The sequence below is a fragment of the Anabrus simplex genome, chromosome 4 (assembly GCF_040414725.1).
Source record: "Anabrus simplex isolate iqAnaSimp1 chromosome 4, ASM4041472v1, whole genome shotgun sequence".
In the NCBI taxonomy this organism is placed as follows: Eukaryota; Metazoa; Arthropoda; class Insecta; order Orthoptera; family Tettigoniidae; genus Anabrus; species Anabrus simplex.
The window spans coordinates 157,650,569-157,794,747 of NC_090268.1; the positions used below are offsets into that span (position 1 = coordinate 157,650,569).

The 144,179-nt window shown below is 41.6% G+C and overlaps 1 long non-coding RNA gene across 1 annotated transcript; it reads right to left on the reverse strand.

The window, feature by feature from the left end:
* Positions 1 to 38,650: 38,650 nt before the first annotated feature.
* Positions 38,651 to 114,278, reverse strand: LOC136872531 (uncharacterized). Its single transcript, XR_010859939.2, has 3 exons — positions 114,133 to 114,278; positions 93,519 to 93,648; positions 38,651 to 38,963 (listed from the first exon to the last, which is right to left on the reverse strand). It is a non-coding gene; the product is annotated as an uncharacterized lncRNA (long non-coding RNA).
* Between the last annotated feature and the right edge of the window lie 29,901 nt (positions 114,279 to 144,179).

The window sequence follows — 144,179 nt, forward strand, 5'->3', positions numbered from 1 at the left end:
CTCGAGCTTCAGGACTTACAGTAAACAGCTGCCAGCACATTGCCATTGAGAGCTTTGTTTTCTCATCAATATTTTATTTATTCACTGTTATATTCAATATTACCTTAATAAAAGCGGGCGAATGCTGCTGCAGGGTTGCAAATGGCCTGGGGGATGTTATCCATGTGCTCCTTTTTCATACAACAATGTAACAATCTCCCAGTCAAAATTGTTCCCGTTAATTCTAGTATTAATAAAAAGATGAAGAATTCCAGCATGCCAACTTATTACTTCACAGATGAAAATTAAAAATGGAATAAAGTTTTTGTTGATTCCTTTAGTTGTTTTCCTCTATCAAATATACTAATATAGCAAAATTCATAAGATACCATCCAATAATGTGTACAGCTCTCTGTAGCCCAGAAAAGTGCGACAGCTCGTCTAGGCATAAATCTCACTAGAGTAGGATTAGCAAATAAAAAGTCTGGAGCTGAATAGGAGAGATTGAGAACAGGACAGGAGTTTCAGAAAACTAGACAAAAAGCAGAACACTTTTCTTTGAATCAGTTTTCATGAAGGCAAATACAAAGAAAAAAAGGCAGATAATTTAATTCTTTAAAATTGAATCTTTCAGAAATGCACAACTTTTTATAATCGTTTTTTCGCTGGGGATTTATTTATGAGATCCTTTCATTTGCTTTATGCCAAGTTGTGGAGAATATACTTGGCTGAGATGTCTAAGCCCAGGCTGAAGATACGTGGTTTGGTACACTCACTATAACCTCTTAGCTATACTCTTCTGTGCCGTATATTAAAGAAACGTTATAATAATGTTATTTGCTTTACGTCCCACTAACTACTTTTACGGTTTTCGGAGACGCCGAGGTGCACGAATTTTCTCCCGCACGTGTTCTTTTACGTACCAGTAAATATACACACGAGGTTGACGTATTTGAGCACCGGAGTGAGCCAGGATCGAACCTGCCAAATTGGGGTCAGAAAGCCAGCGCCTCAACTGTCTGAGCCACTCAGTCCTGTGATTAAAGAAACAAGTGAGTAGTAAATACAACTACCGTTTCACCTGTAACCCACCACGTAGTGAAAAATTACCCCTCCCTCAATAAATGAATACTCCAGATGAGTTAAAAAGGTGGTATTGGTAAACAATGTATATTTTATTGAAAATTATTATTTGGAGTTTCCTCTTTAATCTGATGAATATTTCATTGATGTTGAATGACGATATGTATTATAAACTTTAAATGTATATGTTACTGCAAAAGCCATTTCTCCATATTTCGTGAACACTTGTTCAAATAAGACAAGATATTTTGGAAACTATTTGCTATAGAAGGCGGTAATTTAGTGTACACTCAACTCTCGATTAACCGGGATAATGTAGGGTTAAGGCTTCTCCGATAAGTAAAATCGCGGTTAACCCGCAAAAAGTTAAAAATAGAACAGGCGTACTGAAAGTACAGTTTGATAATAAATGATACTGCTCTATTGTTTTTAAAAAAACTTACCCAATAAGTTGCAGTAAAAATAGCACTTAACACAATTAATAAATGGAAAAATAAACAACATTTTTCGTTGAAACAAATACGGCAAAGAAAAGTGTACCGGGAGGTACACCTCTACGTCGCACATTTAAATCTTGCGCTTAAAAGAACTCCTCTACAGGAGAAACACTGAACTTGAAACTAGACCTATTTAAACCTTTATTCAGAAGATGTCACTACCGTAATTTTGTTATTGTGAAGTTTCCAGTACTGTGTGAATTTCAACTTGTTTTGTTTTCCGTTCATGCACCCTGGTGTGAAGTGAAAGAACTTTTTTGAAGAAGTTTTGTATTCATAAGTTTTTTTTTTACTAAATTACGTTCATTCATTTTTGGGTTGGCAATATTGATCTTTCTTTCCGCCAGTTTTGAATTTAGCCAATCACGAATTTCTGTAATTAATTTTCAGCCTATCAAAGGCTTCTTCTTCGATTTTGTGTATAACTTTTATATGCACCAATAAAACCCTGTGGGTGTGTCTTGATTATTCATGAAAGGTCTCAAACCTTCCCCGAGGGTTTATAAACTTCGGATTTTTACGTCTCTTGGCCATTTGATCAACATCTAACTAAGTGTGTGTGTGTGTGTGTGTGTGTGTGTGTGTGTGTGTGTGTCAAGCAGGAGGCGTGAGGCGCCTCTTTCATCAGGCAGCAGTTCTTCAGCAAGGTAATGGGCAGTTAATACCTTTATTTCTTGCTAGCTCTACAGTTTAACCTAAGCCCGCCTGGTGGCCATGATCGTTAAGGCGCTGAAGTCTAAAACGGTCTAACACCGAGGTTAGCCGGTTCGAGTCCCGTTGGTCGAAAAAATTTTCACCATCAGAATGTTGGCCGGCAGGGTAGGGGAGGTGGTGGTATACAATTTCTAATCACTAGATTGCGTGCCAAAAGCCTGGATTAAATTCCAAACCTCTCCGCAGTGCTCATATGGAGTGAGGGCATATGACGCTGTTGATGGTGATTCGTCCGTCGGATGGGGACGTTAAGCCTTGAGCAGACCCCTTGGTGCTATTCGACAGGAGTAGGCTATGTGCCGGCACCGGGTTTCACCCTCTCCCTACTATCATATATCACGTCATTCATTTCATCTCTCATTAACTCCTCTGATGAGGTTGACGTCAGGAAGGGCATCCGGTCATAAAAACCGCCACGACAAATTCATCTCACCTCATACCCGACCCCGTAAGGAAACGGGACAAGGGCTGGACAAACAAACAAACAAACAAACTCTACAGTTTAACCTGAGGGAAAGGTCAGAAACTTTAACCATGTAACCTACTTTTCTACAAATGTAATTTTCTACCAGCTTATGTAAAATCTTCATAAAATCTTTAACTGCTAATCGGGGATAGAGAGTGATGCACCCTCTCGAGCTCCCCTTCATTTTGGTTTGAAGTGACTACGTTTTGTAACTAGTTTTCTTCCTTTCCGTAATGTCTTAAATTTCTTTCTTATACGAGTCACCTCCATAGTTTGGGAATAGCCCCTGTTTCATCGGCCTAGTGCCTTTTAGGTTTTAAGAATGCATATTTAGGAGTGCAAGTTCTCGCCTCCGTTCAATGTGTGTTTTGGGCCATTTACTTAACCTCTTCCTCCCCGCTACGGCCCAATAGGTTGGGTACTAGATACCCCAGTTTCAATTTGGAAGTTGTGCTTTGATGGCAAATGATTGTAATTTTCTGATGTCGCCTTGAATAGGCTGGGAAAACGGAGAGCACGTTAGTACTGCTAAAGTGCCTCTAGAAGGCTTTATATCGTAAATTACGGAGTAAGTGCTCCAGGTAGTAGAGGATTTCTGCCCTTTTGTAAATTTATGCTCTTTGGTAAAGTTGGAGCTGGGAGCTCAGAAATTGTAAAACTAGGGACTTATAGCCCAAGTGTGTTAAAGTGTTGAAATCTTGAATTTTTTTCTAAGTCTTGTTTCTAAATTGCTATGTCATCGTTATCTCACTAAGTGAAAAGTTGTTAAAGTTTTGTTGTTGATTGTTGAAATTCAAAAAATATAACCTTTGTTAAAGTTTTAAATTAACTTTGATTTTGTAGTGAGACCCATTCACCCCGGCACCTTCTTTCACCTCTGCTGGTCCACGGGTAACCCTGTAACAAAAAGTATTCAGACTTTTTATGAAGATAATAAGTAATGGTTTACTGCTTTTGTACCAAGAAACACTTTTTCTTTATTTTGCTTCTCAAGTTTCTCAAAACAAGTTTTCGGTGACGAGAGCATCATCCTGGTAATATTACCCCGCCCATTTGTAATTCTATATTACTGTAACTCCTAACACTCGTACATTTTTAGTGTTTTTTATATCGCGGTTAAGCCGCAACGCGGTTGATCCGATTACGGTAAATCGAGAGTTGAGTGTATGTTGATTTATAGTAAACATCCTGCTGCATAAGTTGGCTACATTGGTTTCTATATATCACTTAATATTTGGTATTTGTGTTAAGAAGCATGGTAGCATTCGCGTCTTGTAAGTGGAATTATACTTCTAAGTGTGATTTCTCAGAAACTAATTAAGGTAGAGCTCAGAAATTTTTACCTGTCATTAAAATCAATATTGATTTTATATGGATCTATAATGGTTGAATTACCAGATATAGTTTGATCATAATTATAACTTACACATTACATCGTCCTGCGCCTAGAAAACCGCTATGTGATAATATTTCAGCTTAGAACTCTGACTAGAAAGGTTCTGTCATCTAAGATTCAGTATTGGAGAACTATATCAACGGATCTTCGTTGCCAAGTGATGCATTTGTTGCTGGTCAGTATTTCTTTCCTCAAAGTTGTCGCATTGGGAACCCTGTGTCCAAAAGTCAGCACGCTAACCATTTATCCGTGGAGTGGCTCACAACGACAGTGTCGAAACTTTAGATAACCTAAAATATGTTACAAAATCAGTGTCGTTCTAGTCCTCAAAGTATGTAGCGCGTACGTTTTATCCACCTAGGATGATTTATTGCATAATCTTCGTCATATTCCTCGTCACTCCTTCAGCTAAATATTCTAGTCGCATACGAGCTGCCATTTGGAAAGGCTGTTTTAGATTTGCTATTTTACCGCCCAACCTTTCACCGGTAAAATTTTAAAACGAGATATACCCATTATGCGGGATAATGTTCATGGTGAATGCAAATTTTAATGTTATCGTGGTTGTTTAGCTTTAAACCAAGATAAAATGTTTTACTCGCGGTAGTGAATACGGGCCATAGAAATTCAATTTTTCAAAATTCTTTCTTAACCGTTCCTTATGATTTAAAAAGGAACCTCTGTACCGAGTTTCATTCTCATCGGTTCAGTGATTCCTGACATATCATGAGTACATAGATGTAGAAACGTAATCACCATGCACACATCTGTTTCATATGGGTTTGGTATCTCTCGCACTGAATGTGGCTGTGATATAAGCCAGTGTACATGCTCTGATTATTGGCAAACATCCCTAGACATGCTCACGAATAATCCGTGGAAATCCCCTGTACGATAGATCGTAATGACTTCAGTAACGTAATATAATATATGCGCGACACTGTGTAACGAAGAATAATTAATATCTCGATAACTACAAGAATTGAAAGTACCGGTCATTTAGCACTAACATGGTTGAATTCGGAGAATTTCCGTTGCCTTTCTCTGCTGGGCAATTTTGGAGCATGCATAAGACGATCTCGTCCTTACAATTAAAACAGGTTTGGGCAATCGAAACCCTTACTAGGTTGCATACTTGACTTTTGGCATGCCAGTGTATAATTATACCCACCAGATATAGGGAAATAGTTGCATTCGTATCCTTAACAAGTTTCTACTACAGGTTATTAAAAGTGAAAAATATTTACGAAGCCCTTCTTCTTAAGTCACAAGACATCGGAAACAGTGGGCCGTAACATTCCATTTCAACAATCTCATTTGTATCGACAAAGATTCGAACCACAGCGACATTGATGAGAAAGTTGAGTTAAAGTCACTCCACGCACCGTTTACAAAACAAAAATATCAACACTAATGTTTCATATAGACCGTTTTGTCTTTCAGCATTCAGCTTGGAAGCTCCTATTTACTAAATAGCAGCTTCCATAATCCTTTATTTATTGCTAGATATGTGGTGTCGTTTCCCCTTTTTAATGTATAACTCCTGTACATTTACAAAACTATAGTTTCACACAGGTAACATCCTCAGACCTAAAATCAAATATTGTACTTTTTTGTAGTTAAAGAAGGCTAAAATAATATAAAACTGTATAACAGTATTTTGTTAAAATATCTATATAAATAAAATCGTAACGACCCTGTGTCTGTACATTGACTATTTTGGCAAAATTTCCGTACAGTTATCCGTTTCAGGTGTAATATTGACCATCTGCATAATTTTTAGCTTTGGTGTCTGTCTGTTTGTCGGTTTGTCTGTTTGTCTGTCCTTCTATAACTTGAAAACTACTGGATATATTTCCACCAAACTTCATATTTAGAATCCACCTGCCCTTGGGTAGGTTTCAGCGCAAATATTGTTTCTAAATCCCTGAACTGACTGGGTTTTTTATGAAACCAAAACTGTGATTTTGCACTCCTTCAGAATATACACAACCAAACTTAATGGAAATCTGCCTGCGTTAATGAAAATTAATTTCTAAACCTTTCTTTCTCATGTGCATCATTTTGATAACAGGATTAATAAGGGAGATAACGCAAGAGCGGGTGCGTGTAAAGTGTCAACTACTGAAGATATTTGAACCAAACTTTATATATAGCATCCACCTGTCCAAGGGTAGGTTTCTTTAGTGTCTGTTTGTCTGTCTGTTTGTTTGTTTGTTTGTTTGTTTGTTTGTGTGTCTGTTTGTCCGTCTTTCTATAACTTGAAAACTACTGGATATATTTCCACCAAACTTCATACTTAGAATCTTGCCGTTTTAACGAAAACTCCCCAAATCGATTTTTTTTGCTATTTGTTTTACGTCGCACCGACACAGATATGTCTTATGGCGACGATGGGATAGGCCTAGGAATGGGAAGGAAGCAGCCATGGCCTTAATTAAGGTACAGCCCCAGCATTTGCCTGGTGTGAAAATGGGAAACCACGGAAAACCATCTTCAGGGCTACCGACAGTGGGGTTCGAACCCACTATCTCCCGATTACTGGACACTGGCGCACTTAAGCGACTGCAGCTATCGAGCTCGGTCCCAAATCGATTGTGACCGCGCAGTAGGCAATGGGGCCTGCAATTATAATGTGAACTTCCCAACTCGATTGTGAATAACAGTAGGCAAGTGAGCCTGCCGTTATCATCACGACTCCGCAACGCACACTTTACATTGGAAACAACGTTTGGGGACCTCCCCATGCTATTTCTCGGATAACGCTAAGGGACATGCAATTTTAAAACAATCTTATCTACTGCACGCACAGTATTTACTTCGATATCCGTATAAAATGTAGAATACCGTAGCGAAGCACGGGTACCTTTGCTAGTTAGTTTATATCAATTCCATTACTGTATAACAAAATTAATATTTATACTAAATATGCTACAGGAAACAACAAGCATACTGAATTTGTTGTATAATTCATCATATTTGTTTTTTATCTTATATTTTTCATTGATCTTAAAAATTCTTGGTATTTTTTAACAAAACTGTTCTTTTTAATGTGCATTATGTTGTATAAGATCTACCTGTAAATGGAGGATGCCTCTGTTGGCGGTATGTTTTTAAATAAATAAATAAGCATTACTGCCAATTCGCCTCGTAGCATTTTTCATTTACTTCACGCATACTGAAAATCTGCTCTAGTCAATCCCTCTGTTGTGTGAAACCTCATTTCATTCAATATACTGTCGACCATTGTTCGCGTCCTGTTTTCAAAAATGTCTCTGACTACCTTATGTGGTATTCTGACGAGTTGTTGATAATTGTTGCAATGCTTTCTGTTCTCTAGCTTATAAACACGTGTAATTACTGCTTTCGCTCAGTCATAAAGTACGTGAGTTCAATGCTTGGCTGAGTAGCTTAGACGGTTGAGGCGCTGGTCTTATGACTCCAGCTTGGTACGTTTGAACCTGCTCAATCCGGTACGTCAGGCTCGTGTCGGTAGATTTACTGGCACATTAAAGAATTCCTGCGGGAATGAACTGCGACACCTCGGATCTATGACAACCCTCAAAGCAGTAAGTGGGATGTACAAACAATAACATCATTATCACCATCCCTCACCGTATTTTACAGTTTCATAGCAAATTTCATCTTTTCCAACTGGTTTGTAACACTACAATCTAATTTACCATCCTTCCACTTCCTCGCGTGTAATTTTATTGCCATTCTAGGCATATCAGAACTATATATTATTGTTATAATTATTATTATTATTATTGCCCAGCCCTTTTTGATGCAGAGGTAGCGTGCCTATCTCTTATTCCAAGGTCCTGGGCTCGTTTTCCGACCAGTTCAAGATTTTTATTGTGAACTGTGGAGTGATGATGATGATGATGATGATGATGATGATGATGTTTGTTGTTTAAAGAAGCCTAACAGCTAGGTCATCGGCCCCGAATGGTACGAGATGCAACGAAATGCAAATTTAAACTTCAAAATGTATCCACTGACTAGAATCTAAAACGAATGGTGATGAAAAAGTTATCGTGAAACAAAAACAATCAGTGGATCCAATTCACGATGCCTTAATTACTGGGATGATACGTATTATCTAAAAAGGTCTAAAATGCAGGTCACCGTCACCTCATAATGATACTAATCGCTGGTAATGCAGAACCATTACTTTTGCAAGTTGCTTTATGTCGCAGGGGCTGCCTAGCCGAGGCGGTAAAGGCGTGCTCGGTTCGCCCGGAAGGACGTGGATTCGAATCCCCGTCAGGAAGTCGTAAAATTTAAGACACGAGATTTCCACTTCCGGAGGTGCATATGGCCCTGAGGTTCACTCAGCCTACACCAAAAATGAGTACCAGGTTAATTCCTGGGGACAAAGGCGGCCGGGCGTAGCGCTAACCACTCTACCACATCACGTGCCGCGGTTAACAATGGTGGAAGCCTTCACCTTCCACTCCTCCAAGGGCCTTCATGGCCTGTACGGAGGTGACTTTGTCTTTGTCGTTATGTCGCACCGACACAGATAGGTCTTATGGTGATGATGGGGCAGGAAAGGGCGAGGAATGAGAAGGGAGCGGTCGTGGCCTTAATTATGGTACATCCTCAGCATTTGCCTGTTGTGAAAATGGGAAACCAAGGAAAACCATCTTCAGGGCAGCGGACAGTGGGTTTCGAGCCCACTATCTCTCGAATACTGGATACTGGCTGCACTTAAGCGACTGCAGCTATCGAGTTCGGGCTCAAGCTCTTAGTTACAGGAAGAAAACGCACAGTCAGAAGATGACGCTACTGACCTAGTATACACTGACTGACAGTGACAATGCAATACCAAGGAGGAGTGGTTCGAAAGGGATGAAAGTTGGGGAAAAAACAGAGACGGCACGGATGAATAATTGATGTTTATTTCAAACCGATATGCAGGTTACACAATGCGCACGGCATCGACTCAGTAGGATGTAGGACCACCGCGAGCGGCGATGCACGCAGAAACACGTCGAGGTACAGAGTCAATAAGAGTGCGGATGGTGTCCTGAGGGATGGTTCTCCATTCTCTGTCAACCATTTGCCACAGTTGGTCGTCCGTACGAGGCTGGGGCAGAGTTTGCAAACGGCGTCCAATGAGATCCCACACGTGTTCGATTGGTGAGAGATCCGGAGAGTACGCTGGCCACGGAAGCATCTGTACACCTCGTAGAGCCTGTTGGGAGATGCGAGCAGTGTGTGGGCGGGCATTATCCTGCTGAAACAGAGCATTGGGCAGCCCCTGAAGGTACGGGAGTGCCACCGGCCGCAGCACATGCTGCACGTAGCGGTGGGCATTTAACGTGCCTTGAATACGCACTAGAGGTGACGTGGAATCATACGCAATAGCGCCCCAAACCATGATGCCGCGTTGTCTAGCGGTAGGGCGCTCCACAGTTACTGCCGGATTTGACCTTTCTTCACGCCGACGCCACACTCGTCTGCGGTGACTATCACTGACAGAACAGAAGCGTGACTCATCGGAGAACACGACGTTCCTCCATTCCCTCATCCAAGTCGCTCTAGCCCGGCACCATGCCAGGCGTGCACGTCTATGCTGTGGAGTCAATGGTAGTCTTCTGAGCGGCGCCGCGGACGCCGGGAGTGCAGGCCTCCTTCAACCAATCGACGGGAAATTGTTCTGGTCGATATTGGAACAGCCAGGGTGTCTTGCACATGCTGAAGAATGGCGGTTGACGTGGCGTGCGGGGCTGCCACCGCTTGGCGGCGAATGCGCCGATCCTCGCGTGCTGACGTCACTCGGGCTGCGCCTGGACCCCTCGCACGTGCCACATGTCCCTGCGCCAACCATCTTCGCCACAGGCGCTGCACCGTGGACACATCCCTATGGGTATCGGCTGCAATTTGACGAAGCGACCAACCTGCCCTTCTCAGCCCGATCACCATACCCCTCGTAAAGTCGTCTGTCTGCTGGAAATGCCTCCGTTGACGGCGGCCTGGCATTCTTAGCTATACACGTGTCCTGTGGCACACGACAACACGTTCTACAATGACTGTCGGCTGAGAAATCACGGTACGAAGTGGGCCATTCGCCAACGCCGTGTCCCATTTATCGTTCGCTACGAGCGCAGCACAGCGGGGCATTTCACATCATGAGCATACCTCAGTGACGTCAGTCTACCCTGCAATTGGCATAAAGTTCTGACCACTCCTTCTTGGTGTTGCATTTGCTCTGTCAGTCAGTGTACATAGATGGCGAATACTTGCTACCATGGTTACAATGGTGTCCGGAATTTTATAACGCTAATTACAGACAAACCCCGAGCCCAAAATCATATCCGCGTTAAAAAGCACATACATTTCGTTCTTGATAGAAAAGTTTCATTCAGAAAAATCAACCACTAGCCAAGAGAGCTCATACGAAGAAAGGGAGGAGCTTGGCATTAGTAAACAGAATGGGAGAATCATCAGAAATGGTGTGGGCGCCACACCACATTCATATGGCTCTTGCAGTATAGGAATGAGCAGGAACAACGCTAGACGGACCAATAAATTCCTCTTCATTTGTATATCCGATTTCCTAAATGACATATTCATAGTTTCCTAAGTTTATTCTTCTTTAAGACGACGATCACTTGACTGTTTGTCCCCTTAAAGTAACCATCATCTACATTATCACCACTTTCTTCCTCATAAAACAGCGATGCTCCATGCACGGCTGAAGCGAGTCCATTTCTCACGATGTCTGGTCGAATCACACGCAAATGTTCGTTTCCCAAATAACAGATGCGCCGTGTTGAGCGTCGCCTCGCCTCGCCATTCGATTACTGATTTCCTGCCCGCGGAAGAGAAATCGCACGCGGTAAATGTGTTTCGTTGTGTAAATATGGTTACAGGTAGGGACATCCTCGCCAAGGCATTGCTGAGCTGACAAAATAAAGTACGAAGACCACGTGGTTAGGTATGAAAGAACATTCTTGAAGCAGGCAAACCCAATTACAAGTAGGCGCACAGAAATCAGTTTAGAAACACGTGTCTCGTTAGAAAGGAGGAAAGAATAAGACATCCTCAACATCACAGCATTGTAGATCATTCTTGAAAGTTGCATCTTCAAATTGTACTTTTAAGAAAGTAACATCATTTCATAAGATAGCAGAAGGAATTGCCTTAGCTGAAGATAATAATAATAATCTATGTAAATACAATTGTAACATCCGTGTGTCTGTATACTGAATATTTTAACTAAATTTTCGTACAATTAACCGTTTCAGGTCCTATACGGAGGGCTGCCCAAGTTAAGTTTGGACAGTTTTGACATAGTAGTTTTGTCCTAGGCGATCCCTTTTCTCCAGAACAGGTTGTGCTAGATGAGATAGCTACAGGCACGGACTATTGCCCTACATCTCAAATTGCACTGTAGAAGATTTCGACGGAGTACAGGAAGAGTAATATTGTCCCATACCTCCTTTCACACTTTCCAAAAACCTTCAATATAGGTGGGATGTCTAGAAGAAAGCGCTGTTTTCGGGAGACCAAAGGCACAGAAATCCACGGAAATGAAATGAAATGGCGTATGGCTTTTAGTGCCGGGAGTGTCCGAGGACAAGTTCGGCTCGCCAGATGCAGGTCTTTTGATTTGACTCCCGTAGGTGACCTGAGCTTCTTGATGAGGATGACATGATTATGAAGACGACACATACACCCAGCCCCGTGCCATCGAAATTAACCAATTAAGGTTAAAATTCCCGACCCTACCGAGAATCGAACCAGGGACCCCTGTGACCAAAGGCCAGCACGCCAATCATTTAGCCATGGAGCCGGACCGAGTCATCCGGAGATTTGACAGGAATGCCACTAAATTGTATGACACGTAATAGATGAGTGATCATCTGGCAATATGACTGGATGTTTATCCATGTGGATCCAGACATTTGAAGTTTCCTCACGGTACAAGCGAGGGATATCTTCGTCGAAATAGGGTTCAATGACATTATTCTGGAAGTAGGTAACATTGATCTTCACATTTTTCGGCACTCTAGGGTTTCTGAGGTTACCCCGGGCACAATATCTTGCCACTATCATGAACCGCCGTTTTCCTTGACGAAGTTTGAGTGCCCCTTTTCTCCTTTTGGGCGAAAGTAATTTTCTCATGGCCTGTTGGTGTCATCTAAATGAACCAAAGCTTCATCCAGGGTTACAACCGACTGCCATGCATCCCCTGCTAGCTAGTTTTCGTACAATTGTCTGGCATTAGTGAGCCGTTGTTTAACGTCCCTTGCTTTCAAAGTATGTCCACGTGCCTTATACCGCTTTTCGAAGCTCAGATCTTCTTAGATGTGCTTGTGTGGCTGGCAAAGTGTCTTCGAGTTGGTGTATTTTCCTTCAAGACTGCAGCTTTTACTTTCTTAATGATGTCCGTAGTCGTGAATGGTCGAACTCTCTTCAGCGGCAGTTAGTAGTATAATAAGCGGGTTCTGCGGCACCTCCGCCGCCGCACGCCTCCGCCCGCCTCCTCCTCCGCCGCCGCCTCCGCCTCCGCCGCCGCCGCCCGCGGGAAATTTGAATTTTGGCGGGAAATTTGAATTTGTAAACAAAGCCACGTGCTTTTTGACAGCTGTCATCGACAACAACGCATCGCTAACCTCACTGCTGCCATCTTGACGGGCCTAAACCTCACTAGTGCCAACTTAACCTAACTAGCGCGAGGTAAACAAAGCCACGTGTTTTTTGACAGCCACGTGCTTTTTGACAGACAACAACGCATCGCTAACCTCAGTACTGCCATCTTGACGGACCTAAACCTCAGTAGTGCCAACTTAACCTCACTAGCGCGAGGTAAACAAAGCCACGTGCTTTTTGACAGCCACGTGCTTTTTGACAGATTTGTAAACAAAGCCACGTGCTTTTGACAGACAACAACGCATCGCTAACCTCAGTACTGCCATCTTGACGGGCCTAAACCTCAGTAGTACCAACTTAACCTAACTAGCGCGAGATAAACAAAGCCACGTGTTTTTTGACAGCCACGTGCTTTTTTGACAGCTGTCATCCGCCATCTTTGAGCACTGTGCTGCCCTCTATATCGCAGTAGCTGCAAAATTCATCACCTGTCATCGGCAGTGCTGCCATCTTGACGGGTCTAAACCTTAGTGCTACCAACTTAACCTAACTAGCGCGAGGTAAACAAAGCCACGTGTTTTTTTGACAGCTGTCATCCACCATCTTTAATCTATAGAGCACAGTGCTACCCTCTTTGTGGTGGCGGATAATTTGAAAAATGCTTTTTTGACAGCAGCCATCTTGCATCGCAAACCTCAGTGCTGCCCTCTTTAGCTAGATACCTGTGGTGGCAGACAATTCCACGTGACAGCAGCCATCTTTAATCAAGAGAGCACCGTGCTGCCCTCTATGTGGTGGTGGTAAATTCCACGTGGTCTTGTTTGGAAACAAACTCACGTGCTTTTTTGACAGCCGTCATCCACCATCTTTAATCAACAGAGCACAGTGCTGCACTCTATGTGGTGGCGGCAATTTGAAAAAATCTATGTGCTCTTGTTGGGAAACAAAGCCACGTGCTTTTTTGACAGCTGTCATTCGCCATCTTTGAGCACTATGCTGCGGGCAATTTCGTCAGCTGTCATCCGCCATCTTTGAGAACAGTGCTGCACTCTATGTGGTGGCGGTAAATTCTATGCGCTTTACAAACCTATGCGCTTTTCTGACAGCTGTCATCCGCCATCTTTGAGAACAGTGCCGCCCTCTATGTGGTGACGGCAAATTCCACGTGCTCTACAAAGCCATGTGCAGCTGTCATCCGCCATCTTTAATCACCGTGCTGCCGGGTGACGGCAAATTCCACGTGCTCTTGTTTTTAGAAACAAAGCCATGTGCTTTTTTGACAGCTGTCATCCGCCATCTTGCATCACAAACCTCGGTGCTACACTCTATGTGGTGGCGGCAAATTCTACGTGCTCTTGTTTGGAAACAAAGCTTTTAATCCAGAGAGAACAGTGCTGCCCCGGTGGCGAGAACAGTGCTGCAATCTTTAGTTTGAAATGTGGTGACAGCAAATTCTACGTGCTCTTGTTTGGAAACAAAGCCATGTGCTTTTTTTGACAGCTGTCATCCGCCATCTTTAATCAACAGAGCACCATGCTGCTATCATGCGGGTAATTTCGTCATCTTTAATCCGCAGAACACCGTGCTGCCCTCTTTATGGCTACTACCTTAAGCACGTAGTAGCGGGCAATTTGAAAAGTTCTGTTAGCTATCATCCGCCATCTTTGAGCACCGTGCTACCCTCTTTAGCTAGATACCTTTGAAATGTGGTGGTGAAAAATTTTACGCGCTCTTGTTTGGAAACAAACTCACGTGCTTTTTTGACAGCCATCATCCGCCATCTTTAAGCAACAGAGTACAGTGCTGCCCTCTTTGTTGTGGCGGTAAATTCCACGTGCTCTTGTTTGGAAACAAAGCCATGTGCTTTTTTGACAGCTGTCATCCGCCATCTTTAATCACCGTGCTGCCCCGGTGACGGCAAATTCCACGTGCTCTTGTTTGGAAACAAAGCCATGTGCAGCTGTCATCCGCCATCTTTAATCACCGTGCTGCCCTCTATGTAGTGACGGCAAATTCCACGTGCTTTACAAACCCATGTGCTTTTCTGACAGCCGTCATCCGCCATCTTTAAGCTGTAAATCCCCGATTCTCGTGTTAGAAGTTGTAAAACAGATTCTTAATCCGAGTTGTCAGGAAGGGCAACCGGTCGAAAACAATAGTGTATGACGTGAGAGGCTAGATACTGATAGTTTTGCGTCAGGAAGGGTAACCCAACAAATTCATGCGATTTAAAAATCTTAGTCAGGAAGGGCATCCAGCCGTAAAACAATAGTTCGTGATTTAAAATCTAAGAAGTGCATCTAGCTGTAAATCCCCGATTCCCCGTGTTAGACGTTGTAAAACAGATTCTTAATCCGAGTTGTCAGGAAGGGCAACCGGTCGTAAAACTATGGTGTATGAGGTTAGATACTGCTAGTTTTGCATCAGGAAGGACAACTCAACACATTCATGTGATTTAAACACATTTTTATTCCCAAGAGAATCGAACCCGAGACTACCGGGTGAGAGGCATGCATACTGTAGGCTATAGATTTGTTCTACAGTCCTCGAAGTATCGGCACAGTCATTCTGAGCGAGTTGTGTGGAATGCGTGTGTTAGCTGAAATTGTACACGTATCTTCCGGCTCGACCTTGAACGAGGACACGGCATGCTTGTAACTCGCGAACGTCTTCTTAGCCGAGTAGCATGTAAGCTCTTAAAACACAGTACTAATTAAGGTTGTAAAATATTCTGAAATAGCCCTCCTCTGTAGTGCTGTAGTTAGTGTGATTAGCTGCTACCCTCGGAGGTCCGAGTTCGATTCCTGGCTCTGCCACGGAATGTGTAGCATTTAGCCTATGTAAGTTCCTAACGTAAAATATCATGATTGTACGGAGAGGTTAAAACACACACAGTGCCTACTCCTATCGAAAGAACCTGCACGGTACCGGCATGTAGGCTTCTCCTGGTGAAGGAGCTTGCACATAGTTTAACGCCTCCTATCAACAGCCCTTACTTAATGCTGGCTTTCTTGCACACCCCGCCTCACACCATAGTTTTACGACCGGTTGCCCTTCCTGACTAGGATTTTAAATCGCAGTATACGCGATAAATTTGTTGTAGCGGGTTTTATAACTAGATATCCCGGTACCGACACATAGCCTACTCCCGCTGAAGAAGCCTGCACAAGGCTTATTGCCTCCATCCGACAAATGAATCACCGTCAAGTCTTGTACTCAAAAACATTTTCGAAGGAGTCTGCACAAGGTTTAACGTCCCCATCAACAGCCCTTACTTATTGCTAGCTTTCTTGCACACCCGCCTCACACCATAGTTTTACGACCGGCTGCCCCTCCTGACTAGGATTTTAAATCGATATCCCGACATAGCCTACTCCTACCGAAGAAGCCAGCTTAACACCTCCATCCAACAAATGAATCACCCTCAGACACTCTTCAATCATTCTCGCTACTTCGGAAGATAGCGGGTTCGAACTGGAAGCCGTAAATGTTAGGTGAGGGACCTGCGCGATCGTCATAACATGATCTAGCTAGATGCCCTTCCCGACGGCATAAGTTACCAGGATTTGAATCGCGTACCCCGACTAGAAGAAGCCTGCACATAGCTTAACGCCTCCATCCGACGAATGAATCACCCTCAACATTCTTCAATCATTCTCGCTACTTCGGTAGATAGCGGGTTCGAACTAGAAGCCGTAAATGCTAGGCGAGGGGGGGCCCTGCGCGATCGTCATTACATGATCTAGCTTTAGCTCAATACCTACAGGTAAGGAATACCGCGTATGTACCCTCGAGAAGTCGAGGATCACACGCTAACTTTCCAAGGCTCGAACTCTTAAATTCTGACACCTCGGCATCAACAGGAGGTTCGAATACGTCAGCCTGCAGGTGGGAGCTCTTGTTGCATTCGTCCCGACTGTACCGCAGTTGTCAGCTCAGCGATTTTTTCACATCCGGTTGGTAACAAGCAGAATATTTAGCCGCTGCAGTCTGCGCGAAGTGCTCACAGTTCTCTGTATGCGTTTATTACGTACGTACACACATCTCCCGTCTGCAGTGAATATTATTCTTCAGCCTTTATCTTAAGGTAAGGTAGAACTGTTAGTTACTTTTTTTATTTGCAAAGCAACTTCTACGCTAGACATCTACATTCATATATGTTTGTTCTTTTTTAGGTACCGTTCGAAAGTACACAATTTTATTCATCCCAGTAACAGTCTGCAGCACGTGCATTTTTTTAAAAAGGTATGTTTTCGAACTTTGAGTTATAAAGATAACTAGGTTAGATGATGCACCCTACACTACATTCATATATGTTTCTTCTTTTTTTAGGTACGAGCAGAATATTATCATTCGAGTTTCAGGCTTGAACGCACGCATTTTATACATCCGAGTAACAGTTTGCAACGCGAAGATTTTAAGGTATGTCTGACCTCTATTCGTTGAAACTTGGTTTCTTCTAAAACATCGTAACTTTAGTCTATTGATAAATAGTTGTTCTCTTTAATCCTCACGCGGGGTGCGTACATAGCTATGTCTGCCCTCAACAGGCTGAAACTTGGTTTCTTCTAAAACATCATAACTTTAAGCAATTGATAAATAGTTGTTCTTGCATACTATAGACGTGGTATAATTTCAAACACGTACACATAGCTATGTCTGACCTCAACGGGTTGAAACTTGGTTTCTTCTAAAACATCATAACTTTAGTCTATTGATAAATAGTTGTTCTCTTTAATCCTCGCGCTATAGACGTGGTATAATTTCAAACACGTACACATAGCTATGTCTGACCTCAACGGGTTGATACTTGGTTTCTTCTAAAACATCATAACTTTAGTCTATTGATAAATAGTTGTTCTCTTTAATCCTCGTGCTATAGACGTGGTATAATTTCAAACACGCGCACACATAGCTATGTCTGCCCTCAACAGGCTGAAACTTGGTTTCTTCTAAAACATCGTAACTTTAGAGTATTGATAAATAGTTGTTCTCTTCAACCCGCATACTGTAGACGTGGTATAATTTCAAACACGCGCACATAGCTATGTCTGCCCTCAACAGGCTGAAAATTGGTTTCTTCTAAAACATTGTAACTTTAGTCTATTGATAAATAGTTGTTCTTGCATACTATAGACGAGGTATAGCTATGTCTGACCTCAACGGGTTGAAAGCTGGTTTCTTCTGAACATCGTAACTTTAGTCTATTGATAAATAGTTGTTCTCTTCAATCATCATGCTATAGACGTGGTATAATTTCAAACACGTACACATAGCTATGTCTGACCTCAACGGGTTGATACTTGGTTTCTTCTAAAACATCATAACTTTAGTCTATTGATAAATAGTTGTTCTCTTTAATCCTCGTGCTATAGACGTGGTATAATTTCAAACACGCGCACACATAGCTATGTCTGCCCTCAACAGGCTGAAACTTGGTTTCTTCTGTAACTTTAGAGTATTGATAAATAGTTGTTCTCTTTAATCCTCACGCTATAGACGTGGTATAATTTCAAACACGTGTACATAGCTATGTCTACCCTCAACGGGCTGAAACTTGGTTTCTTCCGAACATCGTAACTTTAGTCTATTGATAAATAGTTGTTCTTGCATACTATAGACGAGGTATAGCTATGTCTGCCCTCAACGGGCTGAAACTTGGTTTCTTCCGTAACTTTAGAGTATTGATAAATAGTTGTTCTCTTTAATCCTCACGCTATAGACGTGGTATAATTTCAAACACGCACACATAGCTATGTCTGACCTCAACGGGTTGAAACTTGGTTTCTTCCGAACATCGTAACTTTAGTCTATTGATAAATAGTTGTTCTCTTCAATCCTCATACTATAGACGTGGATTTTCTTTAATCTGCATGTCATAGAAGAGGATAATCTTATAATTTCAAACTCACAGCAATGTCTGACCTGTACAGATTCAAACTTGGTTTCTTCTGAACATCGTAAGTTTAGTCTATTGGTAAATAGTTATTCCCTTCAATCCTCATGCCATAGAAGAGGTTAATCTTATAATTTCAAACTTACAGCAATGTCTAACCTCTATAGGTTAGAACTTGGTTTCTTCCGAACACCGTAACTTTAGTCTATTGATAGAATAGTTATTTTCTTTAATCTGCATGCCATAGAAGGGGATAATCTTATAATTTCAAACTCACAGCAATGTCTGACCTGTACAGATTCAAACTTGGTTTCTTCTGAACATCGTAAGTTTAGTCTATTGGTAAATAGTTATTCTCTTCAATCCTCATGCCATAGAAGAGGTTAATCTTATAATTTCAAACTTACAGCAATGTCTAACCTCTATAGGTTAGAACTTGGTTTCTTCCGAACACCGTAACTTTAGTCTATTGATAGAATAGTTATTTTCTTTAATCTGCATGCCATAGAAGGGATAATCTTATAATTTCAAACTCACAGCAATGTCTAACCTGTACAGGTTCAAACTTGGTTTCTTCTGAACATCGTAACTTTAGTCTATTGGTAAATAGTTATTCTCTTCAATCCTCATGCCATAGAAGAGGTTAATCATATAATTTCAAACTTACAGCAATGTCTAACCTCTATAGGTTGGAACTTGGTTTCTTCCGAACACCGTAACTTTAGTCTATTGATAAATAGTTATTTTCTTTAATCTGCATGCCATAGAAGAGGATAATCTTATAATTTCAAACTCACAGCAATGTCTGACCTGTACAGGTTCAAACTTGGTTTCTTCTGAACATCGTAACTTTAGTCTATTGGTAAATAGTTATTCTCTTCAATCCTCATGCCATAGAAGAGGTTAATCTTATAATTTCAAACTTACAGCAATGTCTGACCTGTACAGGTTGAAACTTGGTTTCTTCCGAACATCGTAACTTTAGTCTATTGGTAAATAGTTATTCTCTTCAATCCTCATGCCATAGAAGAGGTTAATCTTATAATTTCAATCTTACAGCAATGTCTAATCTCTATAGGTTGAAACTTGGTTTCTCCTGAACGTCGTAACATTAGTCTAATGATAAATAGTTGTTCTCTTCAATCTTTCATGCTGTAGAAGAGGTTAATCTTATAGTTTCAAACTCACAGCAATGTCTAACCTGTACAGGTTCAAACTTGGTTTCTTCCGAACATAGCAACTTTAGTCTATTGATAAATAGTTGTTCTCTTTCAATCTTTCATGCTGTAGATGAGGTTAATCTTATAATTTCAAACTCACAGCAATGTCTGACCTGTACAGGTTCAAACTTGGTTTCTTCTGAACATCGTAACTTTAGTCTATTGGTAAATAGTTATTCTCTTCAATCCTCACGCCATAGAAGAGGTTAATCTTATAATTTCAAACTTACAGCAATGTCAAACCTCTATAGGTTGGAACTTGGTTTCTTCCGAACACCGTAACTTTAGTCTATTGATAAATAGTTATTTTCTTTAATCTGCATGCCATAGAAGAGGTTAATCTTATAATTTCAATCTTACAGCAATGTCTAATCTCTATAGGTTGAAACTTGGTTTCTCCTGAACGTCGTAACATTAGTCTAATGATAAATAGTTGTTCTCTTCAATCTTTCATGCTGTAGAAGAGGTTAATCTTATAGTTTCAAACTCACAGCAATGTCTAACCTGTACAGGTTCAAACTTGGTTTCTTCCGAACATAGCAACTTTAGTCTATTGATAAATAGTTGTTCTCTTTCAATCTTTCATGCTGTAGATGAGGTTAATCTTATAATTTCAAACTCACAGCAATGTCTGACCTGTACAGGTTCAAACTTGGTTTCTTCCGAACATAGCAACTTTAGTCTATAGATAAATAGTTATTCTCTTCAATCTTTCATATTGTAGAAGAGGTTAATCTTATAATTTCAAACTCACAGCCATGTCTGACCTCTATAGGTTGAAACTTGGTTTCTTCCGAACATAGCAACTTTAGTCTATAGATAAATAGTTATTCTCTTCAATCTTTCATGCTGTAGAAGAGGTTAATCTTATAATGTCAAACTCACAGCCATGTCTGACCTCTATAGGTTGAAACTTGCTTTCTTCCGAACATCGTAACTCTAGGCTAGCACACTTACCCTTTTATATCCTATTATTACTATGTGTGATGCAAGTGCTAACGCTACATTTATATATTTATTCTTTTTAGAAAAACCATGGAGAAGATTAACCAGCTAGGTCATATTTCAACTCCAACTACCAAGCCGTTAACAAGTCTACCGCTAAATGAGCAATTTAAAGTAATTTCACTACGAAGATTAAAAACGAAATTTAGAGAAAGGATTTTATGTGTCTGCGAAGACTTTCAAGTTTTTTTACCTAATAGATTTAGCGTGCTAACTGATTTAGAAATAGAAGAACTAAATCAACGTTCTATTTTCATTATATATCACGGCATAGAGAACAAATCTTGTGTTATTAGTTTTACTGATGCGTAAAAGCATGTACATACAAGAATTACATCGAGAAAGCAAAAGTATGCAAACATCACTACAAGTAAAATCATTCATGATAAAACTAGTACATACAAGATGTGAATAAATACAGTAGAATTGGCATATTCTTTTATTTTAGATTAGGTATTACCTTCTCCTCCTACTCCTTCCTCTCGAAGAAGAATAAGAGCAAGAAAGAAGATGTTGATTAAATTCGTAAGTATGTTATTGTCTAGCACAGTAAGTATGTTGAGAAGAGATTTTTTTCCTAAACTATGCTTGATTCTAGTCTTGTAATATAGTGTACTACAACATCGCACTATAGTATGTGTATATATGTTTTTTGAACAGTGGTATGTATTCAAGTCTAAACTTGCACACTCTCGCTTTGCGATGCATGTTCGATAAAGATGTACCTTGACAGAGTAAGTAAAGGTAAAGGAAGTTATACACATCAATTAATGTTCTGATCACATGTTAAGGTTAACGACATCGAGTGCAGTGTTCGATTCTGGTCTTGATCACTTATCTAGTGTTTTGAGCACATCAATTAATGTTCTGACTACATGTTAAGGTTAACAACATCGAGTGCAATGTTCGATTCTAGTCTTGCTATGTTTTAATCTCATTTCATATTCTAATCACATGTTGAAGTTAACAACATCGAGTGCAGTGTTTGATTCTAGTCTTGTTATGTTTTACAATCTTGTTTTTGCAATGCATGTTCGATAGAGGTGTACCTTGAAAGAGTAGGAAGAGTTCGATTCTAGTCCTGCTATGTTTGAACCTGATTTAATGTTCTAATTACATGTTGAAGTTAACATCAAGTGCAGTGTTCGATTCTAGTCTTGTTATGTTTTACAATCTTGCTTTTGCAATGCACGTTCGATAGAGATGTACCTTCACTGAGCAGGAAGAGCAGCTCAGTAAGTATGTTGAGAAGAGAATTTTTTGTTTTTCTAAACAGTGCTTGATTCTAGTCTCGCAATGCTGTGTTCTGCAACATCGAACACTAGCATGCAGTTCAAGTTGTAATAAGTTTTGAACAGTAGTATGTGTGTGTTCAAGTCTAAACATGTGTCACTGCGGGTATGCGAGCGGATAACAGCCGACGAAATTGCCCCGCATAGGGCAGCACGGTGCTCTGTTCATTAAAAGATGGCAGATGACAGCTAACGAAATTGTCTGCATGATAGCAGCATAGTGCTCTGTTGGTTAAAGATGGCAGATGACACCTGTCAAAAAGCACATGGCTTTGCTTCCAAACAAGAGCACGTGGAATTTACCGCCACAACAAAGAGGGCAGCACTGTACTCTGTTGCTTAAAGATGGCGGATGATGGCTGTCAAAAAAGCACGTGAGTTTGTTTCCAAACAAGAGCGCGTAAAATTTTTCACCACCACATTTCAAAGGTATCTAGCTAAAGAGGGTAGCACGGTGCTCAAAGATGGCGGATGATAGCTAACAGAACTTTTCAAATTGCCCGCTACTACGTGCTTAAGGTAGTAGCCATAAAGAGGGCAGCACGGTGTTCTGCGGATTAAAGATGACGAAATTACCCGCATGATAGCAGCATGGTGCTCTGTTGATTAAAGATGGCGGATGACAGCTGTCAAAAAAAGCACATGGCTTTGTTTCCAAACAAGAGCACGTAGAATTTGCTGTCACCACATTTCAAACTAAAGATTGCAGCACTGTTCTCGCTACCGGGGCAGCACTGTTCTCTCTGGATTAAAAGCTTTGTTTCCAAACAAGAGCACGTAGAATTTGCCGCCACCACATAGAGTGTAGCACCGAGGTTTGTGATGCAAGATGGCGGATGACAGCTGTCAAAAAAGCACATGGCTTTGTTTCTAAAAACAAGAGCACGTGGAATTTGCCGTCACCCGGCAGCACGGTGATTAAAGATGGCGGATGACAGCTGCACATGGCTTTGTAGAGCACGTGGAATTTGCCGTCACCACATAGAGGGCGGCACTGTTCTCAAAGATGGCGGATGACAGCTGTCAGAAAAGCGCATAGGTTTGTAAAGCGCATAGAATTTACCGCCACCACATAGAGTGCAGCACTGTTCTCAAAGATGGCGGATGACAGCTGACGAAATTGCCCGCAGCATAGTGCTCAAAGATGGCGAATGACAGCTGTCAAAAAAGCACGTGGCTTTGTTTCCCAACAAGAGCACATAGATTTTTTCAAATTGCCGCCACCACATAGAGTGCAGCACTGTGCTCTGTTGATTAAAGATGGTGGATGACGGCTGTCAAAAAAGCACGTGAGTTTGTTTCCAAACAAGACCACGTGGAATTTACCACCACCACATAGAGGGCAGCACGGTGCTCTCTTGATTAAAGATGGCTGCTGTCACGTGGAATTGTCTGCCACCACAGGTATCTAGCTAAAGAGGGCAGCACTGAGGTTTGCGATGCAAGATGGCTGCTGTCAAAAAAGCATTTTTCAAATTATCCGCCACCACAAAGAGGGTAGCACTGTGCTCTATAGATTAAAGATGGTGGATGACAGCTGTCAAAAAAACACGTGGCTTTGTTTACCTCGCGCTAGTTAGGTTAAGTTGGTAGCACTAAGGTTTAGACCCGTCAAGATGGCAGCACTGCCGATGACAGGTGATGAATTTTGCAGCTACTGCGATATAGAGGGCAGCACAGTGCTCAAAGATGGCGGATGACAGCTGTCAAAAAAGCACGTGGCTGTCAAAAAACACGTGGCTTTGTTTATCTCGCGCTAGTTAGGTTAAGTTGGTACTACTGAGGTTTAGGCCCGTCAAGATGGCAGTACTGAGGTTAGCGATGCGTTGTTGTCTGTCAAAAGCACGTGGCTTTGTTTACAAATCTGTCAAAAAGCACGTGGCTGTCAAAAAGCACGTGGCTTTGTTTACCTCGCGCTAGTGAGGTTAAGTTGGCACTACTGAGGTTTAGGTCCGTCAAGATGGCAGTACTGAGGTTAGCGATGCGTTGTTGTCTGTCAAAAAGCACGTGGCTGTCAAAAAACACGTGGCTTTGTTTACCTCGCGCTAGTTAGGTTAAGTTGGCACTAGTGAGGTTTAGGCCCGTCAAGATGGCAGCAGTGAGGTTAGCGATGCGTTATTGTCGATGACAGCTGTCAAAAAGCACGTGGCTTTGTTTACAAATTCAAATTTCCCGCCAAAATTCAAATTTCCCGCGGGCGGCGGCGGAGGCGGAGGCGGCGGCGGAGGAGGAGGCGGGCGGAGGCGTGCGGCGGCGGAGGTGCCGCAGAACCATCCAATTATACTACTGCAGTTTCTGACGGAAAACCATTCTGAGGTAATTTTATCGTTTTGAGAGCTTTCATTTTGCACTGTTGTACAATCCTCGATAGTGATAAATTAGCATCGAAAAGGCCAGCAAAGTAGCCTTGCCATAAGTCTGCAATTCGGCAGACAACGAAGCAACAATGGTATGATATGACTGTATGCGAACTTCTCTAAATCACACTGACCAGACAGAACAGAAAAAAACGACATGCAGCTGCTTCCAGGAGTGGCACATGCGCTCAAGGTCGCGTCCTGTATTAACTGGGCCAACCCTCCCTAATGACCATCTGCATATTTTTTTAGCTTCGGTGTCTGTCTGTCTGTCTATTTGACAGAGTTCTTATAACTAGAAGACTACTGGATATATTTCTACCAAACTTCATATTTAGAATCCATCTGTCTTTGGGTAGGTTTTAGGGGTTTATAGTAGGATCGAAGCAGTGATTTTACACTTCCACAAAATATTCATGACCAACATTAATGGAAATCTACCAGCCTTAATGGTAATTAATTTCTAAAACTTTTCCGCATGGGCACCTTTTCGATAGGAGGATTAGATTAATAAGCGAGATATAATTAATGGACTATTTTGTAGACTTAGTTCAAAAGCGGAAAACTACTGTAAATATTATAAACAAACTTCATATTTAGCATCCACCTGTCCAAAAGTAGGTTTTGAGGTCCATAGCATTTCTAATTCCTGGAGCTGATCAGGGGTTTTCATGAAACCGAAACAGTGATTTTATACTTCCACAAAATATACAAGGGTGAATCAAAACGTTAGTTTCACTTCCAAGTTATGTCCATTTATGAAACCACCTATACATAGGCAACACAACTATGACAACATACAATGTAAGTTCACTTTTTCACATAGTCCCCAAGAGACGGTAAACATTTCTCGGAGCGATGGACCAACCTTTCGATTCCGGATGCATATAAATCTCACCTACTCATCGTTTCGGAATCATCTTCTACCGAGATCGTATTTCAGCTTACCGAACTCACGATAATCGCATGGCGCTAACGATTCTGTATTCACAAGAAAAGTATTTTTAAAAATTTTGACTTAACCCTCTACTGCCCAAACTATTTTGTTGTGTTTTAAAAAAATTTCCCTGCCATATACTAAGTAAATATGTTGTAAACTGCACATAAATGCAGTTTTTATTGAATTTTCATTTTTGATTTTCAAAAACTAGGTTTGTGACTTTCAGGTCACACTGGGCAGTAATGTTCTGATATGTGAAAATTGACTAATTTATAAAATAACTGTCTCATAAAATATTCAAGATGCTTACCTTTGGTTTCTATAATTTTTATGCATATAATTTGTTAGTAATAACACAGAACATAATTGTAACACTAGCTATCCGCCATGTGCCTGGGAAATGCTCCCAACCATAAATTTGGCGCTTCCTGGTGGCTTATTCATATAACTATTAAACTATAAACAGTTGAAAATTACACAGCCATACTGTAACTTGAAAGTTACACTGGGAAGTAGTGGCTCAATTGCATTCTAATAGTAGAAAATGTGTACAGAATGATGTGTGACTTCAAAGTCACATTGGGCAGTAGAGGGTTAAAACAAAAAGCAACAGTACCCTGGAACGTTGACGTCAACAAAGGCCTCGAAGAAAGTGGCCTGCGACCAGATGGTATGCACAAAGGAGACCTTTCCAGAACGAGTATCGTGAATTTTGGGACTTTTAGGTATGAGAAATGGACTACTGGTGCAAAGTGGCTTGATGAGGGCCGTGCTCAACACAGTGAGCTAATGAACCCCACTGGATCAAACGAAAATTGAATAAACGCCAGAATTCCCAATGAAACTTACCTTGGTCGCTAGTTAGCGAATAATAAATAAATAAGATACATAAATAGTTAAATAAATAATTTCGTGTGGATATTACAAGGTCTGTCGTTGTAAGAAAATTGCATGGTAATGTTGAGTACGGGAGATGTTAAGGATAGAATTAACACCCACCTTCGATCCGAATGAATTGTGGATAAAATCCCATGAGTTGGCTAGGATTGAACCCTAAAACTCCGCAGTCCAAAGATCAAAACGCTGAATATCCAGCCACAGAGTCAAACAGCCGAAGATGATTTTATAGACAGATCTCAACACCTGTCACGTGTAGCTAGCGACTCATGCTTAAAATTGTATTTTCGAATCCAGCTAAACTGGTGCATGCTTGAAGACAGAAATTTCCATGTCGTTTTTGCTGATAAGATAAATGCTCACGACCAAGCGGGTGGCTGCGCGGTTTGAGTCACGGATCTGCCGGCTTGTATTTGGGAGATAGTGTGCTCGAGACCCGCGGTCGGCATCCCTGAAGATGTTTTTCCGTGGTTTCCCATTTTCACACCATTAAAATGCTGAGCTGTACCTAAATTAAGGTTTTTTTCTTTCCCACTCCTAAGCCTTTCCTAATCCATTGTTACTTTCGACCTATCTCTGCTCGAGTGACATAAAGCAACTTGAAAAAAAAGGAATTGCTCCTGATTATGCGTCAACTGTCGTGTCTATAATTTGCTTGACCAATTCTTCATGACACCATCCCGTAAGACGGTGGCATAGAGTAATTCTTGTCATGAACAACTAAATAATATACATTCGAAGGGTGAAACCATTTCCTTTGGAAGGATTTAAACCCTTCAACAACACTGTTGTTTATGTCCTCCTCCGTCTCTGCTTCTCAGCCTCAAATGCAAGAGTAGTCTTAAATCCTCTTGTCACCCCCTCCCTATTCTTCGATTATCTCGCCTTAAAACTGAAATTTTCTAGTGTATAATTGGAATTGGTTTGTTGTGTAGTCACAGGTTTAGATTATACATCCTTGTTTTCTTCTTAAAGGCCTCACACCTTATGAGCATGGGGTGGTGACCACAGCACAATCTGGCATTGTTTCAACGTTAATGTGCCAGGTTCCGCTCATTCATCCGCACTCCCCGATCATTCTTGATCAACCGGCGTTCTTCTCTAGCCCTGATGATACTAGTTTGCTAGAGCCTCGAAGTTTCATCATTTTCACAACTTTGGTGGACCTTCCCTTTATTTTGGGAATGGTGCTTATATTGTTGGCATTTTATTCTTCTTTATCTTCTTCTTTAGTTGTTTTTATTTGCTGTCAGCATGGAAATCTTTGTCATTCACGAATGTTTGAAACTATCCTGATCGATACTTTTCTCTTGGATTCTTAAGCTAGAAAATTTCTTCCTGGAGATTCATATTCCCATAGTGGTCGGTAATTCAGGTCGTTCCTGAGAAAGGTACTTTTTACATTTTTGATCAAAAATATTGTCATGAGGAAACCTTAATTTATTTCTTCCAATTAGGAACATTAAATAAATTTAGGTTGTTCATTCGTAAATGTACCAGTGTTTCACGCAGTGCGGCTTGGGCTGGTATTTGTTCCAAAGCTTTCATCCCGTACCTGGAAGGGGCACGGCGGGACACCTAGAGGGTTACGCCCTTTCTCTGGCCAGCAGATGTGTGCTGATTTACAGTGTAGTGAAGGACGAAAGATAAGGGATCGGCCGTGGCCTATAAATAGTTCCCTGCACGGATGCGAATATCCGCGAAGTTAGTGTCTTGGCGGATACAAACTGTACGGTAGTGCGGTTTATTTTGCTGACAATTTCTAAATACTGACGTTTATCGATTTTCATTCAGGTATACTCTTATTGTTGCTTATGGTTAGGCGACCCTTGACATTGGTATGAGAGAATGGTGATATACAGAGTGAAGCGAAATTCGCGCACTCGGGCGTCGCAGCGCGACTCCTCACATGCCAGCAATAAAAAAATGTCTATCACAAAAGATTGTTCTGCAAGTATATCCGGGACAAAAAGAACGTTGAAAAGTGGCAACCTGGCAACACTGTATCCACATGTAGGGTAACTACCTCTGTCAACACTTATAAACCGTGCTGTACGGTTGGTGCAGTGGGTAGAGTTTTGGGTTAGCGTGCAGGAGATCGAGGGTTCGATCCTGGGTTGAGGCGCGTTTATTATTTGCTAATTTCCATCGGACATTACATACTGTACTACAGTAAGACACCGTTTCTTAGGTCACATGTATCCTACATTTACAAAATTTAGTAACGCTGAACAAGTTGTAACGCATGTAGTAGATGAAGTGGTGCCAATAAATTCACGCTCACCACGTGGAAAGGGCGTCTTTCAAAGCTGACCTATGAAAACGAATGTTCGTCTATTTCTAGGATCGTAACACGTAAGTGCAAATGCTTTCTAGAGGACCCGCTGCATTCGCTGTTGACTATTAGAATGCCAGATACCATACCACCTGGACTACATTTACGAAATAAAAAACGTACGCCTCAACCCAGGATTGACCCCTCGACCTCCTGCATGCTAACCGAAAACTCTATCCAATGCACGAACTGTACAGCACGACTACTATGTGCTGACAGAGGTTGTTACCCTACATGTGGTTACGGTGTTGCCAGCTTGCCACTCTTTAACGACCTTTTCCTCCCGAATATACTCGCAGGACGAACTTTTGTGAGAGACATTTTTTTATTGCTGGCATTTGAGGAGTCGCGCTGCGACGCCCAAATGCGCGAATTTCGCTTCACCCTGTATAAAGATCCTTGAGTCCATTACTCCGTAAATCTGACCTAAACCTAACTGGCTACTGCCCGCATTTAGCAGAAGGAAGGAACAAAGGTCAATACGTCGGTAGTTGTCGCAAGAAAAAATCCCTAATTATCCTGTGACTGTAGGAGTTCTGGTGCCAGATATCAGGCCTATTGTATTATGTTAACAGATCTATCCGTTTCAATACATTGGGTGTAATATATTGTAGTTAAATATTTACAATATCCGCGGATAGCCATTTGCAGATGCGGATAACCACTCGTGGTTGCGTATGCGAATGAAGAAAGTGCGGATGCGGAGCGGATATGGACGCGGATATTATTTTGTATACCCGCACAGGGAAATAGAAAATCTACCGGTATTTACCTGGAAGTGAGAATGGAGAGCCACTGAAAAACATTATCAGGACAGCCGATCGTGGATTTATAACTCGCTTTACTGTCGGATGCAGAGTTGCATCATAGTGATCTGATCGACCTGACACTACTACAACAACTACTACCACTACTACTACTATCATCAATGGTTTGTGTTCCCTCAGGGTACAAATATACCCATGGTGTCCTCCGTCTCTCGTGAAAATAGATTCTTCAGGATCCCTTAAAACTCGAGTGCAGATTGGTCCGTAGTGAGTCTGGCAATGGTTCCAAGCTCCTCACTTTCTTATTACAAATCTAGAGCCCGGAAGTTTACGTAATAATAGGTTAGAATGTAAACTATGTGGTGGGGGGCCTAAGTCCGTTCGCACTGTAATCCATACAGCAGGAATATCCCAGCCTGGGGAGGCCATAACCCTCTCTACATCAGCGATAACACAGGTGTCCTTGCACTGGAATGACTAGGAGTTAGCCCGGCAACTTGCCCGTTCACTTTGTTAAGTGGCTATGCATACCTTCCAGGCGTTCTAAATGGGAGTACGAATGGACTTATGTCCCCATCAAACAATGTGGGTCGTAGAAAGAGTCGTCTAGCCCACACGTCCGTAATATAGCGAGGGTAACATAACTTCTAGGGGTTCCAATAGGATGGTCACCTAATGTTATACCGATCTCACAATGCCTAAACATCCGCCGGGCCCTCCTCGTATCTAGTATCCTTTGATAACTCTTGTTCTCTTACGAGCCTATCGGTATTAGGTTTGTGAGGCCCAGTGAATGTTGCATTTTCACGCACATCTTGGCCCTTCCCATTTCTTTTGCTGGTAGTTTCATGTTTCGAGGGTGCTGTGGGCTAATAACTCGCACACCTGAATTAAACTCATTACAGAAACCAGACGAAATTTATGCCGGCCGGATTTTATGAAGACGACTTTTGCAATGAAATACAGGACACGAATCGGATTCTGGAATGTGAAAACTATGTATGAAACTGGCGGACTGAGATAAGTAACGGCAGAAATGAAAAGAGAACCATAGACAAGGAGCTTGCTGGAGTTAAGAAGACATGGAGGGAGGTGAAAACATTGGCGGCAGATAGAACAAGCTGGAGAAATTTCGTGGAGGCCCTATGTTCCACCTGCAATTAAAAGAAGTAAGTCAAGAGAGTCAAGTTCATGTTTCGAATGATCGGAAATATTGTCATTCATTTTTTAATCATAATTAAGGGGAGTTATTTATGCTTACAGCAATAATCACGAAATCACCACCGTTGGTTTATGATGATTAGGTTCTGCTGAGTGATCATTATTGCTCTTCTTAAGTATTTGTTTTTTTTTTTACAATTGTAAGGTTCTTCAATCTTCCCGAACTAATTTTGAATAAATAAATTTTTAACTATCTGAAAAAGAAAATTAATTTAAAAAGTTGTTTCTTTTTCAGGTATAATTGCTACCATACATTTTTTCAGGTAGTTTATACATGTATTGAAAATTAGTTCCAGCAGACTGAAGAACATAACATTTAACTGAGTCGAAACCGAAAAGAAAGAAAAAACATAAAGAATAAACTTCTTACGGAAGTCTACCGTGTATAGAGTTAACCATTGTGCTCCACCAAGTGTCAAGTTTACGGTTAGTGGCAGCCTTCACCTTCCACTCCTCCCAGGGTCTTCTTGGCCCGTACGGAAATGATCTGATATTAAGGAAGACTATATAAGCCAAGTGATGAGTTTCCAAGAGTCTGTGTACTGTATTTACCACTATTAACTCACAGAAAGATGTGTCATCGTACTGACACTGCTTCGCTGTGATGATTTACTGATATTTACAGACAATATCACTCGTCTCCCTCAGTACTAGAACGCATAATATAATAGTCAGGTACATAATCAATCTTAAACTGTGATGAAGAGGTCTGTCAACACCATCGAGTGAAAATGAAGAATTCAACTATTTAAAAAAAACGAGAAAGAACTCCGTCTATCCAATGAGTATTGCAATGATTTATGAGGTACATCTTTTTCGCTGTCGAATATACATTGAAGTAGCTTGACTTGTAATTGTGTTTAGGTGTTGAGCCTAAAGTCCAGAGTTCAAACAAGACACTAACACATGGAGAGCAGAGGTGAGTGCAGTGTCATTAATCTTGGCGCTGGTCGTTCGTTGAGCGGAGGGCGGGCTGGCAGATTAACAGGCCCGTCAACACGCCGTGACTTCATTAGTGGGCTTCTGTTTGCTGCTGGTTCTTCCTCTATATAATATTCTACCCCGTGCTAAAAACGTGGGGAATGTGATGCAGTTTCAGATATCGTATCACACCGCAATAGGCAATCTCTTATGGGGAAGAATATACCGCAGATGAAACGCAAGAGTTGGAAAAGTACTTATATTCTTTACGTCTTTAGTTTGTTTGCTGTGTTCTGTACTGGTTGTGACCAATAAGGTAGGCCAAACTTTCAGGACACATCCCTCACACTTAGAAGAAGAAAACATGTTATATGGACTTGAGCGCGGAAACACTTTATTTCCGTACAGTAGCGGCGCTAAGAAGCTCACCCCCACCCTCCGCAATAATTGAAAATGGGCCCCTCGTTCCCTGATAAGAAAACTTACAACTTTATTTCGTAGTATAAGGTTGTATATCATTATAATGAACAGTAACGACGATAATAATAATAATAATAATAATAATAATAATAATAATAATAATAATAATAATAATAATAATAAGTTACAAAATTTAGTTCTCAAATCCGAAGGAATAAAATAATAATATAATTATATGGTACGAACACACACACAGACAAGAAATACATATTCCAATTATAGTAACCAAACCACGCTGACCGTTATAATGTTAATAAATTATCTCGTTCCTAAGACCAAATAATTTACTACTATTTACAACTCAACCGTCCATCGTAGGCCTACCGACACCGACTGCCGAGAGTTATAAACAGGCTCGAAACTTCAGTATTTAGAGTTTATATAAGGAGGATGTCTTTGTTGTCGCATATTCGCTGACTACTTGGTTCTCAGAACTGACTAATTGCTTCAAAAGCCTTGTTGATGGTTGTGAGTGGCAACAAGGGATGGTTATTATTGGAACAGGTTGGAAACCCATATTTTTTCAGAAATAACTACCGTTCTCCTATTGATGAAAGAAGCTCTGCACTACGATGGTCTAAGTTTGGAATAACTCTCTGTAATACAAATAATACAAATATGTTGTGTGCTGTAGCTTTATCACTATGTAAAACCACTCTTGCGTTGCCTATGCGTGGCGTCATTATGTGATAAACACCATAGGTCTGCATTACCTGTGCGACGTACAATACTTGTGAGTAATACCATAATGTGTGGAACACCATGAGTCTACGCTACTTTTGATTAGTACAGCAAAATGACAAATACCATGTTTCTACTTTACTAGCGATAAGTACCATTATGAGGGGCCGTTGACCTGGATTTTGGACCCCTTTAGACAACAAGCCTCCTCGATTCAGGATTGTACTTTAGAAGTGGTCCCTAGGTCAGTATGATAGTTTCTGGGTCGGATCCACTGATTGTTTTAAATTCATATCCAGCCATTCATACTTCATTGACATTTTTTTATTCTGGTCGGTGGATGATTTAGAACTTCGTACCATTAGGGTCCGACGACCTAGATGTTAGGCCCCTTTAAACAACAAGCATCATTATCAAAACCACCCGTCAACTACCGAATTAAGAAACAGTCAAGGGCTCCTCACAAGCCATGGACCCCCGTCCGCGGGGTCTGCGGGGCCCTTATCGCCGCCACTGCTTCCATACTAAAACTCATTTCCTACAATGCATAGTGTTTCATGGGGAACACACAGGAACGGAATGTACGAGCATTCCTCATGAAACTCTTTCTTACAGAACTTTTATTTTCATGTAGGTAAACATAATGTAAGGTAAACTACAAATTATTTCCTGTTTTTTTTTTAGAATTTTCTGTACATGGCACCGACACAAATAGGTCCTATGGAGACGATGGGATAGGAAAGGTCTAGGAGTGGGAAGGAAGCGGCCGTGGCCTTAATTAAGGTACAGCCCCAGCATTTCCCTGGTGTAAAAATGGGAAACCACGGAAAAACCATCTTTAGGGCTGCCGACAGTGGGATTCGAACCCACTGTCTCCCGGATGCAAGCTTACAGCCGTGCGCCTCTAACCGCACCGCCAACTCGCCCGGTATTCGCACGTTTATGGCGAATTTTAATCAAACCTTTCTTTCCCATGATTAAATTTGTTATACTATACAGCTGGCCACGATGTATTCACAACGACAGCTAACCTCCAATTAAGCAAGCGACTCAACCCAGCGCCATGTTATAACAGAGTATGCGTGTGACGTCACATATTTAGAACAAATTCTGCCTGCATTGAAGTGCTATTTCATGAAAACATTGTTTCAGATTCTCTTTTCTTCTTCTTCTTTTTCCTTTTTTCAAGAGGTAGCCACCTCTTTTATCTGTCAATTGAGACATTAAACATAATCGTAAGTCAAATACTCTAGGGCCGGGCTGAGTGGCTCAGACGGTTAAGGCACTGGCCTTCTGACCCCAACTTGGCAGGTTCGATCCTGGCTCAGTCCGGTGGTATTTCAAGGAGCTCAAATATGTCAGCCTCGTGTCGATAGATTTACTGGCACGTAAAAGAACTCCTGCGGGACTAAATTCCGGCACCTCGGCGTCTCCGAAAACCGTAAAAGAGTAGTTAGTGGGACGTAAAACAAATAACATTATTAAATACTCTTGGCGATATACGCGTTCTACCCAAACACTAAAAGCGTCTTAAAATTTTTCTTACCGGGCGAGTTGGCCATGCGGTTAGGGACGCGCAGCTGTGAGCTCGCATCCGGGAGATAGTGGGTTCGAATCCCACTGTCGGCAGCCCTGAAGATTATTTTCCATGGTTTCCCATTTTCACACCAGGCAAATGCTGGGGCTGTACCTTAATTAAGGCCACGGCCGCTTCCTTCCAACTCCTAAGCCTTTCCTCTCCCATTGTCGCTATAAACCTGTTTGTGTCGGTGTGACGTAAAGCAACTAGCAAAATTTTTCTTGCTATCTACTCGTTGTCGACGAACGTTAAAACTGTATGGGTTTACTTTTTAGGTCTATATAGAACATCAGGAGAAACAGAATTCTTAACTGGTCTTTTTTCACCCATGTCTAAGTTGCGTACAGATGGGTGATGAGGACCAGAATAATCTCTTCCCCCTACTGGTGACGCTGTCCTAGTTCATGCACATACATGGTCACGCATGATGCGTGTGCGTTACAAGTGCGGGAAGAGGACGTCACTGACGTCATCCAATTCTTCTAAATTAGCAAATGATCGTCTCAACAACGCTCCGTAATTACGGCCCTAATATCGTGATCATACCATAGTACATCCTGTACTTCACTGCACTCTGTCCACGTGGAGTAGAGGGGAGCTATGTGCCAACAGAGTTCTCTCCTGGACATCACCCATGTGTCTTCTCAGCATCTCTCAGGGTATATCCTCAACTTATGAAATTGAACATTAACATTCTTCCCGTTGAGTTATAGCCAGAATCATCTCTTTCAATTTCCTTATTTCGTCAAGATTCATACATTTATGATACTAAATAGCAGAGCGAATACCAACCCTCTGATATAGGAATAACGTGCATGTCGGCCTATACGTGACGACAAAGGCATGCTCGATTCAGCTGGAGGGATGTGGGGTCAATTCCCCGCCAGCAAGATGAAAAATTAAGAAACGAGAATTCCACTGCAGGAGAAGCACAAGTTTCTGAGGTTCACTCATCCTACCTTGTTCTTTTTTTTTTTCTGTTACTTGTTTAACGTCGTACTAACACATCGACCGTTTTCGACGACGGAAGGATGGGAGGGGTCAAGGATTGGGAAGGCAGCGTCTGTGGCTTTAAGTAAGGTACAGCCCCAACATTTGCCTGGTGCCAAAATGGGAAAACACGAAAAGCAATCTTCAGGGCTGCCGGCTGTGGTATTCCAACCCAATATTTTCGAATGTAAGATCACAGCTGCACGACTCAGCTTACAGCAAAAATGAGCATCATATTAATTCCTGGAGCCATAGAGGTAACCACGCTATCGCACTTTGTGTCAAGGTTACGGAATGTCGAAACCTCTTCCTTGCAATCCTCCAAGGGCCTTCATGACATGTACGGAGATGGCTTTCATTTGCTTGCTATGTAGGATCTCTGTCCCTTATCATGGGGCTCCGAGTTCGATTAACACTTCCTCCAAGGATCTTAATGTAGAACTGAGGGCAGCAGTAATGTTCGCTTAGCCTCTTGTGTTCAACTTCGGATCGGACTTCCATGACAGGCAGCGGATCCGGTCAAAGAACCAGTACGACTGAAAATGTCGCCCCATTGACGGCGAAACACCCCAGTGCATACACGCAATCAAAGCAAAAAGGAAAAAAGCCTGTATCAGTGTATATTTGCCCCAATATTACACGGAATTGGAAGCAATTTCAGAAATCTCACATTCATTGAACGAGATTCGAGCTGTGGCACCTTTCGTGAGAAGTCAGTACAATGCCACTCAGTGATGACTGATTGCTCATGGCCTCTGGAGAGCACGGGTGCAGGTCCACCTCGACGCCCATTGGCGTCCTGCGCGTCTGAATGTAGTATATTGATGATGATGATGATGATGATGAGCTAGGGGGAGGGTGAAACCCGTTGTCGGCACATAACCTAATCCTGTCCAATAACACCAAGCGATCTGCTCAAGGCTTAACGTTTCCATCTGACGGACGAATCACCATCAACAGTGCCATATGCCTTCATTCTATATGAATACTGCGGAGAGGTTTGCAACTGAATTCAAGCTTTTGTCGCACAAACAACATTCTGATGGAGAACATTGTCTATACCAACGGAACTCGAATCGGCTAACCATGGTAACAAACCATATAGATCTGACGCCATAACGGCCATGGCCACTAGGCGAGCTGTGCCACTCGGTTGAAGTGCTCCACTGTACACAGGCACGATGGGCAGCAGTCGTCTTGGTACGCGCTGAATGAACCATAGGGTTTCGTATTTACAGGATAAGTAACCTTGTAATAATTGCTGTTATTGTGGTCACAGCGACATGACGGCCGTTCTTACTCCAACCACATAAATGTGACTTAACTTCAATAAAAACCCACTTGCACTGGCCGGGATTCGAACGGCGGCTTACTTGGGGAAAAATCAGCGATGATGTCACAAAGTTTTCAAGCTATTACTCGAACTTCTTTTAGTATTATTTATTTACCATAATCCTCTCAACAGAAGTATGTAAGTTTTAGAGAAAATAGGACCGAGCTAGATAGCTGCAGTCGCTTAAGTGCGGCCAGTATCCAGTATTCGGGAGATAGTAGGTTCGAACCCCAATGTCGGCAGCCCTGAAAATGGTTTTTCGTAGTTTCCCATTTACACACCAGGCAAATGCTGGGGCTGTACCTTAATTAAGGCCACGGCCGCTTCCCTGTCCCATCGTCGCCATAAGACCTATCTGTGTCGGTGCAACGTAAAGCAACTAGCAAAAAAAAAAAAAAAAAAAAGAGATAAAATAGGCTAGCTCCATGTATAAAGGGCGATCGTATCATTTTTCATACAATTTTAAAGACATATTTCTTGTTGCGTTATACTTCGATTTAGCGGAACACATCTTAGTAAAAATGTAATAATACCGGGTAGACATGCCAGAAGTTAATGTATTCTTGTAATAGGGAATCTTAGAATAGCACAATAATGATTATACAAAAACCAAAACAAACCTCATGATGCTACAGCCTTGATGAGGCTTGGTCTACCAAGCGACATCTGCTCATTCCGAAGGCCTGCAGACTACGAGTGACACGCGATCAGCGGTATGAATCCTTTCGGCCGATATTCTTGACTTTCTAGACGAGGGCTGCCATCTCTCCGTCAGATAGCTTTCCAAATGTTCTCATTCAGGCTGAGTGGATCTCTAAGCAGCCCTCAGAACCAGCAAAAGAAACACGACTTGTCTGCGAATTAACTCGGGGCCTTCCAGTATGAGACAGACCGTGGGACCGAGTAAGTGACAATTGCCTCTTATTTATTGGGAAATCGATAACGGTATGAAAAACTGCAGCTTGAAAGACAGAAATAAGAAAGGAATATGGTTTGCAGATATCGGAGTAGAAGAATAGAATAGATCAGAACAGAATACTCCCACCCCTTACTTCCGGATCACTTGAAACTGGGGAGAGAGCATTTTTTTTTATTTTACTTTTTTTTGCAATTAATTTGTTTCATACAAGCATTACTTCTTACAACTATTTATCTGTTACTACATTAAACAGTATATGTAAACCCAATAGTAATTACATAGACGGCGCCGCGATGTAGGGGTAGCGTGCCTGCCTATTACCCGGAGGCCCCGGTTTCGATTCCCATCCTGGTCAGGGATTAATACCTGAATCTGAGTGCTGGTTCGTGATCCACTCAGCCTAGGTAATTACAATTGAGGAGCTATCTGACAGTGAGATAGCTGCCCCGGTCTAGAAAGCTTAGAATAACGGCTAGAGCAATCGTCTTACCGACCACATGCCACCTCATAATCTTCAGGACTTCGGGCTGAGCAGCAGTCGCTTGGTAGGCCATGGCCTCTTGCTCCATTGGGTCTGATTTTGGATTTTAAGTAATTATATCCATTCTACAAGTTATCACCCATCCCGACATTTTCTTCCTTCTTGTCCCACATGTAACACAGTGTTACATGTTTTAGGACAAACATGTATCTTACCCTTCATTATTTTCATTAGTACTTGTTTTATTCTTTCTTATTTCCTTCTGTCACATACTTTTAAGATAACATTTGTTGCTCTTCTTCCCGGAGTATCCATTCTAAATTTTATAATTTAACAGTTCTATAGATTTCTTTATCTATTTCTATTTTTTGTATATTCCCCGTCCAGATATTTTACGTTGATTGCATCCGTCTTCGTACAAACTTTCAAGAGATTATTTTTTCATAAAAAACGGTTTGTCGTTTTTCTTTTCCTTATATAACCCTATTAGTCACCATATCATATCTCTTAATTATTAGTATTATTATTGGAAGCCTTTCTTTCTTTTCTTTCTTTCTTTATTGACATTTTTTAAATAATTTCACAGAATTCCGATATTGTACTTTTAGTCTTATATTCCGCCATACTCATCTACTTCACAATATCTCTCGCTCCAATTGTTACTTCCTTGCACAATTTCTTATCTTTGATCTGAATCTCTTTATTCAAATATCCTCCTATCCCTATTTTGCCAAGCATAGATATCGGAGTATCACGTGGTCATTGTGATGATATCCCTATCCGCACTGCTTGGCTTTCACGACTGGATCCACTGCTTCCAACTGGCTAGTTGGTCTCACGAGGAGGCGAGCACCGTCTTAGCTCCCAGTCGAAAGTCCTTGGATGAGCTGGAAATCGAAACCAGGACCTTTGGGAAAGAGACATATACATATATAATAAATTTAATTCATTTATCCAGAACTACAGGACCATATTTACGACTCTTATAGCTTAGTGGACTGTTCGCTGCTGGAAATAAAATTAATTTGTATGTGTTATTACAACATAACTTATTGTACACACCTCCCACAAAACAAGAAAACGTCAATGCATGGTTCAAACATGGAGGATTTGTGTCGCAACGAGTCAAAATTATTTAAAATAAAATTAATTTGATTTAAAATATCTAAATCCACCATAGTATGAAATAACATATTCACACAACAGCCACTAAAGTGATAAGTTTACGTTACTCGTTTTTCAATTCCGTAAACATCTCACTCGTAACGTAGAATATCACTTTAGTAGCTGTTGTGTAAATAACTATTCTTCGTATGATTTTTTTCCCTTCCACAGATCGACATCAATAACGCAAATGACATTCCGAAATTTAGCTCGACACAAAATTCATTCATCAAACGTGAAACCAGAAATCCGCATTCTAGATATACACTGGGGATTCAGCTTCAGATATGTTTAGTAAAATTCTTATTATAGACAACATTTGTAACATGCGTAATTTTTTATATATACAGCGTATTATGAATATACTATACAATACAACGGAGGGTTAATGGAGTAAACACAACATCACACAGTATTTTACGTTAATTCTTACATTGTGAATTTGTCGCTTATACATGTCGAATTCGAGGATCACTAAATCACAGGACAGTTTGGCCTCCGAGCTTACTACACCTTTGTTCCTTCCATTTGTAGAGCTTATGGAGGGCAATGGGTACGTAACACATCACATTACTCTGGGAGGATTAATTTTAACAAGGTAAGAAAGTTCCGAGTGGTAGAGTTCTGGCCTTCTGAACTCATGTTGGCGAGTTCGATCACGGCTCACTCTGGTGGTACAGTATTTCAAGAATTCTTGCGGGAAAAACTTCCAGCACCTCGGAGCCTTCGAAAACCTAAAATTCCAGACGAACGAAAGTGAACTATTTAACAAATAATTAGAATAAATCTTGTGATAATAAAAGCGCATTAATATAAAACAAAGCAAATACATACAGTATGCATTCAAAACCTATATACAGAACAAACAAAGTATTTAAAAACTCGTATATTTTCTCTGTTACACGGGAAAACATAAAATCACGGATATGTTTTTCGTGCTTAGAAGACGTTCCCTCTTAGTAGTCTCTTCCGACATGCACGGGGCACTGATAATGCATCCTTTAACTCCACCCACGGGGAAAATAAAGCATACCGATAAATTGAAAGAAAAATTAGTATGTCCGCAAAATAATGATAAAACTCATGAATTGTGAGAAAATGAAAGATCTTCTAGACCTCTTAAATATCATAGTAGGCTTACTCTAAAGTATCTACTAACCAAACATGTGGAGTCAGGGTAGTGTGCCTCTATCTTATTCCGAGGCCCTGGGTTCGTTCCCTGGCCAGTTAAAGGATTTTAATTCTGGACTGAGGAGTTTTTTTGTTTTTGTTTCTGCAATTGGCTATACAGGCTTTACATTGCTCCGACACATATAGGTCTTATGGCGACGATGGGGCAGGAAGGGCAGAACAATGATAAGGAAGTGGCCGTGGCCTTAATTAAGGTGTGAAAATGGGAAAGCACGAAAAACCATCTTTAGGGCTGCCGACAGTGGGGTTCGAATCCACTATCTCCCGGATGCAAGCTTAGAGCTGCGCACCCCTAACCGCACGGACAACTCGCCCGGTGACTGAGGACAAGAACGACCTTAACTTATACGAGATTTTCTTAAGCTGTTAGTTACAGGAAGAAAGCACACAGTGGGAATATATCGCTACTGTACTGGTATACATACAGTAGACGATCACTGGTTGCCATGGCTACAAAGCTACAAAAGAAAATAGATGACGCTAATTCCAGAGAGTCCTCGAGCCGAGGAACATATCGATGTCAGTACTTTCAGTACGGAAGTATACTGCTCTATTTTGCATTTAAACTCTTTGGGTCGCAGTCTATAAATATATCGGCTTAGAATAATAGAGTTAGGTAAATTTATTATTGAACACAACTGATAGTTGAACAAAGAGGCTATAAAGATGTTTGAGTGCACTTTGTGATAAAACAAGTGTGATAATACGAAAATGGCAATATTGTGAAGGCAGTCAACTGTAGATTGGTTGAAGTTTCTGATTTTCTTATAGCTGATTGATCATTGGATCCATGAGTTAAATATTCATTGAGATTCTTGACTAGTTAATACTCACAGGTTTATTTACAGTTTACCAGTAAAAGAGAGCAAATTTATGCTATAGGGATAAGTTTAATCGACAATTTTCCGGCCATCCTGATGGGATAGTAATTTTGGCCGTTTAGACTGTGTCGTCCCAACTTTCCTATACATATGATAACCCTTACCAAGGGGAAAAATAATTTGAAAAACGAATTAGTAGTTTTAGAACATGCTTGACTTCAGCTGTCTGTGAAGACAACTGGCGCCATTTGCAGCCGTCATTACCGAGGTACATTCCAGAACGCGCGGTTCCTCTACCCGAAATATTGTGACAACGCACTTCTTTTATTTGCACGCTCGTACACAATTCGCGAACTCGACATGGCTCTTTTTATTCCCTTTGTCTCACTGAAGGCCAGGTTACCATTAAAGAAACGCTAACTGAGTGCGTGTTCTGCGCTGGAGTAGAAGAATGCCTTCCAAACATTTCACTCATGTTATCCTAACCCATCGCATCTGCCTCTGCCATTCATTAGGGATCACTGGACGAAGAAGTTAATTGTGATTGATTTATTTATGGCCAACGTCGATTCGCCAAAACACGTTTTATCTAATAAAGGGAACGTCTGTTTGAAGAAACAGAACCTCTTTCTACCCGTTCTCATGCCATAGGGGTAAGCAATTGGCTACCAGAATACAGTAGTTATGTGTGTTTTAAGTGTTGACTACTTGTCTGGGGGCGAGAGGCCAGTTCGTAGCGACTAGCACAACAATGTGTCATCTATTAAATGAGACACACGGTGTCCAATTATTATCTCCCTCGTCCGCCTCCGTAGCGTAACAGTTAGTGTTATTAGCTGCCGTCCTTGGGGGCCCGGGTTCGATTCCCGGTACTGCCAGAAACTGAAGAATGGCAGGAGGGCTGGTAAGTGATTGAAATGGTACATGCAGCTCACCTCCCGAAAAGAGCTGCACCACCTCGGTACGAGGACAATGAGATTGCTTATTTTATCTCCCTGAAGTCGAAACGTTAGGGAATTACTTGGAGCAGCAATGCACAATGATGGCGAAAATAGTTCGTCTTTGTGAAATGGTGTCCAGGTCAGCTTGTAAGGTACAAAAAAGGCATAATTATGAAACATTGGTCCAGATAAAAACTGGTGTACAAAGGAAAATTGGCACTAGCCGGGAATTTGCCACATGACGCGACCTTTAGCTGAAAGAAAGTTAAATAAATGAATGCAGCGCAGTGTGAACAGTAAAGAACGGCGAAATTTTCAGAACGCTTTCCTCACACGTAGAAGGAGAAAGTATGTTGTATGGACTTGGGTCCGGAAACGCCATATTTCCATGTTCGAACTCTATATAGTACTGAACCCTTGTACCATCAAAGGTCATGGGTTCAGTACACTGCTAGGAACAGAACGTACCAGCATAACAGATGAAACTCTTCGTTGCACGACATGTTCAAAATGCCCTTCGTTTGCATCAACCCGCTGTCGGATTGAGTCTCGGACGCGCTCATGTGTCTCTGAAGTATTGCGTGTATATGAATCTATGCCATTCTAGATGCTCTAACAAACTCATTACATAATTTGAAAAATAAAAGGCGTCATGCGGCGAAGATAGGACTTGTACCGGCTGCCGATGCCTCCGCTCTCCTCTGAAGCTATGACTGATGACTGACAGATGAAATGAAATGAAATTATATTGGAGAGTGTTGCTGGAGTGAAAGATGATAGGGAAAACGGGAATACCCGGAGAAAATCCTGTCCCGCCTCCGCTTAGACCACCACATATTTCACATGGAGTAGCCGGGATTTGAACCACGGAACCCAGCGATGAGAGGCCAGTTCGCAGCCACCTGAGCCATGGAGGCAATAATAATAATAATAATAATAATAATAATAATAATAATAATAATAATAATAATAATAATAATAATAATAATAATAATAATAATAATAATAATAATAATAATAATAATAATAATACAGCATATTTCTTTTTTTGTCGCTTGCTCCGTTGATTGCATTTTCAACATGAAATGTTGTTCAGTCCCCAATAACTCCATTAAGTAACTGCCATAGCAATCATTCTTTCAACTATTGGTCGAGTGATGTGGCAAATCCCCGGCTAGTACCAATTTTCCTTTGTACACCAGTTTTTATTTGGACTAATGTTTCATATGCCTTTTATTTTGTTATCTTTTTATCTCTTGAGAGTAGATATTTGCAACGAAAATTTGAGCTCTTACAAACTTCTCCTTTGTTTTAGTTTTTGTTAGGCCTACATACTGTTCTGCAATAGTTCTTTGTTTAACATTCCCTAGGTTGTTATAGTGACACCAGAATGTCGGAATTCTGTCCCAAAGAGTTCCTTTCTTTCTATGTGTCGAAAACCAATGCCAACATCCTCAATATTTTCAGCGAGCTCGGTTGAGACTGAACTTTTGATCTAGGCAACAGAAGGAAAACGACAAACTGACTGGGCCAATGAAGTCATTATTCCAATTTTATTATTCTTATTCTTATTCTTATTCTTATTCTTATTCTTATTCTTATTCTTATTCTTATTCTTATTCTTATTCTTCTTCTTCTTCTTCTTCTTCTTCTTCTTCTTCTTCTTCTTCTTCTTCTTCTTCTTCTTCTTCTTCTTATTATTATTATTATTATTATTATTATTATTATTATTATTTCCTCCGTGGCTCAGGTGGCTGCACACCGGCCTCTCATCGCTGGGTTCCGTGCTTCAAATCCTGGCTACACCATGAAATTTGTGTTGGTCTAAGCAGAGGTGGGACAGGATTTTTCCTATCATCTTTCACTCCAGCAACACTCTCCAATATAATTTCATTTCATTTTATCTGTCAGTCATCAATCAAAGCCCCAGAGAAGAGCGAGAGGCATCGGCAGCCGGCACAATTCCTATCCTCGCCGCATGATGGGGGTTTCATTCAATGCCATTTCTGAACCGGTCAAATGACTGGAAACGTGCCGTGGATTTTCATTATTATGTTAATAACTAGCTGATGTACCCGTGCTTCGCTAAGGAATTCTACATTGTATACAGAATTGTAGGTTAGGTAGAGTACACGTTGTGGGCAAAACTGAATTGTATAGCTCTTAACGTTACCCGGGAAACACGACGGAGAAATTACCAAACGTCTTTTCTCATATGAAGACTGCGTTAGGGAAATTTCATTGTAATGGTAGTCCCGCTTGCCTACCATCAGTCAGAATCAGGTTGGGGAATTGCATTATAATGGCAGACACTCACTCTTCACCTACCTTTTTACATCCTCAGAAAGACTGTGTTAGTGGTTTTCCCAACTGAAATGAACATTAGGTCCAATGACGTCAGTAGGAATGGAAATGATTTCGCTTTAAATACTCGATTAAATGAAAAACCACACATTATCTCACTTTTAATGAACAGTACTACGCTGCCGATCTAACAGTGCAAAGTTCCAGAGCTGGAATGACCAGGCCGCAGACAGCCTTTTTCAGAGTGTGGTGGGGGTCGAATAGTGGAGACCCCCAGGGCAAAAACTATACCCTTGTACTAATCTATTTCCTAGGAGAATCCGATGAGTAAAAAATCTCAATTCACTACACTGGCGGCAGTAATCCCATCTATCGGAGCTGAGCGGCAGCAGAAGAGACAAAGACCATCACCACAAAAATGGTCAATGTAATGTTATTGTTGACTAATGTTATGCGCTTTCAATATTGTAGGCCTTCATATTCAGTTTTCTTCCGACTCTGAAATACCACTCTTATCATAGTCGGTACGGTAAAATTGAATAAAACATAAATGGTCGGAAATTGTATTCTCTATGACTTTTGTTATGTACAGTAGTATTTTTCGATAGGACCAATAACATAGGTCTTTAAAAATTACATTTTAGGCGCCTTCCCCTAAACTACAACTTCATACAGGTAGAATAAAATTGTTTATATCTTAGAATGTAGTTTCTTATTCCCCGACTCTGCAGTATATACCGACTTTCATTAAATTCTGTTAACCCATTTTCTCGTGGTTCGGCGTTGATATAGACTTGGCAAAAAAAATTACAAATTCATGAATATCTGTGTTACAGTATCAAAGCCGGTACGGTAACAGTGTATGGCATAAATGATCGGAAATTTAATTCTATATAACTTTAGTTACGTAGTATTTATCGATAGGACCACTAATAATATAAATATTCGAGAATTCATTTTTAGGCCCTCCCCTAAACTACCATTTCACTCATCGTGAGTAAAATGATTTATAGCCTAGATTGTAGTGGATCATCCCCCGACTTCACATACCGATTTTCACTAAATTCTCTTCAGCCGTTTTCTCGTGATGCGTGTACAGACAGACAGACAGACAGACAGACAGACAGACAGACAGACAGACAGACAGACAGACAGACAGACAGACAGACAGACAGACAGACAGACAGACAGACAGACAGACAGACAGACAGACAGACAGACAGACAGACAGACAGACAGACAGACAGAAATTACGGAAAAGTAAAAAGTGCATTTCCTTGTTACTATAGACATGACCGATACAGAAATACCATTCTTTTTAAATTCTGAGTAATGTACTGACAAAACTCTTATTTTATATATTATATAGTGAACCCTTTAGGTCCATATTGAGGGATACCTACCTTCCTTACCTATCAGCAAAGTTCATGAGATCTGTCTCTTGGGTCGTATCGGGTTCTTCGTCACTTGCTGAGGTAAAGGTAGGGTTCAGTAATTCTAATCTATCTACTGGAATGAAAGGTCTGTTTAAAAGATTCCTATTTATTCAGGAAAATTCTGAAGCATTTTGATATGTCAACGGTATCATAGAAGTCAATTGTGTCCACTGGACACCACAATCATTTTACATAAACGTCAGAACACTGGTGTGAGACTTTAACGTAACTGCCTGACGGGCATTCATACTAGAAACCATTGTCTCAATTATTAATCATTTAAGAAAGGAAAGTCTGGAAATCCTTAAATTCGGCTTCCATGTGAGACCACATGTACCATCATAGTGATTCGTTATGGTCCAGCCCTCGTAACACGAACTCTGGGCTCTGGGTATAATTAAGGCAGTCCAATTGGTGTGTGCCACACAGTGGTTCTACGGCATGGACCCTTAATTGAATCGATGTGACCTGCGTCTATGTCATGGACCGACATCTAATCTTCTAAGTTACTTTAAAGTCATTGTGGATGATGACCGCAAGGAAATGATGCTACAATGGCATATGGCCCTAATCTAAGTCACTGAGGTTGATGACCCCCTGACCATCCAAGTTTCTAGGCTGAAGGCTAAACACAATTAAGTTACATCGGTTGATGACCAAAGTTCCACTTTACTATCCCCAGCACATTCACTGCTCAATCAATCAAAGTTCAATAATTACAACAATAGCAATGCTCACAAACTTTGTGGCAGTAAAATCCATTTCCTTCGGATATGTCCCTTTAATCGTTACTTTATATTTAAATATTCCCCCAGAAAAACAAACTAAAATTTCCAGAATGCATCTCCAAGCTATTCGCTTGATTAAAGTTATTTCAAATGCGGTTTCACTGAATTTAATAATTAAATAAATTTAAATGATTTAACGAAATGTTAAAGAACAGTAAATTTTATCTCCGCGGACTCTGGTTTCTTCACAAATTCCTACGCAGCTGTGATGTGAATTCAATCTAGTGATGTTTATCTGGCTGGAAAAGAATTGTTACATAATTCATGTCCAGTTATATATAATGTCTCGTGATCTCACACTTTAAAATCTAATCTAGTCCTAACCGTTATTAACACTTGGATATCCTAATAATCTACGTACAAACCAAACAACTCGCCATATAATTACGATGTCATATCTCGTCGTTACCATTTATGAATTTTGCACACCCCTCACAGACAAACCGATCATCACAACCATCGCTCTATATTTTGGACAACCCTGAATTTGGTTACTCTGTTCCTTATACTCAAAGTTCGTGATTTCAAATGTTCATTACGTACCCAATTACAGTATTTCACAATACTCAGATCATTACCGGCTATGAATTTCAACTAAATCCAGCATTTTAACGTTTTCCCTGGCCGAGAAATACAATCTCAATTCCACGCGTGTCCCGTTATATCCCCGCTGTTTCCCCCTATCAGCTGAGGCCTCTCACCCCCAAGTTCGCTTGGCAGTTACATGAAACACCTGGTTTATTCACAGTTGACTGGCTTCTCAAAATGCTCTCTTTAAACTCTGCCGACAAAATTAAACAAATACGATATTCGAACCAACAAAATGCACAGATTAAGCTTCAAGATGCCCACACTAATTATACGCGTCGCCAATTAATACCGCTATGGATTTCTATGAATTTCTTTCCATTCCCAACATTATAAATATTCCTCGGGCTATCATGTCCCGGCTTCAATGACAGGACTCTAACCTGATTCGCACATCTCATCTCAACTCATATAAAACACTCCTCGGGCTTCCATGTCCCGGCTTCAATGACAGGTCCAACCTGCTTCACAAATCTCATATCAACAAAACTAACCTCTGTTTCCCAGCTCCACAATTATCATCGACAAAGAACTGGAATAAAATCCTCACTAGAAATCTCGACGTCTAATATCGCACAATGCATTAATCATGAATAACTTCGCATAAATGATATCGTATTTAATAACTTGACTTTTACGAGAAATGACTGAAACATTCTACTAGATCTTTTTATTGTCAGTCAGACACAGTTTAAAATGAGCCTAGAAAAACGTTTCTCTCCGTGACCAAATTCATCACCCTAGGTTCTCACCCGACAGCGCGCTTCCACTCGATTGAAAATGAGTAACCATGGATTATTATTATTAACGTCAAATTGCAGACAGGAAAAATTTGCTTCGAATGAACATCTTAATTTGACATCACAAAATATAGGCAGTACACTCACACGGATGACGATCTACATTGGACGTGATATCACTTCGAAACCCTATTCAATAACTGTTACAACATTATACGGCACTCGCAAGACTTCAAAAATTTATCCAAGTGGGAAATAAAACAACTGACTCTTTTAGTCGTACTCTCACATTTACAAACTTAGTAGGGGTGACCACTGCGTTGTATATCCCCATTCAAATACACTTTTAGAGATCATGAGACAAGATATAAGAGGTAGTAAGATGGGAAGTCACCTACCTCATGTAGTCACTCCAGTGTTCGTCATAGGGCTCACCTGCGACCCTGGCATTTTATTTAGCCATTTTTACATTCATGGCTTTACAAACCATTATGTTTCTTCAGGTTTCCTGGAATAAAGCATAAAAAAAATACCCTTCACTTGTTTGCTGAGTGCACACGATGGATTATAATTATTTCCGCACACGAATTACTTAATCACATTAGAATTTATTCAGTACTTTGACCGTCCTATCTGGTACAATTATTTCACTCGAGAAAACTCGTGGAGACAAGACCTAGCCACACTGGCTGAAATCTGCAGTTGAACTCAGTCTACTTTCGTTGTTTGATTTCGCAGAGCAGCTCAACAATTTTCCGTCCGCTTTGTATCACAAATGCCGGAGAAGGAGACTTCGTCATGGCGTCCCTTCATATTTATAGCAGTTACCCCCTCTCTTCGGATATCTCCCTTTGCTGCCAAGAAAATTTCTATAAATTTTCTGACTTACCTAAACTGTAATTTCAAGAGTTTTGAAAGTGACTACATGCGTGCTACATTTCTGGCGGTAGTGTTCATGGACATTTAAAATTTTTACGGGTTCGATTTGTGAGATGATTGACCTCCTTTGATAGGCACTATATTTTTTTGACTTGGCTTGGGTCTCGCCATGTACACGCGCTTTGAAATAGTTCACAAAAATGACTTGAGATTCTTCCGCCGTTGACACGTGTGGCTGACGTCACGTACCCCAGAGCGTGGGACCGAAGGTAATCACCCCCTCGTTACGTGTCAAATCCATGATATCAGGAATCCAACTTTTAGTTTAATTGTTAATTTATACATAATGTTCTTAGGGCACAAAGGTCATGGGTTCAATAGATTATACCTAATTTTCCTTGAACGCCTTTATGATGACGCCTATGCTTTCTATAGCAACTGATACATGAACTGCTGGGGATTGAAACAAATTTAGTGTTAAGAATGCAAACAAGCAACAAAGAAAAAACAAACAATATTGGGCCTATTTATTATTCGAATCTTTAACTGAATGGTCAGCGCAGTGACCTCCGGCTCAAAGGATGCCGGATAATTTACCCGTATCTGATTAATTCCCTTCGTTTGAGCACTCCATGTTTTGTGTTCGCCTTAATAGTCGCCATTTCATATACGCACAGCTCACCACACTACGAACCGCCACAGAAACACCCAATAGTGCGTGCACCTCTCTACATAGGATTGGGGTCAGAAAGGGCATCCGGCCATAAAAGTGATCCAGATCTATATGTAGCACCGAGCACGTATAATTGCGAAAATCATGTACTCATAATAATAATAATAATAATAATAATAATAATAATAATAATAATAATAATAATAATAATAATAATAATATATTTAGTTAGTATTGATGTTATCCTTTCATTTTCTGTGAATTACCAGTCTTAGTTAAGTAAAACGCCGGTGTTAGATGGCTGTGAAAGTTCTTCCTACTCTGGCATCTTCATTTGAGCATGACGGGCTGAGTGGCTCAGACGGTTAAGGCGCTGGCCTTCTGACCCCAACTTGGCAGGTTCGATCCTGGCTCAGTCCGGTGGTATTTGAAGGTGCTCAAATACGACAGCCTCGTGTCGGTAGATTTACTGGCACGTAAAAAGAACTCCTGCGGGACTAAATTCCGGCACCTCGGCGTCTCCGAAAACCGTAAAAGAGTAGTTAGTGGGACGTAAAGCAAATAACATTATTATTATTATCATTTGAACATTGTTCATCGGTGGAAAGTTTGGACTTCTAGCTTGTTATGATTCACACCCATGTTTCTCCACTACCTAACCGGAAACAGATTGAGATTCAGATTGATATCCACAGAAATGATAAATGATGAGAAATAATTATTTTGATGTCATTCATTTCTCTGGTCTACCTTTGTTGAAGAAGGGAGAGTAGATTTGGAGACACGTGGTTGTGAAGTGTGTTGAACTCGTCCCTACTAGCTTACTTGTGGGACTTTTCTTAAGGTCAGCAACTATTTCTGATTCCAATACCGAAATACGATTTATAGGAATACAAGGAACATACATACCAAAAACAGACATTCGGAAATCGTGTTCTCGGTCTTTTTATCTTATATGTTTGTGTTTTATCTTGCTTTTCTTTTCTTTTATTCTCAAGTTAAATCCTGCTCTCTCCCCGAGTGAGGACAACAATGCTAATACCTGCCGATAGCATATTCGCCCGCGTGGAGGTGATCGTTATTTTATTCAAGGCCGGAGAGAGAGAGAGAGAGAGAGAGAGAGAGAGGTTACCAGTTCGTACCGAGAACCGGCCTGGACAGCTATAGTGCGTATAGCGTGCGTAGGGTACAGCCAGAGCCAGCAACCTGCTTTCTCTAGCTTCATAACTCGCCCAACTCTTCATAATCAGAGCCACCGGATTCTTAGAAGTAGACATCGAATTTTAAATATTTATAATAGTAAAATTCTGACTAAACTATGCTGTGGATACTCTCATATAGCCACGCAAAGCAGAAAATCTTTGTTAAGTCCCTCCTTAATTCAGTAGATCAGAGGGGTTCTAAATTTTAGCTCTCCTATCGAAAGTGACATCTACAGAGTCTGGAGTAAGTTAGTTTACCGAAAACTTGAAGTGCTTTGTTTCCACTCGGCATAGCTTACATTTTATGATAACCGCTCGAAATGACTACGTACCGTTGAGTTGTATATGGTATACACGGTGTTTAAAAAAATACACTGCAATATTGCAGGCTTGGATTTCCCATGTGTAGGGGAGACAAGAAGCTTATATAAAAATGGGCCCAGAAATTCGTAATTTCTGAGACATCAGATCCTCAAGGATGGAAAACTGGAATGCGTTATGTTAGAACTTAAGTCGAACAAGTGGTCGCTCGGTCTGAGTCACGCAGCTATTAGCTTGCATTCAGTAGATAATGGGTTCGAATCCTACAGTCAGCAAACCTGAATACGGTTTTCCGTGGTTACTCATTTTCATACCAATAAATGCCGGAACTGGTCGCTTCCTTTCCACTCCAATCTCTTTCCTATCCCCTCGTCGCCATAAGACCTATCTGTGTCGGTGCGATTGTGAAGCAGATTGTAAATAAAAATGGTAGAACTCAGTTCGAATTTCCTGTAAGGATGCACTCTGTTGGCTTCCTTGCGAGAAGTGTTCAAAATGCGCACCCAGTGTCCGCTCGTCGTCTCATTGCGTTACGAACATCTCCACACCTACACCAGCGACTTTAAGTACCCTGACACAAAGAAGACGGACAGGTTTAGGTGAGGTGAACGTGAAGGCCAAGCAATAAGTCAACTTCTCGATCCGGATAATGTGCATTAGATGTAAACTAACTGATAAAATGTCATAGAACAGCGGAGCACTGATACGCAGGTGTGTTGTCTGCGCACCACTCGCCCCCTGTGCCAGCGGCAGTTGTATAGGAGACCTTGTGAACAGTGGCTGTGCATGGAACGTCGTCGTGAGCTGACACGGTTCGAACGCGGTATAGTGGGCGGTGCCCGACGGATGGGAAGTGCGATTTCTAAAGTGATGCGAGAATTCGGCTTCGCACGATCAACCGTGTCCAGGGTGTATCGTGAATGGTTGAATGCGGGTGTCACCCTCCACAACAGACGAACGACCGGCCGTCCAGCCACCCTCGATGACCGTGACCGGCGACATCTGAGACTGATTATAAATAGTGACAGACGGGCAACCGTGCAACAAATCGCGGCTCGGTTCAAAACAGGTCGTGCTAGACACGTCTCCCAGTGGACAATCCGTAGGAACATGGGTTATATGGAGTATGGGAGCCGGCGCCGCACACGGGTGCCACTGTTAACCCAACGTCATCGGGCACAACGACGCGCATTTGTCGCCAGTCACCAGGGATGCACACTGGAACAATGGCGTAACGCGATATGGTCGGACGAATCACGATTTCAACTGCACCATGCCGACGGGAGGCACCGTGTATGGCGCAGACCACATGAAGCGATGGATCCCGCCTGCCTCGAAGGTGTGGTCCAGGGCGCTGGTGTCTCTGTTATGGTCTGAGGTGCATTTTCCTGGTATGGAATGGGCCCCATAATTGTTCTGGAAGAGAATTTGAATGGTACGCGGTATGTTGAGCTGCTCGGAGACCATCTCCACCCACTTTTGGCCTTCCAGCGCCCAGACGGTTCTGCGGTGTTTCAAGATGATAACACGCCGCTACATCGCTCCCACATTGCCCGGGAATGGTTCCAGGAACATGCAGCGGAGGTCCAACGACTTCCAATTGCCACCCAGGAGCCCTGATATGAATCCTATCGAGCATATCTGGGATGTCCTGGAACGCAGACTCCGTGCCATGGATCCTGCACCCACGAACAGACCAGCATTGGCGGCCGCTCTGCGAACGATTTGATGTCAGCTGCGTCCAGAGGACTACCAGGTACTTGTCAACTCACTTTCACGGCGTCTCACTGCAGTTCGCAAGGCCAGACGAGGCCCCACACGCTATTATGTGACTATCCCATGACATTTGCTAAGTCAGTGTAGATAGGTGCATTGTCTTGCTACAGGAGGAGGTATCCTGAGGGATGCTGGAGACGAACAAATGGGTGGACGTGATCAGTGAGAAGGTCCCCGTAACATTCGCCGGTGAGGGACGTTGACAGATATATCAGGAGTGCCATTTCACTCCACGTGAACAGTTCTCATACGACACGACCGGTTGAGCTGTAACCTATTGGCAAGAGGGATCCATTGTCTCATGTACTGGGAGACGCTTTCGCTCCCTGCCATCGTCGTGTAGAGCGCGATAGCATAAAACCTTAGTTGCGCACTACATGAGTTTTGTTTGCGGACGAATCCATGTGCTGCAGGGTGAGCGAGATGGGAGGAACTTTCACTTCGCTAGTTGCTACGAAAGTGTCCACATCGGCTCCTGCTAACTGAATGCACTTGTCCGCGCTATAATTTTTGCTGTCATCATGCCAACTGGCGACAACGCTTCATTTCGCTCCTATTAGCAGAGCAACAGTTACCCACCCCCACTACCTTCCTACCCCTTCAAGTTTGTGGCTTCGTACAAGTTCGTGCTATCAGATATTAATCGCATTCTACTAAGTGGTACCGATTCATCCGACCAGGTGACCTTTTTCTGTACTTCGAATGTTCTAAGGTGATGTTCCTTTGCATACGTCAGTCAGTGATTGTGCCTTCAGATGTGCGTTGAGCATACAGTAAGTACCCGTGCGGAATGGTGATTCCTGTACTTTATTGTGTGGAGATTTCCGGATGAAACGATTTGATACACCTCCTTGTTGTCCCACACAGAACTCGATAGTGATAGTGATCTGCTGAACTCTAGAACCACCTATCACCTCTCATCATCTGAACGGTTACCTTCGTCTTCAATGCGTTTTATTTCCCACCCAGTGGCGGTAGTGATGGTGGTAAAGGTGGTATTTCACGAATCAACGTTCTCATGGAACGCTATTGACACGGTGGACGGTGGGCAGCCTGATGCCTGCAAGACTTCGAAGATTTTATGGCCCATACGTTTGGCAATCATTATCTGCCCGCAATCAAATGACGTGTGTCGCCCGTCCTGAGGTCCGGACGTCCCAGCCACGTGCTTCACCGTGCTTTAAGTTGAACAGACACAGGTAGTTCTTATGGCGACAATGGGACAGGAAAGAGCTAGGAGTGGGAAGGAAGCGGTCGTAGTCTTAAATTAAGGTACAGCCCCAGCATTTGCCTGAAGAGTGAGGTTCGAAGTACCTAAAATTCACTTGCTCACCCGTGTAAATGGCATCAAATTAAATTACATACCCGCGGTGGATGACGCCATAAGATTATTATTATTATTATTATTATTATTATTATTATTATTATTATTATTATTGTACCGGGCGGTACAACTCCACGCCGCTAATTTAAAATGTGCGCCAGTTGAAACTCCTCTGCTGGAGGAAGTCTGAACTTTATTGACGGTATTAATTTTCAAGTTTCTCAGAAGATGTCACTACGTGGAAAGTTTGGAGTTTTTGAACTGTGCCACTTTTGATGTATTTTTGTTTTACCGGAAGTAAGAAGTGTGAACTTTCTCTTCTAGAGGACACTACTGAAAAACCACAATGGTGCACCCTAGTGCGATGTGAAAGAACTGTTTTTTGGAGAAATTTTTATTTCAAAAGTTTGTTTCTTGTTAAATTTCTTTCTGTTATTGTTTAAGTTGGCTGTATACCCCTCTCTTTCCCCTTGTTTTGTATTTAGCCAATCCCGAATTTCTTTAATTAATTTCTGACCAATCTGATGTATCTTCCCCCAACTTGAATATGCTGCTTATCCCGAACCAATAAAGTGATTGTGGGCGGATGTTTTCTTCCCTGAAACGCCTCGAACTTTCCGCGAGAGTATATAAACTGCTGATTTTTGGGTCTCGGTGCCACTTCTGTTCCATTTTTCAGTGTGTAAAGTACATAGCAGGGGGTGAGAAGCGCCTCTTTCTTCGGCAGCGGTCAACAACAAGGTAATGGCCGATTAATAACTTCTTTCTTTGCTAGCTCAGCAGTTTAACTCTCGGGGCGGGTCCGAAGTTTTTCCATAATGTAACCTTCCTTAAAATGTAAAGACCCTTGGTATCTATTCTATCTTTAAACTGCATTTCGGGATAGAGAGTGCTTAACCCTCTCGAGCTCCCACTCATATTGCTTTGAGGTGAACTTATTTCTCACAACCGATTCTTCCTTAATGTAATGTAAATTGTTCTTTTCTAAAGTCACCTCTGTAGTATGGGATTAGCCCTTGCATCAGTGGCCTAGAGCCAAATTAGGTTTTAAAACAAATACATTAGGAGTGCAGATCGCCTCCTCTCAAATTGTTATTTTAGAGGTCATGTAATTACACATTTTCATTTAATAGACCTCAGTAGGTTGGGTATGTTACCCCTGTGTCTATGTCCTGAGAGGACAACTTGAAGGTGGAGTTTGGTGTGGCCTTTGAGAGGCTTAAAGTTTGAGAGCGTGTGGCTCTTTCTTGAAAATTAAGTGTTGTATGCCTCGAGGAGGCTTTTCTGTGTAATTTGGAGCAAGTGCTCTTGAACATGAATGGGGTTTTCTGCCCCTCTGGTAAAACTTATTTTGGAGTAAAGTTGGGCTAATTGCCCTAGAAGTGTGAATTCGGGGCTCGAAGCCCAAATACTGTAAATACTGTAATTGCACCTTTTGTTGCCTTGCTACTCTGTACCTGCCTTACTTGTTATTTCTTAATTTTGAAAAAAAATATAACCTTGTTAAATTTTACATTAACTTTGATTCCGTAGTCTGAGACCCGTTCAAGCCCGCACCTTCTTTCACCTCTAACTACCGCAAAACACGGTAACAATTATTATTATTATTATTATTATTATTATTATTATTATTATTATTATTATTATTATTATTATTATTATTATTATTATAATTATTATTGTTACCGTATTTTTGTGGTAGGTAGAGGTGAAAGAAGGTGCGGGTGTGAACGGGTCTCAAACTACGAAATTAAAATTAATGTAAAATTTAACAAGGTTATATTTTCTTTCCAAAATTCAGAAATAACACGAATGGCAGGTACAGAGTAGCAAGGCAACAAAAGTACAATTACAGTACTTACAGGATTTGGGCTTCGAGCCCCGAACTCACAATTCTTGGGCAACTAGCCCAACTTTACCCCAAAACAAGATTTAACAGAGGGGCAGAAAACCCCATTCATGCCCAGGAGCACTTGCTCTAAATTACACAGAAAAGCCTCCTCGAGGCATACAACACTCAATTTTCGAGAAAGAGCCACTCGCTCTCAACTTTAAGCCTATCAAAGGCCGCACCAAACTCCACCTTCAAGTTGTCCTCTAAGGACATAGACACAGGGGTAAAATACCCAACCTACTGAGGCCTATTAAGTGAGAAAAAGGTTAAGTACATGACCTCTAAAATAACAATTTGAGAGGAGGCGATCTGCACTCCTAATACATTTTGTTTAAAACCTAATCTGGCTCTAGGCCGCTAATGCAAGGGCTAATCCCATACTACAGAGGTGACTTTAGAAAAGAACAATTTACATTACATTAAGGAAGAATCGGTTGTGAGAAATAAGTTCACCTCAAAACAATATGAGTGGGAGCTCGAGAGGGTTAAGCACTCTCTATCCCAAATATGTAGCTTAAAAGATAGAATAAATACAAGGTGTCTTTACATTTTAGGGAAAGTTACATGGTGGAAACGCTTCGGACCCGCCCCGAGAGTTAAACTGCTGAGCTAGCAAGAAAAGAAGTTATTAAATGGCCATTACCTGGTTGTTGAACTGCTGCCCGAAGAAAGAGGCGCTTCCCGCCCCCTGCTATGTACTTTACACACTGAAAGATGGTACTGAAGTGGCACCGAGACCCGAAAATCAGCAGTTTATATACTCTCGCGGAAAGTTCGAGGCGTTTTTGAAATGAGCACACCCTCCCACAAGGATTTTATTGGTTCACCAAGAAAACCCCTACACAATACGAAGAAGAAACATATTATTGGTGGAAAATTAATTCGAGAAATTCAGGATTGGCTAAATTCAAAACAAGGGGAAAGAAAGGGGTATACAGCCAACTTAAACAATAACAGAAAGAAATTTAACAAGAAACAAACTTTTGAAATAAAAATTTCTCCAAAAACAGTTCTTTCACTTCGCACTAGGGTGCACCATTGTAGTTTTTCAGTAGTGTCCTCTAGAAGAGAAAGTTCCCACTTCTTACTACAGGTAAAACAAAAATACATCAAAAATGACCCCGTTCAAAAACTCCAAAATTTCCAAGTAGAGACATCTTCTGAGAAACTTGAAAATTAATACCGTAGATAAAGTTCAGACTTCCTCCAGCAGAGGAGTTTCAATTGGCGCAAATTTTAAATAAGCGGCGTGGAGGTGTACCACCCGGTACAGACCTCCCCCCCCCCCCAAACGTTCCTCCAAGGGGGTAACACAGAAGAACATAAACTTTTGTTTGAAAACCAGGTCCAAGTTATGATGTTGATATGGAGATTGATTGCAGAAGCATTTATCAAAATTCTTGAAATTTGATTTGATCCAGTTTCAAAAATTCTCGTAGTAACTGCTGACGTAATGTCTTTATGTTTGTAGAAGTTATATTCAGAAGGAAATCTTTAGTTTTTAAAGTTGAGGAAAAATTTTTCTAAGTCCACCAGGTATTGCAGTAAATCCAAGAAAAGGTAGTAATGTTGAACTGGAAGGTCCATATAGCTGATTAAATATTTTCAAGGTTGATTAAGTTGGATGGCCAGAGCGGCCGCTGCGGCTTGTGTCCAGAGGAGGCCGCTCGGACCCCTCAAGTACCCTGAGATACCGCTCGCCCGCACTATGAGAGGAGTAGTGGTGTTGAAGCACGCCGCGCCCGCGGCGAACATATACAGGCTGCGGGCCAGTTACAGGTTGTGCGCCGCACATCAGCCTTGGCCGGGAGGAGGACTCCGGCTCGCCGTACACAGGTTGGCCTCACTGGGGAAGGGCGGGCCCGTACCCTGCCTCAGGAGCGGTACGGCGCCGTGTTGCTGCGGGGGCACTGAAACATTAAAGCTCGACGGCAGAATTTTTGTTGGACCAGAATGATAATAGGGTACATTCATTGTGGTGAGGTTGAGGGGCCAGCGGCGTGGAGAAATTCATTTCAAGTACAAGCCACTGGGTGTAGTGGAGCAGGAGACGGGAGCGTGGTAATGGCCGTAGCAACGACAGGATGGCAGTTTAACGGTTCGGGGCAGGTTTTACAAAAATGCTTACATATAAAACAAAATATTATAGAAGGGGCAGAATGCCTTAAAAGTGAAAACTCAAAAAAAAATATAACCTTCATATTCCTTTCAAGATTATATGAGGCAAGTTAGCACCGAAATTATACAGGTTTCACCTGCGACAGGTGAACCCTAAATATCCTCTCGGTGGCTGGATTGCTTAATAACAACGTAACCGGCGTAAGGAAATCGAGGATGACACACGGCCCATGAAATCTGGGGGCAAGCTTGCCCGCGGGAACAAAATTCTTGACCATCACCTGGTCGCCTACCTTCAAATTTGTGGGTCTCCGTCCACGATCATATCTTTCCCTAACCTTTTCATGAGACACTTTAAGATTGGCTTTAGCCTTCTTCCAAAGATCTTTAATATTGTCCGGGTCTATTGTCTCGGGTAGAATGTCACTCAGAGACCAGAGGTTAGAGAGCGGCGTGTTGGGAACAAACTTGAACATCAAAGACGCTGGAGTAAATTTATGTGATTCATGAACCGCCGAATTCAAAGCAAAAGCTAACCAATGCAGGGACGTGTCCCATCTAGAATGATCTTCATGATGACAGGCAATAAGCGCGGACCTGAGATTACGATTAACCCGTTCAGCCAGAGATGGTTGAGGGTAATAAGCAGAAGTTGTCACATGAGATATGGACAGGTCAAAGCAGAATTTACGAAATAAATTAGATGTGAAAGCCTTAGCATTATCAGATACAATATATTGACACGGACCAAAAGAAGCAAAGATAGAATTTAGACAAGTAATGGTGGATTGAGCGGTAGCCAGCTTAGTCGGAAATAACCAGGAAAATCTTGTAAAACCATCTACGCATACAAAGATGAACTTGTTGGCATTTCCCTTCGACTGAGGGAAGGGTCCTACATAATCAATATAAAAGCGTTTCATGGGGCGCGACGCTTGATGAGAAGACAAAAGGCCTATCTTGGTGGACATGGTTGGTTTACTAAGCAAACAGGATTTACAAGCCTTTACTAGTTCACGGATTTCACCGTCCATACCCTTCCAGATGAACATTTCACGAATCTTCTCACGAGTTTTAAAGATGCCTAGATGCCCTCCTAATGGGGTCTCATGATAATACTTGAAGATCATAGGTACAAGAACAGCTGGAACGACAACTTTCATCATCTTATCATGCCTCGATGGGCAACATAAAACTCCATTCCTCAAAACATAAGGGACGACATGTTCTCCAGAAGAAAGGGTTTCCATTATCGGAGCCAGCGTCGGATCTTCACGTTGGTATTTCTCGATATCCCTCAAGAGCATGGGAGCATCTGTTAAGATGGCATTAACATCAGATAGCATGGACTCGGGAGGAGATGAACTATCGACCGGTTCATAGGTCTCAACGTCGTTGGAAAACATACGGCTGAGTCCATCAGCGACAATATTTTCGGTACCTCTGATATGCCTGACATCGAATTGGAAGGCAGAGATTCGGATGGCCCAACGGGCTATACGACCAGTACGACGCGGCCTACCTAAGACCCAGCTTAAGGCTTGATTATCTGTCTCCAGGTCGAATTTGACATGTTCCAGATAGAGACGGAACTTTTCTAAGGCAAATAAGACTGCCAAACCTTCGAGCTCTTATATGGAATATTTTGCTTCTTGAGCCGATAGAGTCCTAGATGCATAGGCGATGGGTCGCCTCCCTAGTTCAGTCTCTTGAAGAAGGACTGCAGCTACTGCTGACGACGACGCGTCGGTTTGGACGATGAATTTCTTTGAGAAATCAGGCATAGCAAGGACAGGGGCATTACAGAGAGCTAATTTCAGATCTTCAAAAGCGGCTTGTTGAGAAGGTCCCTACTCGAATTTGATGCCTTTCCTACGAAGAAGGTTTAAGGGCGCCGCTCTATTAGCGAAGTTAGGAATAAACTTCCTGAAGAAATTCACCATACCAATGAACCTGGCGATACCTTTAATGTCCTTGGGAGGTTTAAAATCACGGATGGCCTGTGTTCTAGAATGATCGACGGCAACACCATCAGGTGACACAATATGCCCTAGGAATGACATAGAGGGCTTAGCAAAGGCAACCTTGGACAACTTGACAGTTAACCCCGCCTTACGAAGGCGATTGAGAACTTCTCGTAGATGATCTAGATGTTCTTCAAAGGTCTCCGAAAATACGACGACATCATCCAAGTAGTGATACAAGTACTCAAATTTGATGTCGGAGATGACTCTATCTAGCAGCCTAGTGAGTACAGCTGCTCCCGTGGGGAGCCCGAAAGGCACGCGGTTGTATTCATACAAATTCCAATCCGTGGCAAATGCTGTAAGATGTTTAGACTCTTCCGCTAGGGGAATTTGATTATAGGCCTGATTCAAATCCAAGATAGTAAAGAACTTGGCGTTACGAAACCATGAAAAACAAGAATGAAGGTCAGGTAGGGGCACAGATTGTAACACCACCTTCCGATTGAGAGCCCTATAATCAATGACAGGCCTGAAGCCACCTTGGGGTTTCGGGACTAGAAAAATAGGCGAAGAATACGCCGACTTAGAGGGCCTAATAATACCATCCTTCAACATCTGATCGATGATTTCTTTCAGAGCCTTCATTTTAGGTGGAGATAGCCTATATGGTGGAAAACGGACAGGAATCGAATCCGTGACCTCAATTTTGTATTCAATAAGGTCAGTAACACCAAGAGTATCAGAGAACACCTCTGGAAACGACTGACACAACTTACGAATACTATCAGCCTGCTCCTCAGGTAGATGTCTAAGGTCTAACAACATCTCATCCTGGGTAGGCGAAATAGATGAACATGATGCAGAATTACATTTTAACAAGGGGATTTTACAATTGGAAGCAAATTTGAATGTGCACGACTTACTCTGAAGATCGAGCACAAGACCAGTGTGAGAAATGAAGTCCGCTCCCAATATGATGGGGCAAGACAAGTGCTTAGCCACAAACAGTTTGATTTTCCATGTAAATTTAAAAATACGAATTTTGACCTGTAAAGAACCTAGAATTTCTAAGGGAGATGAATTAGCCGAAACATATTGGATCGAAGAGGAACAATAGTCAGGAAGTTTACAAACAGATTTCAATTTTGCATACCATTCAGCCGAAATAATAGAACAAACACTGCCTGAATCTAATAGAGCTGTTATAGGCTCATTATTTAACTCAATTTTGAGAAAGGGGACCGGTGCGGGGGTATCCGCCGCAATCCTAAGACACTCCTTGGGGCATTGAAAAGATGGATTTGCAGATTGAACGTTCCCTGAATTTTCGATCTGTTTACCAGGGGCTGAGCCTCGGAAAGATGGATTAGTCGACTCAGCCGAAGCCACTAGTCACCTTTTATTATTGGCATTGGTGGAAGTTGCACCAGAAGTTGAGCAGGAGGGGGTGCTATTTGAATTTGGGCAATTCTTGGCGATATGTGAGAAAGCCCCACATTTAAAACAGCCTTGTGATGAACCAGCTCCATTATTTGCCCTACTAGTTTTGACCAATGGACATTTATTGCGAAGATAGTCAGGCGACCCGCAAGCATAACATTTACGGGGTGTAACAGGTCGGCGAGGTGGAGGCCGAGGATTACTAAAAGAAGGAGGGGGTTCTTTCGCGACACGCAAGGAATCGGCGTATCTAACTCCTTCCGCTGAGACGGCCAATGCTTCGAGTTCAGAGAAAGTTTTGCGGGCACGCCGCGAAACACAAATATGACCTATACGATGGTGAAATACCTTCCACTATAGCTTGTACAATCTGATCCTCAGGGAAGTGAAGAGCAAACACCCTAGTATAGAATTTAATGTCTTGTATGAAATCGGCCAGATTTTCATCCAATCTCTGTACTGGATAATAGTACTTCTGAATCAGTGATGACCTCGCGCGAGCAGGAATAAAATTTGCAAGCAGATGTGCATGAAAATCTTCAATAGATGACTGTTCGGCAATGGCTCTTACTATTTTATCTGAGAGAATACCAATTGCATAAGGATAAATTATCTGTAAAATTTGACACGGAGAAAGAGAAAAAACAAGGGCATGATCTTGAAATTCAACTAAAAACCTTAAGAGTGAAATAACGTCACTGGTGGTATTAACAGAAAACTTAGAGATACCTCTGAGCAACATAGCTAATGGATGAGGCAAGCTGCTGAACCCAGGTGACATAGTAGGTAAAGGTTTCAGTGGCAAAGAAGTTAGTTCAGAACGTACATTATTCAACGACGTACGGCGTTCAGACTCGTTGTCCAATGGGGCAGAGATAGTTTGAGCTCCAACGGTTTTCCTATTGACTTCTCCCTTAGGAGGTTCTTCCTCGCTACCTACATTCACCGTAGCGGGTAGATCAGTTTTGGGAGGAACTTCCCCAGTTAACAATTGAGTGACCTTATTAGATAATTCAGAAATATTTTCAAGCGCCGTACTAGCTTCCTTCCTCTGAACGTCATTCAACTTTAGAGACAACAGATCGTTAACTCTATTTGAAAAATGAAATAGCCTGGCTTGCACACGCTTAATTTGATTAGGAGAAGGATCATTTTCATCAAAAAAACTAACTACAGATGCTAGCCCAGTAATATTCTCGATGATCGTGGAAAGAGAGTCGTCAATTTCTTTCTCTCCCAAAGTGGGGATGGAAATGGGCAAATCAAGGGACTCTCTAAGCTTGTTTGTGTCTACCGCAACCGTGCCTCCAGATTGCACATTTCTAATAGTCAATTCATAGATCAACTCCTCCTTGCGCAAATAGTTAAGATGGAGAACATCGCGAGGGCCGGGCATGATGACAGAACAATTTTGAAACAGAAAAAAATCAAAAAATTCCAGCAACAGAGAAAATTGTTAGAGTTCGAATCAAAACAATGTTTAGCCGTCAAAGGGGGCTAAATTGAGACCCATTCAACCACGCTCTGCTACCAATTGTTACCGTATTTTTCTGGTAGGTAGAGGTGAAAGAAGGCGCGGGTGTGAACGGGTCTCAAACTACGAAATTAAAATTAATGTAAAATTTAACAAGGTTATATTCTCTTTCCAAAATTCAGAAAATAACACGAAAGACAGGTACAGAGTAGCAAGGCAATAAATGTACAATTACAATATTTACAGGATTTGGGCTTCGAGCCCCGACCTCACAATTCTTGAGCAATTAGCCTAGTTTTACCCCAACACAAGTTTCAACAGAGGGGCGGAAAACCCCATTCATACCCAGAAGCACTTGCTCCAAATTACACAGTAAAGCCTGCTTGAGGCGCGCAGAAAACAAAATTTTCAAGAAAGAGCAACCCGCTCTCAAATTTTAAGCCTGTCAAAGGCCACACCTAATTCCACCTTCAAGCTGTCCTCTAAGGACATAAACACAGGGGTAAAATACCCAACCTACTGAGGCCTATTAAGTGAGAAAAAGGTTAATTATATGGCCTCTAAAATACCAACTTGAGAGGAGGCGATCTGCACTCCTAATGCATTTGTTTTAAAACCTAATCTGGCTCTAGGCCACTATTGCAAGGGCTAATCCCATACTACAGAGGTGACTTTAGAAAAGAACAATTTACATTACATTAAGGAAGAATCGGTTGTGAGAAATAAGTTCACCTCAAAACAATATGAGTGGGAGCTCGAGAGGTTTAAACACTCTCTATCCCAATATGTAGCTTAAAAGATAGAATAAATACAAGGTGTCTTTACATTTTAGGGAAAGTTACATGGTGGAAACGCTTCGGACCCGCCCCGAGAGTTAAACTGCTGAGCTAGCAAGAAAAGAAGTTATTAAATGGCCATTACCTGGTTGTTGAACTGCTGCCCGAAGAAAGAGGCGCTTCCCGCCCCCTGCTATGTACTTTACACACTGAAAGATGGTACTGAAGTGGCACCGAGACCCGAAAATCAGCAGTTTATATACTCTCGCGGAAAGTTCGAGGCGTTTTTGAAATGAGCACACCCTCCCACAAGGATTTTATTGGTTCACCAAGAAAACCCCTACACAATACGAAGAAGAAACATATTATTGGTGGAAAATTAATTCGAGAAATTCAGGATTGGCTAAATTCAAAACAAGGGGAAAGAAAGGGGTATACAGCCAACTTAAACAATAACAGAAAGAAATTTAACAAGAAACAAACTTTAGAAATAAAAATTTCTCCAAAAAACAGTTCTTTCACTTCGCACTAGGGTGCACCATTGTAGTTTTTCAGTAGTGTCCTCTAGAAGAGAAAGTTCCCACTTCTTACTACAGGTAAAACAAAAATACATCAAAAATGACCCCGTTCAAAAACTCCAAAATTTCCAAGTAGAGATATCTTCTGAGAAACTTGAAAATTAATACCGTAGATAAAGTTCAGACTTCCTCCAGCAGAGGAGTTTCAATTGGCGCAAATTTTAAATAAGCGGCGTGGAATTGTACCACCCGGTACAATTATTATTATTATTATTATTATTATTATTATTATTATTATTATTATTATTATTATTTTTCTGGGATTTCCGTGGTTCACAGAGGTGTAAGAATGTGCTGGAGCGAATGGGTGTACAGTGAAAAGGTCAGGGCATAAGTTAAAGCACTACATTTTTAAAATTTTATTACTTTCATTTTTTATTTTAAAATTTGGTAGTTAGAAAATCTGGATGAACAATAATATAAAGATGAGTTCGTCAGCTCCCACAATAACAATGATATAAAGTCAAAAATCAGGTACAATGGAGAAGATTATCAACACAGTAATTTACGAGGAATGAGCATTATAGCTCTAAAGGTACACTATTTTTCAACAGCATATTTGCTACAATCCAGTCTCTCAGAGGCACAAGCTTCATACAAAATGACGCTAGATAATCTTCAAAAACTGTGTTTACTGTAATTACTGCTCGGTAGTTTGTTACACACTCGTCTATAAATAATAACAATTTAAACCGGGGCAATGAGTGCCCATTCTAATTGGCCTTAATGTACAAAAATGAAAGGTTTAAGACGATCGGCCATGAACAAAAGGGTAGGAGGTGAAACACTTGCACTTGCACTACCTTAGATTCCTAAATAGATTTAGTCACTCCCATGCCAAGTTGAATGGGGATTAACAGAGGGTGAACACTCTTCATTCTCTCAATTTACACGTTTCCCAGCAGGGATTTGAAGAAAGTCCTCCGAATTGCCGAAAATTTACATTTAAACAGATATTTTAGAAATTCACATCAAGAATAGGAGCTTGAAACCTTCCCCTCAAGTTCTCTGCCTGGATCTATCACATACTAAGAGATGTCTGCCATTACCTTGAGTTGATGGGCCTTCCAAATCCGGGCCTACATCCCCTGTCTCCTATTACGCAGTACACACACACACACACACACACACACACACACACACTGGACCGGAGCGATGAAGATGTCAATACAGCCCTAAAGCGCCTGGATTTTTTAGAATCTCAGCGGGGACAGTTCCAGAACTCTCTTGAGCTAGGCAGAATGGCTGTACACACCCCCAATTTTAATTGGCTAGAGAAATATACATGCACCTCGTAATTCCTGATTGGTTAATAACTAAGGCAGAAGGAAGCCGTAAGAATATAGGCAACCTTAGCACATGAAAAAATCTACAAAAAAATAAGGTTAACAAATATTGACAATTGAAAATTGAAAATTCCCCGCCAGAGGGTGCACATAGGCCGATAGTAGAGACATCTAAAGGTTAAAGGCCCAAGTATATTGAAATGCATTAATTCAGGATTCAAAGCAGATATATTCTTCTAAAAGGCGCACAGTTCAACGGGACGGAGAAAGTGTACCCGCGGTCCAGACCTCCACCTCCAAAGATTTAACCACAGTGTGAACAGCTTTGAGAACATTTGAAATTTTTTTAAAGTTGGAAGGTATCTTGATGGAGAGTCTATTCAAATATACTTTTAAAGGAGAGAAATCTTGATACAGATTTCGAAGTCGTAGAAGTCCGGTCAGTTATGCCCAAGGTTGAGGACAAGGGCGGCCGCCACTGCCGATCTCAGGATGGGATCCTCCGAACCCCCCAACTACCCTCAGATACCTTTCTCCCGATATCTTGAGAGAAGTAGCCATGGTGATGGTCTCCAAGGACCAAGTAGGAGAGTTCCGCCCAATGATGGAGTGGGCTGTTGGGGTTCAGTTTCCAAACTACTCCCAATGATGACCGCGCCCAAGCCTGCCGTTAAGAAGGAGACATGACCGCAACGAGGTGGGTCCATAAGCCCGTGCCGGCATCCCTCGCCAGTTGTCTCACGATATGGCCTCAGATGAAAGTAGGGCACTGTAACAATTGATTTTCTGGGCGACAATAACTTGCTTTTAGACAGTGTTGCATACCGAGCTGTTAAGGTTGGCAGCTTGTAGGATGAGTGCGCGAAATTTCTGGCTCAGGCTTGGAGCCAGGGGCGGTAATGGCAGGGAAGAAAATAAATTATTGAGGGGAAGTTTTTCACAAAATGATTTCAATTTAATAATAACTGAAATACCTACATATCTTCACCACCAATGGCGGCAGAAGGCCTCCTCATTTGAACTTACTTGCCCAAAATTTAAACTAATAAGATGCTAAGAAAAAATAATTAAATCGGCAATGCCATCTCTTCGTGGCCTATAATGGAAAGCATCAGTGTTCACGCGGGTTTTACTTGAGACAGATGTACATGAAAACAAATTTCTGTTTCAGGATTGCTCACCAAAAGGGTGACTGGAGTTAGAATATCTAATATAGTACAATGTCCATGAAGTCTGGGGGCAAGCTTGTCTGCTAGAACAATATTTTTAACCAGGACCCGGTCTCCGACTTTTAAATTGGTGGGTCTCCGTCCACGAACATACCTCTCGTTTACTTTCTCATGGGAGGCTTTAAGATTATGTTTGGCCTTTCTCCACAGATGTCTGATATTATCTGGTTCTATTGTCTCTGGTAAAAGCTCATTGATTAACCACAAATATTGGGCAAGGGGGTGTTGGGAACAAACATAACAGATATGGGCGAAAATTTGTGTGACTCGTGAACGGAAGAGTTAAAGGAAAATGACAACCAGTGCAATGATTTGTTCCAACGAGAATGATCTTCGTGGTGGAAGTCATCAGGGCAGATCGATGATTACGATCAACCCGCTCAGCTAGAGATGGCTGTGGGTGGTATGCTGACGTCGTGACATGTGAGATGAATGGATCAAAACAGAATTTACGAAATAAATTAGAGGTGAACGCCTTAGCGTTATCAGAAGCAATATATTGGCAAGGTCTAAAATATGCAAAAATAGTATTGAGGCAAGAAGTAGTGGACTGAGCGGTGGAAAGCCTAGTCGGAAACAGCCATGAAAATCGTGTGAAATAATCCACACATACGCAAGGATGAATTTGTTCCCCTTCTCCTTAGATTGGAGGAAAGGCCAGACATAATCTCTGTAGAACCGTTCCATAGGGCGAGATACTTTGAGATGACAATAGCCCTACTTTCGTAGATAACGTAGCTCCCTAATCTCGCCGTCCATACTTTCACAGATAAACATTTCTCTTATCTTCTCTCTAATTTTGAAGATGCCCAGATGTCCCCCTGATGGAGTCTCATGGTGAGGCACTAGAATAGCTGGAACCACAGTTTTTTCTTCTGATCGTGCCTCGAAGGGCAACACAGAACACCATTCCTCAAAACCTAAGAGACAACATGTTCCCCAGAAGAAAGGGTTTCTATAATAGGAGCCAGCACAGGATCTTCACGTTGATATTTTGCTATAACGTGAAATATCATCGGGGCATCAGTCAAAATGGCGCTTACACTTGGAGTTATGGAAATAGAAGGTGAAGAACTTTCCTCCGGGTCAACAAAATCGACATCGCCAGAAAGCATTCGGCTTAATCTACCACATTCTCGGATCCCCTAAAGTGTCGAACGTCAAATTTAAATTCAGAAATTCGAATAGCCCAACGGGCAATTCGCCAGGTACGACCGGGCTTAGCCAAAACTCAGCTCAGAGCCCGATTGTCGGCCTCTAATTCAAATTTAACATGTTCAAGATGAAGACGAAATTTTTCCAAAGAAAACAGGACGGCCACTTCTTCCAACTCGTATATAGTGAGAGTACTTGGCTTCTTGAGGTGATAAGGTCCTAGATGCACAGGCAATTGGCCGCCTTCCGAGTTGATATTCCTGAAGAAGAACTGCAGCGACCGCAGATGACGAGGCGTCTATCTGTACAATGAACTTCTTGGAGAAGTCTGGCATTGCCAAGACTGGGGCGTTAGAGAGAGCGAACGCAGGTTGCTGCGACGGCCCCATTCAAACTTGACACTTTACCTACGGAGGAGGTTGAGGGGTGCTGACCTGTTACCAAAGCTGGGAATGTACTTCGTAAATAAATCCACCATGTCGATGAATCTAGAAAACCCCTTAACATCTTTGGGAGGCTTAAAGTTACGAATTGCATGCGTTCTGGTATGATCGACTGAAACTCCATCTGGTGACACAATATACGCCCAAGAAGGACATAGATAGTTTAGCAAACGATACCTTTGACAACTCGACCGTCAATCGAGCCTTACGAAGGCGTTTTAAAGCTTCCTCTAGATGAGCTAAGTGTTCATCAAATGTCTCAGAGAAAATAACAACATAATCTGGATAATGGTACAGATATTCAAATGTAATATCGGAGAAGACCCTATCTAGCAGCCTAGTAAGCACAGCTGCGCCAGTGGGGAGCACGAAAGGCACGCGGTTATATTTGTACAAATTCCAGTCGGTAGCGAAAACGTCAGATGTTTCGATTCTTCTACCAGAGGTATCTGGTTATATGATTGGTTAAGATCTACGATGGGGAAGAATTTAGCATTAAGAGACCAAGAAAAATATGAATGCAAGTCAGAAAGGGGTACTGATTGTTATACAATATTACGACTTAACGCCCTGCAATCAATTACTGGCCCAAAACCGCTTTCGGCACCAGAAAACTGGGCGAAGAATACGCTAACTTTGAAGGTTGAATGATACCATCCTTCAAAATGTGACCTATGATTTCATTGAGGGCCTTCATTTTAGACGAAGAGAGCCTATATGGGGGAAACCTTAGAGGAATCGAATCCTTCACACCAAGATTTTCCGAAAACACGTCGGAATATGAATGACATAATTTGCGAATGCAATCAGCCTGATCCTCAGGTAGATGGCCAAGGTCTAATGACATCTCACTCTGGGTGGGCGAAATCATAGAAGATGCACAACTACATTTTAAATGGGGTATATGGAAATTAAATTTGAATGTGCAGGATTTACTTTGAATATCGAGCACAAGACAGGAATATCACACGAAATCCGCCCCTAATATCACAGGGTGTGACAAGTTTTTAGCAACTAGCAAGTTAAACTTCCATGCAAATTTACAAATACGACTTTTAGCCTTAATAAGTCCTAAAATTTCTAGAGGAGAAGAATTCGCGGAAACATATTTAACAGAAGAAACTTACAACAAACTTTTAATTTGGAATACCATTCTTCAGAGATAATATAGCCAACACTTCCTGAATCTGAAAAGGCCGTGACCTGTTCGTTACTTATTTCAATTTTAAGGAAGGGCACGAATCGCAGAGTCTCGGAGGCAATTTTGAGATATTCTTTAGGACCTTCAAAATATGTTTTAGAGGGTCTTCCCTCCTCAGAAAATTTGATTCCCTAATTGAACTGGGCTGAACCTTGTGAATCTGGTTATGGTGACTCAGCCGGACATGCTAGTCATTTTCTATCGCTTAGATTAGCATTGGTAGAACAAGAAGTAAAGCAAGAAGGTACACTATTAGTTGGGATACAGTTTTTAGCGAGATGTGAGAACGACCCGCATTTGAAACATCCTTGAGAAGACTCTGTTCCATCTCTAGGTCCATTAGTTTTCATAAGAGGACACTTATTCCTAAGATGATCCTCCGATCCACACGCATAATATTTACGGGGAGAGAAGGTTCAGCGAAGTGGTGGCCGAGAACTATTAGAAGACGGTGGTTGTTCATTAGTGTCTCCCAGAGTATCTGCGTATCTTACTCCTTCCGCGGACACGGGCATAGCCTCAAGTTCAGCAAATGTTTGCGGACGGGAAGCAAAGCATAAATATGTACTGTAAGATGGAGAAATCCCTTCAATAATAATATTTTCTCTACTATTTGACCTTCAGAATAATGCAAGGCAAACATTCTGTGTCTTGTACGAAATCTGCTAGATTTTCATCTAGCTTTGGACACGGATAATATTTTTGAACTAAAGAAGACAAAGTTCTTTCAGGGAAAAATATTTGTTAACAGATGAGTATGAAAAGTTTCGATGGGACTCCTTTCTAATATTGCCTTGACGATCTTACCTGAAGGGACACCAACAGAATAGGGGTACATAATCGATAAGATTTGTGAATGCGAGAGGGCAAACACTAAGGCATGGTCCTGAAATTCTACAAGAAATGCTATAACATCATTAGTAGAATTAACCAAGAATTTCGAAATCGCCTTAAGCAACATGACTAAAGGGTGAGGTAAATTACTAAGCCTGGTGAGATAACTGGAGAGGGCGCCGGATGTTGAGGAGGTTCGAAAGCGGCGTTACTGATTTAATAAAGGCAGAAGATGTTGTGGATTAATAATGGGGTTTACGTCTTGTTCGGATGGGGCAGAAGGTTGTTGTGACTCAATTGATTTCCCACTTTCAGAAGACTTCTTAGGGTCCTCTCCTATGTGGACATGTAATGGGACAGCGTAGTTACTCTTTCCACACTCAGAGCCAGACAACAATTGATTAACTTTATTAGACAAATCAGAAATACATTGAGCCAGGGAGTTAGCCATACTAGAAGGTTCGTCGTTAAGTGTCAGAGACAATAGGTCCACCACTCTATTGTAAAATTGAAATAAACTAGCCTGAACACGTCTAAGTTGTTTACCGGAGGGTTCACCACCTTCAAAAAACTAAGAACAGAGGCAAGTTCAGTAATATTAGCGGTGATTGTGTATAGAGCGTCACCAATTTCCTTCTCTCTGTACACCGGAATACTAATGGTCAAGGTGCGTCAGTTGTAACCGTGCAACGTGACTGGAACTTTCTAATGGATCGTTCACAAGTAAGTTCTTCCTTCCGCAAATACCAAGGAGCAAGAACCTCTCTAGCACCAGACATAATGAATGAACACTTTGACAAAATTTAGAAAAATCACAAAAAAAAAAAAAAAAAAAAAAAAATTCTAGTGTACAACTTCGAATGTTAAGAAAGGCCATCAAAAGGGACTTTGTCGAGGCCCATTCAGCCACGTTCTTCTACCACTTGTTCCGGGATTTCCGTGGGTCACAGAGGTGTAAGAAGGTGCTGGGGCGAATGGGTGGACAGTGAAAAGGTCAGAGCATAAGTTAAAGCACTAAATTTTTAAAATTGTTTTTTTTTTCTTTTTTATTTTAAAATTTGATAGTTATAATATCTGGATGAACAACAATAATATAACGATGAGTTCGTCAGCTTCCACAATAACAATGACAAAGTCAAAAATCAGGTTCAATAGAGAAGATTATCAACACAGTAATGTACAAGGAACGAGCATTATAGCTCTAATGGTACACTGTTTTCCAACAGCATATTTGCTTCACTCATATTCTAGGAGGATGAGTTTCAAAATTTACTACAATCCAGCCTCTCAGAGGCACAAGCTTCATACAAAATTACGCTAGATAAACTTCAAAAACTATGTTTACTGCCATTTCTGCTCGATAGTTTGTTACACAATCGTCTATAAATAATAACAATTTTAACAGAGGCAATGAGTGCCCATTCTAAATGGCCTTAATGTACAAAAATGAAAGGTTTAAGATGATCGGCTATGAACAAAAGGGTAGGGGGCAAAACACTTGCACTACCTTTTGGAAGAACTCTTAAAATCCTAAATGGACTTATGGCCCAAAGTTGCAGAAGCTAAGCCTATGCTGCAGAGGAGTGACTAGATGCAAAGTATGAATTACCACAGTAATGTGAAGAATTTAGATGTTTAGAATATCTTAGTCACTCCCATACCAAATTGAATGGGAATTAACAGAGGGTGAACACTCTTCATTCTCTCCTCAGAATTGCCGAAAATGTACATTTAAACAGTTATTTTATATATTTACATTAAGAGTAGGAGCTTTAAACCTTCCCCTCAAGTTCTCTGCCTGGATCTATCACATGTTAAGAAATGTCTGCCATTACCTTGAGTTGATGGGCCTTCCAAATCCTGGACTACATCCCCTGTCTCCTATTACACCGCACGTACACTGGATCGGAGCGATGAAGATGCCAATACGGCCCTAAAGCAGCCAGCTGTTATAGAATCTCAGAGGGGAAAGTTCCATAACTCTCTTGAGCTAGGCAGAATGCCTGTACACACCCCCAACTTTAATTCCTGATTGGTTAATAACTAAGGGAGTAGGAAGCCGTAGGAGTATATACAACCTTAGCACATGAAAGAAAACAGTCTACAAAACTAGGTTTACAAACATTGAAAATTGAAAAATTCCCTTAAAAAGGAACTGTCTGTAATCCCGCCAGAGGGGGCACATAGGCCGGTAGTAGAGACATCGAAAGGTTAAAGGTCCAAGTATCTTGAATTACATTAATTCAGGGTTCACAGCACAGATGGCCTTCTAGAAGGCGTGCAGTTCAACGGAACGGAGGTGTACCCCCGGTATAATTATCTATATATTATTATTATTATTATTATTATTATTATTATTATTATTATTATTATTATTATTATTATTATTATTATTATTATACATTTACTGTACTTTATATTGCTCTAGAGCAATTAAAGGTATGGTTTTAAGATTATTGTGGAGAATTTCCGTACTAGTGTCGATGTCTGCGTAAGGTATTCGTGCCCTGTGTCTGATAAATGCTTGGAGAGTACAAAGTTTTGTGTTCCCTCTTGGTTACTGCGCAATTTCAGACCATTCCATAGAGACCGTGAGTGTACAGCATATACACTCGGCATGACTGAGACTCAACTTATATTAATGTTAGTCTATTAGTTTAAGCGCAAAAGTTTGGAGACCATTTCTCTTAGAAAATTGAGGACTACTAGTGAAGCGTGCGCCGGCAGCGAACCGGCCGTTCTTGTCAGTTACAAATGACACATTCTGAAGAAAGTTGTGGCACTGCGGGCCTCTCCATATTACATTCTTCCTGAAACCACAGGGTGCAAGAAGAATTACTTGTTATCTAATCATTTTTTTCATGTTTCTACTTCGAGTAAACACAGAGGCGATAATCATTTATATTAATTTATGCTCGACGCTGCCGAAATATAAATATCATATGCCAGAAAACTGAATAAGGCTCATTATAGTTGAATTTCATTATGATACAGGTTCTCCACCAATCAGAGTTCAGATTTTCATTATGATACAACTGTTTGACCAAAAGGATAGCATCGCACCTACGCTCAACGCACTAGTTTCACACTTGTTTCCAAAATCAAACACATCGGACAAACATATTAACATCAATGCATCTTCTACTTCCAATATTCCACAACCACACGGCACATTCCCGCAAATACACTTCACCAACTGTATAACAAACAATTTGTTTTTGAAATAAAGCTACGTTATGATAACTTTGTATCAAAGCTTTGAAAACCTATGACATTGTCAAGGTCTCTGATCCACTCACGGAAAATCAATAACCTAGCGCATGCTAGTAAACTTTACTGTCAAGCGACATATCGACAGAAATTTATTAATATTTAAAAAATAGAGTTATAATTATCATCGAGCATAAACAGTCGTATGCAACTGGCCTCTTTTGATTTTTTGGGCACCCTGAAGTTTATATTTTAATTCTCCCAGGATTTGGGATGGTCTCTCACATTATTAGTCAGCCATGGACACCCAAGAGAGTTTCGGTTTACTCGGTCTGCCATCTAGTGGTGGCCTAGAGTAAAACGGAACGTCGAAATTGACGAGCAGACAGCCAGATGGCGTCAAATTGAAATGTCTGCACACGGTAGCTGAGGCCATACGATTATTATTATTATTATTAGTCAAGAAAGAGGAAAAAAGGAAGCTTTCGGTACTTTAGGTATAATTTATGCAATAATAGCAATTGGTCTCCTCGGATTTGTTGTATGAGCACACCATATATTTACTGTAGTAATAGACGTAGATACACGAGCCTACCTTACATCCGCCACTATAATCATTGCTGTTCCTACGGGAATTAAAATTTTTAGTTGATTAGCCACACTTCATGGAACTCAATTAACTTATAGTCCAGCTTTATTTTGGGTATTAGGATTTGTCTTCCTCTTCACTATCGGTGGATTAACAGGAGTTGTATTAGCCAATTCCTCAATTGATATTATTTTACATGACACATATTATGTTGTCGCCCATTTCCACTATTAGCGTGATTTTCATCATGCTTAGCGGAGACTAATTGGACTCCTTTTTATTTTGCTGAAGGAGAGTCGGAGTTGGTTTCAGGATTCAACGTTGAATATAGAAGTGGTGGATTTGCATTAATGTTTTTAGATGAATATATTAGTATTTTGTTTATAAGAATATTGTTTTGTATGATTCTTTTTTGAAGGGGATGTTTTATCAATTTATTTCTTTTTTAAGTTGACTTTTTTAGCTTTTATATATATATATATTTTTTTTTTGCTAGTTGCTTTACGTCGCACCGACACAGATAGGTCTTATGGCGACGATGGGACAGGGAAGGGCTAGGAGTGGGAAGGAAGCGGCCGTGGCCTCAATTAAGGTACAGCCCCAGCATTTGCCTGGTGTGAAAATGGGAAACCACGGAAAACCATTTTCAGGGCTGCCGACAGTGGGGTTCGAACCTACTATCTCCCGAATACTGGATACTGGCCGCACTTAAGCGACTGCAGCTATCGAGCTCGGTTATATTTATTTGGGTTCGAGGAACTCTTCCTCGATTTCGATATGATGCCTTTAAAGGCTTGCTGCATAATGTACAATTAATTTATGTAAGCGGAAAGAAGGCCAAGTTCCACGCCTGCTGAGATACAGTGTTTACAGGACATTAAGTGCTCTGGTATGGCCTGCCTCAGTATCATCTTTGACTATTTTATAACTATTGAGTTCTTCAGAAAGTAACTGAGAAATAAGATATATAATAACAGATTTATATAACAGATTTAGGCCTATATAATCTATAACATTTGATGATATTGTGACATGAAGAGGGCCGCTCCCTAGCGCCAGGCAACACTTTAAAGGTCTCAATATGTTTAAGTCTGAGGGTATGAGCTGGACTTTGCATTACTATGTAATTCTGAAGCCGGAAAATATATTTCACTGACTTGGTTTGCGGTGCCACGTAGAAAATTGGATTAAGCTCTCTTTAGTGAGGAAAATGTAATGGTAGTTGTCAGTTCTAAGTTTTAATTCTAAGGTTTCTCCTACTGAACTTTTAAATTTAAAACAACCAATCATATACCATATCGCCATTATAACTGTTACCGAAATATTGTGGTTTACAGAGGAGAAAGGAGATGAGGGCGTGACTGGGTGGATATAGAAAAATCAGAAGATTAATTTAAAACTTTAAATTTAGAGCTATATTTCTTCCTTATATATTTTATTTATCTTTTCAAAATTTAGACTTTGCCAATAAAATAACAAATCAGGTACAAGTTTAGCTCGTGAGCTCGAAGACAATCTACAATAATCAGATAACAGTTTTACAGGCTGAGCTTGAAGCTCGCAATTACAAATTTTACATGAGCGCTACTGATGCTTTCAACCAACAGTCATGGAGACGGATCTCCCAATTTCTCTTACACCAATAGGAAGAGCAAATTTGCTCTACAAATTTACACTTTCCAGGCCTATCAACGGCACAACCTAGATTTAACATAAACAGTACTCACTCTTTTAACTGCTCAACGGGCTGATATACTTAAAATGAATGAAATAGAGTTTAACAGCGGTAACAAGTACCCATTCTGCATGGCCTTTGCTAAAAGCAAAAGGTTAAAGTTACTGGCCGAAAACCAAAATGGTAAGGAGGCGAACCCTTGCACTCCTTCAAATTTACATGAAATACATGGGCTTATGGACCGACGTTACAAAGGCTAAGCCTATACTACGGAGGTGACTAGATGGAAAAACATATTTAAGTTACAGATCCCCTCGAGCTGGCTTTCAAAGACTATCACATGATTAATCAGAATCTGCCATTACCTTGAGCTGGTGGACTTCCCGAACATGGATGAGGCAGCCGCCGCCTCCGTTACAAACACACTCTAGACTGGAGCGATCACAAAGACAACATGGCCCGAAATATGCCAGCTTTTATAGCGGAGAAGGAGGTTCCAGATTTCTCTGGGTCGAGATCATGACCCAATCCCAATTTTCATTGGACAATCAAATAAATATCACAACCCGTGATTGGTTGCTTAAGTAAATGTACAAATTTTCTCATTGGCCAACATCTTAAGTTGGCGGGAGGAGATAGAAGTGTTGATAACTTTTGCACATCAAAACAAAACGATAACCAATTCAGTTTAGGAAACCTTGATATACAAAATTAGTTTAAAAATTTATAGTTCATCTTCACCCCAGAGGGGGCGACATTAGTTGATAGTAGCGACATCTGTTGAAAAATGCTCAAACTATTTCCAAAATGAGTTTCAGATTTCCTGATCTAGATGGCCTTCTACAAGGCGCTAGTTTTAAATGGACGGGGCGGGGGTACCTCCGGTACAATAACTAAGACAGTTTTCAGCCTCCCAGAGACTATCTTGATTTGTGCATCGACGTGTGAGGATCACCCTCAGCTGGCGTGCTGAAGCAACATCTACGATAGGCAGCTTTCTTCATCCTAATCATGCGAACTCATTTGCGTGTAGCGACGGGAAGATACCAGCGTTCCAAGTAGAATATAAAGTTTAGGTTTGTGCCTCGTCTATTTGTTTTATTTTGTAATTTGATTTAGATTTTTAAATTGTAGGGTTTCTAGGTTTTCAAACCATGAATGTAATCGCCCGAGTGGCTGTCATGTCACAAGGAAGCACGACGGTCAACCCACGTTTCCCTAGTTCAATTTTAATTTTTTTTTGTGACGTAAGTTTTTCTAAATTTAAAATTCTATTTCTTGCATTTTTGGACTTTAATTTTCCCCTTAATCACAACTATGGCTTATCCACTGTTTCACTGGGCCTTCTGCCCAGTTAGGTTTTATTGTGATCGTGTCAGATCGTGTCATGGGATTGCTTTAGTGGGTTCAGCATTCCCTTCACTTTGTGTTTGGCCTATTTTTCTGTTGAGAATTTAAACTCATTTTCTCTTGGACATGTACAGTAGTATGAGCATTTTTCTCCTGCTAGTTCTGGATCCTTTTGATCCGATTCGCTTACCTGTATAATAATGGCAACAAGCCTCAAGAGTGTATTGCTGAGATAACGAATCGTAAACCTTGAAAGTTATTTTTCCCCTCTGGGAATAAAATAGGAAGGTGCCTTAATTACTAGGCCCTTAAGGTCTTGAAGGTTGGGAGTTAAGACTCAAAGATATTTGTATAAAAGGGAGTCTTGAAGACTTACCGGACTCGATACAATGGGAAACTTATTCCATCGAATCAACTTTGAAGCTCGTTGAGCTGTTTTTATTTTTTTCCAAATATCTATTCTTATTATTTGTAATTTGTTTTATTGAACTAATAAAAAAGAAACAAACATAGAAAGAACAATTAAATAAATTAATTCTAATTTTTTCTTTTGTGATCATTATTTGTCCAGACCCTTGGTCCCGTCGGTTTTCCCCATCTCATACCATTGTGGTAAAAAATTTAATAATAAATTTATATAATCTGTTATTATATGTTTTCTTTTACGTGTATGTTATTTATACATAAATTGTCAACAGACTGAAGAACCTGACTAAGTCGAAACTGGAAAGGAATGGCTTGAGATATGACACAAACATAACACAAAACTTCGACTTTGACAAGATCAACGTGATAGGCGTGAGCAATGCTAGTAATACCATTCCTTACTACAGTATATATGTGACGGATGGCGTGTAATTATGACTGCAAATTAGGCTGGTGTATATGCTTCAATCAATCTAGTACACTGATACTTAATGGTATCTTCCTGTTAAGTAAGGAAGGCAACTAGAAACACACAATTCTCTTGAACGCCTATCCAGTGGAGCTTGGAGCTCCTTTGACAGCTGATGTTAGAATGTTGGGAAATCTAGTCAGCTCTCCCGCTGAGGACGAAACGTATAAAGGAAGGTGAACTATGAAGAGCCCTATTTGGATCACTTCCCATTCCCCTTTCAGACTTAAAAGAAAACTGGCGGTCTGAATGTTTGTTTGTACGTCAAAAACTGACTAAAATGCTCGTAAATACATATATTTTTAGTTTGCAAAATAAAAAAACATTTTAAAAAATGCACCCACAAAATTCTGCGTGTCAGAAATTAATTCACTACTTACAAAAAAGAAAAATTACCTCAATGCGTGTGAATATACATATGCACACGATCAAATTTCCTATTTTACAGTGTGGAATAATTTAAAACAATTAAAATTTTCGTTCAAACACAAGTAAACATTACATTTCGTACACTGAGTGCGAGTTTTGTTTTTACAGCCCTTTTGGCGGCTGCACCTTGTCGTCAGACCTGAAGGAAAACTGGAGGTGTGAATTTATGTTTGTACATCAAAAACTTACTAAAATGCACTCAAGTACATGTTTTTGCAGTTTATTTTACAAAATAAGAAATATCGTCTGAAAAACAGAACCCACACAATTGTGCATGTCAGGATTTAATTCACTATTTACAAAAAAGTAAAAACAAAACAAATTCAGCTCAGTACATGTGAATATACACATGTACACGATCAAATGTTCTATTTTACAGTGTGGAACAATTTTAAACAATTAAAATCTTATACATTACATTTCTCACGTAGAGTACGAGTTCTGCTTTCACAGTCCTTTTAGTGGCAGCACCCAGCACTCCCGCATGCATAGCCTGTAGGGAAACCTAGCCCGCACAATTGTGCGTATCAACATTCAAAACCTCATGGTATTACGTGCGATGTTTTAAGCTCACAATTTACGTTCGCTAAACAATTTACACATTTTATAGATTACATTATGATATTCAGTAAAGCTTCTAGATTAATACGAATGCAATAAATAAATACTTACGTTAGGCATTATTGCTTCCCGCCATCTTGTCGATGAACTGTATTTTTAAACTCTTCTTCCTGCCCCTGGTGGTCAAGCTTAAATAAAAACAACTGAAGTACATGCTACGTGTCCTGGTGGTGGTGGTGGTGGTGATTATTATTTTAAGAGGAAGTACAACTAGGCAACCATCCTCTATATAACACTAATCAGAGGGAATAAAGGAAGGGGTCCGACACTTCGAAAAATGAAGGTATCGGCCAAAGGAAGACAAGGGCCGCGAAGCGCATGAAAATGAAAGACTCCCTAGTCCTCGCAAACCTAATAGCGTCGGGGTCGGAAAAGAACAAGAGTTGACCAAGGGAGGTCGGATAGGATAGATGAAAGTGAGGAGCCTGGCACAAGTAAGTGGAAGCAATGCCAGGACTCAGCTGAGGGCCCCGTGGTCGCCAACCCACTCTCCAAAGTTCAGAGCCCCTGGGCCCCTTTTAGTCGCCTCTTACGACAGGCAGGGGATACCGTGGGTGTTATTCTACCGCCCCCACCTACAGGGGGCTACGTGTCCTGCACAAGCACTGCAGTCCGGTCTAGCGCAAAGAAAACGCCAAATAAGCTCAGAGATAAATAAAATACGAACCCGCATAATTGTGCGTACACGGTCTGAAAGGGATTCGCCCTTACACATGTATAACTTTAATCTGGACCATTTCTCAGTTAACCTGATACATTCCTAGACCAGGGTGTCTGGTCTGGTTAGCTGTAAATATGTATATATATTACTGATACGCTAAATAATAATTCCTAGACCAGGTCACTACCTGAGTCACATTTGATATGTCTCATTTCTAGTTTCTGTGTGTGTTGTTATCTATTTGATATGGCTAATTCTATGTCATTATCCATTTGACGTGATATATTGGAATACCAAGGCATTAGCGAGGTCGTTATCCATTTCATCCTAAACCAAGAGGCTATTTAGGTCATCAATCTCTCAACATGTATATTTTTCTAGACCAAGACGCTGTCTAGGTTACAGTTCCTCTAGCCTGGTGTTCTCATAGAGGGCGGTAGTTCCTTATATTTATTTATTTATTTATTTATTTATTTATTTATTTATTTATTTATTTATTTATTTATTTGTTTATTATTTATTTATTTATTTATTTATTTATTTATTTATTTATTTATTTATTTATTTATTTATTTATTTATTTATTTATTTATTTATTTATTTATTTATTTCCGGAAGTGTCGGAGAACCTCATCTGGTGCAGCCTTTGTAAGGCAGGTCCTCCAAGAAGGGTAGGTAGCATCTGCTGTGAATGGGAACTGCGTATTTTTGTAGTGGAGGATAGTGTCGTGTGTGTTGTGTAAGCTGCAGGGATGTTGAAGACAATACAAGTACCCAGTCCCCGAGCCACTGGAAATAACCATTTAAGGTTGAAATCTCCGACGCGGCCGGGAATCGAAACCGGGGCCCTCTGAACCGAAGGTGACTGTGCTAACCATTCAGCCAAGAAGCCGGACTCCTTAGAATTAAAATTCAATAGGTAAATATATTTTAAAGAGAATGCCCAAAATTGGATTACAGACTATTGATTGAACTGAGTAGTCTTGAAGCTGACCATATCGATTAACTTTTCTCCCCTGTAGTTGTGGTAGGCGATTTCGGGATGAAGAAGTTATACAAAGTGATGAGCCTCTTTTGAGTTGTTCTGTCAAGTGTGGTCTGAATGAAGACATCATGAGGCGAGTATCCATTGCCCGGGGTGCAGAGTGAGGTCACGTCGTGACGCGGGTCAGGTAATGAAGACGTTAAACCACCGGCCAGCGGATGGCAGCGCTACTCAAACCCCACCTCGCAGCATTGTGCCCTCGTTACAGTGGGGCAGGGTTGTCCACTGCTAGCCGTGTGTTACACAACACACTTTACATACGAAATAAGGCTTAGCAGCGACGTGAGGCATGCTTTTGTGTAGCGTTCACTGTACTGGACCAGACCTGTTCAACTATTTGGTTGTGCGGTGCAGTGAGCATATAAAACCAGCTGTAAGGTGATATGGTATACCCTAACATCGTATATCTCAGCCTACACCAAAAATGAGTACCAGGTTAATTCCTGGGGGCAAAGGCGGCCGAGGTTGCGGATAGTCGAAGCCTTTACCTTCCACCCCTCCAAGGGCCTTCATGGCCTGTACGGAGATGACTTTGCTTACTTTTGACATCGTATATGAGAGCTGTTCCATTCCAGTGAATCGTTCTGATTCCTGTATTCGAGGGGATACATCTCTCTGTATATCTGTGGTCTCTGAATCCGATTATTCCTGGTTGAAATTCAGCGGATCTGTGGAAAGAAGACAGTTCGCCACAACATGCTGTACGTGAAGGATCTCTTATAGAATATTTGGTATCTTCTTCTGTCTAGATTTTCCCCAAACTATTAAATGGTCTGCTTTTCGGCAGATCCATCTCGATTTGGCTCGATCCAAGGCATCTTCGGGAGTGGTGTTCATACATTCCAGGTTTTCCTCGAACCAATCCATATGACACTGTCCATCAGGATCACAACCTACATCTTCCTTCATTACCGACTTCTTTCTTTGCTAGAAAAGCTGGGCTGTACCTTAACCCTCGAGCAGGCGGGCCTAAAAGTGATACATGACCAGGCGCGTTGTGTAGGCCTACTTCATACCCCACACTTCAACAACACATAATAATAGTAAATATCCCATTTTCATCAAATTTTATTTATCCACATCATTAATAGTTATAAATGTTACCACATTATACACTGCAGCAAGTGAAAATGCAACAATAAATGTTATTTGCATGCTTGAAACTTTTTCAGAAATTTGATCCGATTGCACAAGCATCTTCTAATACACAGGCACTGCGCACGTTCCAATGAGACACGGTGTCATCTATCACATCTTCATCAACTATTTTATGGAAGGAAGATATTTCATCTTTGATTCCTCTTGCGCTACCGTACGTTTAGGACCAGGAAATACTTTGACATCATTTTTGGTCTTAGTTTTGCTTGCCTTTGAAAAGTTAGTTTTTCACCACCTGGTGGTTTTGTCTTTTCCAATAAAGTATTAATAATGTTCATTTCCACTTCCTTCTGAGTCAGATCCGTCCTCTGAGGTGAGACGTTCTTCAGATTCAGTTACGTGATCACTTCACATTCCTCACCTGATTCTGCGTTGTGCAAGTTGTCTTCCTCTGGCTGTTGGTGAAGTGATTTGGCTATTTCCTCAAGGGCCAATATCCTAAATAAACGGAAAATATATTGTAATTAGAGAAATAATAATAAATTGAGTGTTTTAAACAGTAACGTGTTTGAAAATATTCGTAAATAATGTAGTCAAAATACTTACTCCATCGGGCGCGCGGGGTACTTTGTAGCCCGCCTGTGACACTTTCCGAATTGTTGCTCTGTGTACTCACAGAGACTCTGGACTAATACATTCAACAACTAAGGTCACACTGGAGAAATAGCAGACGAGAAACCAATCTTAGAAAAGCTACAGTGTTGCGAAGTGGAAAAAAATTAGCAGTGGTGTACTTTATACCCCAGCGCGCCTGCTGGAGAGTTGATTAAAGCCACGGTTGCTTCCTTCCCACTCCTAGCCCTTTCGTACTCCATCTTCGCCATAAGATCCATCTGTGTCGGTGCGACGTAAAGCAAATTTTCTTTGCTAAAGATTTAAACTCATACTAACTCAGATTTTCGGATTCGATGGGATAGCAGAGGGTTAGGACTGGTACGAAAGGGGTCGTCGCCTTAATTAAGGTTCATCTTAATAATTTGCTTGATGTGAAAATGAGAAACTATCTTAGGTCTGTCGATGGTGGAGTTCGAATCCACTATATCACAAATGCAAGCTTTCTGCTGGAGGCCCGTACCATGTAGCCACCTTACTCGGTTTGCTACCGAGTCTTCTTTGCTGCGTGAGACATGTCCATACCATCGAAAATTCCCTTCCCAAATTTTCGCCGCAAATGGCAGGACACCCATCCCTCGCCGAACGTCGTCATTCATTGTGTAGTCGAATCGCCTTAGTGAAAGATATCAACAGAGCTTCCTTATTTCCATCACACAGAGGACCTGTTCGTGCTTTCCCGTCAATGGCCAGCACTCTGATCCGTACGGGGTGACTGGGCCCGCTAACGTTATAGATTTTTGATTAGAGGCGCAGAGGCTTCTGTTAATCACCCAAACCTCAGTTGCACGGCGCCAACTTATCTAGGTGGTTTTGACATGAGCATGGGAATCTGGAAAACTATTACCATAAGAGCATATGACAGAACTTCGTTTGTCGCATTCGGTGTCTACCCGAGAAAATTAAGTAAGTGTCAGCAGTTCGTCGTCCGATAGACTTTTCATTTCTCTACCATCTGTTAGAATAAAACAGAACGTCGAAGCGGGTTAGCGGGGAGTCTACATGGCGACAGTTTAATGACGAGCCTTAGCACTCATATCTCGGCACAAATAAGAACATTACAAATAGGTGCAAGGTACTGTTCACCGATGAATGCCGTTCTTCCAGACAAGGTGTCTGTAGCGAATTCCGAAGTCAGTATACGTGCAGAAGGATGTTCAGTGGTTTATTTCGAATGGCTTTGCTTTCTGCATATCGAACAGAAGACCATCTTAGCCGTAGGTGACGGGAGATTCATATACTTACGTTGATATATCGAACTATGAAGGGAAATCTACCCAAATACATTTCTTGAAAATTCCAGTTATTATCCTCATTCCATAATATTTTAACTCTAGATCTGGCACTTCTCTCGTTATTCCTGTTAACCACTCCTCCTTCGTTATGGCTGGATTACGACTTTGCAATTCACTTCCAGTTGCTGTCAGGAACTCTAAGTCAATATCAAAATTTATGACTGCATACAGAGATTACCCGCTGAATACCGCTCATCGTTTCGTGAGATTGGTGACGTATAATATGTTGTGTGATTGCGGTAGGAAAGCTAGACATATTGCTATTTTACTGTACAGCTGGAGAACACTGTTGTTTCTTATAATAATAGTAATAATAAAAATAATATAGTTCTAGTGCAATTGTACATCATGTTTAGCTTTCAACTCATGTACATAGGACATGTTCATGGTCATACTCGTATTTCCCTTACTTTATTATGTATTGTGTTCTGTTTATACACTACTTATATTTTTACGTTTTTATCATTAGATTTTCCTCTCTTTTTTCACTTTTTTTGCTTCGTACATTTTATTTGTAGGGGCATGCTTCCTTTCTTCGTTATATGACCTCCAAATCTGATATTCAGCTTAGTTAGCTTCGATTTTATGATAGAAAAGTACTTTTTCATAATGTAAATATTAGTTTGTAATTTACGTGGTTAAGTGTAAGAGAGGGCCACGAGCCCTAACTTCGGCACTGTTTAAGTCAAATAAATAAATAAATAAATAAATAAATAAATAAATAAATAAATAAATAAATAAATAAATAAATAAATAAATAAATAAATAAATAAAAAATTGGACAAGCCAGGAGTGGAACCTGGTACTACGTGTATTAGGTGATGCTTGCTGTTTAAAGGGGGCTAACATCGAAGGTCATCGGCCCACGTGTAATAGGCATAGACGCTATATCTATATCACGGGGCTAATGTAAATAAAACATAAACGCTTATTTCGTGAAAACCAGAACTTCTACTTCACACAGTCCAAAACGAGGTGTGTATGTCAGGGCCTATGTATACAATGGCTAGACCTTGGATTTTAAGCAAAGACCTATTTGGTTCCTTACGAGATAAAATTAAATCGTATTTACACGTTTCGTGTATTTATAAGTTAAAAACACTGTTGTCCTACAATGCCTAAAAATGCGAAATTTGACTGTAGAACTTATATTTGCCTATATTTCTATAGTTCCTGTTTTCCTTCCTCAAAATGATTAAAAATGCTTTAAATTTATTTCGAGAAACTAAAATATTTCATGATTCGTTTTATGTATCTTAAACAGTAGAGTCTTGAAACATATTTCAAATAAAATCTTAAAATCTGGAAGCAGTAAACCGCACTCGCCGGAAGTCCCGCAGTCTGTGTCATGAGCGTCCATTGGCCTGCTGTGACAGCTTCTAAGTCATCTTTAAATAAAAGGTTACACGAGTTTTCCCACATCTCATCGGATGGTAGAATCATATTGTGTGACATATGTAGAAAAGAGATGGGTGAAATTTGTTTCGTACAGCATTTCCCTTTAGGGAGTTCTTATAAATTTATCGAAATACAAATCGTATTTTAATTGATAAATGTCTCTTATACGTAACATTGAAGCTGCCACAAAAAACTATTTTGGAACCTATTTTTTTCACATTTAAGAGCCTATTTTAGGCACCTAAGATAAAAAGTTAGGCATCTAAAAATCCGAGGTCTAATAATTCTATTGCAACAGCGTTGTAGTTCACCTTGTGTGACATTTAAGGAAGCAAATTATTTTTAAACAGAACCTCTAGGAAACTGAGATTGACTGTAGTTTCTAGGGGATTAGAGCGAACCCTCCCTGCTTTAAATGAGCAAAGTTCCTTTACATCAATAGAGAAAGTACGAGATGTACAATTAGGAGGAATTTCAGGCATCAACAACGGATTTTAAGGAAGTAGGTTTAATTATTTATTTATTTATTCGTATCAGATGCATACAATTTACATAGCATAATGGTACTTAATGACATACATATCAAATACTGTCTGCCGAGAATTTTGCCAAATCACGGGCATTAGGTGTCGCAGCCATCAAGTCCTCTATGGTGCAACTTAAAGGACATTTACTACAGTTCATGAAATGGGCTGTGGTTTGGTCTTCACCACATTCACATTGTCTGGATGTGCCAGGAAAGCCCCACTTTACCATATTGATTCTTGATCTACCAACCCCAGTGCGAGGCCTGTTCAACGATTTCCACGTAGACCAATGTTCCTCGTGTCCTGGAGGGAAATGTTCAATTGGTAGAATCCAACCAGCAAGTTGAGGATTTCTAGTTCTCCATAATCTCAAACTTGTGCATTGAGCAGATTCGTTTAAATCTTCGGTTGTATTCAGGAAACTCCTCCTAGACCTCAGTCTTCGGTGGGCAGGTTCATATCCATTCAATGGGTGTGCACATGAGGCAAGTGCTTTAGTTCTCTCATTCATAGATGCAACTTCTCTTCTTATATCTGGTGGGGCGATTCCAGCCAAACAGTAGATTCTATCTCGTGGAGTAGGTAAGAATACCTTTATTCGTGAAAACATAGTGAAAGTATTCAGTAAGATCTTCTATGGAAGGAGAGTCCCAAATGCATGACAAGAAGGAATCATCTGTTCTACATATAAGAAATGGGGTTAAACATGAAATCCAAGTAATTGTAGAGGAATACCGTTGTTATATTCCTTAAGCAAGATATATACATGGATATTGGCAACAAAAAAAAAGGCGGTTCACTCACACTCGTAAGAGATCTACCTGGGCAATAGTCGTCCTTGTCAGGCGCCCAAAGCGCTTAACGAATTTTTGCATATACAACAAGGCTTTTGAAATGTCGAGACGACTATTTGATGCTAGTAGAAGCGGACTGCGATAACTGCAGTAACGCTCAACGTTCCCCACATTATTTTGAAGAATGTTATGGAATTCGGCATAGCATGAGATAGAACTATATGCTTTGAAACAAAACTCACTCTATTTTAGTTTAGTTTAGTTTAGTTTAGTTTAGTTTAATTAGTTCAAAGAGTTTTGGAGACTGAACTATGAAAGGCATAACAGTCTATAGTGAAGGTATATGAAGCCCAGATCCACCTCTGGTGTGATATACAGTGTGAGTCTTCGTCGAGTTGCGTCTGCGATAAGCGTCCGCACAGCGTACAACGCCATTGCTTCTTATACAGCAGTAATTGATACGTTTACTGCGTGTCATAGCTTATAATTTTGAACAGCTGTGCTGTAGGTTCCATAAAAATGCAACTCGCGCCAACATTTTGAATGTTCATAAGGCTGAAATGCAGTGAACCGTAAACATGCCACGACGCTTGTCTACAGGCTAAGGGAAAACATATTCGACACGTATTGTATAGGGATAAATGCTATTGTTATTCATTCTGCTCATCCGTTCATGGAAGTGGACGAGAGGTACGGGAACGCTGTGACGGCGACTACGCCCCGTTTACCGACACGCGGCATGCAGAAAAAAACGGCAACCCTTGTGGGACTCATTCTGTATCAGCCTCATTCTTGACTTTGACAATATGAAACTGACTGAGACATGGCGAATACAGTCGGCCCCTGTGATAAATTGTGTGAAGGTGGCGATCACAGGTGAGATTGGTGTATGCATTTCAGTGGGCTTGGCAGAATCATATGCAAGGCCACCCTCAGACGATGAGGAAAACAATTGGAAAATTCCCCCACTCCCTATTTCCCTTCTACGCCTTGACAGTGACGGTCAGGCTACCCCCGGAACACGTTAGTGGAGCAGATGGGTATCCATCCAGACTTCAGGGTGAGAACTCACAAAGAAAATTATTACTCTTCTGCATGTATTATTTTATTCTAATGATACAAGACGAAGAAAACCATGAAGTTACAGCCCTGACAGGCCTTGTTATAACGAGCGTCCACTGCTCAGCCGAAAGGCCTTCAGATTATGAGGTGACACATGGTCAGTGTGACAAATCCTCTCTGCCGATATTATTGGTTTTCTAGACTGGGCTCGCCATCTCACCGTCAGATAGCTCCTGAATTGTAATCACTTAGGCTGAGTGGACCTCGAGCCAGCCCTGACAAATCGCTGACCTGGCTGGGAATCTATCCCGGGGCCTTCGGGTGAGAGGCAGTCACGCAACTCCTAGACCGTGGGGCCGGCACATTCTAAATACAGATTCACTAAAAACTTAATCAAATTTAATTTAAAAAGCACGCTATTTTCTGTAGATACTTATATTTGTTCGTTAAGTGGGAGCACCTTCTCGTGAACACCGTTGTAATGTACTATCCATGCTAGAGAGCCTGTCCCAGTAAGGCAAGGAGGATGTAGCGATAATCCTCCGCGGCATGACACAAATCAAGCGTTACCTGACGTCTACAACTCACCTGGCGTAACTAATCGCGTGGTGGCCACGCCCGGTAAAGAGCCAGTATTATAAGCTCCTGCATGATCATTTTAATATTGTATACGCTCCATTCATAGCGAGATTCTCACCGTAAATCCAGGATTATGAGATCCTCATCAAGGTGTTATCTTGTGTAAATGTAAAATTATCTTCGGACCTCCGTTAGCTCAACCAGTGACGCACAGCTTGTGACACTGAAATTGCTCAGGGGCGAACAATTAAATTAATTCTGGCGAGAGTGGGTGACAGTTAAGGTTCTTCTTCTTCTTCTTCTTCTTCTTCTTCTTCTTCTTCTTCTTCTTCTTCTTCGCATTTTCTCAATAGCTAGGGGTCCGCACTGCTCAGTTTTACAGACGGATGCCTTTCCTGTGACATGTGGGATGTGTGAAGTGAAATGTCACATTTATGTGGATTAGATTGCACGTACATCTAGAGGCCCCGTGGCTGTGGTATCGACAGTCGCGTAAAACTAGAGCGAATGATAGAACGATCGTAAGAGTTGGAAAAGAATTGGGTGTGTTATAAAAATGAACAAGGTAATAATGCTATCGGCTTTACGTCCAACAGACTACTTCTACGGTTTTCGGAGACGTCGAGGTGCAAGCATTTTGTCCCGCAGGAGTTCTTTTACGTGCCAATAAATCTTCCGACACAAGGCTGACGTATTTGAGCACCTTGCGAATACCACTGAACTGAACTGGAATTGAACCTGCCAAGTTGGGGCGGAAGGCCAGCGCCTCAACCGTCTGAGTCACTCAGAACGGCAACATCAAAAAGACAAAGCTAATGAGAGTAGGTGAGGATGAAAACTAGAAGAGCCAGCCCGGCGGTGTAGGGATAGCGTGCCTGTCTCTTACCCAGAGGCCACGGGTTCGTTTCTTAAACACATAAGGGATTTTTACCTGGATCTGAGGACTGGTTCGAGGTCCACGCAGCCTACGTGATTATAATTGAGGAGCTATCTGACAGTGAGATAGAGGCCCCGGTCTAGAAAGCCAAGAATAACGGCCGAGAGAATTCGTCGTACCGACCGCACGACACCTCGTAATCTGCAGGTCTTTGGGCTGAGCAGAGGCCGCTTGTTAGGCCAAGGCCGTTCGAGACTGTTGTGCATTTTATTTTTCAAAATCTAGAAGCGGTACATTTGTTCAAATAACTCGGAAGCATGGTCACTAGCAACGCAGGTTGTACGGAGGAGATTAGAACAAGGACAGCCTACGGAAAGGAAGCCTTTTGAAAGGTAAAACAGATGTTAACTGCAAACAATATCGACCTCGCACTAAGGAAACCTTTCAGCAAATATTTCGTCTGAACTGCGGTTCTATGTGCGTATGAAACGTGGACTAACAGAAATAAAGCAAAGAAAGAAAGACAGAACGAAAGAAAGAAAGAAAGGAACTACTTAGAAAGCTTTGAACTGTGGCTGTGGAGGATTGTCAAGTGGAGCGAATGTGAGTGATGACGAAGTGGTGACAAGAGTGAAGAAAGAACGGACCTTCTTCAAGGCAAAAAGTAAAACGAAAGGAAATTCTGCAGAAAGAATATCTACAAAAATTAATAATAAAATAATGTGATTCTTTTAGTTTCACTATTTTACAGTTTTTTGAGAGACCGATGTGCCGGAATTTTGTCCCTCAGGAGTTGTTTTACGTGCCAGTAAATCTACCGACACGAGGTTGACGTATTCGAGCGCCTTCAAATACTACCGGACTCAACCGGGATCAAAACCGCCAAATTGAGTTCAGAGCCATCAGAGCTTCTCAGCCCGGGATAGACAATAATCTTCTTCTTCGTCCTCTTCTTCTATCGCTTTTCGCACACCTGTAGGGTCACAAGTGCGAACTGAGTCGTACATGTGGATTAGGCCCTGTTTTACGGCCGGATGCCATTCGTGACGCCGACCCTTCGTGAAGGGATACTCACTATTGCGTGTTTCTGTGTTGGTTTGTAGTGAGGTGTGTTGTCTGAATACGAAGAGGAGAGTGTTGGAACAAACACGAGCACCCAGTTCCGGAGAGGGAAGAATTAATCAGACGAGATGAAATTCTCCGACTCAGCCGAGAATCGAACCCGGGACCCTCTGACCCGAATGCCTTAACGCTATCCATTCAGCCAAGGACTCGGATCCAGCACAAGAAAAAAAAGGATTAATGGAAGGAAATATTTTAGGAAGAAGAGGAGGAGGAATAAGAAAATTTGGTATAGTAACTGATCTGAAAATGGGAAGTACGAAGAGCTTAAGCGGATTGATCAGGACCGGAAACGCTGGAGAGAAGAGTTCGGTTGAAATCTGCATAAGGACAGATTCATAAATGATGGTAATGATGATGATTTTTTTGCTAGTTGTTTTACGTCGCACCGACACAGATAGGTCTTATGGCGACGATGAGGCAGGAAAGGGCTAGGAGTGGGAAGGAAGCGGCCGTGGCCTTAATTAAGGTACAGCCCCAGCATTTGCCTGGTGTGAAAATGGGAAACCACGGAAAACCATTTTCAGGGCTGCCGACAGTGGGGTTCGAACCTACTATCTCCCGAATACTGGATACTGGCCGCACTTAAGCGACTGCAGCTATCGAGCTCGGTGCTTGATGATGATGATGATGATGACGACGAAGAGTTCCTTGGCACCTGTCAACACTCTTACTAAATTTCTTACGGAATATCAGTTGTCCACCTTAGTGGACTTAATAAGAGCGACGTACGGACAATTTTGAAGACCAAGGAAGACAGATGAAAGGTGTAATGTGAGAGGTTATTATATGATAAGAACCGAGCTCGATAGCTGCAGTCGCTTAAGTGCGGCCAGTATCCAGTATTCGGGAGATAGTAGGTTCGAACCCCACTGTCGGCAGCCCTGAAAATGGTTTTCCGTGGTTTCCCATTTTCACACCAGGCAAATGCTGGGACTGTACCTTAATTAAGGCCACGGCCGCCTCTTTCCCACTCCTAGCCCTTCCTTGTCCCATCGTCGCCATAAGACCTATCTGTGTCGGTGCGACGTAAAGCAACTAGCAAAAAAAAAATTATATGATAAGCAGTTGCATATCTTCTTGGAGGAGGGAGTTAACACATTCCTACATCTGTTAGACTCGCGGTGACGGATATCATGGGTGATACGTTGTTCCTGAGTCAAGAACAACATACAACGTACAACACACACGAGATCAAAATAAAACTCTAGCACGCTCACACGCACTTTTTTAAAAATAACGCCTGTATGTTTGTGATATCCGTTTATCCGGCCATGCGTCTCGCCCCCTTGTTGCCGGTGTTTGAAATAGATCGGACGCTCATGTCGTATGCACTGGGGCGCCGGCAAGTAAAATGACACACTGACACGCTTGTTCACCAACTATTTCCGTTCTTCAAACCCTGAGGTATATTTAGAGACATTCAGATATTGAACTTGTACGTGCTGTGATCCTGTTCCACTGTCTGCCCTTGTTTCTTGATTCTTACACTTGATGTAAACGATATCTTCTTTGAAAGCTTCTGGTTTTCACTTCACACTTCTTCAAAATTAACTGCACTACGTAAGGAACTAACTATATATATTCAGAGAATAAACATAAACACTTTCCCCATAAGGGGGTTGTCCATGAGAACATAGTACATAAAGTACGCTTAAGACTTCATAAAAGATTTCACAGTATTTATAACGAACCTTTCAAGGCTTTGAGGACCACATTCTTCGTCAACAACTCTGGTAGCTTTAATCTTGAGTGAAATTTTTCGAACAACTTAGGAATTGTTCCTCTTGCACCGATCATGAGGCATATCGCCTCGATTTTATCCAGTCCGTATTCACGTTGGTAGAAGGGGATAGTTGGTTCGTAAATGCTTTTTCTTTCCTCGTGTACTTTACTGGGCCAGTTAGCATGCGATTCAAACCGAACCGTAGGATCAATAATATATCTATTGTTGTTAAGGTTGTAGACTATCATATCAATCCTACGGGTACTGCCGTTCTCCGACAGTCCATGGACCTCTTCGTGTACTGTATAATGACTGAGCGATGTCCGACTCGTTGGCTGAACGGTCAGCGTATTGGCCTTCGGTTCAGAGGGTCCCGGGTTCGATTCCCGGCTGGGTCGGGGATTTTAATCTTAATTGGTTAATTCCAATAGCATGGGGGCTGGGTGTATGTGCTGTCTTCATCATCATTTCATCCTCATCACGACACGCAGGTCACCTACCGGTGTCAAATAGAAAGACCTGCACCTGGCGAGCCGAACCCGTCCTGGGATATCCCGGCACTAAAAGCCATACGACATTTCATTTTCATACTGAGCGATGGAGATCCGTATCGCCTGGTGTCTAGTAAGTTACAGGGTTTCGCCGTAGGGATAGTATCCCAGGGCATGAGAAAGGCTTTCTATCTCGTTGTGGCAATACCGACGGTTATTGTCCTGGGTCCTGTACACTACAGGTCCATTTGGGCATTATGTTAATACAAACACTTCCAGACTTTTTCAACAAATACACTGTTCATAAGATTAGTGCAGAGTGAAAACTGTAGTTGCCTTCCATTTACAGAAATGTAATAAATGTAAGTATTATGTTTGCATCTGTTCTAACTATAGCCTATCTGTCACAATCTTTGATGATCGCCGGGCTGAGTGGCTCAGACGGTTGAGGCGCTGACCTTCTGACCCCAACTTGCCAGGTTCGATCCTGGCTCAGTCCGGTGGTATTTGAAGGTGCTAAAATACGTCCTCCTCGTGTCGGTAGATTTACTGGCACGTAAAAGAACTCCTGCGGGACTAAATTCCGGCACCTAGGCGTATCCGAAAACCTTAAAAAGTAGTTAGTGGGACGTAAAGCAAATAACATTACTATTATTATTACAATCTTTGAGTCTACAGTCCGTTATCGTGTAGTACAGATGTGATATTCCGTATTCTTATTTTAAGAGTGTCCACATAATATGGCGTGAAACGTTAGTATTCTTAAATCTTAATTTCTTTCTTGAAATATCACTAAAACGTACTTTAGAAAGTTTCCTTTAAGTTTTAGTGCCGTAGAATTATTATCGGCATCTCCTACAATGCTGCGGACACTGAGGTTGCGTCAGTTTTCAGCATCTTCCCACAGCTGTAGATTGTTTTTGCTCCCTTCTCCTGTAAATAAGAGATACACTAATGACTAACACAATAAAAATGTTCGAATTTACATAAATAATTCTGAGCACTAATGGCGTTAAAATTTTCTCGGCCTTAATATGAGGCTAATATTGTTTTTGGTATGAGGATTGGAGAGAAAAGCCGGAGAAAATCTGACAAAGTTCGACCCCCACTCTTTCTCATCTTGAAAATGATTCTTCCGCAGTTGAACTTCAAGAGAAGATGAAAATACTCTTGCAGTTCTATATTACTCCTGATATCTTCACATTTACGGTGATTCGAGTTGTTCGTGACTGTTGATACTGTAATCGTGGGAGTTCATATCGTAATTAAAACAACGGAAATATAAAGTATAAACGACTGACATATCATCATCGTTGACCGTCTGCAGCTGCCCGGGTGTTGTGAACGAGCCCCCTCCATTTTAGTCTGTCCATGAACCACTGTTCTCTCATAACCTTCTCCCAATCTTGTCCTATCTCCTCGACATCTTTCTTTACGAGATCGGTCCATTTTTCTCTGGATTTGCCCACTCGTCTTTTACTTTTCACTTCTTTTTGACATTCCCTTATTGTAGTCCTGCTTGTACTCATTCTTTTTATATAGCCAATCCACTTCAGTCTTGCCTTATGGATAGTTCGTAGTTGTTTCCTTTTCCCACTTCCTCTCGGACTTTTTTTCCTGATCTTGTACTTCCTGGCCTTCTGTATCACGGTGGTATGATGATGATGATGATGATGAACAGAGTTGTAAGGACTTCCACGATACGAGAACAGGAACGGTAACAATAGTTCTTTTCCTTACAAGTCACGAAAAATTCAGCTAAACTACGAGTTAAAAATAAATTGCTAGATATTTTATCGGCATGCTTGGTCTGTTCATCCTATGAGTGAGCAAAGCGGAACGAAAGCCAACAATTAGAAAAAAACTATGAACTCCTAGGTTCAGTCGCAATAGGGGAGAAACGTTCAGTTGCTTCATCAGGAACGGACGTTTGACTCCAAGAATTACACAGCGTCTCTTGGACCCAGTTAAACACGAATTAATAAACGTCTTTCTTGCGTGTGAACTTACAAAAAGTTACTAACACAATGTACAATATTATTGGATGTGAACGTCATGTTTTATCAAGAGAACCTTACACGTTGGCCTCAGTTAATCAGTATACGCCCGCCTACTATTTATCAGGAAATCAAAAGTGAAAGAACTGTTTTATGTGAATTTAAATGGCATGCCTTATTTCGAAATCAAAATGTCATTCTTTGAGCCATTAATATACGCTAGGTGTCTTTTCCCAGCGGTCTTCAGTTTTCTTGTGTGTATATCTGGATTAGTATCGACAAGTCTCTGTTAGCAGGATGATTACAAACTCAGAACAATTTTTAATTACATTCTTAGCATTCCACAATTAAGAGCAAAATTAAATCTTCTGTTGGCATCGCTGAGCTTTTATTGCTCCCGACAAAAGGAATAACACGTGTAGTATATCGTTAGGAAGAACAGCACGAGTCTAATTACGGCGCAAAGCAAACAAATGTACATCGAACAACCAGTTAAAATCAACTGAGGGGCCGTAGGGTGTCGTGAGTCTGTTATTATATAACTTTACTATTCTTTCGGTCTTACTGTAGTCATTCTGGTTAGAATTCAAAACTTGGTCAAAGTGAAAGACCAGTACATTGTGAGGTTATACTGATCTCGTTTTACTTCCATTTAAACGAAAAAGACCATCACAATCACCATCCTCACCCGAAAGATTGTGTTCCAATTTGCGAGGGTATCGATGTGGGGTCACTACAGATTCGATGAGAGATCCACTCGGTATTTCATGAGAGTTATTAATGGGTTACGAAAAAGGATGTTAAGGATTCGTAAAAAGATTGTTGTGGATTCTGAGAGAGATTGTTATGGATTCCGAAAGAGATTATTATGGAATCGGAGAAAGACTGTTGTGGATTCTGAGAGAGATTATTGTGGGATTTCGAGAGATACCCTTATGGATTCCTCAAAAAGATTGTTATGGATTCTGAGAGAGATTGTTATGGATTCAGAAAATATACGGATTTCTAAAGGGCTGTTACGAGTTCCGAGAGTGACCATTATGGATTCCTGGAGAGTTTGTTATGGATTTCGACAGAGATTATTATTGATACCTAGAGAGATCGTTGTAAGTTCTGACGGGAATTTTTTCTGATTCCGAAAGGGAGTGTTGTGGATTCAGCAGCGACTGGTTTGTAGGCCTATATTACAAGATTTTGCCATACCTTTCTAAAGCGACAATTTCATTTAGAGATTGAAATTTTTTACAATGGGTGTCCTGGAGTGCTTTCTCTGTATGCGAAGACAGGAAGCTGCACGTAGTAACCTAGGTGACACGATTATTATTATTATTATTATTATTATTATTATTATTATTATTATTATTATTATTATTATTATTGTTATTATGAAGTGGTAGAGAGGGATTCAGTTATGTCAGAATGTACTAAGCAGTTCGGCCTATGCCGATGTCTTGGTCTTAATGGCAGATTGATCCGAACGCCTGCAATCAATTATCTTGAAACCTGAAAATATTTGTAGTGAGAATGATATGAAAATTAGCCTTACCAAGACTGAAGTGATGTTAGCAGGGAAGAAACGTAAGAGAACTGAAATTCAGATTGAGACTGGAACACGTAAAATTATTTCAGGTGTTTATGATATGTATTCTTCCAGGATGATAGTGTACTGTAGTAAGTGAGATTCAATCAAGTTGCAGCAAAGCTAATGCAGTGAGCTCGCAGTTCCGATCATTCTGTACGAAAGAAGTCAGCTCCCGGACTAACCTATCTTTACACCGATCTGTCCGCTCTGTTTTCAGACCAACTTTGCTTTGCTTTACGGGAGTGAAATCTGGGTGGACCCAGGATATCTTACTCATGAGTTGAAGTTTTATTTTACAAGTTGCTTTACGTCGCGACAACACAGACACGTCTTATGACGACGATGAATAGTAAAGTCCTGGGAGTGGGAAGGAAGCGGCCGTGGCCTTAATTAAGGTAAGGCCTCAGCATTTGCCTAGTGTAAAACTGGGAAACCACAGAAAACCATCTTCAGGACTGCCGACAGTGGGGTTCGAAGCCACTATCTCCTGAATGCAACCTCACAGCTACATGCCCCTAACCGCACAGTCAAATCGCTCGGTAAAGTTATAAGTAACAGATATGGATGTAAAGAGATGAATCGCTGGTTTAAACAGGTGGGGACAATGGCAGGTGGTGCACCGAATTCAGAGGTAAAGGCTAAGTTAATAATGAACTCGACTGATAAAGCTGTACGTATAAACCGGCTTCGGTGGTAGGGTAATGTGAAGCGAATGGAGGAGGAAGGTTGCCTAGGAGATTTCGCATTACATTTCTAAAGAAACGATTTCATTTACACATTTAATTTTTTGACAATTAGTGTCCTGGAGTGCTTTCTCTGTATGCGAAGATAGGAGGGTGCACATAGTAACCTAGGTGACAGGATTATTATTATTATTATTATTATTATTATTATTATTATTATTATTATTATTATTATTATTATTATTATTATTATTATTATGTAGTAGACGACGATGCTTAGACTCGTCTTCTACTGATTTAAAGATAAGAGGTCCCACAAGAGTTCTTTTTTCGTTCTAGTAAACCTACCCATACGAGGCTAACGTATTTGAGCACCTTAACATACCACCGGACTATGACAGCCTCAACCCTCTGAGCCACTCAGCCCGGCTAACGCAGATGTATCTTATTATTAACACGAAGCAAACTTTTACCGCAACTGTTACAGTTATACATTAAACACTTTGGCACTAAGTGTCCCTGAGTGGTTTCTCGGGACGCGATGCCTGGACACTAGGCTGAATGCTAAGACTGCCCGACCAGAACTGGGGCATTTCCACCCTACCCACTAAATGAAACCTGTTCATTATTTGATGGTCGCTGGAATGTTGGAGAGAGAATGAGATTGTCGGTAGACGAGTATTAAGCTGAGCCCCTCTGCGTAACGTTGAGTAGAGTGCTTGTTTATTGGCAGCGAGAGGCTGGCTACACGTGCGTACTTATTTCTGGAATCAGCTAAGCTATGCGCGTGCGGCGTACACGCACTTTAGTCTAAGCACTCCGTTTATAGCTTGGCTCCCCATACCGACTCGAAACAATGTCCAGTCCGCCAGAAAATGAGGACAGAGGTCAATCGCCTGCAATCAGCACTCATTTCTGTCCACCAAGCAAGATATCTCGTAATTCTACGTCGCTATGAAGCTCGTGTCAGCCAGCACGCAATTGGAACACTTCCTGGGATTAAACTTCCAGATTCCTCTCATGGGATTGAAAATACATCAACTAAAGAATAGTTGCAGCGTCTGGATCGTTCAAGATTATCTCCCCCTATAGATGGATAGCCTCTGGATCAACAAGATCCCTGGTTCAAAAGTGGCAGAGGTGGAAAAAAGTCGCAATGTAAGCGATCTGCGACACCACGTTCGATGATTATCAGAAAATATTAATTTAAACTCAGCAATAGGTAATGCAATAAAGTGCGGCCCCTTGCCTCGCCTTCTTGGCGTCCTGTTCAGAGGGTCATGTGTTCCATTCCCTACAGGGTGGGCTTGTTAACCACATCACCAGTAGCTAATTCCCTGTGCACGGTATTTCTGCTTCTCCTCATATACAACACAACATACTACCAACACGCAGCTATTTATACATCCCTCCACATATTGGCGTAGGGAAGGGCATCCGGCTGTAAAACAGGGTCAAGTTTACATTTCAGACGCAGTTCGCACCCGTGCCGCCAACAGGGTGTGAGAAAAATGAATAATGAAAAAGAGGAATAATAATAATAAGATGGTGAGGTGGTAACCCTGACCGAGCTAGTGGGTCACGTGGCTGTCAGCTTGCATTCGGGAGATAGTGGGTTCGAACCCCACTGTTGGCAGCACTGAAGGTGACTTTTCATGGGTTCACATTTTGACACCAGGCAAATGCTGGAGCTGTACCTGAATTAAGGCCACGACCCTAGCCACTCCCAGCCCTTTCCTATCCCATCGTCACCATAACCTCATCTGTATCTAAAAAAACTCATTCCCGTTCAATAATGATTTTGTGATTATTTTCGTTATCTGCATTTGTCAAATTATGTCCATTGAATCGGGATCCATTGAATCCATGTCCGAGTTTCATACGTGTTATTCATGTGAGGTGGCATGTGCAGATTTATTTATTTATTTATTTATTTATTTATTTATTATGTATTTATTTATTTACCTGACGCAGACATAGTTCGGTCTTATAGCGACGATGGGACAGGAAAGGCCTAGGAATGGGAAGGAAGCGGCCGTGGCCTTAATTAAGGTACAGCCCCAGCATTTGCCTGGTGCGAAAATGGGAAACCATGGAAAACCATCGTCAGGGCTGCCGACAGTGGGATTCGAACCCATTATCTCCCGGATGAGAGCTCACAGCTGCGCGCCCCTAACCGCACAGCCAACTCGCCCGGTAAGAAGGAATCGACCGTGGCCTTAATTAAGGTACAGCCCCAGCATTTGCCTGGTGCTAAAATGGGAAACCACGGAAAATCGTCTTCAGGGCTGCTGACAGTGAGCGAGCCCGCTATATCCCGAATGGAATTGAAGATACATACATACATACATACATACATACATACATACATACATACATACATAGGCTTTGCAAGTTTCCGCTCCGTCATAATAATGGGAATTCTCCCATTGGAAAAGACTGGTTATAGAGTACAAAATGTGTAAACAAGCAACAAAATAAATTAAAATTTGTTGGTTGAAGGGTTTTAGACTCAACCTGGGAACATGGTTAGCCACCATTTGCCGTATAATGAATCGTCGTGGATCTGGAGGACCCCATTTTTCTTATGGTATTGAAGCTAATTCTGGAGAAGCGTTGCTCCTTGAGCTTTACGACCGTCTGTCTGTGGAAGTCATCCCCACTTCACTCAGAGAATGCAGCGACTTGCTTGAAGCCAATTTAGCTGTGTTCCTACACAGTTTTCTGTGTAACACGGGCAACATCACAGGTTAGAGCGAGGGAAGGATCATTTCGAGAGCATTGGAAGCAAGCTTCTTGTTTTACAGCCCTCATGGACCGTGGCCTACCAGGCGATAGCTCCTCAGGCAGCTGACGTATAGTCAGCGCAATAAATGCTCACGGTCGTTTTTCTTGGCTTTCTTAATCGGTTCCATTATCTCACAGTAGTGATGGGCTGCGAGTGGACTCGCGAAGAATCGAGTCTGGAACCGTAAATATCGAGGTACTCGATGCCGGAATCGAGGCCGAGGACGCTGTCAGCCATGTATGGAAATAACACGATGCATAATATTGTAGTTAGGCCAAGGACAAATATTGTTTCCTTTCCCAATAATGTACAGTGATATTTCTTTCTCTCTGCCTTAATCTGCTTACCCTCCAGGGTCGGTTTTTCCCTCGTACTCAGCGAGGGATCCCACCTCTACCGCCTCAGGGGCAGTGTCCTGGAGCTTCAGACTCTTGGTCGGGGATACAACTGGGGAGGAGTGCCAGTGCCTCGCCCAGGCGGCCTCACCTGCTATGCTGAACAGGGAACTTGTGGGGGCATGGGAAGATTGGAAGGGATGGACAAGGAAGAGGGAAGGAAGCGGCCGTGGCCTTAAGTTAGGTACCATTCCATCATTTGCCTGGAGGAGAAGTGGGAAACCACGGAAAACCAGTTTCAGGATGGCTGAGGTGGGAATCGAATCCACCTCTACTCAGTTGATCTCCCGAGGCTGAGTGGACCCCGTTCCAGCCCTCGTACCACTTTTCAAATTTCGTGGCAAAGCTGGGAATCGAATCCGGGCCTCCGCGAGTGGCAGCTAATCACACTAACCACCACACCACAGAGGCGGACATGTACAGTGATATAATGTACAAGTAATGTTGCGATGCGGTAATGAACATCACTTTAAAGAACTGTGTACACAGTCACCCTTTGAAACAGTCGTTAATACCGGATCTTACATAAGGTACAGTACCTTATCTAACAAATAAGTACGATATTATGGGGCAGGACAAAATACCGGACCTGGAAACAATATAATCATGTCACTCTATTGATACCTCACACCAAATGCCCAGAGCATTCCTTCATTTAAGTGAACGTTGTGGTCGTTGAACTAGGACTTCCGTTGTACTATTGAATAACAAGATATACAGCCGAAAATGTACATTGTGCAATATTTGCATGAATGTATAGGCCTACACAACAAAACCTTATTGTAACGTGGAACGTGTGGACACAGGTACTCATGTGCCACAATATCGCCGGCGGTGTGCACTACGTGCCAATCATATTCACCATATCCCCATTTGAACGTTTTCGCTTGTGAGTCACTAGTGTTCCAGCCTTGGAGAAAAGTCGTTCACAAGGAACGGACGTTGCTTGTGACCATAAAGATTTCTTCGAAAGTTTATCGAGCGTTGGGAATTTGGCCGCATTGTGTCTCCAATAATCCAGTGGATTTGCCAAAAAGGCTCTTTCAGGTATCTTTGTACCTCGACCGTAGCATCTGCTCTGACGTTTTCGTCTGTGACACGGGCATCAAATGATCCTCAAAAGTAGGTGTCGGTTCCAGTTGTGGTCATTGTTCTAATGGCCTGTACTGAGTGGATGAGGTCGTAGGCCACAATCTACACACTTCGTTAATCAGTATATTCACTGCCTGATCACATTGAGCACCACAGGCAAAAGGCAAAATCTCAAGTCTTGGATCGAGAGTTGTAGGCAGTGCAATCGATAGGACACTTTCAACATTGACGAACTTCCTTTTTATGGCTGACAACAAATCCGTTATCTGTTTTGCTACGGCGTCATGCTCCTCTTGTATGCTTCTTCCCACCGTTTCTTGTGTTTGTCTGCTGAAACCAATTATCCTTGAGAAGGAGACTTGGAGTTCGAATGACATTTCATTCGCCATATAATGAAAGAGCCCAACGCAGTATTGAAGAAGAAGATTGAATGTAATTATGTGACAAACATACGAAACGAATGGCATTTCGAAAAAAATATGTTACGGCCTTACACTCGCGTGTTTCACGTTATGATCATTATTTACTTAGCCGTTGTGATAGTACTTAATTATTGGAGTATTTATTCCGCCTGCGCGGCAACAGGTCCTATTTCGCAGTTACGGATGGTGACGTCACCGCGGGGAGTCGAGAACTTCGCATGGGTTACTCGGAGATGCTTGGAAGCGCCAGGCTCGATTCTCGAGAGTCCAAGCGTCACTCGCGCACATCACTATCTCACAGTAAATTATTCTCACGTACGCAGACTGGACTACGAACCAGCCCTCAGATCCGGTAAAATCCATAATCTTGCCTGAAATCGAACCCAAGGCCTCTGTGTAAGAGGCAAGATCGTTACCCCTAGACTACAAGGCTCGTTTGTAGTTTCACGTAATTATTGATATTGTGATCATCGCCACAAGGACCTTCAGGTTTCCACCGAACATAAAACAATAACACCTCTCCTTTCACTTCTGAAATCCTTCTTCCACTGACCGGGATTCGAACCGTGACTTCCTTGGTAAGAATATATGAGGCTTTGTGTCCTTATTAATACAGTACATTTCTTTCTATCTACATACAACTCAGCACACTACCAGCCACAACAGAAACACGTAATTGTGAATACATCTCCCATATAGAGTAGGCGTTAGAAGGAAATCTGGCCGAAAAACTGGACCAGCCCAAGAAATTTGAGAGAAAGGCCAGAAAGAAAAAGAACAGGAAGAAGAGCATCACTTAACTGGAAGCATTTTAGCGGCCAACTCCGTCTAGATTTTGGGGAAGAAAGATGTAAAAATAGTCCAAAAATCCAATGGTATTTTAAATGCCTCGTACGCAAGTGGATTTTGAAAGTTTTAGTGCCATAACTGGATTAGGCACGTAATCTAAGTAAAATGCATTCTAGTCATAATACATGGAGAATGTCTTCGGACAGAAAATTCTAAAGAAGTTTACGAACTCTTCTTTAAAATAGCTTATTAATTCTAAATCACCGAGTGAGTTGGCCGGGCGGTTAGGGGCGCGCAGCTATGAGCTTGCCTTCGGGAGAAATGGGTTCGAACCCCACTGTCGATAACCCTGAATATGGTTTTCTGTGGTTTCCCATTCCACACAAGGAACATGTTGGAGCTGTAACTTAATTCATTCACGGCCGCTTCCTTCCCACTTCAAGCCAGCCCTATCCTATCCCATCGGTGCTATAGGACATATATCTGTCGGTCCGATGTAAAGCATTTGTAAAGGAAACTAAATCAGAAATTAATGTTATTCTCTGTAAATTACTGTAAAATAACCCTTTCTACAATTAAAAATATATCTTGCGTATTAGTTTTAATCTATTGCCTTCAAATTTTCCACTCAAAATAAAAGACAGCTTTCAAATTTTTTTGTTAAATCAACCTCGATGATTCAATACCACATATTAATACAATATTGTTAAAATATGAGGAATGCTCCTAAACTAGTTATAATACTACAATTTATTTCTTTAGCATAATTATCTAACCTATGAAGCAAAGTTTCAAAACGCAATGCACGGGGCAGCAGTAATCAGATGAATGGCATTCTAGATTGTTAGCCCGGTTCTTCGCAGAGATATATAATAGATCCAATTATCTGGTTCGAATCGAACGAAAGTCAGCCTGAAGAAGTGAACGAGGGAAAGAAAGGAAAAGTACCACCTCGAGACAATTAACAAAATCGGACTTCTAATTGGAGCAAGAGGAACGATTCGAAACTTCTTAGTCTACTGTTGCAAGACATTTGAGTTGGAAAATGGTTCCTTCCGTAATAAAGGGTTCCTGTAGCATCTTCAGGAACAACACTTCGGGCCCTAAAAAAACTCTCTCTTTTGTCCTCAAATCTTCAAAATGTGTGTGCTGTAGTGGAACTCTTTGTTCCTACTTTGTCTAAGCAATATGCAGTAATAAATAAAACTAAAAAACTGATGTACTTGCGACATTTTAGAAGTTGACCAAATTACTTTCTTTTTGGATGCTATAATTTTAGAAACATTTACAAAATTTAGGCAAAATGGTATTGTTTCCGCAATTAAGGATATTAATCAACTCCTACAATAAGAATGTAACTACAGAAAATAAACCTTTCATAGCGTGTGTTATGTGTCATGCTGGGAAGATTGTTACATCGGGCTAATTTTAAATATGTATATATGGTCGCTCAAAAAAATAGTGCGTAGTATTATATGTTCCTCGCATATGATATTTTATCAGACTTAATTCAACTCCCATGTGGATACAAATCTGTCAACAAGCCTTCTTCTTCCTCTACTACTACTACTACTACTACTGCCACTTTTCTCACACCTGTAAGGTTCGCCTGCGAATTGTGTCACACATATGTATATTTGGTCCTGATTTACGGCCGGATGCCCTTTCTGACGCCAACCCTGGCTGGGGGGGGGGGCTGTAATCACAATTGCGTGTTCCTGTGGTGTTTGGTAGTGTAATGTGGTGTGTTTTGTGAATATAAAGAGGAAAGTGTTGGGACAAACACAAACACCCAGTGCCCGACTCAGAAGTATTAATCAAACACGATTAAAATCCCCAACTCGGCTCGGAATCGAACTCGGGACCCCCTCAACCGAAGACCTCAACGAGGACGGGGGATTAAGTAGCCGTGGCCTTAAGTTAGGTACCATCCAGGCATTTGCCTGGACGAGAAGTGGGAAACCACGGAAATCAACTTCGAGGATGGCTGAGGTGGGGATCGAACCCGGGCTTCCAAGGAATGGCAGCTAACCACACTAACCACTACGCCACGTAGGCGGGCATAATAATAATAATAATCATAATAATAATAATAATAATAATAATATTAATAATAATAATAATAATAATAATAATAATACAATCCCTCACAAGGCCCCTGTTCAGCATAACCGATGAGGCCGCCTGGAAGAGGTACTAGTCCCCCTCCCGAGGTTTATCCCCGACCAAATGTCTCACGCTCCAGGACATTGCCCTTCAGGCGGTAGAGGTGGATCCCTCGTTGAGTCCGGCGGAGAAGCCAACCCTCGACGGTAAACTGACTAAATAAAAATCTAAAATTACTAGCTGATGTACCCGTGCTTCGCTACGGAATTCTACATTGTATGCAGAATTATAAGTTAGGTATTGTACACGCTGTGAGCAAGACTGTATTAAATTGCATAGCTCTTAACGTTACCCAAGAAAATGGCGGGGAAATCACCAACGTCTTTTCTCGTATGAAGACTGGGTTAGGGAATTTTCATTGTAACGGTAGGCTCTTTTGCCTACCATCATCAAAATCAAGTTGGAGAGTTTTCATTATAATGGCAGACACTCACTCTCCACCTGCCATTTTACATCCTCGGAAATGATCAGCTTTTATACAAGTGGTACAAGTGGAGGCACATGCTTCCCCGAGTGCACCGTCACTACATTGTCCTATATGAGAGGCTTGTAGTGGTGTCTCGACGGCGTACTAGCCGGCAGCGTCTTGGAAAGGTCTAGCAATCCAACTGATGAGCCCATTGACACACCGAGGTGAAACACTGGCAATTTCATGACTTAAAAGGCCTGAGGATCTTAAATACACTGAGTGGCCACAAGTCATGGGAAGACACTGAATGTGATGTTAATAACGAGTTGCTCCTCCACGAGCCCTCAAAACGGCAGCAATACCGGGAGGCATCGGCTCTACATAGGTGCTTAAATGAAACAATGCATTGACTCACATTAGCGCTCGTAGTGGTGCTTAAGTGAAACAATGCATTGACTCACATTAGCGCTCGTAGTGTTGCTTAAATGAAACAATGCATTGACTCACATTAGCGCTCGTAGTGGTGCTTAAATGAAACAATGCATTGACTCACATTAGCGCTCGTAGTGGTGCTTAAATGAAACAATGCATTGACTCACATTAGCGCTCGTAGTGGTACTTAAATGAAACAATGCATTGACTCACATTAGCGCTCGTAGTGGTGCTTAAATGAAACAATGCATTGACTCACATTAGCGCTCGTAGTGGTACTTAAATGAAACAATGCATTGACTCACATTAGCGATCGTAGTGGTGCTTAAATGAAACAATGCATTGACTCACATTAGCGATCGTAGTGGTAGAAAAATGCAAACTACTAATCTAATCGACCGGATAACGATGATTAAGAAAAGGATTGCAATTTTTAGGAATAAAGGAAGAATGTATTCTCATACTTGATTATATTTTATTTAGCTAAAATTCGTAGCTCATATCCCTAGGAAGTTTTCAACATTGAATTGCTTACCTGAACTGTGGATTTTTATTTTATTTGTTGCTATTGGTTTTATGTCGTAACGACTCAGAGAGGGGATAGGATAGGTATGGAACTGGGAAATATGGGACCTTGGCTTTAAGTAAGATATAACTCCAGCATTTGCCTGGTATGAATATGACAAATGATGGAAAACCCTCTAACGAGCTGCCGACAGTGAGGTTCGAACCCACCAACTCCTGTATGCAAGCTAACACATACAACACCCAAACCGCGCAGCCAAGTCGCTCGATATGTATGCTCGGCTAAGACTGGTTGGATCCTCAGCGGATCCTATGAACGACACTCACGCCATTCACATGAGGAACTGGTGTCCCCAGTATTACTCATACCTCAGTCACTCTCATATTGCCAAAGCCAAGAATGAGACTGAGGCACAAAAAATGAAAGTAACAATTGCTGATGACAATTTTCTCATACCAGGCGACACAGTCCACTCTGCACACTGTACCTTCCCAGAGATGAATCTATAGACATATTTTAAACTTAATGAGATCGTCTATTACATTTGGATCACAGAATAACGCGCTCGAATAATTCTTTCTAGATGAGCACCAGGGTCCAAAATTCGCATCCATGGAGGAATGCAAAGAAGGTTTGTCTATATTTATGGCTGCTTTTACGACTAATTTTGAGTGTGATTTGAAAGAGATTATTGCTCACATAGCATTGAAAACATACTCGTCCTAAGATACAAGCTGATATCTTTGTCTAAAGGAGAATTCCTTTCTGCGTTTGAATTGTTCCTAGATCTTATTTCAGGTTTTGCGTCGCAATACCCATCCACTATTGTGTCGAAGTAATTGAAATGGGATACTTGCTGGATGATGCAACCTCATATCCGGAGATTTGCACACAGGTTGGTTTTCGAAAACTTCGTTTTGTAATTCACAGTTATCGAGTAAGCTCTACTACACGTTCAAGCTCAGACAACTCATTTGCAAACATAACAGTGTCACCATCATATCGGACGTTATTTATTAAATCCCATTGCATGTCCTTATAACACTAAAAATATTTATCAGTTAGTACTAAATGAAAGTTTATTGATAACGGAATACGTAGCAGTAATTAATAAGCGTAACAGCATGGCGATATGAAGCAGTCTGCTGTCGGACTCCTCTCCCCTCCCCCGACCCCTTCCCCCTCCCCCACAACAAGAGTGCTTTATTGTTATTTTGCATGCAGGTAATTTTATTAGCATATTAAAAAGTAAATTGCCGCTGGAAGATATCCTATTGAAAAATTTAATGAGAATATAAATTACGGAACAACAAAAAAGAATTACAATTGTACGGAAGCAAAATATTACAAGATATTATATCAAAACAAAGAAATTCATAATAAAAGAATAATATTCACATAGACCTAATACATTGGGACATGAAATAAAAAATACAAACAATAATTGTTCCCGAATAGTTTAAGATAGTAGGCCTATAGTGTTCAAAAAATGTTTCATACTATGTATTTACGGGCTATAAATAACGGTATCTCAAACATATTTACAGCATGCATGTAGGTTAATATCTGAGACACACTGTCACCCTGTCCGGCTCCATGACTAAATGGTTAGCGTGCTGGCCTTTGGTCACAGGAGTCCCGGGTTCGATTTCCGGCAGGGTCGGGAATTTTAACCATCATTAGTTAATTTCACTGGCACGGGGGCTGGGTGCATGTATCGTCTTCATCATAATTTCATCCTCATCACGACACTCAGGTCGCCTACGGGTGTCAAATCGAAAGACCTGCATCTGGCGAGCCGAACTTGTCCTTGGACACTCCCGGCACTAAAAGCCATACGCAATTTCATTTCATTTCACCGTCACCCTAAACCGAGATCAGTTTCCATATTTGTCCAATAGGAGGCATTTGTCCTGTCATTCAGTAAGTTCGATGGTTAATATCACTTGTAACGTGGGTGGTGTAGGACTGAGATAAACATGGCTAGAGTACCCATTTCTGCTACCGACTACATTCGAATTTGGACATTGATGCAGGAAGGATGGCGACAAGTGGATGTCTCCGGTCGTGTTGGAGTGAGTCAGAGTGATGCCTCCAGAGTTTGGAAAAGTTCAGGAAGATAGAAATGGTTGCTGATCGATAACGGTAGCGACACCCAAGTAAAACAATTTGCAGAGAGGATCAATATCTTTTTTGCTTTCAGCAGGTCATAGGCCAACTGCCACGGTCACCTCGTCAAGAGTCAAGTGGACTGTCCGGCTATACTGGGGTTGATTCCACTTCATGTTCTAAGAAGGCGAACAAGGCAGGAATATACATTCCAGCTGCCAAAATGTAGGACGGTTGCACGCGAAAATTATTGGTCATGCAAGTCCTTAGGACTATAAATCAGCTGAAAGAGTCACTGGACATTTTTCATCACCCTTCCACTGCAATTCGGAAAGCTCTTCTCAGGAGTGGAACGTGATAATTTTATAAATTTTGTGAATATTCTGTAGAAAATATGTGAAGATGTATATTTGTATGTTTGTATATATTTATTATTTAATTTTCTACTATATCATCTGTAATTGGGCCACCATACTGGTGTGAATGCATCAGATTTGACTCTGCGAAATCGGTTGCACGACAGAGGACTGTTTTCGAGGAGTTCCTCCTAACCCACACCATGAGGCAACTGGTGAGGTGGAAGAGCAGCAGTGGAAGAGTGCGCTCTTTTCTGATGAGCTTTCACCCATACAGCTCGAGCATTAGATTCTGGAGACGATCGGGCGAGAGATGGAACGAGCCCTACATCCTGGAACGCTGTCAGTAGCAAAAAGAGATCCAGTGGCGGCTCGTGGCCAAATTTTCAGGGGGTTCACAACAAAATTTGTGTTCACGTCTCAAATATACCAAAGTAGAATGCAAAAAACACTTACTTAAATAATTTCAATGAAAGTTCCTTTCGCTTTTCTACTCATAATATGGATGCATTTTTCCGAGACTAATCTGTGAGTGTACAAGGAAACTAAAATTACGACTGCCGGGCTGAGTCGCTCAGGCTTTAGCTGAGTCTCTGGCTATCGGATTATGAACATCTGTTCAGAATTAGCTGCTAGCGAAATGTTCCGGCGGTATAATGCAATAGTAACTTCTGGGAGCTGTGGCCAACAGTAACAGGAGAGGTAGCGGACCCTTGTGGTCAACTGTAATACTGTCTCTGGTTTGAGGGCGGTTGTAGACGGAAAGGCACATTCCTTACTGTGCTCCTCACTTATGGAGATATCTGTGCATAAACCATGACGTCAGCACCATGCGCATGCGTATAGTCTTGAGGCTCCTAGCAAAATCTCCAGTGTGCTCCTTGGCATTGTCATTCGAAACGAATCAGTGTAACGGAGCTTCGATATAAGTCGAATGCTTTCGATTGATTGACGAAATCAGATCGAAATAAGGAAATAGTTTTGAATTACCAGTATCCATGAATGCGTGAATATACGTTAGAACTGGGTGTTCACGGGCTCATGTGCTCCTGAGAGCCCACCGCCACTGGGGGCATCCGTCATGTTTCGGGGTGGTATCATGTTTGGTCGACGTACACCTCTAATTCCCTTCCAGGGTAACATGACTAGTTTGGTAAACAGAGATAACATCCCCCAACACGAAGTACCAAACATCGCATTGCGGTGATAGCGATGTCATGAAGTCATGTTCGGTCGTGTCCAAGAGAATCCCACAGTTTTTCGAGAAATATTGTAATTTTAAGATTCATCCTTTACTGCGAAATATACAAAACGCTTATTGATGACTTCCTTTTACAGATAGGTATATACTGCCACGGATTTTTTGTGGAGGGTTTTGTACAATCTACAGTTGACGGTTGAGGCAGCGTAAGGCTGGAAAACTTTGGGGTACCCGTTCATCCTTTGACTTCCTTCATTACTATCGTCACTGCTCGGCTCCACTTTGTAGTAAATTAACGTTTCATACAAAGAAACCTTCCTCGATAAACGTTCTACACAGCGATGGAAGCCGCTTGAAAATCCGTCCGGAGAGTGAAAGTAATCATTCTAAATTGTTACATATACTTTTAGATTGAAAACGAAGAGATGTGAATTTTGAGGTTCTTCATGTACTTGTTTTTCAATTTGCTTTACGTCCTACCGACACAGATAGGTATAATGCCGACGATGTGGTAGGAAATGACTAGGAGTGGAAAGGAAGTGGCCATGGCCATAATTAAGATACTGCCCCGGCACATGCCTGGTGTTAAATGGGAAACCAGCGAAAACCATGTTCGGGGCTGCCGACAGTGGGTTTCGAACCCACTATCTCCCGAATGTAAACTTACAGACATGCTACTCTAACCGCGCGGCCAACTTGATCGGCATTCGTGTAAATAATGTATTTCACAACTAAATAACTTTTTTTCCCAAACTTCACCTTCAAACAAATCCTTGTCCTTTTTATCGCTAATGCAAAACGAATTGATGATATAAGATGAGAATGGTATTCGACCTGCCGGAAATCCGGACCAGCTGAGGATTGCTGTTTAGTGAAGGAAAACGAGTGGGCTAGGCCTCAGTACTGTATGGTCATTCATTTACTTGCGAACCTGTCAAGTGCTTTCCGAGAAGTAAGGCTCGGTATTACCTGTGCCGGAAAGTCCGTCTCATTACATACATTGCTCGAGCAAGGCCAGACAACCTCTCATTAAAATGTTAGAGGTGGGTCATGCAGGATTCATTCTGTCTAATACAGTGTATAAGTTTCAGCAGGCTGCCAACCGATGTATACAGTAAAGGATGGCCGGAACCAATGTGAACCCGGTATTTGAGCGACAGAGGGTTGGTCATGCTTAGGGGCAGGATTTTTTTTGCATTAATTTATGTTCGATTTCGCGAAATGGAAACAATTTTTCGCATTAATTCGCGAAATACTGCTGACTCCATCGCCTTAATTTCGCGTTAATTATTTCCTAAACTTATTCATAGAAAGTTTAATACGTGAGATTTGTGAATTATTTATGTGAAAGATAAATAAAGAGAAACGATATTGATAATTATTCATTATTCCTTACGCAATCTTGATTAGAACTACAATACAGCCCTAACAAAGATGGCATAACAAATTAATTCTTTCACCATATATGGCCATACTATTAAGAGATGTAACAGAATATTAATACAAAGAGATACTTGTGTCGAAATGAGAAACCCTTATTCTGTCTTCTGTTTTCCTTCACACACGTGCTATATAATACAATTTCAAGATCGTTATTTTCCGTGTATTTTGCTGCGTTTCGCAGTACCACAAAATAAGTAAATTTCGCATTAAACCAACCTTATCGCTTTAATTCCCTGTAATTCGCGAAGACAAAATTACTAACTTCTTAACCAAAAGCCTATGATTCGACATCTCAAAATCGCTTCAAAATATTTCTTGTCGCGCTTACTGTTAATGCGAAAATATCATGCCTCTAGTCATGCTGTTAGAGTGGCGGCGCTTATAGGGTAGGGGAGAGGGGGGGGGAGGGGCAGTGTGGAGAAAATAACCTTTAATTCCACTTTAACCACCTGAACTATGAAATAATAATAAAAACATTTTCCACAAAACTTGCTATTTTAATACATAATTATTTCCTTTAATTTATTTTAAATATTAAAACATTAACGGAAATACGCACAAAATGGCATTCAATGCAGATAACTGATTCGTACAACGCGACAGGAAGTAGTGGAAACTCGCGCAGCAGCGTGCAGAAGGGTGATTAGTATCTGATGATACAAAATCTTAGTTGTGTTCTAAATGAGTTTAGTATGCGGACAAGTCCATGTGGTGCAGCTCCTGGCGAATATGTTCATGTGACAAGGCTTTATTTCGCTCCCATTAGCTCAGCAGTAGTCAACCCCTCCATTACCTTCTTTCCCCTACTTCTCCCTCAAAGCCCGAGGCTTCGCGCAGGTTTGTGCCATCATGTAGTAATCACACTTCTAGCGTGCGTTGCGAGGAAGCGAAGCAGAGGTATATTTTTAGCCGCGCACATTCGTCATTCTGGTAGTCGCACTTAGTCAATGTCTGTATAGTTCTATCTGCTGACGGGGGATACAACTGGGTAGGAGGACCAGTAATTCGCCCAGGCGGCCTCACCTGCTATGCTCAACAGGGGCCTTGTGGGGGATGGAAGATTGGAAGGGATAGACAAGGAAGAGGAAAGGAAGCGCCGTGGCCTTAAGTTCGGTACCATCCCGGCATTTGCCTGGAGGAGAAGTGGGAAACCACGGAAAACCACTTCGAGGATGGCTGAGGTGGGAATCGAACCCCTTTCTACACAGTTGACCTCCCGAGGATGAGTGGACCCCGTTTCAGCCCTCGTACCACTCTTTAAATTTCGTGGCAGAGCCGGGAATCGAACCCAGACCTGCGGGGGTGGAAGCTAATTAGACTAGCCACTACACCACAGAGGAGGACAGAAATTAGTATTGTAAACTGTCAGACTTTACTACTCTGAAGAAATTGACTCACAGAAAATCATTTTGTACCTTTTTTGTTTCAGTTTTATTGTCTACCCCCCCCCCCCCCACTATATCTCTCAGACTCCCGCTACCTTCTGTTGTCTACACATGTTTTTGCCCCCCACCCTCACTTCTAATTCCCGATCTCCGCTACTGTGCCGATAAATAATTTCGGGAAATAATTCGATGTCGCACCACTGTCATTTTATCAGTTAGTCAATCAGATCACAACGCGGGCGAATTCAAATCGTCTTTGCGAGGCGGTGTTGCTAAATTTTCACGTGGATTAAGAGCGGGTTGAGAGCCCCTACAGAGCAAGACTTGCGTTGCAATATGAGTCCAAATCCACTGTACGCATGTCACACAGCTGCTTAACGAACATTTCCTACCATCAAACAGATCACACCGTGGGTTTCAGCAGGTGTCAACGTAGCGTACTTGCTAAAGTACAATCCTGTCAGCTCAGAAGTCCCTGTTCAAATCCTTAACATTGACAGGTTTCGTTTCATTTGGCATCTTCGCCAATTATTTGTATTTTACCTGGATTTTGTTGTTCATTCCTTATAATTTAGAGTCAAAAGGGAGGGAACTTTGTAAAGACTCAATAAATAAATAAATAAATAAATAAATAAATAAATAAATAAATAAAAATAAATAAAAATAAATAAATAAATAAATAAATAAATAAATAAATCCTTAACATGCTGAAGATTTTCCTTCGTTTGGTGCTCTCAAGGCAGTTTTAAGCCACGTGCAGATTTGGCAACACCGCCCCACTAAGCCCATTTGAATCCGCTCGCGAAGCGATATGATTGGCTAACTTGAGCAGCATTTATCGGAATGACATTCCTCTAACGCTCATGTGCGCTGTTCACGTTGTTTCCGACCAACCTCTATAAGTGTTTGTACCCACTAACTGTCCTAAGTACTAAAACGGAACTACAAACATGGTGATGAAATTGTCTTAAAGGGAAATGTAACGAGATAATCTTACCTCTAATAAGAAGCAGGAAGAGGCAGAATTCTGGCCCTAACATATCAGTAAAACAAAGGCAAGGGACATGAAAAGTGTTTAAGTTATGTTAGGCCTAAAATCTCCCTGGGTTTCACAAACCCATTAGCGCCAGGATCAGGAAAGTTTTCTAGGGAAGGTCCGATAGGAAAGATCAAAGTGAAGAACCTCGTACAACTTACTGGAAACATAACCAAACTCAGCTCGTAGCTCTTTATGCTACCAAAGTCAGAGTTTCTAGGAGAGGGTATATAATAACGTTTGCATAAACATTTGTGAAACTGGAGCTATCTCGGTATAAGCCACAAAGGTCCTTAGTGGTGTGACACGTGGAGGCTTTCACTTTCCGTAACCTCGGGTCTTAGTGCAATAGTGTGGTTATCTCTTCAACGATCGCCTTTACTCCCATGAAATAATCGAATAACCATTTTTGTTGTAGCCTGAGTGAACGCCATGGCCTTGAGTGTCTTTATAACAGGAACGTTTTCGAGTGTATAACAGGGAATAGAACTCACGGTCGTCCGGGTGATTCGTGCACGCCTTTATCCCCCAGACTAGACAGTCTCTACTTCAGTATCAAGGAAAGCATAATATCTAATTGCATTCTTCATTTCTCAAGCTACTTACCAAAAGGATTCACAGATTTCCTTAAAACTGTATTATTCGTTGATTCAATTTTATATAGTGACGTATTTTCCAAGTTACTTTAATGTAATGTGTTTATACAATTCGAAACTTTCTAACGTTGTGCCACCTAGGCGCCCTAACATTCATAAGCGAAAGCCGGACTCTACTGGAGGTTTCAAACACTGAATAGAGTATTTTCATCTGCTGCACGGTACGTGCTTGAACTTGTCAACAGTTACAACGAGGAGTGCCAAGATCGTGCACCCCGCCGCCTTCCATTGACTTATTTCGGGAATCGACCTCTGATCCACCTTCCTTCCTTCCTTCCTTCCTTCCTTCCTTCCTTCCTTCCTTCCTTCTTTCCTTCCTTTCTTTCTTTTCCTCTCTGCCACTTTCCCCCAACTTATACTCGGATCGCGGGTGTGATCTGTGTAGCACATGTACACTTCATCAGGTTTCCTGACCACGACTGTATGTTTAGAGAAGATTTCAAATATTACCACCGAGTAAGTTGGCCACGTGGATTTGGTCGCGAGCTGTGATCTTGCATTCGAGAGATGGTGTGTTCGAACACCACTATCGGCAGACCTGAAGATGGTTTTCCGTGCTTTTGCATTTTCACACCAGGCAAATACTAAGGGTTTTACCTTAATAAAGGCAACGGTCGCTTCCTTCCAAAATCCTATCCCATAAGATCTGTCTATGTCGGTACGACGTAAAATAGCTATTTTTCAACTGTTGTCTGCTTCTGTCGCGACTGACAGTGTGCAAATCATGAGGTTTGAACACAAACAACCAATCTCTGAGCCAAAGGAATCGAACCCGGAATACTGAGAATTTGAGGCCTCTATTCAGTCAACTTCTGATCTATCGAAGCGAGTATAATCATTTATTTATTTATTTATTTAATTTATTTATATAATATTAATAATAATAATCATCGGGAATTTTTCAGGGGGAAGGCAGCGGTTCGTGTACGCCTTAAATATTTGAAGACCGTTTAAGAAAAAAATATTGTTAGTCCGGCAAATATAACTTTCGACTTTAATTTCCATCGATCAGCTAGCGTCAACTCGCTGTTCACAACAGCTGGAGACTATTTCGAGTAATCTTCTATTTTAATCGACCTATCGAACCAGTTTCTCTTGGTTGGCAACGCGGCACTAAGCAGCAGAATCGAAACATTATTATCTGCGCGACTAAAGCTTTTTAATTGGTGCCTTATTGTAAATATTTTATTCGTTTAGGAAAAAAATAGTATTTTAGTGCCGTATGATTGCTGTAGTCCGCCTCTGTGGTGTAGTGGTTAGCGTGATTAGCTGCCACCCCCGGAGGCCCGGGTTCGATTCCCGGCTCTGCCACGAAATTTGAAAAGTGGTACGAGGGCTGGAAAGGGGTCCACTTAGCCTCGAGAGGTCAACTGAGTAGAGGTGGGTTCGATTCCCACCTCAGCCATCCTGGAAGTGGTTTTCCGTGGTTTCCCACTTCTCCTCCAGGCGAATGCCGGGATGGTACCTAACTTAAGGCCACGGCCGCTTCCTTCCCTCTTCCTTGGCTATCCCTTCCAATCTTCCCATCCCTCCACAAGGCCCCTGTTCAGCATAGCAGGTGAGGCCGCCTGGGCGAGGTACTGGTCATACTCCCCAGTTGTATCCCCCGACCAAGAGTCTGAAGCTCCAGGACACTGCCCTTGAGGCGGTAGAGGTGGGATCCCTCGCTAAGTCCGAGGGAAAAACCGAACCTGGAGGGTAAACAGATGATGATGATGATGATGATGATGATTGCTGTAAAGCTAATGCAGGTACTTAGGATCGTGGCTTTTGTCTCGTGTGGTACCGGTGCCTTTCAATTTTATCGAGTATGTGATTTGTTGTGTGGTTTGCAATGAAAAGCGGCGTGTCTTTCGTGATTAGATTCTGAATGTTTTAACGGTGTGTGTAACTTTAAAGGAGGCAAATAAACTGTTAGACTTTGTTTGTAATCTGAACACCTGAACAGAAACTAATGGCGGTACATACTCTGACAATTGTGAAAAAGTTATAAGGACCTAAGCTAGTGTTTGCTGGCGGGTTAGGTTGTTATTTTGTGTGTGGGGTTAATTTTTAAGGATGAAGAGAATAACGAACTATTTTACATCCACCCAGGCATCGAAAAGTCTGAAAGTTAACGATTCGAACGTAAACAATGACGGGGAAACGCCAACAGTGTCATGTAACGATGCAAAATAAGATCACAAAAACGAGCTTTCAGCCGGGTGTAACAGTGGGACGAAAGACACCCCCCGAATGCTGGGATTTGGAGAAATATCTGGAATTTTTGCAGTAAGTACGAATGGATGGTGGTAAAAAATAAGAAACTTGGCTGAAAAATGTGAAAAGACGTTGGCGACTTGCGAACTGAAAATACATCGCGAGGGATGAACATTTCACAGCAATGGGTTTCAGTTTCTATTTGTGCAACTGGTGGAACTGAAAGTAAATGCTTTCTCTCCACAAGAAAATATTTAAACATAAAGAGAGTTCAGCTCATCTGGGAGCACTGGAGTTTAATGATGAGTTTCTGAGACAGAATCTTGTTGCAGTCTCAACTGATGGGGCTGCAGTAACAGTGGGAAAGAAGAAAGGCGTAAATACTTTAATAAGGCACCAGTTTCCCAATATTTCGTTCTGGCATTGTGGCAGTCACAGGCTAGAGCTGTCCGTAGATTATGGTGTGAGTCAAGATTTCCCTTCACATGTAAACTACTTTAAATCTCTCCGTTTACCACCAGTCACCTAAAAATGCCAGGAAGGATTCTATATACAAGATGGGTTGCTTCTAGCTTTAAAGCAGTCTCAGCTGTGTGGAAACATTTTGAAGTTCTAGTGGACCATTTCAAAAGTGCCAAAGATGGTCCCAAAAGAGACAAATTGAGCAAGTCATGTATGAAGGACTCCGTAAATGCATAACTAGTGTCAACTTTAGACTTATTATTAATGTGTGATGGATGCTCCTCGCGAGTTGGCAGAACTTAGTGTTGACTTGCATGCTCCTGACATTACAGTTCATTCGGCCCATAAGAAGGTATGCCAGCAAATTAAGATATGCGCGGCTGTGAGCTTGTATCCGGGAGATAGTAGGTTCGAATCCCACTATCGGCAGCCCTGAAAATGGTTTTCCGTGGTTTCCCATTTTCACACCAGGCAAATGCTGGGGCTGTACCTTAATAAAGGCCACGGCCGCTTCCTTCCAACTCCTAGGCCTTTCCTATCCCATCGTCGCCATAAGACCTATCTGTGTCGGCGCGACGTAAAGCCCCTAGCAAAAAAAAAATTAAGATATTTTCTGAAAGAAAGACAAAATATGGGCCAAACTACACTGAAGCCTTGGAATCCTTGGAAGCAGAAGCACTTTTGCTGTTTAAAAGCATGAATCTCGAAAAAGGATCAAGAAATAAAGGGAATCATATTTCTGCTGTGAAGTTTTACGAATGCCTGGGAAGGCGTACGGAGAACCACCTTTTAACATCAGAAGACACTGAAATCCCAGAAATGCCTACAGGTTTAGACACTACCACTTGGTCGGAAAATCCTTTGCAGAAATAACAAACTTGTGTAAACGTTTTAAGCTCCACGAAAGACAAATTTTAAGAGGTTTCCGTGAATATTTTGCTGAGAAGAAATGCCCAGTATATCTCCTTCCCCATATTAACACCATGAGCAACATCCCGAGTTTCGATGTGAAAGGGGCTTCTCACAAATGAACTTGATCATGACTTCAACAAGAGCATCATTGCATCTGAATACAGTAGCAAGTTTTATGTCCATCTACTTGGTTGGCCCTTCGCTAAGAATTTTCAAACTTGTAGATTACGTGAATTCGTGGTTCCCGAAAGGAAGACATCTGGCGACTGACGCGAAAGGCAAGGAGAGGAAGCGTGAAGATGGCAGTGTTCATCCTATTTTACCAGTGTGGAATTTACTGTAAGCACGTCAGCAAAATGAGACACTATCACAGAGCTTATATTTAGGTGTTCACTTAATTTTAAAATGTAAAATGATTAGAAATACTGGGTGCAGTTACCACCTTGACGTGTTTACCGCAAATGAACAGTGTAATCATTTTTTTCTATAAATATGACAGCCCGAAAAGTGGTAAACGGACTGTTCATAAATTGCCGAAAATCGTAAGATCGTGATGTGTTTTCGACTAGAGTTGAGAGTACCCCACAAAATTATTTTAGAAGAAAGCAATAATAATAATAATAATAATAATAATAATAATAATAATAATAATAATAATAATAATAATAATAATAATAATAATAATAATAATAATAATAACATAGGGTAGTCGGAAACAAAGTGCACCGGATATATCAGCTTTAGATTGTTGATCATACTGATAGAAGCCTCCGTGGCTCAGACGGCAGCGCGTCGGCCTATCACCGCTGGATACCGTGGTTCAAATCCCGGTCACTCCATGTGAGATTTGTGCTGGACAAAGCGGAGGTGGGACAGGTTTTTCTCCGGGTACTCCGGTTTTCCCTGTCATCTTTCATTCCAGCAACACTCTCCATTCTCATTTCATAGCATCTATCAGTCATTTATAAATCACTTTGGGAGTGGCGACCCCATCGTACTAATAGCCCATATATAATTCATTCATTTCATTCCTGACCCGGTCAATGACTGGAAAACAGGTTGTAAGTTTTCATTTTCATCATACTGATAAAAAGTTTGAAAAATATTTGGCATTTCACGCTGTTGTTATGTTATCAGGTGCTGAAATTAGCCAATGAGATAGCTTAGCGGGCAAATTCAAATGATATGTGTGCGGTGGTGTTACTAAATCTGCAAGGGGCGTAAGACCGCATTCAGAGCACCAATCGAAGAATAACTCTGCAACAGGGGAGGGATTTGAACACGGACTTCGAATTAACAAGAGTACGATATGGTGACACCGGTTGAAACCCACAGTGTATTTGTGTTTGATGCTGATTCCGGATATCCCGGCAAGACTCTTAAGGTGGTCTTAAGCGAGTATGATTACTAGTACAAACAATTGAGAGGGTACAACGGCAGGAGGACATTCGTATTAAAAAATATGAAGAACAACTTAGGAATGCACTAGATGGATGAAACTGCATGTATTAACCGGTTTGGGGGATGGATCGCGTGAGACGAATGGAGCAGGATAGGTTACATAGGAGAATAATGGACACGACCATGGAGGGTAAGAAATGTATAGTAAGATGTGGAACAAAATGTGACTACGGAGCAATTTGCAAGCAGAGAAGTGTGGAACCGCTTATTTAATTCACTGAGACTTCCAGACTGAATGATGAAAGGCACAAGAGTCTATAAGGAATATGTATGAATAATAATAATAATAATAATAATAATAATAATAATAATAATAATAATAATATATTTTATTTAGTCAGTTTACCGTCCAGGATTGGCTTTTCCCCCGGAATCAACGAGGGATCCCACCACTATTGCCGGAAGGGCAGTGTCCTGGAGCGTGAGACATTTTGTCGGGGATACAACTGAGCAGGAAAACTAGTACCTCTTCCAGACGGCCTCGCCTGTTATGCTGAACAGGGGCCTTGTCAGCGATTGTAATATTGGACGGGACAGGAAAGGACGAGGGGTGTAAGTAGCCGTGGCCTTAAATTAGGTACCATCCCGGCATTCGCCTAGAGGAGAAAAGTGGGAAACCACGGAAAACTACTTCGAGGATGGCTGAGGGGGAGATAGAACCCGATCCCCGCGGGATGGCAGTTAACCACACTATCCACCACACCACAGAGGTGGATATAATAATAATAATAATAATAATAATAATAATAATAATAATAATAATAATAATAATAATAACAATAATAATTATAATTATACCGGGAGGTACACCCCAAAGCCGCGCATTCAAATTCAGCGCCTAAAAGAACTCCCCTATTGGTAAAACAGTGAAACTGAAACTACACCAACTTAGAACTTTACTCAGAAGATGTCACCACAAAAAGGTGATGTAATTTTGTTATTGTACAGTTTCCTAAACTGAGTGAATTTCTCCTTGTTTTGTTTGCCATTCATCAAGAAGTTTGGGCATTTTTTCACAGAGGACACCACTAAAAACTATGATCATGCACCCTGGTGCGAGTTGTAAGAAGTTATAATTTAAGGAAGTTTTGTATTTCTAGGTTTTTGTAACTGAATGATGTTCATTTATTTTTGGGTTGGCAATATATCCTATTTCTTTCCGCCAGTTTTGAATCTAGCCAATCCCTAATTTCTGTATTTAATTTTCAACCTATCACAGGCTTCATGTTCGATTCTAACTATAACTTTTGAATTTATCCAATAAAATTGAGAGGGTGTGGCTAGTTTTATCTTGAATGATCTTGAACCTTCCCTGAGGGTTTATAAACTGCGGCTTTTTTCGTTTCTTTGCCAATTGATTGTCATCTTACTGTGTGTGTGTGTCAAAGCAGGAGGCGGGCGGCCTCTTTCATCGGTCAACAGAACGTCTACCAGGTAATGGCCACATAACTTCTTTCTTTCTTGCTACATCCGCAGTTTAACGCGAGGGAAAGGTCCGACTCTTTAGTTATGTAATCAGCTTTTCTAAAATGTAATTTCTTCCGGTGGTGGTGGTGATTATTGTTTTAAGAGGAAGTACAACTGGGCAACCATCCTCTGTATAACACTAATCAGAGAGAAAAAATTGAAGGGGTCCGACACTTCGAAGAATGAAGGTATCGGCCAAAGGAAGATAAGGGCCACGAAGGGCGTGAAAATGAAAGACTCCCTAGGCCTCCATACGTAATACCGTCGGGGTCGGAAAAGAACAACAGTTGACCAAGGGAGGTCGGATAGGATAGATGAAAGTGAGGGGCCTGGCACAAGTAAGTGGAAGCAATGCCAGGACTCAGCTAAGGGCCCCGTTTTTATAACTGTTTTTCATTCTGTAATATGGTAAAGTAATTTCTATACGAGTCACCTCCGTGGTTTGGGAATAGCCCCTGTTTCATCGGCCTAGAGCCCCTTAGGTTGTTTTAGTGTTCATATCTAGGAGTGCAATAATTGCCTCCATTCAGTTTGTGTTTCGGGCCATTTACTTAAACTGTTCTTTTCCGCAAAGGCCCTGTAGGTTGGGTACAAGATACCCCTGTTTCAAATTGTAAGTTGGGCCATGGAAGGCCAGAGAGTGTGCGATTTTTGATATTGCCTCGAGGAGGCTGAAAGGAAACGGAGAACCGGTTAGCTCTTTCTCAAATTTTTTAATTGTAAAGTGTGCCTGTGGGAGGCTAGATATTGCAAATTTAAGAGCAAGTGCTCTTTGAATAAGGGGATTTCTGCCCTTTACTAAAGTTGTCCTTTTTTTGAATTGTAAATTTGAGCTGGGAGTTCAAGCATTGTAAATCGAGGGTCTTGAAGCCCAGGACCTGTCGAATTCACTAATATTGTATTTTCCTTGACTTGTTCCAAAATTCCTAATTGTACCTGTTATATTGTTATTTGTTGATTTTTGAAATTGTAAAGAAATATAACCTTTGTTAAAGTTTTAAATTAATTTTGAGACTGTAGTTAGACCCATTCAAGCCCGCACCTTCCTTAACCTCTTTCTGCTCCACGGGGATCCCCGTAATAATGAAAACGAAAACCTACCTGTTTTCCAGTCATTGACCGGGTCAGGGATGTAATGAATGAAGCAGATATAGGCTGTTAGTACGATGGGGTCGCCACTCCCAAAGTGATTTATTAATGAATGATAGATGCAATGAAATGAGAATGGAGAGTGTTGCTGGAATGAAAGATGACAGGGAAAACCGGAGTACCCGGAGAAAAACCTGTCCCGCCTCAGCTTTGTCCAGCACAAATCTCACATGGAGTGACCGGGATTTGAACCACGGTATCCAGCGGTGAGAGGCCGACGCGCTGCCGTCTGAGCCACGGAGGCTACTGCCCGTAATAATAATAATAATTGTTACCGAGTTTTTGTGGTAGTTAAGCATGAAAGAAGGTGCTGGGTGGTGAATAGGTCTCAAGCTACTAAAGAGAAATTAAATTTTAAAATTTAACAAGGTTATATTTTCTTTTCAAAATTAGGTAACAACAAATAGAACAGGTACTTAGTAGCCGAAATACAACTTGAAATGTACAATTACAGGGATTAAAGAATTTGGGCTTCGAGCCCTGAAAACACAATTCTTGAGCAACTAGCTCAACTTTACGATATACCAATTTCAACAAAAGGGGCAGAAGACCCCACTCAAACCCTGGAGCCCTTGCTCCAAATTACACAGCAAAGCCTCCTCGAGGCATACAACTCTCAGTTTTAGAAAAGAGCCACTCGCTCTTAAAGTTAAGCCTCTCCCAGGCCACACCAAACTCAACTTTCAAGTTGTCCTCAAAGGACATATACACAGGGGTAAAATACCCAACCTACTGAGGTCTATTAGGTGAGAAAAGATTAATACATGACCTCTAAAATACAACTTGAGAGGAGGCGAACTTGCACTCCTAATACACTTTGCTTTTAAAACCTAATCTGGCTCTGGGCCACTAACGCAAGGGCTAATCCCATACTACAGAGGTGACTTAGAGAAGAACACTTTACATTACATAAACGAAGAAAAGTTTGAGAAAATAAGTTCACCTCAAAACAAATGTGAGTGGGAGCTCGAGAGGGTTAGCACTCTCTATCCCAATATGTAACTTTACAAGAAAAAGAAGAAAAGAGTAGTTACATTTTAGGAAAAGGTTACATGATGGAAAACGCTTCGAACCCGCCGCGAGAGTTAAACTGCCGACCTAGCAAGAAAAGAAGATATTAATAGGCCATTACCTGGTAGTAGATCGCTGCCGAGGAAAGAGGCGCTTCCCGCCTCCTGCAATGTACTTAATACACTGAAAGATGGAACAGAAGTGGCCCGGAGACCCCAAAATCAGCAGTTTATATCCTCTCGCGGAAGATTCTAGGCGTTAGGGGAAATAAAACACCCTCCCACAAAATCTTTATTGGTTCGGGAAAAGAAACCCCTACATAGAGGAAAAAGAAACACATTATTGGTGGAAAATTAATTAAAGAAATTCGGGATTGGCTAGATCCAAACTAAGGGGAAAAAGAGGGGTATACAGCCAACTTAAACAATAACAGAAAGAAATTTAACAAGAAACAAACTTTTGAAATAAAAATTTCTCCAACAAAATAGTTCTTTGATTTCGCACTAGGTTGCACTATTGTAATTCTTCAGTAGTGTCCTCTAGAAGAGAAAGTTCACACTTCTTACTTCAAGCGAAACAAAAACACATCAAAAGTGACACAGTTCAAAAACTCAAAATTTTCCACGTGGTGACATCTTCTGAGAAAGTAGAGAATTAATAGAATAGATAAAGTTCAACCTTCCTCCAGAAGAGGAGTTTCAACTGGCGCAACTTTTAAATAAACAGAGTAGAGGTGTACCGCCCGGTACAGACCTCCCCCCCCAAAAGTTCCTCCAGGGGTGACACATGAAATCAGTTTGAAACAAAGTCCAAGTAATGATGTTGATACGAAGATAGATAGCAGAAGCATTTACAAGATTTCTTAATTCAGTTTCAAAATGTTGTTGTTGCAGGTGAAGTAAAGTTTTTATGTTTGTAGAAGTTGAATTTCTGAAGATAAACCTTTAATGCTTAAAAGGTGAAGAAAAGTTTTGCAATGTCCACCAAATATTGTTGTTAACTTCCCAAATGTAATTATTGCTTATGGTGACTGTCCATGTAGTTGATGTAGATTGAGTCGGATGGCCAGACCGGCCGTTGCAGCTTGCGTCCAACGGAGGCCGCTCGGACCCCTCAAGTACCCTGAGATACCGCTCGCCCGCACTATGAGGGGAGCAGAGGTGTTGAAGTACGCCGAGCCCGCGGTGAACAGATACAGGCTGCGGGCATGTAGCAGGTCGTGCGCCGCACATCAGCCTTGGCCGGGAGGTGAGCTCCGGCTCGCCGTGCACATGTCGTCCTCGCTGGAGAGGAGGGGGCCCATCCCCCTCCCCAGTCGCTGCACGGCGCTGCGCGGCTGCGGGGGCGCTGAAACATTAAAGCTAGGCGGCAGAATTGTGTTGGACAATTATTTTCTTTGAGGGTACAGGCTTGTAGAGAGAGAGAGGGGCCAGCGGCGTGCAGATATTCATGGTATTCATTAAGCCACTGTGTAGAGTGGAGCAGGAGACGGGAGCGTGGTAATGGCCGTGGCAAGAACAGGATGGCAGTTTAACGGGTCGGGGCAGGTTTTACATAAGGCTTACATCTAAAACCAAAATATTACAGAAGGGGCAGAATGCCTTAAAAGTGAAACTCAAAAAAAATATAACCTTCATATCCTTTCAAAATAATATGGAGCAAGTTAACACAGAAATTACACCGGTTTCACCTGGGACAGGTGAACTCTAAATATCCTCTCGGTGGCTGGATTACTTAGCAATAAGGTAACCGGCGTAAGAAAATCGAGAATGATACAAGGCCCATGAAATCTGGGGGCAAGCTTGCCCGCGGGAACAAAATTTTTGACCATAACCTGGTCACCTACCTTCAAAGTGGTGGGTCTCCGTCCACGATCATACCTTTCCCTAACCTTTTCATGAGACACTTTAAGATTAGCTTTAGCCTTCTTCCAAAGATCTTTAATGTTGTCCGGATCTATTGTCTCGGGCAGAATGTCATTCAGAGACCAGAGGTTAGAGAGCGGCGTGTTGGGAACGAACTTAAACATCAAAGAAGCTGGAGTAAATTTGTGAGATTCATGAACCGCCGAATTCAAAGCAAAAGCTAACCAATGCAGGGACGTGTCCCACCTAGAATGATCTTCATGATGATAGGCAATAAGTGCGGACCTGAGATTGCGGTTAACCCGTTCAGCCAGAGATGGTTGAGGGTAATAAGCAGATGTAGTTACATGAGAGATGGACAAGTCAAAACAGAATTTACGAAACAGATTTGATGTAAAAGCTTTAGCATTATCAGATACAATGTATTGGCACGGACCAAAAGAAGCAAAAATAGAATTTAGGCAAGTAATGGTGGACTGAGCGGTAGCCAGCTTAGTCGGAAATAACCAGGAAAATCTTGTAAAACCATCTACACACACAAAGATGAACTTGTTGGCATTACCCTTTGACTGGGGGAAGGGTCCCACATAATCGATATACAGGCGTTCCATGGGGCGCGACGCTTGATGAGAAGACAAAAGGCCTACTTTAGTGGACATGGTGGGTTTACTGATCAAACAAGATCTACAAGCTTTTACAAGTTCTCGAATTTCACCGTCCATACCTTTCCATATGAACATTTCACGAATCTTTTCACGAGTTTTAAAGATTCCAAGATGCCCCCCCAATGGGGTCTCATGATAGTATTTGAAGATCATAGGTACAAGAACCGCTGGAACAACAACTTTCATCAACTTATCATGCCTCGAAGGGCAACATAGAACACCATTCCTCAGAACATAAGGGACAACATGTTCCCCAGAAGAAAGGGTTTCCATTATAGGAGCCAGCGTCGGATCTTCACGTTGGTATTTCTCAATATCCCTAAAAAGCATGGGAGCACCTGTTAAGATGGCATTAACACCAGATAGTATGGACTCGGAAGGTGATGAACTATCGACCGGTTCGTGGGTCTCGACGTCGTTATGAAACATACGGCTGAGTCCATCAGCAACAACATTTTCGGTACCTCTGATATGTCGTACATCAAATTGGAAGGCAGAAATACGGATGGCCCAACGGGCTATACGACCAGTACGACGCGGCCTACCTAAGACCCAGCTTAAGGCTTGATTATCTGTCTCCAGGTCGAATTTGACATGTTCCAGATAGAGACGGAACTTTTCTAAGGCGAATAAGACTGCCAACCCTTCGAGCTCATAGATGGAATACTTGGCTTCTTGAACCGATAGAGTCCTAGATGCATAGGCGATGGGACGCCTCCCTAGTTCAGTCTCTTGAAGAAGGACTGCAGCTACAGCTGACGACGACGCGTCCGTTTGGACGATGAATTTCTTCGAGAAATCAGGCATAGCAAGTACAGGGGCATTACAGAGAGCTAATTTAAGATCTTCGAAAGCGGCTTGTTGAGAAGGTCCCCACTCGAATTTGATGCCTTTCCTACGAAGAAGGTTTAAGGGCGCCGCTCTATTAGCGAAGTTAGGAATAAACTTCCTGAAGAAATTCACCATACCAATGAATCTAGCGATACCTTTGATGTCCTTAGGAGGTTTAAAATCACGGATGGCCTGTGTTCTAGAATGATCGACTGCTACACCATCAGGTGACACAATATGCCCTAGGAATGACATAGAGGGCTTAGCAAAGGCAACCTTGGACAACTTAACAGTTAACCCAGCCTTACGAAGGCGATTGAGAACTTCTCGCAAATGATCTAGATGTTCTTCAAAGGTTTCGGAAAATACGACGACATCATCCAAGTAGTGATATAAGTACTCAAATTTGATGTCGGAAAAGACCGTATCTAGTAGCCTAGTGAGCACAGCTGCCCCCGTGGGGAGCCCGAAAGGCACGCGGTTGTATTCATATAAATTCCAGTCCGTGGCAAACGCTGTAAGATGTTTAGACTCTTCGGCAAGGGGAATTTGATTATAGGCCTGATTCAAGTCCAAGATGGTGAAGAACTTGGCCTTACGAAACCATGAAAAGCAAGAATGAAGGTCGGGAAGGGGCACAGATTGCAACACCACCTTCCGATTGAGAGCCCTGTAATCAATGACAGGCCTGAAGCCTCCTTGGGGTTTCGGGACTAGAAAAATAGGCGAAGAATACGCTGACTTAGAGGGCCTAATAATACCATCCTTCAACATCTGATCGATGATTTCTTTCAGAGCCTTCATTTTAGGTGGAGATAGCCTATACGGTGGAAAACGGACAGGAATTGAATCCGTGACCTCAATTTTGTATTCAATAAGGTCAGTAACACCAAGAGTATCAGAGAACACCTCGGGAAACGACTGACACAGTTTCCGAATACTATCAGCCTGCTCCTCAGGCAGATGTCTAAGGTCTAACAACATCTCATCCTGGGTAGGCGAAATAGATGAACATGATACAGAATTACACTTTAACAAGGGAATTCTACAATTGGACGCAAATTTGAATATGCACGACCTACACTGGAGATCGAGCACAAGACCAGTGTGAGAAATGAAGTCCGCTCCCAATATGATGGGGCAAGACAAACGCTTGGCCACAAACAATTTGATCTTCCATGTAAACTTAAAAACCCGAATTTTGACATGTATGGAACCTAGAATTTCTAATGGAGATGAATTAGCCGAAACATACTGAACAGGAGAAGAGACATAGTCAGGGAGTTTACAAACAGATTTCAATTTAGAATACCAATCAGCCGAAATAATGGAACAAACACTGCCTGAATCTAAGAGAGCTGTTATAGGCTCGTTATTTAACTCAATCTTAAGAAAAGGAACAGGTGCGGGGGTATCCGCCGCAATCCTAAGACACTCTTTAGGGCATTCAAAAGATGAATTTGAAGGCTGGTCGTTCTCTGCATTTACAACCTGTTTACTAGGGGCTAAGTCTCGGGAAGATGGATTAGTCGGCTCAGCCGACGCCACTAGTCACTTTTTATTATTGGAATAGCTGGAATTTGCACCAGAAGTTGAGCAGGAGGGGGTGCTATTTGAGTTTGGGCAATTCTTGGCGATATGTGAGAAGGCCCCACACTTAAAACAGCCTTGTGATGACCCCACTCCATTCCTTGTCCCACTTGACTTGATCAGAGGACACTTATTCCGCAGATGGTCAGGCGACCCACAAGCATAACATTTACGGGGATTGACTGGTCGGCGAGGTGGAGGCCGAGTGTTACTAAAGGAAGGCGGGGGTTCTTTCGCCACACGCAAGGAATCGGCATACCTAACTCCTTCCGCAGAGACGGCTAATGCTTCCAGTTCAGAGAAGGTTTGCGGGCACGCCGCGAAACACAAATATGACCTGTAGGGTGGTGAAATCCCTTCAACAATAGCTTGCACGATCTGATCCTCAGGGAAGTGGAGAGCAAACACCCTAGTATAAAACTTAATATCTTGGATGAAGTCTGCCAGGTTTTCATCCAGGCGCTGTACCCGATAATAGTATTTCTGAATAAGGGAGGACCTGGCCCTAGCCGGGATGAAGTTAGCTAGCAAATGGGCGTGGAAATCCTCAATAGAAGATTGCTCGGCAATGGCTCTAACTATTTTGTCAGACAGAACACCAATAGCATAAGGATAGATAATTTGCAAAATTTGACATGGGGAAAGAGAAAACACAAGGGCATGATCCTGAAATTCCACTAGAAATCTTAAAAATGAAATTACGTCACTGGTGGTGTTGACGGAAAACTTAGAGATACCTCTAAGCAACATTGCCAATGGATGAGGCAAGCTGCTGAACCCAGGTGTCATAGTCGTTAAAGGTTTCAAGGGCAAGGAAGTTAATTCAGAGCGGATGTTACTCAATGACGCACGGCGTTCAGATTCGTTGTTCGATGGGGCAGAGATAGTTTGAGCAGCAACGGTTATCCTATTGACTTCTCCCTGAGGAGGCTCTTCCTCGTTACCTACATTCACCGTGGCGGGTTGATCAGTTTTGGGAGGAGCTTCGCCGGTTAGCAATTGAGTGACCTTATTAGACAATTCAGAAATAGTTTCAAGGAGCGTATTAGCTTGCTTCCTCTGAACGTCATTCACCTTTAGAGACAATAGATCATTAACTCTATTTGCAAAGTGATACAGCCTGCCTTGCACACGCTTAATTTGATTAGGAGATGGATCGTTTTCGTCAAAAAAGCTGACTACCGATGCTAGCCCAGTAATATTCTCGACAATCGTGGAAAGAGAGTCGTCAATTTCTTTCTCTCCCAAATTGGGGATGGAAATGGGCAAATCAAGGGACTCTCTAAGCTTGTTAGTGTCTATTGCAACCGTGCCTCCAGATTGAACGTTTCTGATAGTTAACTCATATATCAACTCCTCTTTGCGCAAGTAGTTAAGGAGGAGAACATCGCGAGGGCCGGGCATGATGACAGAACAATTTTGAAAAACTCAAAAAATTCCAGCAACTGAGAAAATTGTTAGAGTTCGAATCAAAGCAATGTTTAGCCGTCAAAAGGGGCTAAATTGAGACCCATTCAACCACGCTCTGCTACCACTTGTTACCGAGTTTTGTGGTAGTTAAGCATGAAAGAAGGTGCTGGGTGGTGAATAGGTCTCAAGCTACTAAAGAGAAATTACATTTTAAAATTTAACAAGGTTATATTTTCTTTTCAAAATTAGGTAACAACAAATAGAACAGGTACTTAGTAGCCGAAATACAACTTGAAATGTACAATTACAGGGATTAAAGAATTTGGGCTTCGAGCCCTGAAAACACAATTCTTGAGCAACTAGCTCAACTTTACGATATACCAATTTCAACAAAAGGGGCAGAAGACCCCACTCAAACCCTGGAGCCCTTGCTCCAAATTACACAGCAAAGCCTCCTCGAGGCATACAACTCTCAGTTTTAGAAAAGAGCCACTCGCTCTTAAAGTTAAGCCTCTCCCAGGCCACACCAAACTCAACTTTCAAGTTGTCCTCAAAGGACATATACACAGGGGTAAAATACCCAACCTACTGAGGTCTATTAGGTGAGAAAAGATTAATACATGACCTCTAAAATACAACTTGAGAGGAGGCGAACTTGCACTCCTAATACACTTTGCTTTTAAAACCTAATCTGGCTCTGGGCCACTAACGCAAGGGCTAATCCCATACTACAGAGGTGACTTAGAGAAGAACACTTTACATTACATAAACGAAGAAAAGTTTGAGAAAATAAGTTCACCTCAAAACAAATGTGAGTGGGAGCTCGAGAGGGTTAGCACTCTCTATCCCAATATGTAACTTTACAAGAAAAAGAAGAAAAGAGTAGTTACATTTTAGGAAAAGGTTACATGATGGAAAACGCTTCGAACCCGCCGCGAGAGTTAAACTGCCGACCTAGCAAGAAAAGAAGATATTAATAGGCCATTACCTGGTAGTAGATCGCTGCCGAGGAAAGAGGCGCTTCCCGCCTCCTGCAATGTACTTAATACACTGAAAGATGGAACAGAAGTGGCCCGGAGACCCCAAAATCAGCAGTTTATATCCTCTCGCGGAAGATTCTAGGCGTTAGGGGAAATAAAACACCCTCCCACAAAATCTTTATTGGTTCGGGAAAAGAAACCCCTACATAGAGGAAAAAGAAACACATTATTGGTGGAAAATTAATTAAAGAAATTCGGGATTGGCTAGATCCAAACTAAGGGGAAAAAGAGGGGTATACAGCCAACTTAAACAATAACAGAAAGAAATTTAACAAGAAACAAACTTTTGAAATAAAAATTTCTCCAACAAAATAGTTCTTTGATTTCGCACTAGGTTGCACTATTGTAATTCTTCAGTAGTGTCCTCTAGAAGAGAAAGTTCACACTTCTTACTTCAAGCGAAACAAAAACACATCAAAAGTGACACAGTTCAAAAACTCAAAATTTTCCACGTGGTGACATCTTCTGAGAAAGTAGAGAATTAATAGAATAGATAAAGTTCAACCTTCCTCCAGAAGAGGAGTTTCAACTGGCGCAACTTTTAAATAAACAGAGTAGAGGTGTACCGCCCGGTACAATAATAATAATAATAATAATAATAATAATAATAATACATTTCTGAACTAATCACCTGCAGTTGACTTCATGCATTGCGTAGAAAGTTAATTCTTTGTTAGAATAATTCTTTCTGGGAAAAATGAGTGGTACTTCATGCTCCGGAAATACCAGCTCAATGCACTCCATTTAAGTAGGAGCGGTCTTACTGTCTTGCTGTGGGGGAGAGTATTACCGAGAAATATGTAATAGAACTAAAGAGGAGCGTCTGCAACGCAGGTGGTACTCCGAGAGATCACCAAGAATAGACATCGAGGTATGTAGACGTCCGGAAATGCCTTTTCTCATTATGCAGTACACTTGCTAGCCTGGAGGAACAGCGGTAATCTGAACTATGAATCACGTGGGAAAACTAACGTACTGTTCAATTACAGTCGCTCTTTAAGGACTGAGTTGCAGACGTCAGAACTGGTAGTGGTTATGACTCGGTCCAATAATACTGTTGTGAGCTCCTCATTCGGTGTACCGGTACACTCGTAGGCTCCTACAGCGGGCTTCTTTAAAGCCTGAGGGCTGATGAACTCCGTACAGAGCAAGTGGCTTGGGGGTTTGGGTCACGTAGCCATCAACTTGCATTTGGGAGATAGTGGGTTCGATCTCGGCAGCCCTGAAGATGGTTTTCCGTGATTTCCCATTTTCACACCAGGCAAATGTTGGGACTGTGCCTAAATTAAGGGCACGATCGCTTCCATCCCATTCCTAGCCCTTACCTATCACATCGTCGACCTGCCTGTGTCGGTGCGACAAAAAGCAAATTATAAAAAAATGATGACCTCGATGTTTTACCAACTGAAACAGATCATCACAATCAGTAAAGATTGAGTCGATTATAGTTTCAAGGTCCTCTACTTTGTTTGTATTTTGCATGCTAAGACATTATAATATGAGTAAAACCCGAATCAATCAATCAATCAATCAATCAATCAATCAATCAATCAATCAATCAATCAATCAATCAATCAATCAATTTATCTATCTATCAATATTCAGGTAAACTGCTAATTCTCTTCTCCGATTTCCTATGACTACAAAGTAATCCACAGGTGTAAGTGAATAAATGTAATATTAATTCCCTTATTATATTTACAAGACTTAGCGCGATTGCTTACACAATGTAATTGATTGGTTCACTCTTACTTCTCTTAGTATTAGTTTTCATTATTTCGTTTCATACGCAAACAAAACTATTAAATAAAAAACGAGAATTTGCAACCGTGTCATATATCTTTCGTTATCCTGGCATTTTTCACACTTTCATCAGCATCTACTAATGTGATTCCGGTTCCTGTAGAGTCGGAAAATATTCATCCCTTCTACTCCCTTTTATATATAAAAGGGATATCTACCAGCACTATTCCTTCTGGTATCGGCTAGGATACTTTTGTTACTTTCATTGGCATGTCACAGTCTCCTCCTTTGCTTTGACAATATGAAACTGGCGGAGGTATGAACGATGGTAGTAATACCATTCTTTGTACAGCCAGTCCCTGTTATGAATGGTGTGAAAATATCACTCACTGCATGCATTTCAGTGGGCTTGGCAGACTGATATGTAATATCAACTTCTGACCCGATAAGGAAAGCAACGGGAAATCACCTCACTCCTCATTTCCCTAGTATCCCTCTTCAGTGACACCTAGGCTATCTATGGCAGCTGCTGGTGGAGCTGTGGAGGATCAAACCAGCTTTCGGAAATATTACCCAACATACATATGATATATATCAAAGTGTGTCGAAATTCGTATGTTTGCATTCTTAACAATAAGGTGAAAAGTGCATATTTAAGACATTGTAGGTAGTTACCCTACTCAATCTTAAAACGTAGACTATCACAACTACTAAATGATATTATTATATTAAAAGTATTCAAATTTCCCTTCCTTTTTGACTCTGGAAACCCTGAAACTAACTAAACTTCTAACACGGCATTTCTATCTTGACTCTAGTTACTATAGAGTGACAATTTATGCCATTGATTCGTTTATTTCTTATTGATATGAAGGCGATGTTAGTAGCAAGATCAAAATATGCACAGTAGTTCAAATCACGTGCGCGTTCCGATGCAATTTATTGGTACACGTTACTCGAAAGTGAAGCGAACATTCAAGCCGTTTGTCTGTCTTGTACGCGCTGTCAAAGTCGCCCGTAAGTGGAACGACGAAAATTGTCGTTTCCCGAAGTTTGCAATCGCGTGTTTTCTAAAGTGTTTGCATGATATCGCACCCCATTCTTGTGACGATTTGTAATCAAAATCACCGCAGAATGTACGTCGAACATATTTTGAAAGTGTTATATCGAATATATCCACTTTAAGCACATGTTGATAGAGAGAATTATCTTCCCATATTTGCCCAAAATTGGTTTATCGCTGCATTGCGGTGACAGTACGTAGGAGGATTTTTTCGAAAATGTTGCCTTAACCGCGCGAATTTTGGGCACGCTGAAGAAGTTATGGCAAGAGAAAAGCTCTCTCGCAAGAAATGGCAAGTGGGTGTTGCACTGATGTGATGAAATTTAAAATTATTACTTGGATGTCTGATGTGGTAAGCAAAAGACAACATCCTCCAACCTGTAGTTACGCAATTTTTTGCCACTGTGTGAAAAGGCTTTACAGTAGTGGATGATAATGCAAGTGTTCACCGAGTAGAGAATGGTCAATCCGTCCCTTGGGACACATGGCATGAAAGGTGTAGTCGGCATATTCTGCGGACATGAACAGTGTTCAACATGCATGTCCCGAACTCAAGAGATCGACTATCCAGTCCTCCTCCTGATACCCATGCTTAATTTTAAGAATGTCGTTGGAATGAAATGAAATCGCGTTTGGCTTTAAAGTATGTCCAAGGATAACATCGACTTGCCAGGATCAGGTCTTTTGAAGTGATTTCAGTAGGTGACCCGCGTGACGTGATGAGGACGAAATGGTGATGAAGAGGGCACATACACCCAGTCAAGGTGCAAGTGGAATTAACTAATTATAGTTAACATTCCCGACCCTGTGACCAAAGTGATGGTAGTGGTGGTAATTGTTGATTTAAGAGAAAGTACAACTAGAAAGCCATCCTCTATATAACACGAATCAGAGAGAGAAAATGAAAGGGATCCGACACTTCGAAAAATGAAGGTGTCGGTCAAAGGAAGACAAGGCCCACGAAGGGCATGAAAATGAAAGACTCCCTAGGCCTCGAGTGCTCTAATACCGTCGGGGTCAGAAAATAACAAGAGTTGACCAAGGGAGGTCGGATAGGATAAATGAAAGGGAGGAGCCTGGCTAGCCATTTAGCCATTGAAATGGGACAAGTAAACTCGTGTCCTCATCCTGAGGTGTTGCAGCTCTTTTCAAACACAACTCAAATCGAGGTGAGCTGCATGTACCATTTCAACCACATACCAGCCCTCCTGCCATTCTTAAATTTCTGGCAGTACCGGGATTCGAACTCGAGCCACAGAGGGCGGCAGCTAATAACACTAAACGTTACGCTACGGAGGTGGACGTCGTTGGAATAAGCATGATGTTTTGAAAGTACTGGAAACGTGAGAAAGTATTCCATCCAGAACTGGTGTAATAGAACTGAAAAATTATATTCATCGTTATTTATTTTTTCAAATTTCTGCTTCCGTGTGATGTAAGCTACATCAATTACTATAATGTGACAATTATAATTTTATTTCAAGAAGTAAATTAAGTAAAAATTACATTTTTGAAGTAATGATTACAAGTGAAAATTTCTAAGAATGTAATCGTTACAAGAAGTACGGTTACTTGTACTCAGTTACCTCGCAACCCTTTAATGTAATGTATACTGTACATACGTACACATAGCGAAATAAAAAGTGCACTAAATCAGAATATACAAAACTTTCTTTGAACACTGTATTGAATTATAAGTAAAACACCATTTTACCTACAGACTGTGCGTCTCAAAAGTACTTTCTGGAACAGGAATTGACATGAATTGTCTGATTGCTTGCAAACGTGCCTTGAATGTTGTTGATTGGGATATAATCTGGAATGAAAAACAGCATTCGCTGGCACTAATATTTGTAATTTGAAGATAATTTCTGAGAATGGCTTTCCGACGTGGGAGCTGCGCAAACATAGAATTACAGTGGCCTTAGGACGAGAAAACAGTCTCACACACAAACCCGTCACGATTCCTGAATACGATTAGTGTACAGGGCTGGTGTCGATGAAACATATCAGAGGACTAGCTATGAGCGTAAAGTCCAAATGGTCTGAACCGTGGTTAGCAGGTTCGATTCCCGTTGGTGGGAAAACAATCACCAACAGAATTTTGGCCATCAGGCGGGAGAGGCGGTTTTATATAACTTCTCACTGAGTGAGTTGACCATGTGATTAGGGGCACGCAGTTGTGAGCTTGCATCCGGGAGATAGTGGGCTCGAAACTACTGTCGGCAGCCTTGAAGATGGTTTTCCGTGCTTTCCCATTTTCACACCAGGCAATGCTGGGGCTGTACCTTAATTAAGGCCATGGACGTTACTCCCAATTCCTACTCTTTCCTATCCCATCGTCGCCATAAGCTCCAACTGTTCCGGTGCGACGTAAAGCCAATTGTAAATTTAAAGAAAGGAAAATAATATATATACAAGTTCTAATTACATTGCGTGCCAAAAGCTTGGATTCAATTCCAAACCTCTCCCCAGTGTTTCTATGGAGTGAGAGCATATAACGCTGTTGATGGTGATACGTCTGTCGGATGGAGACGTTAAGGCTTGATCAGAACCCTTCCTGTTATTCGATAGGATTAAGCTGTGTTCTGACACCGGTTTTCACTTTCTTCCTACCTCATTATCATCACCTCACACCTAGACATGCAGGTCTCCCGTGGGCGTCAAATTGAGAGACCTGCACTATGGCCTCGAACACTTCCGGCACTAAAAGCCATACGATAAATAAATAAATAAATAAATAAATAAATAAATAAATAAATAAATAAATAAATAAATAAATAAATAAATAAATAAATAAATAAATAAATAAATAAATAAATAAATAAATAAATAAATAAGGAGGACTGTAATCTCTGTTACAGTTCTTATATCATCTTCCCCCTTAACCAGGAGACAGAGCCGTAATAGCTCACCTGTGAATCAGTGGAAGAATGCCAACGTCCGGTTCCCAAGGTTGTAGATTCAAATATACAGCGAATGTAGTCAGCTTTTTGTAGAGCGGATCCACCGACGAGGGAAAGCGTTTATCAGTGTGTTGGAAGGAAGTGTTGACTGTGCTGTGTGGGTTGCAGGAATTTCAGGAACACAATCAACATCCACACTCCGAGAGAAATGAATTAACCATATGAACATTAGGAAACATTCTGCAGTGTCATTTGTATGACGCAAGCATTCTGGAGAATATCAGCCTTAACTTAAAAGGTGAATATGGCGCTAAGTGGATTGAAAGAAAATTTAATCAAGAAGTTTTAAGAGGACTACAGGAGAACATAAGTTTGTTTGGTATGAACCAGATTCAAGATGGATGTAATGTTCACTTTTTCGATAGGCGTGCTTCGCTTCGTGTGACAAGTCAGTGAGTGTTCACTGGCGCCTACTCTTCAGTTCGTTTTTGGACGTTTGAACCTAAGAAATCCGTAGTACGAAAATGAGAGCATTAACCATTTTACCACGGAGTCGATCTTCTCAGAAATTCTTTAATCTTTTTAGTGCCGAGAATGTCCGAGGACCTGTTTAGCTCTCCAGTTATTTTAGCTGATTTTGCTAGTACACCCCATGGGGTGAGCTACATGTACCGCTCGCCAATCAATCAATCAATCAATCAATCAATCAATCAATCAATCAATCAATCAATCAATCAATCAATCAATCAATCAATCAATCAATCAATCAATCAATCAATAAATCAATCAATCAATCAATCAATCAATCAATCAATCAATCAATCAACATTGATCTGCATTTAGGGCAGTCGCCCTGGTGGCAGATTCCCTATCTGTTGTTTTCCTAGCGTTTTCTTAAATTATTGTCAAGAATCTGGAAATTTATTGAACATCTACCTTGGTAAATTATTCCAATCCCTAACTTCTCCTACGTATAAATGAATATTTGCCCCAATTTGTTCTCTTGAATTCCAACGTTATCTTCATATTATGATCTTTCCTACTTTTAAAACACCACTGAGACTTATTTGTCTACTAATGCCATTCCACGCCATCTCTCCACTGACAGCTCGGAACATACCACTTAGTCAAGCAGCTCGTTTACTTTCTCCCAAGTCTTCCCAGCCAAAACTTTGTAACATTTTCGTAATGCTACTCTTTTGTCGGAAATCACCCAGAACAAATCGAGCTGCTATTCTTTGGATTTTTTCCAGTTCTAGAATCAAGTAATCCTGGTGAGTGTCCATTCACTGGAACCATACTCTAGTTCGATTATCTGTGAGAGCAGACGTAATTGTACGGGTTTAGGAATGGAAAAGATTCGGCCATGTACTTGGAAAATGTACCATCCAACCATTTTACTGGAGTAGAATATAAATCGGCCGAAAACTACTTTTAGGATAACCGATGGTGAATTGAAATCCACCGTCTCCCGAGTACAGAGCTAGCAGCCATACCGGCTGTGCCGCAACGCACTGAGCTAACCTATTCGGTCCCTAAGACGTGACGGTGTTAGTTCGAAGATGATAAGACCCATGAAATGAAATGTCGTATGGCTGTTAGTGCCGGGATATCCCAGGATGGGTTCGGCTCGCCAGGTGCAGGTCTTTCTATTTGACGCCCGTAGACGACCTGCGCATCGGGATGAGGATGAAATGATGATGAAGACAACACATACACCCAGCCCCCGTGCCATTGGAATTAACCAATTAAGATTAAAATCCCCGACCCGGCCGGGAATCGAACCCGGGACCCTCGGAACCCAAGGCCAGTACGATGACCGTTCAGCCAACGAGTCGGACATAAGACATGAAACCAGTGGATGTGAAGACTACAGATCTCAGATAGGCCTATTGATTGCGGTCATTGTCGAAATAATAAACCAACTACAATAATGGCATCCACCAAAAACGACCAACGGGGAAGTCTGTAACAAAATAGAGTAAATCACAGTCACGACCTGCAAAAGACGGGCACGATTTTACGGTCACTTCAAACGAATGGATGGAAACAGGTTGACCAAATAGATATTTCACTTGTTTGATTCAAAACCTAAAACACCACGATGCCTTGGTTTATAAACACCAAAGAAGAGATTTTGACAGCTTATCCTGGCGTTTTTCACCCTTTCATCAACTTCTACTAATGTGATTCCGGTTCCTGAAGTGTCTGAAAACATGAATCCCTTTTATATGATATATAAAACCCGAATCAATCAATCAATCAATAAAACTTACCGAAAAGAGTAAGTGACTACTGCATCTACAGTTGGTCAAAAAATAATGAGTGCGTGGTATTTCATGAGTTCCTCGGAGGTACACTTTTCTCAGAAACAACTGACCTTAAAGTACTACATTTTTCATTCTTCCCCTGAAGCGGGAGGCGGGAATCTTAGACGATGACGCCGTCTCTCAGGCCAGGAGATTTGTAGTGGTAATGGAGATGTGTGTAGAGGCTGAGGAGATTGGTGGCCGTGGCCTATACCAGAAACTGTCCCGGCTTTCGCTGTAGTGCAGGAGAATGGAAAACCACGGAAAACCATTCTCAGGACAGCCGACGGTGGGAACCAGTCCCTCTCCGTCTCCCCAATACAGAGGAGTAGAGCAGGCCGAGACCTAGTCTGCAGCCGCCGACTGAACTTACAGTTATGTTTGTTTTGGCTATTCACATGGTTTTTATCTACATGAGAGGTAAATTTTATTTTGAAAATTATTAAAAATAAGTCTTATACCGGGCGAGTTGGCCGTGCGGTTAGAGTCGCGCACCTGTGAGCTCGCATCCGGGAGATAGTAGGTTCGAACCCCACTGTCGGCAGCCCTGAAGATGGTTTTCCATGGTTTCCCACTTTCAGACCAGGCAAATGCTGGAGCTGTACCTTAATTAAGGCCACGGCCGTTTCCTTTCCACTCGTAGGCCTTTCCTGTCCCATCGTCACCATAAGACCTATCTGTGTCGGTGCGACGTGAAGCAAATAGCATAATAATAATAATAATAATAATAATAATAATAATAATAATAATAATAATAATAATAATAATAATAATAATAATAATAATAATAATAATAATAATAAGTCTGATAAAGTATGAAATGCGAGAAACATACAATACCGAGCGGTCGTACATCTGTTTAATGTAGACTTACGACGGGCACATGGAAAGAAAGGTGTTAAGACACTTTATGTGTGTTTGAGTAGGACGCGTATGTCACCGAGAGTATTTAACTTACGATTGTGTTCTATGTCTCAATTGACAGATAAATGAGGAGACTACCTGTTGCAAAAAGAAGAAAAAAGAAAATATGAAAAGTTTTCATGAAAGAGCGCTTCAAAGTATTGCAAAATTTGTCCTTAACAATCCGGCTCTATGGCTAAATGGTTAGCGTGCTGGTCTTTGGTCACAGGGGTCCCGGGTTTTATTCCCGGCAGGGTCGGGAATTTTAACCATGTTATAAGATGGCTCTGTGTTAGGCCAGGCTGAGTGGCTCAGACGGTTGAGGCGCTGGTCTTCTGACCCCAACTTCGCAGGTTCGACCCTGGTGCTCGAATATGACAGCCTCGTGTCGGTAGATTTAATGGCTTGTAAAATAACTCCTGCGGGACAATATTCCGGCACCTCGGTGTCTACGAAAACCGTCAGAAGTAGTCAGTGGGACGTAAAAACAATCTTCTTCTTATTATTATTATTGGCGCTGTGTTGACACGCGCGCTCAGTTGGAGGTTAGCTGTCGTTGCGAATATTTCGTTGTCAGTTCTATAGAATAAGAAATACCGAACGAGTTGGCCGTGCGGTTAGGGGCGCGCAACTGTGAGCTTGCATCCGGGAGATAGTGGGTTCGAGCCCCATTGTCGGCAGCCCTGAAGATGGTTCTCCGTGGTTTCCCAATTTCACACCTTAATTAAGGGCACGGCCGCTTCCTTCCCATTTATAAGCCTTTCTTATACCACCATCGTCATAAGATCTATCCGTATCAGTGTGACGTAGAGCAAATTCCGAAATAAGAAAAGACATTCCTGCGACCGTTAAAATAGTGACAGTGTACCGCCAACATTGTCCGCCTCCATGGATAAATGGTTAGCGTGCTGACCTTTGGCCACAGGGGTCCCGGGTTCGATTCAAGGCAGGGTCTGGAATTTTAACCAAAATTGGTTAATTCTCCTGGCATGAGGACTGGGTGAATGTGTCGTCTTCATCATCATTTCATCCTCATCCGGACGTGCAGGTCGCCTACGGGAGTCAAATAAAAAACCTGCACCTGGCGAGCCGAAGTCCTCGGACACATTCCGGCACTAAAAGCCATACGCCGTTTCATTTTTACCGCCAACATTTCTTAGCAGGATGCCTGCCCTCCAATCTTAAATATCTGGCAGCGCCTAGAATCCAACCCAGGCCTCTTAAGACAACAACTACAGAGGTGGAAAACAAGATAATGTTATTGATTTCACATCCCACGGACACTTTCACTGTTTTTAGAGACACTGAGGCGCAGGAGTTCTTTAACGTGCAGGTAAATCTACCTACATGGCGCTGGCGTACTTCAGTACCTTCAAATACCACAGAATTCAGGCGGGGTCTAACCCACTGGCTTGTTTTCAGAAGGCCAGTGTTCCACCGTCTGGCTAAGGAAACAAGACTGCCAACAAGGTTGCCCTATATCCAGGATTGTGTAGTTTAGACAGAAAGGATTTTCATGGTGTTAATGAAATACAAGGTCCTGCCATGGCAGTTGGTGTGAACACATAAGTGGTAGAACTAGTTAGCTTGATATCATCTCCAGTGCCTCTGCATGCCACACTAATGATGAAACTTGCTGCTCATTGGGCAATTGCTGTGACCTCAGCTTTACATGAATATCCAATTAATGGGCCATAACAAATGTTTATATCCCCTGGCTGTGGACTAACTCGTACGCACAATTAGAGCTAAACGCAACTCACGCAACCGTTTAATATGTATGAGTTATTAAAGAAATGAAACCTCCTTACTGGAGATCGCGTCTCTCCTATAAGTATAATGTCTGACCTCTTAGAGTTATTATGTTGCATGTCGTGGCCACGAAAGTGCGTCTTAAATGAAATGATTTAAGTCTATGAATATCAAATATAGGGTTCTTCTGCTACAACAAGAGGAGTAATCTTATCGCCCAGACATTTACATTATTTTTTCATATTTACGTACCGAAGTCGATTTCTGTTGTTGACTTTCTACAGGATGAGTCTTGCAAGGGTTGCCGTTGTTCTTTCTGCATGCTGCGTGGCAGTAAACGAGAGCGCAGTCACCGTAGCTCTGTTCCCGTACGCCCGTTGTAAATCCACCGGCGCCAATGAACAAGTTGCTTTACGTCGCACCGACACAAATAGCTCTTGTGGTGAGGATGGGATAGAACACGGCTGGGATTTGGAAGGAAAACCACCGTGGCCTTAAGTAACGTACAGCCTCAGCATTTGCCTGGTGTAAAATAAGGAAACCCCCGATAATAATCTTCAGGGCTGTCGGCAGTGGGGGTCGAACTCACAATCTTCCGAATGCATACTAACAGCTACACGGTACGAACTGCGCAGCCAATTAATTAGATTTACTGAGTGTATTTGGCTCATGAATGTGAAGAATACGATGGATTTTTGGTTCATATTTTAATTAATATTATTGTATTACATTATGTCCGGTTACTTGGCTGAAAGATCTTTGGCTAAGAGGGCGCCAGTTCGATACTTGGCCGGTTCGTGTATTTTAACTCTGTTTAGTTAATTCGTCTGCCGCGGGGACTGGGTGTTTTGTTCGTTTAAATACACATCTTCATTTACATACAACATATCATATTAAAAACCACCACAGAAATACGCAATAATGAATGAATCCCTCCACATAGGATTGATGTCAGGAACGACATCCGGTCGTGAAACTGGATTAAATTCCTACAAAGTGACTACCTCAGGTAACTGCTTGACAGGTAAAAAAAGACAAAGTATTGTCAAATATCTCTTCGACAAACTCAAACTGATAACGACTAATCGAATCGTTTTCAAGGGACAAAAGCATGGAATTTGGAGTCGACAAGTGTAGGATTCAGCGCATCGAAATGGTGAAACCGACTCAGTGCCTTTGAAACTACCACCAATGAAATAATCAGCTCTCTAGAATATGATGAGATGAGGCATAGCACTTTCTGTGTCTCTGTCATGGCCATCCATCTGTACTTCACATCACAGCCTGCACAGTTGCTAGGTAACATCGCGTCACACATTTCGTGACGCATATTTTCAGATAACCCCCAGACATAAGACAAATTTGTATCAAAAAGATAGTATAATAGTAGATTTCTGACTCATTAGATTAATGGTCTGTGTAACAGCCTTCGGCTCAGAGGATTCTGGGTCGATTTCCAGTCAGGCCGGAAATTTGAGACAAGTTTGATTAATTCCTCTCAATCAAAAACGGGACGTTTGTGTTCGTCGCGCTACACATATCTTCGTATAGAATATATGCAACACATCACGCTACGGACTACCACATGGATGCGCTGTACTGCATTCATCCATTTGCATAAGTTTGACGTCAGGATGGTCATCCTGCAGTAAAACTTGGCAATAACTGCGATTAGTGCCGATCCCAAATAACTCAGAAAAGGTCGAGAAGACGAAAGCGAATAATAAGAAGATTGTGTAGCATTATGTAACAGAATATAAATTTATCATTCAGCATTTTATCTTGAAACTCATTGTGATGATGTTTGTTGTTTAAATGGGCCTAACAGGTAGGTCATCGGCCCGTAATGGTACGAGGTGCAACGAAATGCAAACTAAAACAAAATGTATTCACTGACTAGAATGGTGATGAAAAACTGATCGTGAAACAAAAGCAAACAATTGATCAAATTCACAATGTTCTTTTATTACTGGAATGATACGTATTATCTAAAGGGGTCCAAAATGCAGGCACCGAGCTCGATAGCTGCAGTCGCTTAAGTGCGGCCAGTGTCCACTATTCGGAAGATAGTAGGTTCAAACCCCACTGTCGGTAGCCCTGAAGATGGTTTTCCGTGGTTTCCCATTTTCACACCAGGCAAATGCTGGGGCTGTACCTTAATGAAGGCCACGGCCGCTTCCTTCCCATTCCTAGCCCTTCCCGGTCCCATCGTCGCCATAAGACCTATCTGTGTCGATGTGACGTAAAGCAACTAGCAAAAGAAAAGAAATCCAGGCCACCGGTCCCTCATAACGGTACAAATCACTGGTAAAGCAGAAACATGGTGTTTCCCCCATGGTGATTCTAATCACAGGTAATGAATACTCATGGTATGTCACGCACAATAGCACCACTCACAGGTAACATAAACCCATGGTGTTTCGTACATAAGGGTACTACTCACAACCATTGCCGAATCATGGTGTTCCTCACATAGTGGGACTAATCACAGGCCACGAATACTCATGGTGTTGCTCACATAGTGCTACTAATCATAAGCAATATAGAACCACGTTGTATCACACATTATGGTAACGCCCACAGGCAACACAAGCCCATGGTGTTCCTCATATAATGATGTTTCCCATATAATGGTACTATTCTCAGGCAACGCAGACTAATGGTTTTCCTCACACAGTGGTACTAATCACGCGCACCAGCCAAACCCGTGGTGTTTCTCACATACTGGTACTAATCACGGGCAACGTAGACCTAGAGTGTTTCCCATAAAGTGGTACTTCTCATAGATAACGCAGATTTATGCTCAACACAATGGAACCGAATTCACATGATGACGCTTATCACAAACAACGCCCAGACCCGTAGTGTTCCTCACATAATGGTACTAAAAACAAACAAACCCCATGGCACTACAGCCCTTGAAGGGCCTTGGCCTACCAAGCGACCGCTGCTCAGCCCGAAGGCCTGCAGATTACGAGGTGTCGTGTGGTCTGCACGACGAATCCTCTCGGCCATTATTCTTGGCTTTCTAGACTGGGGCCGCTATCTCACCGTCAGATAGCTCGTCAATTCTAATCACGTAGGCTGAGTGGACCTCGAACCAGCCCTCAGGTCCATGTAAAAATCCCTGACCTGGCCGGGAATCGAACCCGGGGCCTCCGGGTAAGAGGCAGGCACGCTACCCCTACACCACGGGGCCGGCACATAATGGTACTGCTTATATGTAATGTACAGTAGACCCCTAGTTTTCCTCGCAAGG